The sequence below is a fragment of the Cydia pomonella genome, chromosome 24, assembly GCF_033807575.1.
Source record: "Cydia pomonella isolate Wapato2018A chromosome 24, ilCydPomo1, whole genome shotgun sequence".
NCBI classification, from domain to species: Eukaryota; Metazoa; Arthropoda; class Insecta; order Lepidoptera; family Tortricidae; genus Cydia; species Cydia pomonella.
This window is the reverse complement of record NC_084726.1, coordinates 12,660,469-12,787,871: the sequence shown is the minus strand read 5'-3', so window position 1 is coordinate 12,787,871 and position 127,403 is coordinate 12,660,469. Positions and strand designations below refer to the sequence as shown.

The window sequence follows — 127,403 nt, the reverse complement described above, 5'->3', positions numbered from 1 at the left end:
AGGTAACAATACAGTTTATTATCAAGTTATAAATATTTTTATTCCTATATATTAGGATCAAAAGAGCTTAATTCGTTCGAAAAACATACAATAGGCAGGAAAAAAGTCATTTTCTATACAAATTTATGTATCGGACGGGGCTTGTTGAACTAATTGTGACACTTCCATATAATATTACATACCTATATGAATTTTATTCAATGAGACAGGTCGGTAATTTCGGTTCATTATTGATGTGGGTACCAAATAGTTAACCTATCCTGTGCGTGTGATTATTATCTTTTGATTTTTTAAGGAGTTATTTAGGTTTAGGTCGCCTATTTTTAGCACATGTTTTAATTCCCAGATTACCTTCATAACAATAAATAGAAGTCATTAAAATATTCATGATAAAAACAATTTTATATATATACATATACTATTTATTGCATTTAATATAGCTTTTTATATATCTAAAACATGATCTTTGGCACATCTGATTTTACTCCACAATTGCAATTAGTGTACATTTTAATCATATCACATATATCATGAATATATGACAGACAAAGTTGTTATTACATCTATCCGATTGTCGGACACTTTCTGCTCCACAGCTCAGTGCAGCGGTCTTGTTGATGGTCACCGGGAAACTACAACTAGTCGGAATTATGTGGCGGATCCGTGCCTTTTGATTTTGAGCCTTTCCAAGGAAATAATATGACGGCCAAGGATTATTTTCTCACGTTCACCCTCTAAAACAAAACAGTCACATTTTAAACAATACTATAACCTATGTCCCTAATTACTAACCTTGCTAAGAGCTACCAGAGTTCTAAATTGCCAGCTAAAACAATGTTAAATTTTGCATCTATGATGAATTTTGATTGTAATTTTGGATGCGATAGGGCGTCCGTAGGACTTCAGAGGGTGGTAAGATTAAATTTATGTATTTAAATTTGGCAATAGTACACTTATTTTATTTATAGATTAAAATATTTCTTACCTTGAATTAATTGTTGTTTCTTAGTTTAGTACAATGGATTAAACTTTAACCGAGTCTGAGCGGAGATACTGTGCGGTGGATTTTTAGGTTTAAAAATTAATCAATAAATCTATTTCAAGAACATAAATCGTTATTTAATCATTTTATATGAAAACAGATAGTTTTGAAAATGAAAATAGTTTTGCGTCAATGACTTTGACAGCATTGACATTGCAGACTTTTGTCTATGTTCTAACCGGCCAGACCCAAGTGCAAGGCTTTATGGAGGGTATATGTGCCTCTGACCTCCATAGATTTTATGAACATAGACAAAGACAAACTGAAATGGGTAATAATTTATATAAAATAATAATAATTTACATATGGTAGTGTGACATAAATCAAAATATTTGATAATAATGATTTTATTTGTTCCCAAAGTTGAATAGACAAAGTCAGATAGGAGCAATGTTGCTGTAGCAAAATATTTTTATATTAATAACTGGTATCTATTTCCAGAATGTCAGACCACACATGCGCAATTATGAAGCGTCACGTCTTTCTAAGGAAGTCGACAGGCCTTGCTACCTAGCGCCACCGCAGAGATTAGGATAGGAACTATTAATTAAAGCTGAAAGCTAGTAACTTTTGCAATAGTTCTGCCATAAGATATTTTCCTCCTTTTAATTCCACACTTCATAGGACGAAATAAAAAAGCTTCTGCAGTGGTCTCTAAATTAAGATTACGCAAGCAGATTCTTAGCCATGCATTCTATTCCATAGATTCTTCTAGCTCCCTAAAATATGAATATATTATAATCTAGTCAACTTTACAAAGCATAGATACTTAAATTAAATGTGTTAAATGTGTAACAATTCAATTGAATATGTACCTAATGATTTGTAAACCATCATGACATGTAATTTGGCGTCATAAAAAATATTTTTATTTGTATTATTTATATTACGTTTGCGATTTCTTTTATTAGGTTTAGTTTTGCCATTGTTCTTACAACTTGGTCAATGAGTGCTAAGTACCAACGGTCTGTGTATCTCTTATTTCTATCCTAATTAAAATGATCACTAGTTCCATTTTACTCCAATTATAACGAAAAATGTATTCCTGGTAGAATATATCCTTTTTACAACATTGAAAAATAGACTGTATCTTCTTGGCACAAGGAGCAATTTTTAAGAAACATGATTGAATAGGATACGCGTCTAAGGAAGTTATTCATGGATCTTGTTAAGAGAAACAAGCGATCGCGATCACAATGAGATGAGATAACGAGTCTTAGAACAGCGGCCGTTCCGATGCGGCCCCATCGAACTGTAGAGATGGGACACTATCGATATCTGGGCTTTAACCGCGAAAATCGAAGTTCGCAAATTGCGGGTATTTTCTCTGACATTCTCATTACGCCTTCATTGGAGTAAAAGAGAAAGATCCCCGCAATTTGCGAATTTCTGTTTTCGCGGTAGGCCCCCTGGACCCATTTTATAAAGTTACCAGTTACCTAAGAGTCAGACGTCACACGAACCTAGACCCCAGAATAAATAAGTACAGAAAGGAAACTTCTTACAAAATCAAAGTTGGACAGCGATTCAGGGACGAATCATGTTGTCCCTTTCGAATGTATGGAACCCTTTTGGCTATATACGGTTGTCTAAATTCATGTTATTATTTTATGTGTGGTTGTGCACGCAAAGGAACGTCAAGTTTTGCCAACCCTAAAAATTGCTCGTAGCAACGCTAAGCAGAACGGAACCCCGAACGCTCTAGTTTCCCCCCAACCACTGCCTAGACACCACCATACAATAGAAGTTACGATCACATTTTAAAACAAACTTTTACATACTCGCTCTATTTTCTTTAAGTGTATAGAAATATAGGTAACAAATTTTTAACAACAAAAACTAGTTCCAGTTTTTTTAAACATGTCGTCTAAAAATGAGAGCGCAAGTTCGATTGTATGGGAGCGGCTTTTTGGCAGCGGATTCGCGAGACTTATAGTTTTTTTTAATACGGCTTTCGAATTGATGTGTGAATCGTATTGTCGTTCACTTGGTTGCTCTGGTTACAATCGTTACAAATTCGGGGTCACTCTTTGTAGCCATGTTTATATAACATTTAAATTCTATTATATGGCCCATACTCAGCATGTTAGAGTCGGGTGTTTTTAGGGTTCCGTAGCCAAATGGCAAAAAACGGAACCCTTATGGATTCGTCATGTCTGTCTGTAGTGTCTGTCTGTGCGTCCATATGTCACACAAGTGCCGCCGCGCTCCCATTGAAAAGACTAAAAGGGCGCGGGGCGGGACTAAATAGTCGCGCGACTCGCGCGTTCATGTCTTTTGTACTACATTTTTGTCGATTGAGATACCAATTTTCATTATTTAGGTTTTGTAGTAAAAAAAAGCGTTATTTTAGATGACTCGTACACAAAGTATTGTATACAATAGTGATATAATCAAGCTTTTCAATCTCGTACCTTACTTAGGCAACTCTGCAAGCTTTGTTGCCTAAACCCGCGCGATACTCGACTGAAAAGCTCTTTATTATTTCACGACTGCATAAAATACTATTTATTCAGAGTACTTTTGCTAGGGTTGGCCCATAGTAAAAGTTGTCAAGAGTATCAAACCAATTCACCTCGCAGAAAATAATTTTGTATAAATATTTGTTAATTCCTTAAATCAATTTAAATTAAAGTACAACCATTATAACTTGAATTGATGATATCGATAACATCTAATTAGAGCGATATCGACACAGGCAGCCCTAGGCACTCAAGAAAACACTCGACAAATAAGCGAAGGCAGACAGTTTGCATAATTGCCGCGTTCGATACCCACCGCACACGTCCTTCTACTTCTACAGAACAGATAATACTGTATTGAATATAGATTCTCACTGTCTGGGCTCTGTTTTGATAGTGCTTATAGTAAGCCAACTTGTGCAGTTTTTTTTAATGATATAGAAGGCGACTAATGATATAAAGGCCTACCATTAGGCAATACGTCTGCTGGACGAATTGCCTAATGGTAGGCAATTATAGTCACCTATGGACATCTGCAACACTAGATGGGTTGAAAGTGCGTTGCCGGCCTTTACGGTAGAAGTACGCTCTTTTCTTGATGGCTTGAAGTCGTAATCGGTCCGGAAATATTGCGGACGATGGTTTATTCCACAGTAGAAGAAAAGGGAAAGGCGGTAAATTAAAAAATATAGGTGCGAAAATTTTTCTTCCGACAAATTGGTTTGCACACTCGGATATGTATAGTTACTATAGATTCCGGACTAACAGGCCAATTTAAACTTGCAAATCATATCAGTTGGCTGTCATTCCCGCGTTAATTTCACTCTGACATGTCCGTATTAGTCCGTAATACCTTTATTAGTGCGAGAGAGACGCACGTGCGAATAACAGCTGAAATGAATCCAATATGATTTAAATATCGGTTCGATGTCAGGTGCACGTTTGAATTGACCTGTGACTCACGACAGTTCAATGTTTAAATTCAAAGTAAAGAACCGCTAATTGTCTCATTCAGTCCACCAAAGTGCACCACTATCACGCACACAGCCAATACATCACTAATAAACGTTCTCTATTACTTAATTTGCTTCAAATTCGCAATTGCGCGGGACAAAGGCATGGTAATTTCATAGAAATACAATTCGATGTTAGCAAGTTAGCATCTGTTTGTTTCCGGCTGTCATTACCGTAATAGAGACACACGTCTGTTTGAGTTCAAATTAATGGGAATGTAGATTTCACCGATAATTGCATGCGGTTTTGATTACATTTCCTAGAGTCCGTCTAAGCTCTGTATAAACATAAACATAATTTATTTCAAAACACGTATTTCATGGTAATTTTCATATAAAACACAGACTTAAAAATAGTGATTGTTTACATGTGCCTGAACTTGGATTCCCTGTTTCAGGCGAGATATATGGCAAACATTTTTCGTGTAAATTAATTTTCACTTACAAAGTACATAATACAATTTAGCAACTTAATACTATGACACATTAATCGAATAATTATCCTATTTATCCTATTGTAAACCCGGACTTATTGCTTAAAATTAGTTTACGACTATTAGTAGATTCTCTGTGTCTTCGTACGCCATATTTTGAAGGGCTTTTCGGAGCGTTTCCGAAAAGCCCTTCAAAATATGACGCCCTTTGTGTAGATAAGTGTATATGTCGCAGGGAAATGATGAACAAAACATTCATAGGAGATATGCTGTTCTATGAGATTTTTCATTGCTCTGGGTCCTCTTCTATACAACAGGCTTAACGCCAATTTAGATTTATATATGTCACAGGGAAATGATGAAAACAGAGATAGGATGATGACTATGAACAAATCTCTAAGGGATATGATCAAATCATCATTTCTCTAGAAAAATTCAGTCATTTGACCAAATCACTGACTCTGTTTAGTGAAAAGACAAAATCGGCCAATAAACGCGACACGCTTTTTCATCTCACTAGATTTGTTTAGGGATTTGACAAAATCCCTAAACACGACAATAAGTTAACAAAACGAACTCAAAAAGTCAACTTGTTTTATCATTTTGCTAAGCAAGTTTAGTGAAATGATAAAGTCTCAACCGGAAGATGGTATGTATATGGTGATTTGATTAAATTTTTGGGCTGATTTCGTGAAATGACGAAAGCAAGTAACTATGCGGCTACCGCTGTTGTATGGAACGGGTTATATTATCAAGTCGAATCAAGTTGCTCAGCCAAAACGATTAGTCAATCATGTTTGCTGCTGCTTGCTGTATGTACTATTTATTTATTTTTTGCGACAATAAATGACTTTTTATTTTAAAATAACGGGCGTTTTTCTGAGCCTTGGTAATGTCATCATTAATGTCAAATTTCTAAGAAAATTACGTTTCAATGACACTCCCTCTTGTTCTGTCCAAGTCGGTTCAAAATTAGCCTAGACGGACTGTATTAAGAGGACAAACTTGCAATAATAACTTAGATGAAGTCCATCGTTAAAAAAAAACAATGTCTTGTTTATGGAGTTAAGAACTCGTAGCTCACGAAAATAAACATCGCTTAAATATTTGTTTGTTTAAAACCTATCAATGTTGCAAATGGATCATGTTTTGCGAATTAATTTAATAATCATAACAAAGAAAAATCATAGACTACAGACTTTTTCGGGTCCCCGTTGGAATGGGTAATCTGTGGGTTTTTAATCTCATTCAATCAGTCGATGGAATGTTGTAATTAATCAAAAATCGCATACGATATCGGTTTGATCTGTAGGCTCCTTAATGTGATTAAAAACACGGTTTTGAAAAGAGACTGTCCAAAATTTTGACATTTTTCTACGTTCAAGGTAAATATCATCTGCCTAAACGTATGATAAAAATTAAGAACCAATCCAATTTCAAATTTCTGATCCAGGAATGGGGTCCAAAGTCCAAAACTAATTACAAGATAAGACGCTAGGCAGTAATTACTGAAACTTTGTCCTAAAATTAGCCCGTTTAGGACTTAAAGGTACGGGCGATGTTTTTTGTTACTCTCTCGCAATTAGCATACTGAATTGGGTTGATTTGAACGCCAGCTAGTTATTTTTTATATCTGATTTATTTTTCTTTATCCTATATAATTCTTAAATAATCTGTTGACGCACAATGGGGTTAGAAACTGTCAAAAGTTTTTATAAATTGTGCCAGCCACAGAGAGTACAATAATATAGAGATGAAAAGGGGGAGGGGTGATGACCGAACGAGATGCTCTTATGTAACTTTCAGTAGGAGTAGCAGAGAAACCTTATTGTTTGTCCTAGCCACGGCCTCATTTTTTTTATTCCCCACCGTAAATTTTAGTATGATTTATGGTGGGCAACAAATAACCCGACCAAATTGCGTAGGTTGTTTTTGGTATGTTGTCAGGGATGTTAAAACGTGTTTTTAATTTTGTCGCATTGCGTATGTTCTGTTCCTCACAGGCGCACGCGTATAGCACATCTATAGGATCCTACCATCTATGATAGATTGCGCTAGGTTTTCCCGGTCTCTAGTTTTGTTATATGAGATTTGGCTTAAAAGGCATACAGTTCATAAAATTAAAATTCCATACAATTTTTTTTGTCCGTTTTGTTACGGTCATAGAAGGTTGTATTGACAACGTTACCAAACGGCCCAAAATAATTGGGAACATTTTTGTTCACAGCAAAAATGGAAAAAAACTCGTGATTCTAAGTAGAAACAATAAAAAAGTTCTCAATTGTAACTTTAAAAAATTTGGTACAACTTTAAATAAATGCCCACATACCATTTACTGCAACGTCTGTAGAAGCCTTTTATTGTGTTCTAAGTCTAAGTCCGTAACGTTCTAAATTCTACACTGCCCAGTGATGCCAACTTGACAAAAATAATTGAAATATACTTAAAAATTATAGGAAGCTTACTCCGTTGAGATTATGGAGTGTGGAATAAAAGGAGAAAAATCTCTGTGTGAAAAGAGTCCCTCAACAAACATTAAATAGGCAGCGCCACAATACAGCGAAATAAAATGCCATAGACCTAGTATTTATATAGATGTGCAATACGTGGCGCCCGTGAGGGAAAGAACATACGCAATGTTCTCTTCTCTTTAGTTTGGGAGTTGCTATCGTAATCAAACACGTTACGATTAATTATTTTCCATTTTAAGTTATATTACAGTTCAACCAGAATCAGGCGTACGGTCAATAAAGGTCCCTCAAAGTAACAATTTAATTTAAACCTCCTCGATTTCGCGTTACTCGTTAATTAGTTGATGATTTCTCAGAACAGCGTCGTTGCTATGAGGATATTGGCAGGCGCTGATTTTCCGTTTAAATTTATTTTGTGTCCATATTACAAGCTGAAATGGGACTAGGCTGGCCATGTCTGTCGCATGCACCCACAGAGGTAGGGCAAAATACCACAGTATGGGTGGCGCAAGACGGGCTAGGAGCTGGTAGGCCCAGACGGAGATTGCGGGATGACCTAAATAATTCCAAGTATTTCAACCAGTGCCCATATTCGCTAGGTGGACGACTGGTGTTGCCCTCCTTAGTCCTTCTACTTTAAATCGTATGAAATAAAGTTCCAACGGCTGCCGATAGCATTAATGTGCGACATTTCATAAGTGTGTATTTTGAAGGGGATCGCTTAAAATTAAACCACCTCGTTTAATTATAAACAGTAGTATGTTTAATTCGGCTGAACTATTAACCACACATTGTCTCACAAACAAAATAAGTTTTATTCTTTATTGTATTGCAGTCATGCTCATTATACATTAGGTGTTACAATTTGAAGATTGTAGGTACATGACACCCTGTAAGGGCACTCAATATTTCTTAAGTCTAGGTATTTAATACTTATGGCAACGAGATCTATATTTATAACGTTATATTTTATCGACGTTTATGCAATATAAGATGTCAAGTTCGTTTATGAAATTAATAAAATAATGATGGTAAATACTATATGTAATAGTTATTTTATTAATATATTAAAATAATAAGCAACATGGTTAATATTAATTAACTATAGCGTGATTTTAGATATTGCACGAATGTCGATGAATACTTACAAAACAATAGATAAGATAAGATAAGATAAGATACATTTATTGATAAAATTATACAAATTTTACACGTCAATTCAATGAGTATGCTTTACCATACTGTATAGTGTATAATGTCAACCATATTATTACGAGTACATTACAATGGTCAATTTATATTGATTGCAATTTTAATTACAATTATTATGTTTATTTATTTAAATTCTCAAATTTATATGTTATTCACACTTCCTCAAAATAAATTCATTCACACTGTAGCAACACAGGTCAATCAACATTTTTTTAAGTTTATTATTAAATATTTTAATAAAATTCAATTAATGGCAAGTACATAGCATTGTTCCAGTGTTTGGTCATTTAGACATTCGTCTATTGTATAGTATGCTTTCTCTAATGGGAGCTTTTTAAGAGTAGGTATTTTTAAATTTTTTGTTATTCGGTTTATATCTTATGTATCCTACGATTACCTACCGTTCGCGAGATGTAGGATTTTTGATAGACGTAACAGCGACATCTACCAGTGAATTTGGTAAACACATTTAACTAAGCGTTTTATACAATAAGATTACGCGTGTTTGTAACAATCAGCGCCATCCACGCCTCCATCGACTTCGCACCTTGCTAATCCATCTACGGAAGTCGAATAAATCACCGGAATTCGTGCCTAAAACCGCTCACTCTAGGATATTTAGGTAATTTTATCTTACAGTATTAGATCTTTGCAAGCGCTGGTGGCCTAGCGGTAAGAGCGTGCGACTTGCAATCCGGAGGTCGCGGGTTCAAACCCCGGCTCGTACCGATGAGTTTTTCGGAACTTATGTACGAAATATCATTTGATATTTACCAGTCGCTTTTCGGTGAAGGAAAACATCGTGAGGAAACTGGACTAATCACTACAAGGCCTAGTTTTACCCTCTGGGTTGGAAGGTCAGATGGCAGTCGCTTTCGTAAAAACTAGTGCCTACGCCAAATCTTGGGATTAGTTGTCAAGCGGACCCCAGGCTCCCATGAGCCGTAACAATATGCCGGGACAACGCGAGGAAGAAGAGGGTATTAGATCTTTGCAAAAGACCTAAGTTCACAGTAAAAAAATACACTTTATGTATAATGTAATGAGATTAGTGAGCTGAGAAATTGCATGGAGAAATTATGAATGAATTCATTGATAAAGTCGCCATGCACTTTCACGTCTGATGGTACAGTAAACTGCAGAGATAACTGACCCACCCTGCATAGAAATTTGTTTGCATGGGTCAACTAACTCTGCAGCTAACTGTATCTTACCTACAAGTTAAAAACTTTAATAACATTAAGTTTTATCATACCATTATCAGAAAGAGTTAATTCCCATAACGATGCCTCTTATAAGAGTTAACGGTTATATCCACGGGCTGCCATCTTGAAAAGTAAAATGGCCACTTTAGCGGGAAAAATACTTTTGAAATTAAAAATGGTCCGTTATAATTAATATTAATAATTATACATTAGTAGTAGCAGTACCTTAGAAGTATTATTAATTTAGATAATATTTCAGTAATTTAAGTAGTGTTTATTTTTTATGTAAAATACTTAATATAATAATAATTCAGCCTATATACGTCCCGCTGCTGGGCACAGGCCTCCTCTCATGCGCAAGAGGGCTTAGGCTATAAGTCCCCACACTAGCCTTTGCGGGTTGCAGACTTCACATACACCTTTGAATTTCTACGCAGATGTAACTACATATGCAGGTTTACCCACGATGTTTTCCGTCACCGAAAAGCTAAGTGGTAATATCAAATGATATTCCGTACATAAGTTCCGAAAAACTCATTGGCATGAGCCAAGATTTGAACCCGCGACCTCCCGATTGAAAGTCGGACGTCATATCCACACGGCCACCACCGCTTTTACTTAATATAATAAAACGTTAATAAAGCACTTTGAAGATTTTGAGTGAAAGAAGGTTAACAAAGATAGTGTATAAGGGAGAAGTAGAAGCGGGAGCTGGAAGGGGTAGACCTCGGCGGACTTTCTCTGATCAAATCGGGGAAATCCTGAAGAAAGACTAGGTCAAGAGCACCCTAAACCGGCGAGCGTGTATGAGGAATGTTATGAAAGTGAAGGAAGCCAAAGAATATGTCAGAATCGTAGTAAGTGGAAATCCGTGGTCTCTGCCTACCCCTCCGGGAATTAGGCGTGATTATATGTATGTATGTAAAGATTTTTGCAAAAAATATCCTGAAACATTACAAGTAAACAAAAACGCCACTCCATGGTAACTTCCGTTACAAAGGTACCCATAACGCTTATTATTTTATACCCATGATTATCATTATCTTCCCAGCGCCGTCCCGGCTTTTGCCACGGCTCATGAGAGCCTGGTAACCAATTACCGTCGCCCATGGATACTTACTACACCAAGTGCGTTGCGTGCGTGCTACACCAAACAACTCATCTACAGATCTACACCACCCATCTTCCAAAACATCTTCACATCTTAACATTCATTACCTTTCATAACAACACAACATGATCCCAGTGTCACATAATTCATTAGGGATATAAAACATCCCACATGTAGCCAGGCTGTCTGACTCGCGTTGGATCTTGCAAGCTACCACCTGGAGGGGACCTGCAGGCAAACGACGCTCCGGCAAACCAAACAGTCGTTGGACTGATGACATAAATAAAATAGTTGGTAAAAACTGGAAATATATAGCTGCAAACAGGGATAGATGGAAGTCCTTGGAGGAGGCCTTCACCCGATGAGGGGTTCTTGTCCACTATAAATAGTTACTTAATCATTTGTTATAAAAAAATAATATGTTAATTAATATGTAACAATTGACTGACCTAATAATAATCTAAATTAAAAGAAACTGACATACCTACTTAAATAATGTAAACGCTGACTTAATATTAATGTAATGTAATCCTGGACTCGAAATAAAAGGCTTATTTATTTATTTATTTATTTTATAAAACATCCCACAGACCTTACGGATCCAGCCGCCTGTAAACTTCGCGAGGACTGGACCAAAATTTTTAAACGCATAAAAAAGTGCGTTGCCGGTAACCAAGATGGCACAGAGTAGGACTGCTCCATCTAAGTGGTGAAGGCGTGTCGTGTAGGGCGATGGCGGAAAGAAGCGGCAGGGAAGCATACCACGTGATCGTCGTGAAAAGGAGAAAACGTTTTTCCACTTCTAAATATCATGATTTTTTAGCATGTTATTGACACAAAGAAAAACTAGGTTTATGTTTTCCTTTTTTTTTCAAAATGAACAATACAATTTTTTTTCTCAAAAAGTGAAACTTATGAACCTAGACTACATTATGCTGAAGTGATCGACATCAAAATCAAAGTGATTTGTTAAGATTTAGTTAGTGGAAAATGTTTTCTTCCGAAATGGAATTTCATAGAAAAAGGTACCGTTATTTTGCTAGGATCGCAAAGCTATTCTTCCATCTTAATCCTAACTATTCCTTGGAGCACTCCCAGTAATAACTAATAAGTACATGCGATAGAAAATGCAGAACGAGGCTAATACAATGTCTACATAGCGCCAAACAGTCAAAATCAAGGAATTCTTCTTATTATTAATCTTGGAATAAATTAAAAAGTGGAAAAAATACTGTCTTGGGTGAGCTAGCTCATTGCTCTGCCATCTATCCTACCAAGATCTCACACAGGGACAGCAAATATTTCTACCATATGCGCCTTTAGGTAGGCACCAGAGGTGGCGTTAGGCGTGGGCGACGTGGGTCAACGCCTACGGCCTCGCGGTCCGAGGGGCCTCGCGCCTCAAAAAGTACGTTTATCTCGGACACAACGTAAAAATTTTCGTTATTTCTTGCGCTACCAGAGGGCCTCGCTAAATCTACTTTGTGTGCATAAAATTTTGGTCTTGCCCCGTCACTGGGAGGCACCCTAGCGACATCTACCGTAAGACCGTTCTTTTTAGTTAGAAAGACCACTGTCTTCAACTTCTAAACTACAAGTGGCTGTAAATCGTTAAAGTCGTGTGTAAAACTGCATATTCCTAACCTTTTTGTAGTGCAAGTTAGCGTTCACGAGCCGGTGATGGACACTCGGACAGACGGATGGAGAGCACTTGTAAGTAAGAGGAAATAATGATCCCGGTAGTTTTTTTTATACTACGTCGGTGGCAAACAATCATACGGCCCGCCTGATGGTAAGCAGTATCCGTAGCCTATGTACGCGTGCAACTCCAAAGGAGTTACATGCGCGTTGCCGACCCTAAACCCGCCCCCCCTCGTTGAGCTCTGGCAACCTTACTCACCGGCAGGAACACAACACTATGAGTAGGGTCTAGTGTTATTGGCTGCGGTTTTCTGTAAGGTGGAGGTACTTCCCCAGTTGTGCTTTGCTCTAGATGACATCCGCTGTGCTGTGCCCTACCACACAAAGCGAGATGACATTCACAATGCCCATACGTCTCCCGGTAGTTACAGCGAGCTGCAAAAGTGCATGGACACATATGATATCTTTTTGTTCCTTAATATTGGACTAATGCTGTAATTATTTATGATTTCTTGAACATTAGTTCCACCTAATTCTAGTTTTAGTTTTAGTCTTACCAGGCTTCACTGGTCTTCAAACTCAGCGTCACGTAGTGTGTCCTAGAACTCGCCTCGTGACATCAAGCTGAGTGAAGCCCTATTAGTGCAATTTTCTGTTCGTTTAAATATTAATATGTGTATTATGTTCTTTTTTTGCGAATACATTCTTATTATCTTATCTTATCTTATCTTAAAAGACGTCAAAATCGCGTTCATTCTATCCAATGCTAAAAAAGGAACTTATAGCTTGAAGAACTAAGCTGCCGCTTGCTATACCTACATTATTAATATTATGATTCAATCGAAGCTGCACCCTCAATTTATTTATTTTTTGTTTTTTTTATTTAGAGATCCAACAGCGGTCATTCGCGGATGGTCTAGAACGCATAATGACTACTGTAATATTTTGTCTATATCGCTATTAGTCTACATCGCAAACGGCCTAGAACGCAAAATGACCACAACATTTTATATAGGTAGGTTAGGTTCGTTAGGTATCTTCAAATGGCCGAAGTCCAAACAGTACAGAATAGGAGCCCCGCGGAAGTCTACTTGCCTGTCAGTACATGTATTATATGGCAATGGTTGATGTAATGACAGTCAAACCTTGCCGCATACTTGCTGCTTGCTTGCTTGCTTGTTATGTTGGGTGTTTTAGCAGACAGTGTGTCCCACATTAGTTTAGGATATTTAGCTCGCCGCGCGAGTCCGGCCAACTTAGATCAAAGTCTGCAACTGCAATTTGCTGCATGTATACCTACAGTACCACTGTACAGGGTGCGTCAAGAATTATCCTGATACCGCGAAAACCGTAATTCGCATTGCGGGGATCTTTCTCCGTTACTCTCACTAAGAAGTAATTAGAGTGACAGAGAAAAATGCTTGCAACTGACGAACTTCGATTTTCGCGGTTATAGCCCTGAAGTAAAATAAATTAAGATGAAAATGGAGGACCCGCATGAAATCGCCTTTACAAACGTAGTCCTCATTTTCCTCTCTCTGGATCTGGATATTAACATGATTGAAAATATTTTGAAGCAATTTGTTGTATATCAACCACAGCTGTGCTTAGGGCTGCCATCTCGAATTTCGCCAAACCCGGACAAAGATTCAAAAAAACCCGGACATTTGGCGTAAATAGCATTTTTTCCCCGGACGAGTCCGAAAATAATATTTTTAAAAAACAAGACCTTTAATTTTACATGTAGTTTTACTGTGCTTCCTTACATGAAAAGTGTCCCGGACACTTCTTGACACCCCCCCCCGGACGGCCTTCAAACTAGGACAAATCCGGGAAAACCCGGACGGATGGCAGTCCTAGCTATGCTCCTACGTTTGAATTTTTAATAATTATAAAAGTTAAATTTTTTGTATGTAATCTGTTTTTCGCACCTAATTATTAGATAAAACAAAAAATGGAAAAAAGTCAAACGAAACGGCATAGCTCTATATATATAATTATATACATCACATTATGTAAAAATACTTTGGATTCTGTCATTATCCAGGGAGGAAAATAGGGTCAACGTTTGTATGGAGAAACGGCCGTCCCCTTTCCTCTTCTTGTTACTCGTTGTCAGAGTCATGTTACTTTGGTTTACTCTTTTAACACTGATTAATTGATTAATATTTAGTTTAAATTAACCATACATGCATATTTTCTGGTGTTGACTTTTTCGAACTTCAACAAATCAATTTAATATACTTAAATTAAATCATCATCATCATCATCATCATCATCATCATGAATATGTCGAACCCTATATAAAAATAATTTAGCAAATTTAAATATATTTCGATTTTTTTAACCTAAAGGTATCAATGCATACAGTACTTTTTAAAACATTATTTATTAATTTTTGATTTTCATAATACTACTGAAGAATCAACTTACTATTAGGTGCCTACTTAATTAAATACTTACTTAAAGTTGAATGCGACACAGTGGGCAAGAAAACTGCGATGAAAATAGTAAGAGATATAATAAAAATAAGTTCATAACTTTAAACACCCTGTAGATAACTTGGACAGCTTAGTTTGTATGCGGACTACGTAATTTGGAATATGCACAGACGGGCTGTGTATATATGATTAATAATTCATTATTATTTATTTGTCAGAATAGAGTAACATAAGTTAAATTATTATAAACAATCCTTACGTTCAGCATGCAAGTAAACGTACATAATAAAATTTAACATGAATAAATAAATATTATAGGACATTATTACACAAATTGACTAAGTCCCACAGTAAGCTCAATAAGGCTTGTGTTGAGGGTACTTAGACAACGATATATATAATATATAAATATTTATAAATACTTAAATACATAGAAAACACCCATGCCTCAGGAACAAATATCCATGCTCATCACACGAATAAATGCCCTTACCAGGATTTGAACCCGGGACCATCAGCTTCGTAGGCAGGGTCACTACCCACTAGGCCAAACCGGTCGTCAACAACAACAACAACAACATAGAACAATAATTACAATAAATAACCTAATTACGGGTCATCCATTAATTACGTTTCACGTTTAGAGGTGGGAGGGGGTCAAGAAAACGTGACATGTTGTGACAGGGGCGAGGGGGGGTCCCAAACTTTGTGACGTCACTTTAACTTCATCAGTAAGCGAAAATTTATTTATATTTTTTTATTCGATGTAAAGAAGAGAGATCTTTTGTATTTTTTTATTAAAGTAATAATACCTAATTAGTTTGTCGATTTTATTGAAAATAAAATTGTCAAAAATGTGACGTTTGCAAAATGTAACCACGTGTGACAAGAAGGGGGGATGGGTCAAAAAACCTAGAAATTCGCATGACGTAATTAATGGATGACCCCTTCCTATATTCAAATGTACACGTCACATTTCTCGAATTCAAGTACCAGGCCATCGGTTTTATTTAAATATAAATTTATGGTCTTTTATGCTATATAATTTTTATGATATTTTTATGGAGGTTCACTGAAATATTTTTACTATCATTTAGGTATATAAAAAAAATAAATAATTTAAATTGTTGATAAGATGCCTGATTACGAAGTATGGAAAATAAATTGGTTTTTTATTTCTCTTAAAGTGGGTCGTTGTTGTTCTAAAACTAAAAACTGTGCAGAAAATAATACGTTTCTGGTCTAGAGCACTATGCTTTCTAAGTAAGCTTTATTTCTTTTTTTTCACGATAATCAATTAAAATGTTGGTTTTAAATGGATTTATTGTACAATTTCCATTCTGATAATTAACTTCTCATTTCATAAATAAAACGATATTTTTACCTAAATTGTTAAATTGAACTTCAAGATACTACTGAAGTTTATACTTAGCCGTCTTTTTTAGGGTTCCGTACCCAAAGGGTAAAACGGGACTATTGCTAAGACTCCGCTGTCCGTGCATCGGTCTGTCTCTCCGTCTGTCACCAGGCTGTATCTTATGAACCGTGGTAATTAGACAGTTGAAATTTTCACAGATGATGTATTTCTGTTGCCACCCTTCGTGCGCGAGTCCGACTCGCACTTGGCCGGGTTTGCATGGACAATTTAAGAACGATTTAATTAATTAATTCATAACTTGTCCATGCTCTATTGAACCCTACTGCACAATACAACGTCGTTATATTCCACCATTAACACGGATAGTTGATTATAAAACCCCTTTTGTTGAAAAAACACACCGTCCCACCACTACCGTCGTTGGCTCGCGGCCAGCCGACTCAGCAGTACAGGAGATGCAGCAGTAGGGAGGGGACATGTAAACTATTGATATCGATATAATCTGCAAAAACACACTGTACCACTGCTACCGTCGTTGGCTCGCAGCCAGCAGACTCAGCAGTACACTAGACGCAGCAGTAGGGAGGGGACATGCTATAGATGTTTTTTTATTTTATTTTATTTTTTCAAATATTTACACGGCATTACAGCATATGCCAATACACCGAATAATTAGACTACAAATACAAAACATATATAAAATAAAAAACAGATATTCATTAATAATCAAATGCAAGTGCTGGAAAGCCTATCATCCATCATCTCACAGAACCTCAGACACTCCTGGCACATATTCGCCCATCTCCCCGCAAACAAGTCACACTCTGGTGCTGATGTCAAGAGTGCATTAAGCAGCGATAAAGCGCGGAGGAGTGGCGAGTTCCTGCGCGATACTGTGCTCGTCGCCGGTACGGCCAACAGTGGACGCGTTCGCGGCCTCAAGAAGACTCGAGGAATATCCGGGACGTACAACCTCAAGACTCGATCTACCAGTTCCGGACAGTCCGAGTCACCGCGCAATATGCGACAAGCTGTAGTCAGCAAGATGTTGTTGCGCCTCACCTCTAGAGAATTATATCCAAGGCAGCCTAATAAAATTTTTGTTGGGTACAAGAATGGGAAGTACCAATACCTTTTTTTGTACAGAAATCTCGAAAAGGCCTTTTGGATTCTCTCCAGAAGTAAGGCGTATGAAGACTCGTATGGATTCCATATAATAGATGAGATGAGATGTTGATATACTCTGTAAAAACACACTGTCCCACTGTTATCTATGGTATTGATAAATGGTTTTTTAAATACGCGCTCCTCCCGAGCATATACGCTCACATCTAAACTCATAGTACCTATAATGTATGGAAGTGATGCCGAGACTTTTCTCTGGATATATTTTTAGTTTTGAATTGGCATTCGTCGATAAACAAATTGTCATCTTGGCTACGGCTTCTGTTTTCTTTTATTAAGTTTGTGAGGGTGTATAACCTGCCCGCTGTCTAAGATCAAGTTCGCCATACGTTTATTATGGCGTACTTGATCTTAGAAAAACGGACAGACTAATATATAAGTATATTCGTATTGACTTCGGTTTCGCTATATCCACTTATGAATTAAAACGATATAAACGGATATCACATATAATGAGTTTTGCCTCAAACTTGCAATGAAAATAATGAAATATTGACATGACTTAGGTACTTCAAATTAGGTCCGGAAATACTACGTATCCGATGTGATGAGTGAAGATTTTGACGACCGATCTGGCCTAGTGGGTAGTGACCCTGCCTATGAAGCTGATGCTCCCGGGTTCAAATCCTGGTAAGAGCATATATTTGAGTGATGAACACGGATATTTGTTTCTGAGAAAATAATAATTTGTCCCTTTCCGACGTATTGGTATGATGGAAAGGGACAAATGATTATTAGCGGCTTGTCAACTTTAGTAGACGTTTATGGCCTCTACTCGTATAATAATGTACCTACTATAAATACATCCCGACTTTTAGAACCCTTTACAGTTTTCGTGGTCAACGGAAGACTTCGCGATATAATAAATCCGTTTACATTGTTTTACTCGTATTGCTCGTATTTTTTATATACATCGATATATTCATAAGTTATCGATACAGGGACAGCTCTAAAGAATCGTAGGCAATAATCGACAGCCGCGTCTTATCTGAGATAGAGCTTCGTTCCTCACGACGTAACGGGGAGCTAACTTTACTAAGTTTTTAGTATAATAACTATATTATTTAGAATTAGGACGAGTAGAGACGGCAGATAAAAAAAAAACATTTAGGCATATTTAGTAATAAAAAATAAAATAAAAAAAATAAAATATTTAGTAACATTTAACGACCAGTTTGGCCTAGACGGTAGTGACCCTGCCTATGAAGTCGATAGTCCCACGTTCGAATCCCGGTAAAGGAATTTATTTGTGTGATCAGCACAGATATTTGTTCCGGAGTTATGGATGTTTTCTATGTATATAAGTATTTATAAATATTTATATTTCCATACCGGAAAGGAGAAATGAGATAAGCGACATTTTTAGAGATATTGCGGTATACACATCAAAGGAATCGCCAGATTTTCCTGCATCGAATGGATTAGGTTTCGTACCCATATGACGACTTAAGTGTCCCAAAGTGGATAAGAACCGCTCGGAACAAAGAGGACTGGAAAACTTTAGAGGAGGCCTTTGTCGGGAACCCCGACAACCTGACTAGTGACAACTAAAAACAGTGACAAAGTAACACAGCGGCTTACGTGGGCGATGACTCGCGGCGCGGCGGCCCAACGGCATTCGGAGATCGCCCACGTAGGACACTTATCAAAGGCTTGACGCACGGATAGGTATCAAAAGATTGAATTAACCCGCGCCACGCCGCTTCGCGTTCGCGAGTTATTCGCTCAGGTAAGACACTGCCTCAACATAAAAGAACGATAAACAAGTCAGTGAATAAATGCTAATTAACTATATAATATTGGATTGGGTGAGTTGGATTTATATAACCTCGAACCACCAAGAGATTTACAAAAAGGATTGCCACCTTGAATTTTCATTTTGACGAATAAAAATTGCATGTGTGCGTTTAAAGGAACAAGTTACTGTCGATATTTTTTACAAGCTTTTATTTAATTTGCCCTGTTACTCCCTTATTCATAAACGTCTACTAAAGTTGACAAGCCGCTAATAATCGTTTGTCCTTTTCCGACGTGTTGGTATGATGGAAAGGGACAAACGATTATTATTTATACTGTTGTGTTGTGTTGTGTGTGGTGTAGGGATTTTGTGTTGTATTATTTATAGTGTTTCTGTATTGAGGTGTGCAATAAAGAGTATTTGTATTGTATTGTATTATTAGCGGCTTGTTAACTTTAGTAGACGTTTATGAATAAGGGGGTTAGTATGTAGGTATGTAAATGAATATAATAGGACATTATTACACAAATACATGTTGTTATTTAGTGTGATGTGGGTCACATCTTGGAAGCTAAATTTGACCCACTTCCCGGTATTCGACTGAGCTGAAATTTTGCACAAATATTTAAATAGGATGACAATGCAATATTATGATGAGATGGAGCTGATCTGATGATGGAGACAGGTGGTAGCCATGGGAACTCTGTGATAAAACAATGCAAACTAATTATGTGTTTGGGTTCCTTAGAATGGACTTAGAGCATTAGTTTTTGAAAGAAAATAGTCAGTGATAAAAACTACCAAAAATGTTTTTTTTTTGTCAAAATCTTATTACTAATGTAATAAGGTTTACAGTTACTAATTACTTTGCAATCAATATTAAAAACATATTATCTTTTGACCCATGACACAAAAGCTGTGTACTTATAGAAGAGTAGATAAATAATACAAAAATATATTTTTAAATAGACTTTATTTTAAAGCTTAATATAGTTATTATTTATGTACATTATAATAATACAGACTTAGAAAATGGTAACTTATTTTGATATCAATTTTTAAAAGTAATTTTATTTGGTAATACTTAGTGCTTCAGGTAAATAAATATCAAGTATTTTTTCTTAATATCGAGTACAAATACTTGATACCTACTTTTAGACACTTATTTCAAATCATAACTGATTCCGGTTCGTTACAGCCAAATATCATAATAACGTGTTTCTAGAATGTCAGAATATCAAAACAGATTATTCTCATAATGTCTAAAGCTCGAAATGACTTACGCCTACTTCTTAAATTACCGTATTCTTAATATGACTATAACTCATTTAAACTCTATCGCGTTTTGATAAATTTTCAATTCTACCATTTCCCAAAATGTGTAAAACTTGTCTTGATCGTGTTTTGATGATTTTTTAATTAAACTATTTCCCAAAATGTCTAAAAATCAAATGAACTAGATGCAAAAACGTCACATTGTCAAAAAATTCTAAAACACAGTATCTATGGAAAATATTTAAAATTATGATCAAGTTTTCAGTTTTTAAGCAATGAGTAATTAAATTAATTATAATAATAATATCCCCATCGCCCACTGGTTTTCCAGTGCAATCAGTCAACGCAGGGCAGCTTGTGGCGAGCTGTTGGGGAGTAGCGACCCCACGTACCCGAGTACTCCTGGGGAGTTCTGTTACCCGTAGGAAGGTGGGTTGGACAGGATTCTCTACCTCTGGCTTGTCTTAGTTGGCCGTCCAGAGTGGAGTCGTTAGAGCTATACGCTCCATGGTGGAAGTGAAAATTTGCATAAGACGCGACTTGGCACAGTGGCTGTTAACAGCCACTGGGTAGAAAGCGGTGTACACCTCTCGACACCCTGAGCCTTCACACCGGTGTTGCCCTTGAGCGATCTTTGATGTCGCTTTTTTGTGGGGGCCCATTTTGTGGAGGCAAGTCACCGTCTGCCGGAAATAAGATTGTATACCATTTTATTAGGCAGGCGTCCAGTTTTTTATCACATAGCCTAGTACTTAGTCCATCGCTCTCACCCAATAACCCAGTTCATTTTAGATTCCATCAACTTCCAATAGTCTCTTACACCCTGGCGGGTGCTGTCTCTGCGTGCGTCCCATGACACGGGCAAGGACAGCATCCGCTCGGTGTACCCCTTACATTTCATTAAAGTGTCAAACCCTTTTGACACTTTAATGAAATTTAATCTTTATGCAGGATGGCTAAAATTAGGTACATTCCCGTTAGGGCTATGTAAATGAGTTTTTTTTTTTGTAATAGTTAGCAAAAAGCAGACGGACCAGCTGATGCAAAACAGTTACTCGTATCATTGCCCAAGGACATTTATAAGCAACGTTACCACCTAGTTTTTACCAGTGGCGGTGGATTTTTTCTCCACCTTTTACCACTTAATTTTGAACCATCACAATATTTTGGTGGTAACTCCTGGGGTTTCTTCCCAGTAGTCACCACTGGTAAAAACTTGGTGGTAACTACTGGGTATTACCACATTAGAGGAGTCACTTTAAAATATTAAAAATTGTTCTTAATTACTTTTGAGTCTCGATCGACGAATTATAAGTCGGCCAATAGAAACACACACGTTGCAAGGGGCAAAAACTGTTCAAAATTGAACATAATAACCAGATACTCACCGATTATACATCCCAAATCTAACACGTAGCTATAAAAACAATAAAAAAACCTTACATTTCATTAAAGTGTCAAAAGGGCCTCTACGTGTTGGCTTCGGCTCCGCGCACGCCTCCCAAAGGTCCGGAACACCATTGTTCCGTGATGGGAAAGACATAATAATATAATAAATAATAAATAAATAACTTTTTATTGTACATAAAAGAAGAGTTACATGATAACACAGTACACAAGAAGTTTGTACAAACATGTCAGTATTCAGTAGTCAAACTATTGACCCCTAAACTAGGTAAAAAACCTGTGCCTTAGGGGCTAGAGTTCGTCCAAAATCGATGTCGAAATAATGTTTTTAGGTCGTGTAACAGCAAAAAGTTAACATAAGACTAATTATTAGCTATATACAGTTACAAAAACAGTACCAAATTAAGAAATAAACTTTAAATTAAATATTTAGCTAGTTGCCTTTGCCTAAGAAATTATAGTGAGGAGATTTTCAGTCTCACTGTATGTTAATTTTTTAATATCATATTTAGTAAGGAAAATGTATAGGTACCCAAAACATTTACAATCGAGATTTCATTAAGTAAGACTGCTTGGAGGTACGAGTACATACTGATGTTGTTACTGGCCACTTGAAAATGAAGTGCTTTAGAAAGACAGATAATGACAATTGCAATTAATTCCTTTCGCCTGAACATTATTACAATCGAGATATTTCACAATGGAGAACAATATAGATTTGATTTTTATAAATAATCAAAAAGGTCGCCCAGCTCTTGTGTACGATGGGCACAAATATAATTTCGGTTACACCAACAAAAATAACACTAGTATGTGGCGATGCATCAATCGCCCAGAATGCAATGCATCGGTCACATTGAATTCTCATAAAGATGCAGTGCTCCGCGAAAGTGCACATATTTGCAATTCTCACCATAATGAGAACATTAGGGATGTTGTGATGGATTCGTGCAAAAAAGCTGTGTGTGAACGAATGTCACCTGTAAAACAAATATTTGAGGAAGCTGTGACGGAAATTGTCGAGACTGATCAGAGTTTTGTTATGTGTTCATACAAAGAAAAAAGGAGTGCTTTATACAGAGCGAGGAAGAAATTCTTAGGGCAGCACAAAACTGATTTTTTAAATTTACGGGATGTTAAAATTCCTGAAATGCTTAAAAAAGATTTCTTAGCAATCGAAGACGGAACAGAAGAGAAAATATTAATCTTTGCAACACCTACGGGCAGACTGTATATAAACAATGCCGATGGTAACCATCAATACTTTGGAGATGGTAACTTCAAAAGGAAACCTAAACCTTTTAAACAACTATTCTCCATACATGTTGATCTTGTTAAAAATGGAAGATCGAGTAATGTGGTGCCAATTATTTTCGCTCTGCTTCCTAACAAGACGCAAGACACTTACTATCGACTATTTACACTATTAAGAGATGAATTGAACTTGGAAATCAGAAATTTTAAATGTGATTTCGAAGTTGCTATTATAAATGCATGCAAGGCTGTTTTTCCGAATGTCCGTTTAACAGGCTGTTACTTCCATTTTTCTCGTGCTGTAAGGAAGAACGCCAGAAAGTTCAAGGCTAACACAACAGCAGAAAGCCGCGAGATTATTGAGATGTGTGCGAATTTGTCTCTACTACCAGAAACAGAGATTAACAATTGCTGGCTCAACATAATTGAAATCGCACCAGGAACCGATGAAATGGAATTGTTTATAGGCTACATGCAGAGACAGTGGATAAGGTTAGGTCCATCAATGTTGAGTTGTGCTCAAGACAAACACCGGACGGATAACCCGATTGAAGGTTGGCATAACCGCCTTAACCACCGTATGCCTTACAAACCAACTTTGATTCGGTTTGTACACAGGTTGAGAGTAGAGGCAAGATATCAAAACACAAGAATAATTAATTCGCTATTCTCGACCATGACTAGAAAACGGAAAGATATTCTTTTTGACAATCAATATCGCTTTCACCTGAAAGATTTAAACGACGGATTTATAACTGCAGTAGAGTTCTTGAAAAATATGTGTGCAGTAAGACAACGTTTTCATTAAATATTAAACAGTAGCAGTATAGTGGGTATAATTATTAAAGGATGCATTCATAAAAGCTACTCGTAATTAGGTATTTATTTTTTTAAAGCCGGAACCATAGAACAGTGTCATTTCCATTATTATAAGAACGCAGTATGACTTCTTCAGCTTGGCAATATGATTTTTAATGCCCAGGAGCCCTACTACAAGAACCAATAAGTATGCAAACGACACTGTTCTAAGGTGCCTGCTATATTTTAGCAAAGAAGTGTTCTGTTATGTTGTTGTACTTGTTGTTGATTTTAATTTGTGACACGTATTTAAGTAAAAATACAATTACAAAGGAAACGAATGTAACTTTTAGATGTAAGTTTAAATTCTTGTAAGTTTATTTATTTCAATAAACATTTTTGTCAATTTTTTTCTTTTAAATTACACTATCGGTGAAAACCGGCAAAGTGCGAGTCTGACTCGTGTTCTATTTTTTTTTTTACTTATCTTACAATAGTATCCTCCCTTTTCAAAATACGGGTTGGTTTTGTTGGTTGTTCACAAACATTAATAAATCAACAATTACGCAATTATTTTCTTTATTTTTAACTCAGTATTTTTCGATGGATACCTTTATTTTAGGTAACCGGTCTATTGCAGTTTTATTCGGGTACCGTTACGGATAACTATTCAATTGATACCTTTATTTTAGGTTACCGGCTTTTGAGGTTTTTCAGTCCCTGATTTCCCATAGTTAAATTTGATAATATAGTTGAAATTGTATGCTTGTAAAGTTTTGTGGTATAGGTTTTCGTTTACAAAAGCATAGTAGTTATAAATTGCTAAACCAATTCTGATAAAGTGAACTAATTATTTACATAATATTGTCTTCGGTTACCGCGATAGTTTCTCATGAAATAAAACTATGGAAACGGATTATAATTATACGCGATATAATCCGTTTCCATAGTTTTATTTCATAATTATTTACATTTATAAATACGTAACACTAAAAATACTGCGTGGTTAAAATTTTAGGTATTATGAGAAAGTGTCATTATGATGTTTGGGCAAGTTTGAATTTTGGTAATTATGAATCTTATGCATTTTCACTTTCAGTCTTAATAATAATTCGGTATTTGAAGTTATTGTTCATTTTACCAACTATACATTTTGAATATCGGATGTAATGTGTAAATGTTATTATGACATTTGATTGTATTGAAAACAAGTCAATTTGGGAATTTAGGCTTTTTGGAACTAAAACAATTTGGGATTTAGTCAAATGGGTAAAATGACATTATGACATTTGGCTGTAACAAACCGGAATCGTTAAAAGACCGAGTCCTCCATTTATGAAACACCTTTTAATGCATTTAATCTTACTAAATTAATTTGAAATAATAATTTAGTTATACAGTATAACTTAAATACTTATTAATCTTATCAATAAAAGTATTAGTCAGAACTGGTTTTGCTCCTGAGAAGTCGATATTTTTCTTCAAATTCACAATAGAAGCGATCGTAGACGCCAAAAAACTTTTAGGCGTTGTCACTACTGGACTCACGTATTTTGGAACAGGCGTAACAGGTATAAAACTTGGACCTATACTACTTCTAATATTTGTGTACAAATTAGGTTTTGATGTACCTATGATAACTACTCGTTCTGTGGTTGCGTCAAAGTATGGACTAGGTGTTGTCGAAGGTACGCTAATTTCAATTGGTATTTTCGAGTATAAATACTCATTATTTGACGGTGATTTAAACGGCTTCTTTTGAATGAAAAGTGGTCTCAATTCTTCATATGAAGGTACAACTGTAGATGCTGTACTGTAAGTCTTTTTAGGTACAAATTTGGGATTTTTAGGTCCAGAAAAAGCGGTGAATTTGCTCTTATGAGGATCGAAGTTATTATACTTATCTTCATATTCTAATGAATAATCATTGCCATAGTAGTCTTTAGATTGTTGATCATTATATTGGTAATCCTCTTTAGATGAATGATCTTCTGTCACTGGTTTTGTATCGACATTATAATTATTATCTACATCATTAACTCTTTTAACAGAGTCTTTATAATCATAACGAGCATTATAATCTACATTGTTAATATAATTATCAATATTATTCCTGTCGTAATTATTTTGATTCTCATAATTTATTTGATTGCTCGTATCAAAATCATTTTTATTAGCATAATGTCTCTGATTGCTTGCATAGTTCTGTTTATGCTCACGATTGTTATAATTTCTATAATCACTAATTCCAGAAGGTTTCTCATCATCATATCTGACATCAGCCTTGTACCCGTTCTCATCAGCTGTGTACGAGACGATCTGCATGCGACCGTCGGGAAGTCGAACCCGGTATTCTCCGTTGGTGGCTGAACCGCTACTGTGTTGGGAATGGGAGAAGTCATCGCCGGTTTTCTGATCTCGTACTATATAGGAGAACGCGTAGTTTTGAGCCTGGAAGCGATGAAATCATTATTTATATAGAATAAGATGGTTACTTCGCCCAGCGGATAAGCATTGCTATCCAGAGGGGCAATGCAGCCAGCCTTCTGGGCACCCTGCCAAGCGGTCTCGATCTGGGACAATTTTTTTATTTATAAGTTTTTAATTTAAGTTATTAATTGTTTTTCCACCCATTTGTGTTTATTATAATTAAAATAATGATTGATGGTTAAGTGAAGAATTCTTATTTTTTATTGAATAGTATTCATCAAGTCCATCTTGAATTGATTTGTTTTATTTTAATTCCAACGTTTTGACAAGTAGGTTATAAGCTCTGAAACTTACTTGATTATAATCATTGTTGTCATCATCGTTCACGTTATTGCTTTCGTATTGTCTTGGGTAGTCCGGTTCCTTGATCTAGAAATTATCATTTAAAATATTATTATCTTTACTTTTTTACTTAATACTTACAATAACACTACTCAAAGTTAAATACTAAAAGTTGTTACAAGCTTTTATTTTATTTGACATGTTCGTATAATGTAACTCCATGTAACTCCTCTGGAGTTGCAGGTGTACATAGGCTACGGAGACTGCTTACCATCAGGTAGGCCGTATGCTTGTTTGCCACCGACGTAGTATAAAAAAATGTAACTAACTTCTTTTTTTCAAATCTTGCAAACCATTTTTCGACGACTTCCTGATATCCGATTGAGTTGAAATTTTGCGTATGGCCTCCCTCAAATCTATGATGATTTTGCTAATGTCAATTGTCGTTGTTCAGTAGTAACTTTTAAGTGTGCTCGTAGAGCATGACGTTGTTCGGTAGTTGCTTTTAGTAAAGAGATAGCTGGACTTTAAAAGCCACGATGGATTGCCGGCTGTTGATTAAAACATGGTTAAACGCGTTTCAAGATTAGTTTTTCATTAGCTGCACACTTCCACGATAGTTCACTGCATAATAAGCTGTCAATATTACACTTTAAACAACATTATTGAGCAAAACACAGAAAAAAAATTCTCGAGACGTCTTCGCCATCTTGAATCTCAACGACAACCCTCCGCTTATGGAAGGAACGGAATCTTCTTAGGCAGAACTGTTGCAAAAGTGTCCAGCTGTCAGCTATAAATAATAGTTCCAATCTCTCCAGAGTAGCGCTAGAGTAGCTGAGAACCTCGGCGTTATTGACGGAATGAAGTGCGCTGTCTATGATTAGATTATTTTCTCAAGTATTCTAGGTATTGTAGCGCCACCTATTTATGGTTTTTTGTCGGACACTTTTGGTATATGGAGATTCTGTTCCTTGCCTCTATCTTCCATAACTCCGCTGCTGATATCTGTCACTTTCCTTGATATGTTTGTTTGCATTTAAATCCTTAGTTTTAGGGATTTTACCTTATAATTACTGTTGTGAGTAGGTATTTTCTGCAGCTGCCGTAGATTCTTGTTGGCGTGATCTGATATCGCCCTGTAGATGGGCGGCAGAGTGGGTTGCTCTTGCTGAAAAAAAAAAAAAAAAAAATCTTAATTTAAGTGCGATATTGTAAAAATGTGAGAAAATCATTTCAGATTAAGTTAAAGTATGTTTCTAAATTAAAATATGGTGAAATTTGATACAGTCTTCCAAATACTTAACAAAAACAACAATGAAAATTGTGTGTTTTTTTTACACAAGTCGTCCTAGTCCCTAACTAAGCAAATCTTGTATTATGGGTACTAGGCGACTATATACATACGTATATAGATAAATACATACTTATATAGGTACATAGAAAACACCCATGACTCGGGAACAAATATCTGTGTTCATCACACAAATAAATGAACTTGCCGGGATTGGAACCATGGCCTTCATAGGCAAGGATACTATACCCACTAGGCCAGACCGGTCATCGAATAGTCGGTAGCGAATTATATGCATTCATACTCACAATAACCTAATAATATTTGACGACCGGTTTGGCCTAGTGGATAGTGACCCTGCCTACGAAGCTGATGGTCCCGGGTTCAAATCCTGGTAAGGGCATTTATTTGTGTGATGAGCATGGATATTTATTCCTGAGTCATGGGTGTTTTCTATGTATTTAAGTATTTTATAAATATCTATATATTATATATATATCGTTGTCTATTGAGCTTACTGTGGGACTTAGTCAATTTGTGTAATAATGTCCTATAATATTTATTTATTTATTATTTATTTAATAAGAATTATGAAACCCTCGGGGCTCGAGGCAAATTTCAAACACCTCATGCAAATTAAAAGTGAAGTATATCACGTACAGTCACGTCTGAAAATATCGGTACAAAAAATGTGCCAAAAATATATATACACTACCTTAATATATGTATAGGCAATAAAGTCGTGTATACATATTTTGCCGCTTTTTTCGTATCGATATTTTCATACGTGACCGTACTCGTCCATACAAGAAGAGAAAACGTTTTTCCACTTCTAAATATCTTCCATTCTCCATGACTTTTGGTATGTTGTTAACACAATGAAAAACTAGGTTTATATAATTTTCCTTTTTTTTAATTAAAAAAAAGCAAAACCCTTTTCTCCAAAAATGTAATTTCATAGAAAAATTACCATTATTTCGTAAGGGTCGCAAAGCTATTCTATCCTTCCGCTACTTATACTTACTTAGAGTCAGACCAAGATAAGTTGGCAGCGATTTTCACAGCCCAGTGTGGAAGTTTTAGTTAACGTCACAATTTCATAATAAATAAATAAATATAAATAAAATATATTTATTTCGAAGATCAGGCTTCGTAGTTGTTAGTATTATGTGAAAACAAAACAAACAAACTTAAAACTAAAGGTTAGTGTTATAGGCACATTTCACATTGCTTAATTAATCCCTCAATATGGGCTAGTTGCTACCCCTTTAATTTGCCCAATCCAATGAGCGAGAATTGGGCTATCATATTTGTTAGCAATAGTCATAAAAGTTATTTGAAGTTTAAATTAACACTTGCACTGTCTATCGCTGCTAACTTATCTTGGTCTGACTCTAGTACTTTTATATCCAAATAAATAAACATAAACATATAACATAAGCATAATATCTCACGTATCTTAGCCCGGTTCCCAGGCACAGAAAAACGTGTGTTTTACGGAACAATGCTTGTGATGTGGGCCGTTCATGGTGACTTGCTGCTTAGCAAGAGACTGTGTCGGGCCATAAGAGGAGCGGAAAGAGAATTCGGGGTTCTAGGATGAAGTTCAAGTTAGGATGATATCATTACGTCAAAAAGTATGTAGGTTTTGGACCCGGGTATGTCCTTAAACTACGTCTAAAATAGAGGTATGGGCATTGTAAATGTCATCTCGCTTTGTGTGGAAGGGCACAGCACAGCGGATGTCATTCCAGGTCTAGAGCAGAGCCCAACTGGGGACTAACCCTATTCATAGTGCTGTGTTCCTGCTGGTGAGTAAGGTTGCCAGAGCTCAGAGAGGAGCGGCGTGTTAGGGTCAGCAACGCTCATGTCACTCTTCTGGAGTTACAGGCGGACATAGGCTACGGTGACTGTTTACCATCAAGCGGATCGTTTCTTTATTATATAGGAGGCTAACGAACATACGAGTCGCATGAAAGCAAACAATTACCGTTGCCCGTGGACACCTGCCACACCAGTAGGCGTAGCACATGATTGGCGCGAGAGTATCTCGCGGCGAGATAGACTACCCGTCTATTTCTAACTATGTTAATTAAAGAGAACGGGTAGTCTATTTCGCCGCGAGATACTCTCGCGCCAATCATGTGCTAGCCCGGCAGAGCGGTTGCAAGTGCGTTAAAGATAAAGATATTTTATTATTCAACTAGGCATATTACAATGTGCTTATGAATGTCAAATGAAGCTACACCGGCTCTAACCCTACACCTCTGACTCCTATATGGGAACTTCAGTACACCCTTATGATAGAGAGGGTGCAAAAATCATTCGTACGCTTCCTTTTCCGTAAACTCTATGGATACTATCCAAATCTTTACCCTACTCTTCATGAACAAGGAATGGTAAACTATACTTCACTTGAGTGCAGAATGAATATGTCCCTTATACTCGTAAAGTTCCTACGTGTCCAAACTATGTACAGTCAGCGTCAAATACTTTGTAGCAGTCAAAGTAGCCAAATAGTTCGGTACACCATACTAAATATATGGTGTACCGAACTATTTGGCTACTTTGGTTGCTACAAAGTATCTGACGCTGACTGTACTAACCCTTCCTTTTTGTCTCTCATTTCACATAAATTGCATCCTAACACTGGCATAGAATTCCGTCTCCGTCGACAAATATATGCTATCCCGGCGGCACCAACTCATGCTTTATCTAACTCTCCACTACACCATGCCTTAACTCTTCTCAACTGGACAGCGACAGCAGATATATTTTACAGCACTGAATCGCAATTTCTTAGCGATTAGCAGCCGTTACTTGGACTCTATCACGACTTCAAGTTCCATCCACTAGTGATATGGTTACCACTGCTCTAGATATAAATTACTTTATGTTTATATCCTCCAGTACAATTAACATGTATTGTTAGAGTTTATTTCAGCAATAAATCTCTTCTTCTTCCTCGCCTTGTCCCGGCATTTTGCCACGGCTCATGGGAGCCTGGGGTCCGCTTGAGAACGAATCCCAAGATTTGGCATAGGCACTAGTTTTTACGAAAGCGACTGCCATCTGACCTTCCAACCCAGAGCGTAAACTAGGCATTGTTGGGATTAGTCCGGTTTCCTCACGATGTTTTCCTTCACCGAAAAGCGACTGTTAAATATCAAATGATATTTTCGTACATAAGTTCCGAAAAACTCATTGGTGCGAGCCGGGGTTTGAAGCCGCGACCTCCCGATTGAAAGTCGGACGTCATATCCACACGGCCACCACCGCGTTTACTTAATATAATAAAACGTTACTAAAGCACTTTAAAGATTTTGAGTGAAAGAAGGTTAGCAAAGAGAGTGTATAAGGGAGAAGTAGAAGAGGGAGCTGGAAGGGGTAGACCTCGGCGGACTTTCTCTGATCAAATCGGGGAAATCCTGAAGAAAGACTAGGTCAAGAGCACCCTAAACCGGCGAGCGTGTATGAGGAATGTTATGAAAGTGAAGGAAGCGAAAGAGGTATGTCAGGATCGTAGTAAGTGGAAATCCGTGGTCTCTGCCTACCCCTCCGGGAATGAGGCGCAAGTCGCACGCTCTTACAGCTAGGCCACCAGCGCTTTATTTCAGAAATAAATAATAAAATAAAATAAAACTTGTTTAACTTGACGCAGCTTTAGCGGCCCAACCCAAGGAACGTTTCGTGTGTATTTTCCATCTGCTCAATGATTGATCGCCGCGCATTGTACGCACCTGCTTGTATTAGCACCATTGTTTGTAATTACAAATGCTATCGATCAAGCGCTGAAGGTTACATTTGTAGCGAATTAGTATTACTTCAGTTTCATTTATCACATACATAGTACATGACTTAACTGTAGTGCAATAGGCTATTTTTTTTAAATATATTTATAAATGTTCGTATAGCTTCGATAGCCAACTTGGTATTTTTATTTCCCGAAAATAATATCGCTCTATGCCTATGCAAAGAAAAATTGTTTGAAAAAACGATAAAGGTATGCGCCAAAAAGGCGGGTGTCTCTAGTGACGTCATAATAGCAGTGCAGTGCAAAGGTTCTGGCGTGTACAAAGGCCCCAACGCTCAGGGGCCCAATATCGAGCATGCAAGGCCTGTGCACATTGGGATGCAGATATAAGTATATTTTTTATTAACTCAAGAATACTACTTTGCTGAACTTCCTAAAAGGATTAGAGAGATCACCGGTGACCGCAGAGCTGGCAGCTTCCTCGCTCAAAGAATTGGTCTTGCGATACAGCGAAGAAATGCTGCTAGCATCTACGGCACCATGCCGCAGGGGGATAGTTTTATTTTATTTTAAGACTAGTTTTATTTATTTTTAGATCTAGGTTTTAAGTTTTATAGTTTAGTTTTTACTAATTGTTAATTGTGAAATATAAAATAAAATAATGTATATTTGTAACTTTGCTGATTCGTGAAATAAGTGTTTTCAATTTCGATCTTAGTAATGTACAGTAGCAAAAAAGTTTTTGGTAGGTAGTATGTTTTTTAGTATGTATTTTTTTTGTGTGTTCCTTTTTATGTCTGTTTTTTTGTCTGTTTTCTGTTTCGTTGACGTATGTGCCGCCACTAAGGTCCCCACTGAAAACTAGCGCCACGGATTGCCGCGGCATTATGCTGAGTGGGGATCCTATTTTAGCGTCCAATGTTTTTCTTTCTCTGTATGTTCTTCTTTTTCCAAATGTAATGTGTTGTAAATAAATAAATAAAAAATAAATATTATAGGACATTATTACACAAATTGACTAAGTCCCACAGTAAGCTCAATAAGGCTTGTGTTGAGGGTACTTAGACAACGATATAATATATAAATATTTATAAATACTTAAATAGATAGAAAACACCCATGACTCAGGAACAAATATTCATGCTCATCACACGAATAAATGCCCTTACCAGGATTTGAACTCGGGACCATCAGCTTCGTAGGCAGGGTCACTACCCACTAGGCCAAACCGGTCGTCAATGTTGTGGCGTTAAATAAATGTATTTTCTTTCTCTCTTTCTTCTTTCAAGTATCTGGACTCTGGAGATGTTACGGTCTGGCGTCCTGCGTCTGGTATGATTTCCGCAAAGTAACGCCTGATTGATTTCCTATTAATTATAAATTTTTTTCTTACCTCATAATCATACTGGTAGTGCACCCGGCTCTGCTCGGCTACAGAGTTGTTAAGCTCAGTCCTGGCTATAGATTCGGTGAGAGGCCGTGACGTCACAATTAGAGGTGGTCGCGGCGGTGGAGGAGCGTCGTTGGGGAAGACGATTGGGCCTTGTCTGTGGAAGAATTGTACAGTTAGAAGGTTGTCTAGGAGAGATTGCTTAGCGATAAAACCATCTGAAGGCTTATGAATATCGAAAATCGAACTCTGAAATGGAAGAGTGAAAGAGAGACACCCTCTTTGTTTATCAAGGTGTCCGCTAGCTGGCGCGGGTGTACGGAGCGCGGGGGCACGCACCATACCGTATACCAATTTTCAACTTCGGTTTAGCGATTTAAGCTGGAAAAGGTAACAGACAGACAGACACATTTACTAGAGTCAGACCAAGCTAAGTTGGCAACGATTTTGATAGCTCAGCCTGTGCAAGTGTTAAGTAAACGTCATAATTTCATAGATTTGATATTTAAAATAACACTTGCGCTCAAATATCAAACATTTATTCAGCAATGAGGCCAAATTATTACAAATTACAGTTACAAATATGGAATCGATGAAATAATAGATAATTTATTAGAGACGTATACTGTCTCTAAATGTCAAATTGTATATAAGTCTCTAAGTAATAATAACAATTCAGCCTATATACGTCCCACTGCTGGGCACAGGCCTCCTCTCATGCGCGAGAGGGCTCGGGCTATAGTCCCCACGCTAGCCCAATGCGGATTGGGGACTTCACATACAATGCACCTTTGAATTTCTTCGCAGATGTATGCAGGTTTCCTCACGATGTTTTCCTTCACCGAAAAACTAGTGGTAAATATCAAATGATATTTCGTACATAAGTTCCGAAAAACTCATTGGTACGAGCCAGGATTTGAACCCGCGACCTCCGGATTGAAAGTCGGACGTCATATCCATTCGGCCACCACCGCTTCTCAGTCTCTAAGTGTCAGAGATAAAATATAAAAAAACAATCATTAAGTTATCCTTAGAGATGTAGAGGGTCTCCAAGGCTTGAATTCTTATATAAAACAGACAGGAAATTAAACCAGACAAGAACCGAATGAAGTGTCTCACGTTAATGCCACTCAAAAGTAAAGTTACATACTTATAACATAATATGTAGCCCGTGTAAGCTTAAACAGACCGGTCTCCACAAACAGCACCCGTTCACGAGTATGACGTGTATCTCAGCCATCGCCTCCCTCAACCTTCATTCGGGAAAGTGGCGACCCGATCAACGACGCCACCGTAAGTAAAGACTTAAGCGAGCATAATATGCTCAAGCTGCCGGGCTGTATTAATATAAATATAAAAACCGGTCAAGAGCATGTCGGCCCATGCTCAGAGTAGGGTTCCGTAGTTACTCTTCCGTCACAATAAGCTAAACTGGAGCTTAAAGTATGGTAGATTGTTAACCAAGGGATGAACTGTGGGTGTACGTGTTTTTACTATGAAGGCTTTTTGCGATAACTCAAAAACAGCTGAACTCATCATATCCGCTAAAGTTTTCATTTAATGTCTTTCTTAAGCTTTACTTTCAAGATTTTTTCATATTTTTTGGACCTATGGTTCAAAAATTAGAGGGGGGGACACATTTTTTTTTCTTTCGGAGCAATTATCTCCGAATATATTCACTTTATCAAGAAATGTTTGTTGAAGACCCTTATTAGTTTTGAAAGACCTTTCAAACGATATCCCACACTGTAGGGTTGAAGCAAAAAAAAGTTTTCACCCCCACTTTACGTGTAGGGGAGGTACCCTAAAAATAAATAAATTTTTAGATTTTATTGTACGACTTTATAGGCTTATTGATATATATATCCATGCCAAATTTCAGCTTTCTAGCACTAACGACCACGGAGCAAAGCCTCGGACAGACAGACAGACAGACGGACATGGCGAAACTATAAGGGACGTAGGAAATTATAGTTGACTACGGAACCCTAAAAAAAATTGAGATACCACATTTGTGCTTATCCGAGCTATCAAAATTGCTGCCAATTTATCTTGGTCTGACTCTATCGCTTTATAATACGTATTATAGTAGAGATAGTAAGAATGGATATACGCTGTATTCGGGTTAGTATCGTTTCGTCTAAAAAGCAGCTGGTCTATGTAGCATCTGGTCTAAAAAGCAGCTCGTCTATATTGCATCTGGTCTAAAAAGCAGGTGGTCTAAAAATCAAATCGTCTAAATAACAGCTCGTCTATGTAGCATCTGGTCTAAAAAGCAGCTCGTCTACGTAGCATGTTGTCTAAAAAACAGCTCGTCTATGTAGCATCTGGTCTAAAAAGCAGCTCGTCTATGTAGCAACTGGTCTAAATAGCCACTGTTCTAAAAGTACCTCCTCCTGCTCAGCCTATATACCTACGTCCCACTGCTGGGCAAGTGGGCACAGGCCTCCTCTCATGCATGAGAGGGTTTGGGCAATAGTCCCCACGCTTGCCCAGAGCGGATTGGGGACTTCACATACACCTTTGAATTTCTTCGCAGAAGTATGCAGGTTTCCTCACGATGTTTTCCTTCACCGAAAAGCAACTGGTAAGTATCAATGATATTTCGTACATAAGCTCCGAAAAGTTAGAAACTAGGTTTGAACCCGAGGCCTCCGGATTGAAAGTCTAGCGTACTACTGCCACGCCACTAGTGCTCGACAAAAAGTACATTTTATAATTACTAAGTGTTTTAAAACGCTGATGATGTAATTAGCAAGCAGTCTTAAAGTAACCAAGTCCACTCTGTATCCAATAAATCAATCTGTTTGCAATTCATATTGAAACTCCTTTACATCGGAAACATACTGGCCACTTTAGACTACATACTGATTCCGTATTTGATTAGATTAATGACAACTACATTCTATTATGTGCTGTTTTCCTGCGATAATGCAATATTATTTTATGGTTATGTGAAATAGTTAACATAAATTATGAATCCCGGACCGAGTAGTGGAGAGCATACACAGCAGGAACTGGTATTTATAGAGAGCCAGAGAGGAGGTAAATCGCTATTACATGACGGCTATAGATACAATTTGAATAAAACTAATAAAGACAGCACTACACTATGGCGTTGCGTAAACCGTGCCGACTGTAGTGCATCTATAAAATTAGGCCCGCAGCGAAACAATGTGAGGACACCCCCAACTCCACATTCCTGCCGAAGAAACAAATTTAGAAATGAAGTAGATTTGATAATTGATTCCTGTAAAAAAGAAGTATGTAAGAATTATGCCCCCGTTAAACAGATTTTTGAAGAACAAATAACTAAATTGAATTTACATGAAAAGTCAAAAAGAAAAATAATAGAAATGGATATGTATGTGTCGAAAAAAGATACACTAAATAGAAAACGAAGAAAATTTCTAAATTTACAAAAAACCAACCCCCTAAATTTAAATGACGTCGAAGTACCTGAAATTTTGGCCACAGACTTTTTGGTATGGTGTGATGGAGACAATAATGACAAAATATTAGTATTTTGTACCAAAAAAAGTCAAAATACAATAAAAAACATTAAGGGCAAACAGTTTTTGGGAGACTCCACCTTCAAAAGAGTTCCCAAACCCTTCAAACAACTTTTCACGTTACAATTGGATATTGGAAGTAACGAAAACCATACGAATATTGTTCCAGTTGTCTATGCCCTCCTCCCTGACAAAACAAAAAGAACATATATCAGATTGTTTGAGGCACTTAAAAGAGAATTATCGCTTGACATAGACTTTTTCAAATGTGACTACGAAGTAGGCCAATACAAAGCGTTCAGAATGGTATTCCCTCAAGCTAAGTTGACTGGATGCTACTTCCATTTTAACAAAAATGTATGGGATAAGGGTGAAGAAATGAATCTCACATCAACAAAGGAAGGACGCCACGCTGTCAGATTGACCGCGAATTTACCATTGATTCCCACCGCTTGTATAGCCGACGCTTGGATTAATATTATACAAATAACACCTGATACGGACGAAATGCGGGATTTCCATTGGTATGTAAACAAGCAATGGCTTTCATTACCCATGATAAGCTGTGCCAAGGAAAGACATCGCACGACGAACAGTGTCGAAGCTTGGCATAGAAGATTGAATAGTCGAGTGGCCCGAAAGCCCACATTTGTTTATTTCTTGCAAAAAATACGCGAAGAATCCAAAATCCAAGACATTAAACTGTGTAAAAACATTTTCAACGTCAACAACAGAAAAAAGGTTGATATAAAATTCGACACTGAATATACTAAGCTGTTGACTGCGTTGGAGGAGGGTTTGATTACGCCATTTGACTTTCTGGAGAAGGTTACAGAAGTGAAAAAGTATTTAAAAATATACAAACGATAGGAACGGGATAGGTGATGCAAGAATATGAGAAATGCCACATTAGGAGCAAGAAAGTTTTTAGTTTAATAAGAAGCATTCTTTAGTTTAAAAAACGCATTTTCTCTTTGATAACAAGCATTTTAGTCCAATAGTTTAATTAAGAATAAAATGTTATTTTCACCTACAGCCTGGCGTATTATTCTTATTTACCTTACTACAGTCGCCATCAGTCGCAAATACTTCTGAGCAGCGTTAACCCATTCATTGCCGACGCTTCATATTTTTAATCATCACAGTGCCGCCTCCTTCCACGCGACGACGCGAATTCGCGTCCTCGGTATCACGTTTAGGCATAGACAGGACGCGAATTCGCGTCTTCGGCACTGAATGGGTTAACGCTGCAACCGGGCGACGATGTATATAATATATATTGACGAACACAAACACAGAAAACATCCATGACTCAGGTACAAATATCTGTGATACTTACACAAATATATACCCTCACCGGGATTCGAACCCGGGATCTCCGCTTAGCAGGCAGAGTCACTACCAACTAAGCTACGCAGGCCGTCAAAGTTATTTCTAAGTTTCAACTTACGCACTAAAAAAACACTTTTCATATTAAAATCAGTAGGTATTATTTATTATACACCGTGGCCCTGAGGAACCCAAAAGATTTTAACAGCGTACTTCAGATGATATTGATATTACTATTAATTAATGCCTTTATTGATAATAAATATGTACACTGTACAGCAAACTAACTACTTAAATCTAGAAATATTAACTAGCTTAAATCTAGAAAATTAAATAAAAACTTTAATTAATGTTATATCCAATTAAGTATTTTAACAAAATATTGTTTAGAACCAAACTAATTAATAAAGCTAAGCATGTCCATGTGAACAAATCATTAGATGAATGAAAGAAAGACAATACTATCCCTAGGCGAGAAACACGTCCCAATAAGCGGTTTCTGTAGCCTGTGGACGCCTGTGACGTCAGAAACACAATTTAGACAAAATGCATTGTAGACTACTTGCATTAAAGACGAATAGCGTTTTAGACAAGTTGCGTCTTAGACGAGAGGTATTTTTAGACCAGTTGCTTCTTAGGCGAAAAGCATTTTAGACCAGTTGCCATGGGCGTTTTAGACAAATTGGTTTTTAGACCACCTGTTTTTTAGACCAGATGCAATATAGACGAGCTGCTTTTTAGACCAGATGCTACATAGACCAGCTGCTTTTTAGACGAAACGATACTAACCCCTGTATTCCTAGTAAATGGTAAAGTTAAGCCCTGGTTTAACTTAAACTATGTAGCCTTTGTCTAAGTTCGCCCGAGGCTAACCCAAGTTTACCAGTATTGTATTCTGTTACTGTGTACCCAGTGTTTAATTGTGGCAAATTCAGCTCTATTGCCATCGCAGAAGAGGCTATTACATTTATTGTTTATGAGACGAATTGCTTAAAAATGGTTATTTATTGTAGGAAATGAATGCTAAAACTTGAACATAACTAACTAATATAGAAAAACATTTTATCACCACACCAACTGGTAAAAGTTGTTCAAAAACGAATGAGAAAGTTACATTTTATCCACATGTGGGGTAAAGTAATCCGATGCAAATTTTGAGTTGTTACCCTTATGTTAGCTGGTAGAATTAACTTTTAAATGATGGTTTTGAATGATCATTTTTTATTACGTTTATTTGGATTTGGTTTGATTTTTTTGGTATTTCATAGTTAGTATTTCCTCGCGTTGGTGTGGTGAAAAATGTTTTTTCATTCGGAGGCAAAGTTTGTTTTAACCCTCGTGTCTTGAAATCCTCGCAGCGCTCAAGATTCTTTCGCTTGCTCGGGTATCAATATTTGCACGAGCGGTTAAACAACAAATAAATTACTATTTCACCACACGAGTTCGGCTAAGGGCTCTCTTTGTTCTTCAAATACTGACAAGAAAGTTGCATTGTATCCACAAGTGTGGCAAAGTAAATCTAATGCTGAGTTGATTCTTCATGTTGGCTGGTGGCAAAGATACATTGATTAAGATGTGTAAAATCTAAGACAATATCGTGCTTTGAATTTGACAGGTAAACGAGATGGCGCTGTACAGCTCCATACATTTTGCGGTAGCTCCGACTGGCAAGTTGACGTTTGACAATTCAGGCAGGTTTTTTTCTAGGATTACCTCTCTATTACAATCAATTCACTTTGCTGGTGGGATTAACTTTTAAGTAATGTTTTGAATGATAAATATTAAACAGCGTTCGTTTGGATTTTTATGCAATGAAAAATGTTGTGTTTCACTCGGTAGAAAAGTTTAACTCTCGTGTCTTGAAACCCTCGCAACGCGCAAGGTTCCACATTTCGAACCACTTGCTACGCTACAGATCGGATTGTTGAGTGGGCTGTTAAATGTAGGCGGTCCTAATGCAAGATAAATCCTATTTTTATATCTGCTAAAAACTCTGTAGAAATGGATTACCGTTTGTATTAAAAGTTACAAGCTAAAATAATAAAAAATAATAAAAGTTAAAAGCATTCTATCCGCTTTCTACAGATATACAAATTACTATTACCCGTGACGCAAATATATAACAATAACACTTGCTCTACATAAGATCGCAATTTTGAAACGATAAAGTCAGATTTTACGCTGTCACTAACATTAACCTCCTTTTTGCAGTCGGATGTAACAGTTTATATCTTAAATGGATATTTGCAGTTATCGTGGTAATATTTGCGATATGGTAATTTAGAATAATAAGTGTTTTGTCCATTATGTACAGTTTTAAAGGGTGAACCAAAAAATTTTAGGCATATTTTTAACGATGTTTGTATGTATGTTTGTCCGCGATTATCTCGCGTTTGGCTGAACAGATTTGATGCGGTTTTCAGAATAGTGTTTGTTACGTCCTGGAGAAGGTTTTAGTATACATGGATAGTTTGAAAATTGAACCTGTTATTGGTATATTGTCAAATTTTATTTGCTGATACCGATTTGGGCGAAATTTTGTGTCTATATTTCAACGGGTTTTACAACTAACTACTAAATTAATAACTAACTTTTTATCTTTTTTTTCAACACACGAAAATTTTGATTTTGAAAGATATAGCTTGGTTACTCCATATAAAATGTGCGTATTATTCCATTGCATCCCAAATAGGTCACCTAGCCGGTATTATAGAAGCCCGACATACCTCTAAATGACTTACGCAGCGGCTTACGTGAGCAAATAACTCGCGAACGCGGAGCGGCGCGGCGCGGCGAGGTGCGGCGCGGGTGAATCAATCCTTTGATACCTATGGAAGTGTCGTACGTCGATCTCGTTGCGAACGCGAATGCCGTGGGCCGCCGCGCCGCACCGCGCCGCGCCGCTTCGCGTTCGCGAGTTATTCGCTCACGCAAGCCGCTGCGTTAGATGGAACGTCTAATTTGGATGTACGAGTAAGCTTGCTTTTACACAAAATAACTTACTTCGTAGGCTTGACCTCCTTAAGGTACTGTTCATAAGGGTGATAATTGAAATGCCTGGGTCCAAGCAGGCTCGATGGCGTGGAAACCTCGGCAGCTACTCTGGACAGCAGAGCGAGGAGCAGAAAACGGGACATTGTCTGAAAAAAAAAAGTTTTTTGTTTTACTAGGGTGCAAAGTTGCCCGCATTTAATTTACGAAGAATATATTAAATAATATTAAATAAATATTATAGGACATTATTACACAAATTGACTAAGTCCCACAGTAAGCTCAATAAGGCTTGTGTTGAGGGTACATAGACAACGATATATATAATATATAAATATTTACAAATACTTAAATACATAGAAAACACCCATGACTCAGGAACAAATATCCATGCTCATCACACAAACAAATGCCCTTACCAGGATTTAAACCCGGGACCATCAGCTTCGTAGGCAGGGTCACTACCCACTAGGCCAAACCGGTGTAATAATGTCCTATAATATTTATTTATTAATTAAAGTAATACTTTTTACCACCAGTTTTACTTTTCCGCGTAAAAATACCACTGAATACCTGAGGGCCTACCGCGAACCGCGGTCGACGTGTTGCCTCCCTGTCACACTTACGTACGAGTTTTCAAGTGCGACAGAGAAGCAACACATCGAACGTGGATCGCGGTAGACCCTCAGTTCCTCTACAGTATTAAAACAACAATACCGGTAGATTTTCAATACTCAATCAAAAACGCCGGTGCGATGGCGTCCGATAAAAATTAAAATTCTTTATATCTTGATTGCATCTATTGTCTAGTGCTCCAACACTGCCGACAGATCGCTTGTCCGCTAGATGGCTCATGTAAAATGGGTCGATCACGGCATATACTTAGTATAAGGTCCCAGACAACCTGTCTGGCCTTGTGGGTAGTGACCCTGCCTATGAAGCCGATGGTCCCAGGTCAAATCCTGGTAAGGGCATTTATTCGTGTGATGAGCATGGATATTTGTTCCTGAGTCATGGGTGTTTTCTATGTATTTAAGTATTTATAAATATTTATATATTATATATATCGTTATCTAAGTACCTGCAACACAAGCCTTATTGTGCTTACTGTGGGACTTAGTCAATTTGTGTAATAATGTCCTATAATATTTATTATTATTATTTATTTATTATTTATAGACAAAAATTATGTGATTGAAAATTCTGTTTGGCAATCATAAAGCTCTAATATGCTAACGGACATGTTAGCATCAATATTCAGAAACAAACAAGTCGGTCATCAAAATGAAATAAGGTGCTACGAAAAGTGAAATTATGTCGAAAACCACGAAACTTTTACTTAAACTATATAAAAATTTTCTAGACCAGCTTAAAGTGCTGTCAATAATTAGAAGGTCGTACATTATTTACTGGATATCCTGTATGTAAATAACTTGTAGTTCTTAATTTTCCCGTGTTGAATTCACTTTCAAATCTCTTTAATGCCTACTTGTTTAATGGTAGAGAATGCCTCCAAGCACGAAATTGAACATTTGTAGGTACCTATATTTGAACACTACTGTTAACTACATACTTAACTTATGTAAGCCCAATAAGCGACAATAGATTAGGTAGTAAGTCTTCCAATACACTTCATAATATTGGAGGTTGTAAATGTGTATGCTGGCACTTATTAATCCTATTAAAACACACATGTTGACATATATTTTAATTTGTAGGTATATTAACGGTTTGTTTATATTTTTTACATCTACACACATAGTAACTTGAAATAGTAGTAGTGTTGGTTGACTGGTAGAGAATGCCTTAAGGCATTAAGTCCGCCATCTGTACCTTCATGTATTATGCAATAAAGATTAAATAAATAATTGCAATTGTTTAGCACGTACACTAGTGTTTTAACTACCAAAGTAACTGCTAAATAACCAAGTTTTTTTAATACATAATGCGGAGTGTGTCGGAGTTAGTCTATGTACCTCTTGCTCGTTCTATTGTCTCTTGGGAAATGGCGGATTTGCGTGACCCATTTTTTGTAGTCTATGGATTTGGGGTCAAACATTATGGCTGTTGCCTTTTGTGTAGGTAACTAAGATACCTATAGTTACGAGAGCTCACACACACATGGAGTAGGCATTGACGAGAATAATACAGTACCCCTAGTGTAAATTTGATCGACATCATAACGTGACGAACGCGTTTGCGTTAAGTCTCATTTTGTATAGGATTTTGAGTTTCCAAAACGTCCCGCTTGGCGCGCTCTTTCTAAATCCAATACAAAATGAGACTAAACGCAAACGCGTACGTCACGTTTCGAAATCGAATTTATTTACACTAGGGGTACTGGCTGTTTATTTACGCACCTGCAATAATTTACGAGTTGAATATATAGATCATATTGAGCAACTTTTACTATGGAACCCATCCCGAAATCGCAAAAAATTACTGTCCTATACGAGTACAAAATGTAATGTCAGGGACAAAATTTATGAAACGACCAATTTTTTTTCGCGATTTCGGGGGTCTCATAGTAAAAGTTGCTATATATTCACCCCGTACATTATTATGGGGGACTAAATAAACATCCTGTAGAGTTCTTCCCTTCAATTATCCAATAAGTACATAATATTGCCTATGAAGTAGAAGGTCCAGGTAAGGGCATTTATTTGTGTGTTATCACGAATAAGAAAAAAAAAATGCCTCAATTAATCAACAAAAAATTATGCTCGAATAGATGGTGATATACCTTTGGCCTATACTCGAGTAGATGGCGACACCGTTTGATATTTAACACAAATCAGTGAAAGAAAGTGGGTCACATATGTCATTCTAAGTTTTAGTCCTGTGTCGATAGATGGCAGTAAATTTAGTTAACTACAAAATTTACTTTGACAATACGCCTCTATAGTCAATTCTTTTTGATGTTATCTATGTGTCTATGTATTAACTATGTATTTATGTATATAGGTTGGTAGGTAGGTAGGCGGGTTGACGACCGGTCTGGCCTAGTGGGTAGTGAACCTGATTATGAAGCCGATAGTCCTGTGTTCGAACCCCGGTAAGGGCATTTATTTGTGTGATGAACACCGATATTTGTTCCTGAGACATGGGTGTTTTCTATGTATTTATTTCTATTTAACCCTTTAGTACGTAGCGGCAACATATTTGCCATCATACTTAAAACAAAAACGCATCTCTACTCTAAGAATTACGGTTTGATATCGAATGACTGAAAGGGAATGTCAAATGGTTAAAGGGTTAAATATGTATATCGACGCCTAGTACCTACCCATGGTACAAGCTTTGCTTAGTTTGGGGCTAGGTTGATTTCTGTAAGATTGTCTCCAAAAATATATATATTTTTATTGTTGAAGTGAAACTTCTTATGCGACTTCCAACAAGGTTGCGTTAAACGTTTAACGCTATAATCGGTAACATAAAATGGTAAGAGTTTGTGATGAGTAAATTCGTCGATTAGCACAGCCGGTTCCATGGTGTAATGGTTAGCACTCTGGACTCTGAATCCAGCGATCCGAGTTCAAATCTCGGTGGAAACTGACTTTTTCTTTTTATATTTTCTATTATTTAGGAATTTTAGAGTATATATATTTAAATATATTTATTATTAAATCTATTTTATAAATCTTAATTTAAAACAAAAATTGTGCGTGAAATCCCTCTGTATTTTAATTTATAATATTCAGTAGGTACTAGATGACCCGGTGGACTTCGTATCACTTACCTCTTAATATAAACCATATGTATTTTAGAGTATTATTGTCATCTCCACATTACGATGGCTGAGATACACGTCATACTCGTGAACGGGTGCTGTTTGTGGAGACCGGTCTGTTTAAGCTTACACGGGGTACAGGTTATGTTATAAGTATGTAACTTTACTTTTGAGTGACATTAACGTGAGACACTTCATTCGGTTCTTGTCTGTTTTAATTTTTTTGTCTTTTAATTATTTATATAAGAATTCAAGCCTTGGCGACCCTCTATATCTCTAAGGATAATTTAATATATATTTTTATATTTTATCTCTGACACTTAGAAACTTATACATCTCTAAAGAATTTTAGTATTTTATGGTTTTATTTTTTTATCATAGTTTTTTTTTGTGTAATTTGACATTTAGAGACAGTATACATCTCTAATAAAGTATTTATTATTTCATAGATTCGATATTTGTAATTGTTTTTTTTTTTTAATTTATTGTTTGTAAAAATGGACATGTAAAAGTGCCCCTGTGGCCTATTTGCTGAATAAATGTTTGATATTTGATACGAAGTTTCACTTCTTCCGCGCGGAGGGACTCCACGCACAATTTTTTTATAGGTAAGTATGTATGTGTATATCGTCCCCTAGTACCCATAGTACAAGCTTTGCCTAGTTTATTACTGCTCTGTTACGTTTCTTGTTGAATTGTCACTTTTCATAATGACAGATCGTATCCATTACAATCCCAAATCAAATTCCTATTTGTTATTACAATCAGAATACGCCTCCAATACCCCTAGTGTAAATTTATTCGATAACGTGATGCGACGTTCGCATTTGCGTCAAGTCTCATTTTGTGTGGGATTTTGAGTTTCCAAAACGTCCCGCTTGGCGCGCTGTTTCTAAATCCCATACAAAATGAGACTTAACGCAAACGCGTATGTGTCACGCTAGAGAATAAACTTACACTAGGGGTTCTGTTATTTTTAATTCACCTTTCTCTGTAAGTCAGGTAAGTAGCTATACCTAGCTAATGTATATAAAAGTTTAAATAGTTAGACAAGCCTTTGCGAGTTGCTTCGAATAACTCCGCCGAAGTTAAAAGTTACCTAACATTGTACTGAACAAGCTGCTGCTATAGGAGTTTTGTTTATCTGTTTTATTCTAGATAAACATTTAAACACTAATAGCTCTGTGAGCTTTTTTAGCGTGCTATGGGCATTTAATGGGGTGGGATGAATGCCATATAGGCAAAAGAATGTTAGGGATGAATGTTGATGAACGGAGAGCGGATGGTAGACGCAAAAAACAATGGATGGACTGTATGAAAGAGGATATGAGAAAAAAAGGAGTGAGTGCTGAGGTGACGAAAGATAGAGGAGAATGGAAGAGAAGAACATGTTGTGCCGACCCCACATAACGTGGGATAAGGGCAGGAGGAAGAAGAGAGCTGTCTGAGCTGTAGGTAAAATACAAAAACCGTACAATTATTGAACCAGTCCGCGTAGCCAATATGGCAATCGTTAACGCTCCGTAGTGTAGTCATCTCTCTCTATCACTCTCCTATATTAGTGCGACAGTAACAGTTGGGTTCGTTCGCTACGGAGCGTTCACGATTGACATGTTGGCTACGCCGGGTGCTCACAAAAAATAACGATAATCGGTTGAGAAATGCAAGCTTTAGAGAAAAGCCCAAAAGATGTGCAGAAACCATCGAGCAACACAGGTAAGGGAGACGGCATTCATACTATTTTCCCTCTGCCAAAGTACTGGCACAACTGTGCCTGTGGCGGTGCATGTTGTGACTCGTCCGGACACAAAAAGAGATCGAGGTGTGCAAGATTTGTCTTTGACGTGTGTCATTTTCTATGTATTTGTGTCGTCATTACAGATTGGATTTTGTATGTAGTGATTGAGAAGTGCGACTGTATGCACGTTTCGCCCCGCAAAAAATGGCAGAAAGATTTGTACGGTAAGATATCGCTTAGGCTTCTCCTTTCCGACGTGTCGGAAGCCGGTGTTGCTCGAAGGCAGAGACCTTCGCTCTCTCTCGATATTTTTTTTAAAATAGGTAATCCCTTTAAAGTCTTAAAATATTTCCTCTTTTTACAAGCTTTTATTTAATTTGCCCTGTGAGTATGTAAGTTAGTGTGGGTCAAATCTTGCAAGCTAAATTTGACCCATTTCCTGATTTCCGATTGAGCTGAAAATTTGCATACATATGTAAGTCGGATGACAATGCAATATTATGATGACAGGGAGCTGGTCTGATGATGGACGCAGGTGGCCATGGAAACTCTGTGATAAAACAACGCAAACGAATTGTGTTTGGGGTTTTTTGGATTTGTCTCGATGAGTATTAGTTGCCTGTGGAAAGAAACAAGCTTTTCAAAAAAAAATATGCCAAAAATATTTAATTTTGCAACAGTGGTTTAATAAATATGAAAATATTTTCTAAGTAAGGTATTTATTATCACTTAGACAATGCTGGTCTGTGTTGTGTAAGTAGTTATTTATCAAATTGCTAAAGTGACCCGTGTCAAAACAAAGGTCAAATGTTCTATCCAGGCTAACACCATAAACTAAGCCCATAGCTCATAGATGACTTGTCTGCCACACATAGACTCCGTTTTATAAAGCGTTGAGTCAGACCAAGATACCTAGGCGGCGATTTTTTATTTATTTTTTATTGGAGAAACATTAAAAGTATGAGACAGGATAATATGTTACATTATTAGGTACATATATTATTGAGATGAATAGTTACTTCCGTACATGCTCTCACTAAAACATACTCAAAATAAACGGACTTAACTAAAAGGTATGTTTACCAAGTGTTGTAGACCATGCATATATATATTATAATTTAGGTACTAAAACTTAAATGGAGAAGAAAATAAAAACTACCAAAAAGTCTCTCTCTAACGCAAGTTTTACGTATAATATACGTAAAACTTGCGTTAGAGAGAGACTTTTTATGTTTCATCTAGTAAGCAAATAATCTGTGACCTAGCCCGAGGTCCGCCCTTTATAAGGTCCGTCAGTGAAATGTCAGATCTAATATCAGTAATACTATAGGTAAAAAACTTAAGTAAGTCACCTGTTGTATGTAGTTGTGACGTGTTCGAATAGACATTTGTTTTGTTTGTGTGTGTCTTTTAAACATGTATTGACTATTCGAACACGTCACAACTACATACAACAGGTGACTTACTTAAGTTTTTTACCTATACCCATGTTTATTGTTTACATTCTTATATTACCTATACCAAAGATAATTTGAAATAGAGGTGTATTGTCAAAGAAAATTTTGTAGCCACAGTAAATTTACTGCCATCTTTAGACAAATGGCGTTCTTAAATTTACTGTGGCTACAAAGTTTTCTTTGACAATCCACCTCTATTTCAAATTGTTTTGCCTATACATAGACACGTATTTATAGATAGGCTGTTTTATTTTCTTCTCAATAGAAATTTGGAAATTCCACAAAAAATATTCAAAGCGAAAGCTGTTTTTATGGTTTACGCATTAACGTCTGAAGCGATTGACATTTTTCTTATAGGTACAGTCACGTCTGAAAATATCAATACGAAAAAAGTGCCAAAAATATGTACACACGTCTTTATTGCCCCATACATTAAGGTAGTGCAAAGTAGTGTAGAGTAGACTGCACCGGAGCGCAACCAAGTTATAAACACTTAAACAAATGCGCCCAGGATTTGAACCCGGGACCTCCTGTTTGGTACGCATGGTCACTACCTACCAACTAGCTAGGTTAAAGTTGTTACCCAAATAGGTACTTAAGATTAATACTCGTGTATGTACCAACAAAAAAAGCTCTAAGTTTTAAGGTTCGGGCCTCGAAAGAAAAAAACGGAACCCTTATAGGATCACTTTGTTGTCCGTCCGTCCGTCTGTCTGTCTGTCGAGACCCTTTTTCTCAGGAACGCGTGGAGGTATCAAGCTGGAATTTATATCAAATACTCAGGTCTACCGTTCCTTGGAGCTGTGAAAAAATCACACTTCTAAGCCAACGCAATCAAAAGATACAGCCGTTTATGCCGCAAATTTTTACACTCGCAAGGGAATCAAAACCTACAGGGTACTTCCCGTGAACTCAGAATCTTGAAATTTGGTACGAAGCAACGTCTTATAATACAGATAAAGGAAACATTGCGAAAACCGTTAATTTTTATACGGAACCCGGTGCACGGTGAGCGAGTCCGACTCGTACTTGGCACTCGGTTTTTTAACACACATATCTCGGACACACATTCATGAACACCATTTAATCATAGCGCATATGCGTCTGTATGTTTGTCTGTATACAACAATACAACACAAAAGCACAAACCCACGCATCGCCGCGGGACAAGCCACTGTCACAGTCTACATAAACAGTACAATGATTTCAAAATTCACGATTACCATGAATCTGTTCTTTTTTTATCCTTGAGGGTAAGGCCATTGAGAAATTATGGATGAACTAGCTTCTACTCGTGACTTATTTATTAAATTTGCTCTGTTTATTTTATTTTGGTTTATTTGCTGGCGAGTATTTTATAAGACTAAGTATTTTTAAGTTTTTAATTGATGGTTATGATTTTTTTTTAAATGATGTATTATTGTTTTCCAGACTTCAAAGCAAAGGCAAACGCAGCGAAGGGCGACCACACACTAGATGGATAGATGATATATCAAAGCATGTCACGAGTAACTGGCACACCAGTGCTCAATATAGAGAGAATTGGCGCAAACTGGGAGAGGCCTTTACTCTCGAGGAGGTCCGCTCATTCAAATAAAAATAAATAAAAAGTGTTTAGATATATTTTAAGATACCTAAATTTATATAAGTTGAACTTAACCTTAGATCAATGTAATGAGCCGGAATGAAAAGGCTTTTTTATTTTTTTATTATTGTTTATGCATGTGCCTAGATTTAAATTCTTTCAAACACAATGAAATATTTTTATTGAATAAATAAACGAATGGATTAATTAATGACTTTGTCTGCGTAGAATGATGATTTCTGTGATTGAAACTATCATACAGTATTATCCTTTCTCAGTACTCTTACTGAAGATAGTTTTATCTTCATTCCAAATGTCATCTAAATCGTTTCATCGATTTAGGCGTCAAGAGGCTTCAGACAGATATATATATATATAAATATTATTTTGCGTCAACGGCACGAAATTCACGGGTTTCATGCCGTTGACGCAAAATACTTTTATCTTATTGTCACTCAACTAAATAATAGATAAATTGTTAGTTTACAAATTATTGTTTTTTTAACAGTGTATTTCACGTAACGAGTGTTTATTTTTCTACGTGTCAATAGATTATCTACCTCAATTTGTAGTGTTATAAAAAATTAGCCCTGTATGGTAAATTATTTTGCGTCAATACCAAGCGTCATTTATGCATTATTTTGCGTCAATTATGTCATATACCAAGATAATATTTTCTAAAAATAATTTAATTTGTTCTAATACTTCTAATAGTAAAGATAAAAGTCAGTTACTTTGTTGACTGATTATTTAAAATATCAACATCAGTTAACTACGGGCCTTGTATATCACGCATAAGCCCTGCAAGTGCTGGGTCACTTCTACTTTTGTTTCTTCTTCCTCGCGTTGTCCCGGCATTTATGCCACCGCTCATGGGAGCCTGGGGTCCGCTTGGCAACTAATCCCTAGAATTGGCGTACGCTCTAGTTTTTACGAAAGCGACTGCCATCTGACCTTTCAACCCAGAGGGTAAACTAGGCCTTATTGGGATTAGTCAGGTTTCCTCACGATGTTTTCCTTCACCGAAAAGCGACTGGTAAATATCAAATGATATTTCGTACATGAGTTCCGAAAAACTCATTGGTACAAGCCGGGGTTTGAACCCGCGACCTCCGAATTGAAAGTCGCACGGTCTTACCGCTAGGCCACCAGCGCTTACTCACTACTCACGGCCCGATTCCAAGAATGATTAAGACACGTTTAAGATTTTGGAAAGATCTTTAAAAGATCGATAACTAAAAATAAAATAACTAAGCGACATGTCAAATTTGACGTTTATTTCGATTCCGCTGTGATCCAAATAAGATCTATCAACGATATTTATAACGTCAAAGTGACATTGGTTGCCCGAATCGAGCTGCTTCAGTCAATTATACGACATACAAACAATACCTAAATAAGAACTTATCTAAACCAGAACTTATCGTTATCGTATTTCATTCTTCGAATCGGGCCGAAACTTCTATTTTTGTTTATTATTTATAATATATTAGTTTATTTCAATGTTCAGGATTACGAAAACTTCTGTATTAAGTCAAAATACTGCTCATGATATACACCGTGCTTTCCACTTGCATCACCGTTGCAAAACAAATTTCCCTATCTGTGCCATATCTATACACCAAGCATACACCGTGTAATTGTTTTCGTGCGAAAACTTGGATCATGGGGTAACCTCAAATTTAATGATGACCTATGTTGATTGTGTACTTTGATTTTAACTAGTACTTACTAATTTTATTGTAGACAATGGAACTTTAATGTCTTAACATATAGGACTTTTAGAAATACTATGAACTTTTGACGAACACTTAAAATTTGATTATTACCTACTTTATTTTATGATAAAAGTTGCCTTAAACAATTTATAGGATTTAATAGAAATGACAAATCGTAAAATAAAATAGAAAAAAATCGAAATAATGCATATTAATCGTTTTTCTTTGAGGCTTATCAGCCTTTTCGTGTTCTAACGCTTTCCTGTAAAATTTGGTCTGAAGCCTTTACTAGGTTTTGATCATAGAGAATTTAAAATATAGGAGTATCGTCGAAGAAATCTTTGTAGCCACGTAAATTTACTACCATCTTTCGACACACAATTAAAACTTCTACAACGTCATTTGACTTTGATCCTTATTCTTTAATTGATATGTCTTCAATTTGTTCAATATGAAAAAGTGGCGTTATCTTACCGGGCACAACCCAAAGGTTGTGGCGCTATCGCTCGAAACGATGCTGCTATAGGCCTTTGATCTATTAGATGGCGCTACTTTTTGATATTTAACAAAAACACATATCAGTTTTTCTTCCTCGCGTTGTCCCAGCATTTTGCCACGGCTCATGGGAGCCTGGGCTCCGCTTGACAACTAATCCCAAGATTTGGCGTAGGCACTAGTTTTTACGAAAGCTACTGCCATCTGACCTTCCAACCCAGAGGGTAAAACTAGGCCTTGTTGGGATTAGTCCGGTTTCCTCACGATGTTTTCCTTCACCGAAAAGCGACTGGTAAATATCAAATGATATTTCGTAGGTACATAAGTTCCGAAAAACTCATTGGTACGAGCCGGGGTTTGAACCCGCGACCTCCGGATTGCAAGTCGCACACTCATACCGCTAGGCCACCAGCGCTTCTAAAAGTGTCCAGCTGTCAGCTATAAATAATAGTACCAAATCTCTCCAGAGTAGCGCTAGAGTAGCTAAGAACCTAGGCGTTATTGACGGAGTGAATTGCGCTGTCTATGATTAGATTTTTTTGTTCAAGTACTCTAGGTATTGTAGCGCCACCTATTTAAAGTTTTTTGGTGGCACTTTTTGGTACATGGAGATTTCGTTCCTTATCTCCACCTTCCGTAATTCTAGGTATTGTGGCGCTACCTATTTAAGGTTTTTTTACGGATACTTTTTGGTACATGGAGATTCCATAGGTAAACCGTCACTAGACATGCTACTTACTAAGTTTGGGGGTGTCAAAATCTCTGTCATTTATGCCGATTTTGGAGCAGGTGTCTATGTAATCGGGCGAGGAAATTTAAACCGCTTGATAGATACAATAAACATTCAATAACTCAATAGAAAATACAATACAATTTTGAATAAAGGCTTTTATCACCACACCTTAATTAAACAATTTACTACCTTCATCCCTAAACCACACGTTCGTATAAAACAAAGCTGCTCGTCAATGAAAACCGCATCAAAATCGGTCCAGTGGTTTCGAGTTCGTTGTCAAACATGCGGCCGGCAGTTCGGTTTACAATGTAAGTGGTAGGGATGGGACACTGCGGTTACTTAATACCGGTTTTTATGTATTTAATTTTAATGGTAAAAAACTATATTTTCTTAATTTTTTTTCGCATTGTTTTATAATTTTTGAAGCGCTCGTGGCCTAGCTGTAAGAGCGTGCGACTTGCAATCCGGAGGTCGCGGGTTCAAACCCCAATACCAATGACCAATGAGTTTTTCGGAATTTATGTACGAAATATCATTTGATATTTACCAGTCGCTTTTCGGTGAAGGAAAACATCGTGAGGAAACCGGACTAATCCCAACAAGGCCTAGTTTATCCTCTGGGTTGGAAGGTCAGATGGCAGTCGCTTTCGTAAAAACTAGTGCCTACGCCACATCTTGGGATTAGTTGTCAAGCAGACCCCAGGCTCCCATGAGCCGTGGCAAAATGCCGGGACAACGCGAGGAAGAAGAAGATTGTTTTATAATTTCGATGCGATCATTTTGAAATGTGTTCAATTAACTATACACTTTTTACTTTTTTCCATAGGTTATGTTAAAATATTTCTTGCGTAAACTTTACTGTGGATTTTCGGTTAAGATTTTATGAATTGATTTCAAAAAATGGCGAAAAATCCAAGCTTAGTCCGATACCCCAAAATTAGTCGAATTATTTAACATAGCCTAGCGCTAAAACATAATAATTAACAAGACGCATTTTAGTAATTATCTTCAAGCGATAAATTTAAATGAAAACATGCTCACGGTATTGTTCGTTTACTCATAATTAATCTGTGGGAACCAGCTAAATACTACTTTGTCAGATTAACATAATAATACTTAGTTACATCACACTTAAACGTGAGAAGAAACTATGATTGTAGAATAAAGAAGACATTTGTACTTTTATTTACAAAAGTTTACAAGCCTGTTTTTTATTAGGAAAAGGTAAGCATTTGACCACAATGTCACCTGATGGTAAGTGCCGATGCAGTCTAGGACGGAACATGCTTAATAGTAATTTGGAGGTAATTAGTTTATTAATGTTTTATCCCTTTCTCACAAAAACTTAAGTCAAAATGACAAATTAAGACAAACGATTAATAGATACAAGATACACAATCTTAATTAAAACATTTATTATGGAATAAAATAGCAATACTGCAAAAATATTAGTATATATAATAAACGCGTTGCCGACACTAAACTTCGTTTTTTTTGTATCCCTTCCGAGGGTTTCCCGAGGGTCTACAGTATGGGGTTCTTCAAAAAAGGAGTGTACAGGTTTTTAAAGGGTCGGCAACGCGCATGTAACACCCCTGGAGTTGCAGGCGTCCATAGGCTGCGGTGACTGCTTACCATCAGGCGGGCCGTATGCTTGTTTGCCACCGTCGTGGTATTAAAAAAAAAAAAAAGACAAAAGGTAAACAATCTTGACATGTCTTTTTATGGAAAAAACCTTTTTTAAAATCAGTAATTATTACTTATGAAAGCTAAATAATGTAAATGATCGTATATGATTTATTATTTTTACAAATTTGCCGTTAATTTTTTTCCAAAAGTTGTTGTTTTTCCAATTACACACACACAACACAACAATACACAATACAATTTTCAAATAACACTAGACCCTACTCATAGTGTTGTGTTCCTGCCGATGAGTAAGGTTGCCAGAGCTCATCGAGGGGGGGCGGGTTTAGGGTCGGCAACGCACATGTAACTCCTCTGGAGTTGCAGGCGTACATAGGCTACGGAGACTGCTTACCATCAGGCGGGCCGTATGCTTGTTTGCCACCGACTTAGTATAAAAAAAATACTTAAAGGATACGTCAATATTGCTTACCTTATTTTTAATGCTGAAAAAACAACTATAACACTCTTCACCCGCGTTGAGCTCTGGCAGCCTTACTCACGGGCAGGAATACAAAGACGCAAAGGAGAGTAATTTACAAACACGACTAAGGATCAAATCGGAGTTTACATAAGTGTGAAATAATACGCATAAGGTTATTAAATTAGACATAGTTCTCATGGCTTGCAAAACTATATTATGCCTGGAAACCCGTGAGAAAATTATTACTACCTTTATTAGTGAAGTACTCCATAAAGCTCTATCTGGGTCACTCTAGGTCATTAATAGTAGGTATTAAAATTATTTACAAACTGCTAATTTGCTTTATTAAATCTCTAACTAGGTAGTGACCCTGCCTGCGAAGCAGGAGTCCCAGGTTCGAATCTTGATAAGGGCATTTATTTGCGTGTTTATCACAAATATTTGTGCCTGAATCATGAATGTTATCTTTTTATTATATATAAGTTGTGCAATAAATAAAGTTTAATGAAGTTATTCAAAATCTCGCAACAAATCGAAATTCGAACGAAAAACGACCGAAGGGAGTGTTTTAAATCGACATGAATTGCGAATTACCTATTCGCACATGTATCGTACAACGTTTTACAGTACATATGGCAATTAAAATTTTCGATATCGCGTGCGGGAAAGTAGCAGCACATGTACTGTAAAAAAAACTATTACCGCACTACTGCGATAATTAGCATATTACGTACTAAAATATAAATACGTGACTAAAATATAAATTGCCATATGTACTGTAAAATGTTGTATGATACATGTGCGACTAGATAATTCGCAACTCGTGTTGATTTAAAACACTCCCTTCGGTCGTGTTTTTATTTATCCCCGTTGCGAATTTACTATTTTCTGCACTTGTATCGTAAGTAACTAATACGATAAAATAATTGAGGTTTGTAAAGTTTTATGAATAAAGGGGTAAATGAATAAATTCATTTACAACAGATTATACGATAGTAGGTGGTAGTACTAGTAGTGTGATAGTAGATTTACGTATATACTGGCTATCTTCGGGGTAAGAATTTGATTTAAAAACTAATTTTCAGTCTAGAGGGTACACCTCTAGTGTCTGAAAAGTATTTTTTATTTGCTGTGGGTTGAGTTATTTAATAAGTTTTTGGCAACAACAAGATTTTTGGTACAAGTTTTTATCGCTGACTGTACTTTTCTTTCCACAGGCAACTAATATTGAGGCAATTCTAACAACCCCAAACATAATTATTAGTTTGCGTTGTTTTATTACAGAGTGCCCATGGCCACCTCCTGTCTCCATCATCAGATCAGCTCCATGACATTATAATATTACATTATCATCCAATTTATATACGCATGAAAGATTTCAGCTGAATCGGAAATAGGGAAGTGGGTCAAATTAGGCTTTCAAGATTTTACCCACACTAACAGGGCAAAAGTGCATTATTTACCTATAGCAGTAAGGCCCCATTTGACTTAATTAGTTTTTATTTGATTAAAAAATATTAATTACTTTTATTTTTTAATTTTGCAGCACCAACTAAAAAACAGAAACTCAAAACAACACTTACCAAAAAGGTTCAATCGCCAACTCAATAAACCGATAACAGTTCAAAAAATCACATAACTTCACAACACTATGTAACCAAATAACAACCGTCAAATTCGAAAATAGAACTGTTTATCGATAGTCGAATTCAAAAATAGTTTTTTTTTTAAGAACAAGACAAGTCCTAGGATGAACGGTTACTAAGGAAATGATATCCAACGCTCCCCACAACTTATTTTATCACAATGTTTTCATAGAAAGTGAGGCCCATTATAACTTTTTAACCGTGTCGTATTAAACCCACGCTTATTGCCGTCGCAATAGTTCGACCGCGAATGCGGGATAACTTTGACAAAGTACTATAAGTTACTTTGTTAGGTTCTTTGTGAGTTGCGATTTCTTTTCGTAATTGTAGTTATTAAATTATGTCTGCACTAATTTAAGTAGGTGTGAGTTTTATTATTATATTTCAGTATAGATTTTAACAATGGTTACAAAACTTCACTAAGAACTATAATCGAATCCGGTGAGATTATTATAAATTAAAAATAATAATGTACTATTTCTAGTCATTTTCCGATGTGAACGAAATTGTTGTGTATTACCGGGGACTTCGTAAAAACGTGTGTATATGTATTAGATATGTACAGTACGCTGCAGAGACAACTGACCCCCTGCATAGAAACTTGTGAGCAGGAGGGGTCAGTTATCTCTGCAGCTGTACGAAGTTACGTCACAAACTACGGAAAATAATAGGATTAATTACAGGACATCTACACAATATGGGTAAAACGGACAGCCCCATGTGCAGAGCATGCATGGAAGCAGAGGAAACAGCGAAGCATATTCTTCTAGACTGTAAACAGGTAGAAGTATACAGGAACGAATACCTAGGGACTCCGTGCACACTAAAGGATTCAGTTAGCAACCTGAAGACACTGCTAGGTTTCGTGGAGGAGCTGGGGTGGCTAGAGTAGTGCTACCTTCTTTCACGCAAAATAGGCACAATGGTTGTCGATTTCCGGAAAATGCCCAGCATAACTAACTAAACCCAAAACTGATTAGGAAAGAAAATTAAACTATCGTTCCAAGAAGTTGTTACTCAACTCTACAGCGAATTAAAAAATATATATATTTTCAGTTACTGATGAAGTTAAAGTGATGTCACAAAGTTTGTGACTCCCCTCTCCCCCTTGTCACGTGTTACATTTTCTTGACCCCCTCCGACCCCTATACGTGTGGTGTAATTAATGGATGACCCCTTATATAAAAGTTCATTGACACAAGTTTAGCAAGATTACGTCTCGTTGACATCATTTAATAACCCAAAAATACTGCAAATCCGTCAAAATCGTGAAAACCCTCATAATAACCAATTTCCGCAATGAACAATCAACTAGTTCATTTTCAAAACATCCTATATACTTGTTTAAGTCCGCACGCTTACGCCCTTTTCAAACTAAAATGACAAAGCATAACTAATTTTCAAAACATCGTAAGTGAGTAATAGGTTTGTATAGAGTTGAGATGTTTTTGAAAGTTACTATAACAAAAGATGGCGTCCGGAAATGGAACCGGGGTAGCGATGTCACGAGTCACGAGTTCATGACTTGACGGGTTGGGTAATAGTTTTTATTATAAACTTCTTTTTTAATAACTAGGCACTCTAATATCTGTGAATATTTACAAAGTGGGCATGCACTTTTGCTGCTGTGTATATAGAGATGAACATAAAGTCAGACTCCGGCCTGGGCCGCGGGGGGCACTTTTTATTACAAGCTTTTATTCAAATTGTCATGTAACTATGTCTGTTTGTTCGGGTCAAATCTTGCAAGATAAATTGACCCACTTCCCGGTTTCCGATAAAGCTGAAAATTTGCATACATATGTAAGTCGGGTGACAATGCAATATTATGGTACCATCGAGCCGATCGGATGATGGAGACAAGACGTGGTCATAGGAATTCTGTGATGAAACCACACAAACTAATTATTTTTGGGGTTTTTAGAATTGTATCGATGAGAACTAGTTGCCTGTGGAAAGAAAAGTACAGTCAGCGATAAAAGCTTGTACCAAAAATGAAATTTTTGCAAAAAACTTGTTTTTAAATAAAAAAGATGAATACTTAACCAATAACAAAACATTTCTTTTCACTTTATAGTATCCAAAGTAGATCGAAAACTGGATTAAACCAGTAAAATTCAGTTGCATTGACATTTAACCGGCGCCCGCGGCGAGTGTAAACACGGGGAAATTATTTAAATTATTGTTTATTCGATACACTGCAGCGTTTCTTATATGCGCTGGAAGTGACTATAAAATAAATACCTGTAGCCTGATAAAATAGCGTAAATACTAGGTATATACTGCGGTGAATATGCAGGTTATACTGTACAGTCAGCATCAAAAGTAGCGGATCAAACAAGGTTTCAAAAGTATCTACCATTCTGGAATAGCTTAACAAAATGTGGTGGTTCTATGTGTATAACAATTAAGACGCTAAAAGATATACTTTTGGATGTAAATTTTAGAGATTTATCTTTATTTGGAAAAGTTATCTGGAATATCAGATACTTCTGGAGCGTTGTTTCATCCGTTACTTTTGATGCTGACTGTACAACTTTTACTGTACAATAGGTTCTCCCTCGACATTCCTAACATCACTTGCCCTAACCGTTTTGTCCTGATGAGTATTTAATCCAATGATCAATTATCATAACAACTACTTGCCATAGTGTAAAACATTAATTTGTCCTAAGCATTGTTGTTACTATAAAGATCAAAAATCATATCTTTCTTTACCATAACATTGGCTTTCATAAAAACTTTTTCCTAAACTATTTTTTCATATCAATTTTGTCGTAATGGGTATAGCCCTAATTTTAAATAACCATGTTTTTTTTGCCACGTATTGATTGTCATAAAACATATTAGACCTGCGCAGTTTTGCCATAATAACCAACTAGTCTAATTATGTGAGCCAATTAGTTGCCTGCCCCAATGTAACGCAGTGCCGCAATGTAATATGTAATGTATGAATTTGGCCTGTAAGTTTTTAAACTTAAATTTACCGGGATATGCACCGTGATTACCTACACCACACACTAGTGGCAGTGACACTGTGAGTGTAGTGTGCTTGGATAGACCAACAAGTGTGGACGCGACCAGTGGTAACGTTGAAAGCGAACGCAGCCGACGCGCACGAATGAGGGTAGACCGAGCACACAACTCGGACACCCACCCGCTATCTCCAGTTACCCGTGAACAAGATGCATGTAACTGCGTTGAAATATCGGGAGCTCTAAAACAATACAAAAGGTAAGCACGGTCCGTTTCCCGGTTTATTTTTAAGTCTAGTGAAACTAACCGCGTATCATTCAAAACTGTTAGATTTTAAACGGTGCCAACACATGGACGGAGGTCGGAGGATTTTGAGGGAGTCGGATACAAACCAGCGTGTGCTTCGTATCGAGTATATTGGGAACCACTGAGTATATTACAAATTAGCAAGCTTAAATTATTTCTTTTTGATTACAGCGCCACCTCTGGACTGCCTGTAAAACTACGTACCCTTGTTGGATGTCGATTATCGATAAGCCATCTATGGTTCGATATAGTATGAAAAAGGTCAGATAGATGGCGTTGTTAACTTCACAAGTAAACCGGATTTTCCAAGAAGATATCAAGCCACATCCAGTAGTACCTTTTTCTTTAGCTTGACATTATGCGGCGCCACGCGCCCCTCCTAAACAGTATCTCGCGGGTATTTTTGCAGCTCTTTATGCGATACACGCGGAACGGCGTGTGCCTAATAACAAAAGAATCTTTACAGTACATACGGTCCGAATTTACCGCCCTAGTGCGGTAACTAGGACTTTACGTGCTTATGTTGAAAATTAAAAGGCTCCTCCTTTTACACCATGGCCCAGCGTAGGCTAGTCCAAGGGACGCAGTTATGCGGTAGATGAAATAGCAATATCACTTACTCCCTCTAACGCATAAATGCGTCCCTTGGACTGGCTTGCGCTGGCTAGAGGAGCCATGAAGGACCATAAGTACTGTAAAACTTTGTACGATACATGTGTAAAAATGTAATTCGCAACTCGTATCGATTTAAAATACTCCCTTCGGTCGTGTTTTAATTTATCGTCATTCGTTGCAAATTTCTTAATTTTCGCACTTGTATCGTAATGTACTACATAGTATTACACTAGTATTATAATTATGATCTGTGGTATTACTGTACCAATATATATGTAGGTGGACTGAGACGGGTTGTTCAAAAATATGTAAGCAAGAATCTTTCAAACTACTACACGCGATACTAAAATGTCATAAAATGGCTATGTTTACTGTTTCAGCATAAATATCGAAGCGGATGACGTGGTCAAAAAGATTTGAACAAAACTATCGTCAATCTTCTAAAGTAACATATTATCTTCTTGGGGCTGTGGTGTAGGGTTAGAACCGGTGGTAGTTTTTGACATTCATAAGTGCAGTGTTAAATGCCTTAATGGAAAAATAAAGACTTTCACATTACAAACGGACTCGGAAACCTTACGAGACAACGTTATGTGCGTATTATAGCGACATCCCGCTCGTACGTCGGAGCGACGTACGAATCGGACGCAGTGTGCCATGCCCATACTGTGTAGCCAGCAGATATATAAAAGAGAAAGAAGTGTTCAAGAATATCTGAACAAGATCACTACTCTATTTTTGCAGCGCTTCATGCTGATATACGCGAGGCGTGTAATAACATGGGAATCTTTACAATTATTCTATAATATATAGGGTATTTTATACCTAAGAACCCTGTGAGATGAATTAGGTTATGGTGAATAAGTTTTACTAGAAGCAAGACGAAGTTGATGTTTATTGACCGTCCTGGTAAAGTGCAGAGAACCAACGAGTTGCACGATCTGGAGGAGGTACGAGTACACTAGTTTGCGTACAAACAGCAACACGCTTAACTGTCCATCGACGGACCTTATGCCTCTTGTGATATGGTCCACCAATGGACAGTAGTGTAGGCGAGAAGAGAAGAGGTTGGAAGAGCCCAGATATCGAAAGCTGTGGTGAAAAGACTCGAGAAAATATGGGAAAACAGAAGCATAAACCGCATAACAAAGATGGGACCCTTGTTTTGTCGATCTTTCTGTCCGCGTATGAAACCTGGACCATTAAAACCGAAACCCGTTGTAAGATAGATGCGTTCAAGATGTGGTGCTGGCGGAGAATGCTCCGGATCACAAAGACTAAACGTCGCACAAATGCATCTATACTCAAAGAACTTAACATTAGAACGAGGTTCTCCACTGTTTGGGAACTCCCAACGTGTAATTGGTTTCTTCGGCCATCTAAGCATGACAGGCCGCGTAGCCAACGTTACAATCGTTAACGCTCCGTAGCGTAGCGTAGTCATCTCTCTCTATCACTCTTCCATATTAGTGCGACTGTGACAGTTGCGTTTCGTTCGCCACGGAGCGGGAACGATATGCACACTGGCTACACGGGCAGGGCAGATAGCACAGAAAATCTCCTAATTACTGGCCACATGGCAAGGAATCGTAGGGATGGACGTATGGACATGCGTTAGGCGGACAGAATAACGTCAGATAACATCAATTTTATTTGAAATAACAGTATTTATAATGGATATATTCACTGACGTTACTATAACTAGCTTAAATCTAAAATAGGCCCTCGTACCAAGGATGCTGGCATTTCCTCGTTGTATCGCAATGCTGATACGTTTTGCGAGGAAGCTGCCAGCTCTTCGGTCACCAGTTACGTCAACCAGACGCTTCGCGATTTCTGCAAAAAACTTGGGCGTGCTGGGACACCATGGAATGAAATCAATTAAAAAATTAATCAATTATCATACTGTTATATATTAGAATTAATTCTCTGTAGGTCTGTATGGTATACAAAATGATTCAGGAGACGTGAGCAGGATCAAGCCTGCATATTCAGTAAGTTATAAGCAACTGTTTCGTACTAGTATTTATGAGATTAACGTTAATTTAATTTTTACTGTTTAAAAAAAGTTTTCATTTATTTACGACACTTGTGGTCACCCTTTTTGGTTTATCCGTAACAAGTGACAAAATTAATGTCATCGGAGTCTGGTTACTTTTGAAAAATCGTATCTCACTCAAGTGTGACATTTTGTTTTCTTCTTTCAAAGTGCTGTCATAACGGTGAAAGAGGTTTTATCTTTGTTAATTAAGCGTTGTAGGGTGTCCATGATTGTAGATAATCAAATTTGTCCTTAGCAAAAAGTTAAATAACAGAAAAACAGCGTGATTGTTTTACTTAAATATGATGGTTAACGATTCATTAACATTTACTTATTGTGTAGGCTTAGTCCTGCTTACGTCTCATGAATCAGCCTGTATATTTTTATATAGATACACGTTGATAAATTCCTGATCAGATTCTAACTTTATGGGACAGTAAATATTTTAACTGCTTATGATTCCGTCCCGCCGTAAATTCCAAACTTTGACCATTGTCCTTTTAATTGACTGAGTTTTACTTCATAATGTGGGGATTGTTTACATGTTTTATTTTTAGGCGGCGTTCACACTGGCACTGCGACGAGGTATAGTATAGTAACGACACCAGTAATGAGACATTTTTTCGAGTGATGGATATAGACGAGGGCAAGAGGCAGATTTCACCCGCCAACCAACTGGACTAGAACCATCTCGAAGGACATGACGGAGCTCGGCCTAACGCCAGCAATGACTAAAGATCGCAGCAAGTGGCGATCATGTATGAGGATGGCCGACCCCAAATAGGGAATGCGCCAGGAGAATGATGATGACCAGTAATGAGACATTTTTTCGAGTGATGGATATAGACGAGGGCAAGAGAGGCAGAGGTCACCCGCCAACCAACTGGAATAGAACCATCTCGAAGGACATGACAGAGCTAGGCCTAACGCCAGCAATGACTAAAGATCGCAACAAGTGGCGATCATGTATCAGAAGATATAAGTTACTCTATGACAAGAAAAAAAATTCAAACAACTCAAAGAAGGATGGAGAGAAGCTGCCTTGGAATAAAATTAAGAGACAGAGTGAAAAATACGCTTATCCGTAAGAAAACAAATATTATGGACGCCCTAACTTTCTCACTAAAGCGAAAATGGTCGTGGGCTGGTCACGTGGCCAGATACAATGACGATAGATGGACCATCAGAGCAATAAAATGGTTTGGACCACGGGGCACGCGAGCCAGAGACCGTCCGCGCGCCAGGTGGGCGGACGAGATAGTGGCGACAGCAGGGCAAAGGTGGCTCGATACAGCCACAGACAGAGATACATGGAATACTTTGGGGGAGGCTTTTACCCAGAAGGGGTCCACACACCTACAACTTCATTTTAGTTCTTATAATTTTTCTTTAATACTTAATTTTTATTTTCTATTTATGTTAAATGTATATTTTTCTTTTTATTACCTGTATATTGTTGTGTGTGGAACTAAATAAAGCTTTTTTATTATCATTTTGCGACCGACCGGTCTGGCCTAGTGGGTAGTGACCCTGCCTATTAAGCTGATGGTCCCGGGTTCAAATCCTGGTAAGAGCATATATTTGTGTGATGAACACGGATATTTGTTTCTATGTATTTAAGTATTTATAATTATATATTATATATATCGTTGTCTAGGTACCTACAACACAAGCCTTATTGAGCTTACTGTGGGACTTAGTCGATTTGTGTAATAATGTCCTATAATATTTATTTATTTATTTATTTTATTATTTATATGATCAGAAGGGCCGACCCCAAATAGGGAATGCGCCAGGAGAATGATGATGACCAGTAATGAGACATGTTTGTTAAAGAACATATTATGCAGTTGACATTAGTAGATATTCATAAACCTATTTTATTTAAATAATAAAGACTTAACGCCTCACTGATGCGCGTGCCTGTGCGGCTCCAACAGCATTCTGAGCGTGTATATGGAACGCGAAAATGGCCCCATGCACAATCGTTGACAGAGACTGCATGCGGCCATTGATTAGTTTTTAGTTTTAGTTCTATATGCTTTTTGTATTGTACTAACACTAGTAATAAGATTTGATTTTAATGTTTTCTAACCACGTATTGTCCTTTAGTCTGAAATAAATGTTCTTATTTTTTATTTAGTATATAATAAGAGGAAAAGTTAAGTTAATTTAGTCAAGAAGAGATTGATAAACTAAGAAGAAACTTGTAAATATTTCTATATTTTTTATTATTTCTATTTTAAGATTATTATTCTTTATTAGTTCCGATTCGTAGTTATTATTATTGTTGTTATTGTGTTGTGACGATATTTTTGTGAATGCATTTTATTTTGACATGTAAAATATAATGTACATTTCCAATAAGAAAACAAAAGATATATATATAAACATTTTTATTATAAAATGAAAGACAGTGTGGCGACATTTTTTTTAAGCCGACAGGCATTAATGAAACGTGAAAATTAAGTAGCTCTATGACTTGTTTTTGGTAAAAATGTTTTGTTAAAAAATATTATATGTTAAATATTTCGTCAGGTGACAAGCAAAAGTCACTAATTACTAAAAAATTATTCAACAAAAATCAATCTCATTTCAGTAATAATATGGTTCATTATGGCTGTGAACTTGTGGTGGTAATTAGTCTACAGTATTTGAGGTTAACGTTTTTTTTGTCATTATTCAACATTCTAATGTGAAGACCGCCTAACGATTACGGTTTCGTGTAAAGTTGAGGTAAATGAGGAAAAGATACGATCTGTGTTTACGGTCGTGCGGAACAAAACTGTGATGGCCATACTCGGCAGATGTTTATCATGAATTAAACAAATACATGCTTCAATGGCCTCCTAGCTTATGCTAGGTCAATTTATTTTATTTAATATTTAATTTATTTAATATTTTAATATATATATACAGCATTACAGTCGAGACCAAAGCACTGTACAATTCAGATTATATGATAGGATTACATACTAGGAAAAACAGATCACAATCATCTTTCGTCCATCACCTCGCAATACCGCAGACACATCTGATACACAGCCGTCCATCGACTTGCAAACATATCACAATCTGGTGCCCATGACAGAAGGGAGTTCAGCAGCCTTAGAGCCCGCACAGCAGGCGAGTTTTTATGTGCTACAGTGCGTGTAATTCAATATACACAGTCAATATTCTTTCTTTTTACAAGCTTTTATTTACTTTCACCTGACCGTTGTCTGTTTGTAATCAAAATTTGCAAGTTAAATTTGACCCACTTCCCGGTTTCCTATGAAGCTGAAAATTTGCATACATATGTAAGTCGGGTGACAATGCAATATTATGGTACCATCGAGATGATCTGATGATGGAGACAGGAGGTGGCCATAGGAACTCTGTGATAAAACAACGTAAGTATTAGTTACTTGTGGAAAGAAAAGTACAGTCCAAAAATGAAATTTTTGCCAAAAACTTATTTTCATTACCTATTATGTATTTCAAACTCTGTGGTCCATAGAGTTATTCTTATTAGTATTACACGAACTAACAACAGAATATGAGACAAAACCTTTGATACTTAATAGTAATATTATAAAGTTCTAGTGTTTAATTATTTTACTGGCCGGATCAGACATAACAGCGATCAGGAGACTGTTCGGACTGCCGCACATTCGACGCTTGAGGGCAACTCTTTTACGCACAATCGCACTGAAGCCGTCTGTGTGTCTTCGCAAACATCGTTGATGCGCTACAGAAGCGCGGCAGTCCCAACAACATCCTGAATTGTTATGTTGTACTCGTAGGGCATTGCCAGTCTTCTGCGTGTATTTGGTCCACAGGCTACACGTGTAAAAGGTCTGACAATATGCTCTGTACCTCTAGTGTACATTTATTCGATAGCGAAACGTGACGTACGCGTTTGCGTTAAGTCTCATTTTGTATGGGATTTTGAGTTTCCAAAACGTCCCGCTTGGCGCGCTGTTTCTAAATCTCATACAAAATGAGACTTAACGCAAACGCGTACGTCACGTTTCGCTATCGAATAAATGTACACTAGGGGTACTGAACAGTCCCTCACTCAGTCATTTTGACATTCCTCTCACAGCGTGCAAATCTGCGTGCCAACATAGTCATAGTCATTTATTTTATAAAGCCAATTTACAAGTCAATATTAATAATTAACATCAAATTACTATATGTACAGTAAAATTAATCCTCACATCACGGTAAAATTACATTAAAATAACATTACAATTTTCAATTAATACATTTAAAAAAATAGTCAAGTCACAAATTCATTGAAATTATAATAATATCTAATAATAGTAAATTAGAAATAATAAAAAAAGCGGCCAAGTGCGAGTCAGACTCGCCCATCCGTACCATTTATGACGTATTAAAAAAAAACTACTTACTAGATCTCGTTCAAACCAATTTTCGTTGGAAGTTTGCATGGTAATGTACATTATATTTTTTTGTTTTAGTTTTATCATTCTCTTATTTTAGAAGTTACAGGGGGGGGGGGGGGGGGGCACACATTTTACCACTTTGGAAGTGTCTCGCGCAAACTATTCAGTATACAAAAACATGAAATTAGAAACCTCAATATCATTTTTGGTAACCTATCCATATATACCCCACACGTATGGGTTTGAAGAAAGCAAATCGGGACTGGAACCTCAGGTGGCATGAGCTTTTTCTGCCAAAAATGTGGGAGGTCGTGCCGCTCACGCATCGGCCTCCACAGTCACCAAATCCGCTGTCTAAACAGCAATGCTTAAATCGTCTGCAATAGACGCAAAGGCCTGTGATGGGTTTGAAGAAAAAATTTTTTTTTTGAGTTTCAGTTCTAAATATGGGGAACCCCCAAATTTATTTATTTGTTTTCTATTTTTGTGTGAAAATCTTAATGCGGTTCGCAGAATACATCTACTCGTACTTACCAAGTTTCAACAGTATAGTTCTTATAGTTTCGGAAAAAAGTGGATGTGACATACGGACGGACAGACAGACAGACATGACGAATCCGTTCCGTGTTTTGCCATTTGGCTACGGAACCCTTAAAACATTTTATATACAAAAATTTCCTACTGTATTTTCGTACTTCGTACCCCTGAAAACACTTTACACAATAAAAAAAAAGCGGCTATTCAATTCAATTCAAATATACTTTATTCATGTAGGCCTAGCAACAAGCACTTATGAATAGTAAGACAGTATTACATATAATTATCTTAATCTAATTATCAGAGCAATTTATTGATGTTGTAAATATTATTCCATATATAATACTAATGAATATAATTCATAGCTCAAATTTAATACTAAAACTTTCACAAAATATAGTCATGCAAAAAAAAATGTATAAAAAATACTAGTCTAGATTGTTTCTAGAATAAATTCTAAATGTCAAACAAATATAATAAAGACAACAAAGGAAATACATGCATTGGAATATCCATTTCATCATCATTATTCAAATATAATAAATAATTAATCATTTCGAATCACAATTAATCCCACGTTGTTTTATCATTCATGTAGTCTTGTGTGGTATAATAAGCTTTAGAAATAAGTCTACGCTTTACATGATTCTTAAATTTATTAATTGGTAACTCAGTAATATGGTTTGGAAGTTTATTATAAAATCTCACACAATTACCCATGAATGATTTTTTAATTTTATGGAGCCGAGTGAAGGGCACGGCGAACTTATGTTTATTTCTAGTATTAATATTATGAATGTCACAATTTTTCTTAAAATCGGCAATATTTTTATGCACATACAGAATATTCTCATAAATGTATTGACAGTGCACTGTCATGATGTCAATTTCCTTAAATTTATCTCTCAGTGAGTCTCTATGGTTCATTTTATATATTGCTCGAATAGCCCTCTTCTGCAGAACAAAAATGGTATTTATATCTGAAGCACCACCCCACAGTAAAATACCATATGACATAATGCTATGGAAGTAACTAAAATATACTAATCGAGCTGTTTTGACATCAGTTAACTGACGGATTTTGCTTACTGCAAAAGCTGCAGAACTCAGTCTCTCAGAACAGCTGCAGAACTCAGGCTAAGTGCGAGTCGGACTCGCCCATGAAGGGTTCCCGTATCATTTATGACGTATTAAAAAAAACTACTTACTAGATCTCGTTCAAACCAATTTTCGGTGGAAGTTTGCATGGTAATGTATATCATATTTTTTTAAGATTTTTCATTCTGTTATTTTAGAAGTTACAGGGGGGGGGGACACAATTTTTTTCACTTTGGAAGTGTCTCTCGCGCAAACTATGCAGTTTAGAAAAAAATGATATTAGAAACCTAAATATCATTTTTGAAGACCTATCCATAGAGACCCCACACGTATGGGTTTGATGAAAAAAAAAAATCTTTTTTAATTTTATGACAAAAAAAAACTACTTACTAGATCTCGTTCAAACCAATTTTCGGTGGAAGTTTGCATGGCAATGTATATCATATATTTTTTTAGATTTTTCATTCTGTTATTTTAGAAGTTACGGGGGGGGGGGGACACATTTTACCACTTTGGAAGTGTCTCTCGCGCAAACTATTCAGTTAAGAAAAAAATGATATTAGAAACCTCTATATCATTTTTAAAGACCTATCCATAGACCCCACACGTATGGGTTTGATGAAAAAAGATTTTTTGAGTTTCAGTTCTAAGTATGGGGAACCCCCAAAATTTATTGTTTTTTTTTTCTATTTTTGTGTAAAAATCCTAATGCGGTTCATAGAATACATCTACTTACCAAGTTTGAACAGTATAGCTCTTATAGTTTTGGAAAAAAGTGGCGGTGACATAATCGGACAGACAGACGGACATGACGAATCTATAAGGGTTCCGTTTTTTGCCATTTGGCTACGGAACCCTAAAAACAGAGAAGACATGATGGTTTTATAAATCACGTCACTGAAGGTAATCAGGGAAAGGGTATAAAGAAAACACACAACAAGTAGATAAATCAAAATTAAGGGCTGCATGGGCTGTGCTCCGAAGAATTGTTTGACATGATGCCAACGGCCGCTTTCTATCACCGCACCGCCCGCCGTCGGCAGGGTGTTCATCCTCCCACCCTAGAACCTAAATGGTCGCGTACTGTGCGGTTTAAGAGGAACTTCCTCCCGCTGACGCTCCGGCTATGAAATGAGCTCCCTGCCGAGGTTTTCCTGAGGGGTTACAGTATAGGGTTCTTTAAAAAAAATGAGTGTACAGGATTTTAAAGGGTCGGCAACGCGCATGTCATATCTCTGGTGTTGCAGGCGTCCAAAGGCTACGGTGACTGCTTACCATCAGGTGGGTCGTATGCTTGTTTGCCACCGACGTGGTTTAAAAAAAAGGGTCACCCCACACTAGCGTCTCCCAAGCGTCGGCGTAAAGTCAACTCTATGGCTCCGCTGCTGATGCTCGACGCAACGTTAGTTATTTTCCATAGCGCTGACTAGACGCGGACGCTCAAAAGACAAAGTATCAAACAAACGGAAAGGCGATCAGAATTTTTTTTTATGTTGTTCGGTCGCTGTCATTCTTCAACCCACCAACAGAGCGGCAGCTGACGTCCACGAGGGTTCATCATACATAGCCGTTACTATACGCGTTTTCGCCCGGGAGGTGTTTTGTTATGGAAATCGGTTCCTGGCTCGCGGTCTAAAGGGGAGTATTATTGTAAATTCAACCGCTCCGTTGACTAAACTAACAACGTTAAGCTATTTACCTAGTACATTTGCACGCTAGTAAAACCTATTTTCAGCTCTAAGCACTAGGTAGTCTAACTTCGCTAAGCGGTGAAGTTACCAACTTTATATAATTATCAAATATTTGCTGGAGCCAATTCAGACCTAATAACATGTTATGGTTTTTAATTGGTTTTGACACGAATTTGACGATCGTTTTGGTGATCGGCGCGCTTCTCACGGCTTTCGGCCCGATTCGAAGAATGATTAAATGAATGACACGTTTAAGATCTTTAAAAGATCGATAACTAAACGACATGTCAAAATTGACGTTTCGATTCCGCTGTGATCCCAATAAGATCTATCTACGGTATTTCTAACGTCAAAGTGACTTTGGTTGCCCGTATCGAGCTGTTTCTGTCAATTATAGGACATACAAACGATATCTAAATGAGAACTTATCTAAACCAGAACTTCTCGTTATCGTATCTCATTCTTTCATGTCAGGTCGGTAGGTTGTTGTATTCTGAAAGGTTTTGTCCACTTATCTTGTGAAGTTTAAGTAATTTGTACCTGATCAATCAATCAAATCATTTATTTGTTAGAATACGGTCAAGTGGATGTTATCAAATACATTTCAAAGAACAGTGTATTCAGCCAGCTAACGGGCATACAAATCTTATATTCATAAATAAAATTAATCTAATGTATACTACATTATAAGTACTAAATTTAATAACTCTGCGGAATATGGTCAAAATATTCATGCTACCTGCGTAGACACACTGGCACCGTCCCTCCTCCAACGGACTAATGTAAAAGCGGGCGCAGCGGCGGAAAGCGCCGAAATTTTGAAACGTAATAAATATAAGAGCCTCGGTAGAGAGTACCATTTTGTACCATTTGGCGTTGAAACTCTAGGTCCATGGGGTCCCAGCGCGCACAAGTTTTTTGGAGAAATCGCGAAACGTCTGGTTGACGTAACTGGTGACCGAAGAGCTGGCGGCTTCCTCGCACAACGTATCAGTATTGCGATACAACGAGGAAATGCCGCCAGCATCCTTGGTACAATGCCTCAACTGGCCTCAAGGGCCTATTTTAGTTATAAGCTAGTTATAATAATCATCTGTATATATCCATTATGTATATTATTATTATTTTAAAGAGTCAAAAGCATTTTGTACTAAAAAGTCCAATAAATGTTTCCTAAATACAGGCATTTCAGATTCTCTTATTGAATTGGGTAATTTATGTTTACTGCTGTTCCACGTGTTTCACTAGCGGGGAGAGGAAAACTCGTGTGCTAATAGGGATTAAGTTATTTAGCAAATAATTTAATGTTATTAGTCCTCAGTCCACTGTCCATCCGCTATAGGTTTCCATGACAACACACTAGTAATGTTTAGCTAATACCGCCAGTGAAATGGGCCATTGTCGCATTCGATTATGTGTGATGGCCTAAAGCCGATTCGGAGATAATTGTTCCAAAAGAAAGAAAAAATGTGTCCCCCCCCCTCTAGCTTTTGAACCATAGGTCCAAAAATATGAAACAAAATCTTGGAAGTAGAGCTTAAGAAAGACATTAAATGAAAACTATAGCGGATATGATCAGTTTAGCTGTTTTTGAGTTATCGCAAAAAGTTTCCCCTTCATAGTAAAAAGACGTCCCACAGTTCATCCCTTGGTTAACAATCTACCATACTTTAAGCTCCAGTTTAGCTTATTGTGACGGAAGAGTAACTACGGAACCCTACTCTGAACATGGCCCGACATGCTCTTGGCCGGTTTTTTTATGATAGAGGAGGCAAGCGAGCAGACGGATCCCCTGATGGTAGGGGAGACCGAGGTAAGTTAACACAAAGGTAAGTTGACACAACTTCAATATCTCGGAAGCTATAGGCATTAGAAGTTTGGCAACAACGCATTTCTGATCCGCCGCTCCGCCGCTCCGACTTGTCAGTACACGCCGCGGCCGCCCGGCGAACGGTTGTGGCACTAGAGCGTCTGTGGCGAAAACTGCACGAAAAGTAAGTATTCCATCATTTTTTTGATGCCATTTATTTCCATGTTATATTACATATTTTGTAATGTGTATATATTTGTTTTCAAGTGTTATTAACCAAGTTTAACATATTAAACTCATTTTTAAACCAGGTAACGACGTGAATTTTAAAATAATAATTCAATGTAACTAACCGTCGATTTCAAGGGAGAGGTAAGTTGAAACAGCTTGTGTCAACCTACCTATCACATCTAAGAAAAAGAAAGCTACAAATCAAAATAAAAGGCCTACGAAAAACAAGAAGAAACAAACACGAAAATCTGACAGTGAAAATGATGATGATTGTTTATGCCTATGCTGTTTAGAGTCATATAAAAATAGTAGACCCAACGAGGAATGGGTGCAGTGTATAGACTGCAAAGGTTGGGCTCATGCAGAATGCACAACTGGCGAATTAAACTATATCTGCCAAAACTGTTTATCTGATTGAATTTGTTATTTGTTTATTTGTATTATCTTGTGTTAAACTATTAAAAATTCTATTAACCAAGAAGTAAATTAATATGTTGGAAGGATTTCCAATCTCATAGTGAGATTTTTTTTTGATTAAGTAAATCTTTATTTTGTTGATGTTTAAATGTTCGAGTGTGGTTAACCAAGAAGTAAATTAATATGTTGGAAGGATTTCCAATCTCAGTGAGATTTTTTTTGATTAAGTAAATCTTTATTTTGTTGATGTTTATATGTTCGAGTGTGGATAAATAATTAGAATGTAAATGTACCTAACCTTCTTTCAAGAACATGACTGATTATTTATCTACAAGTTACAATGTAGGTAGGTAAATGTAACCTTCTTAAAAGAAGATGACTGATTATGTGCAAGTTAGAATGTAGGTAGGTAAATGTAACCTTCTTAGAAGAAGTTGACTGATTATGTACAAGTTAGAATGTAGGTAAATGTCACCTTCTTAAAAGAACATGACTGATTATGTGCAAGTTAGAATTAAACTATTTATCTGCCTTCCTCGCAATCTCATGAAGGGAAAACTATTTCAAGTTACAAAAGTTTTTTTGCCTTGATCTCAAAAGAAGTTCCTTCATTGTGTTGAGGTCAAGATGTTTATTTTGATATTAAATCGTTTTCAAGCTCTCCATTGCGTTTTTTTATCCTTAAATGCTTGATCTTTCTCTATGTGTCAACTTGCCCAGGTACCTGTTTCAACTTATCTCGGTACTAGGAGGGTTGAAACAGACTGACTTGATGCGGAAATACCATATTTATAAATAGTTCTAAATGCTAATTACTTATTTTGTTGATGTTTATAATTAAAGGATGAAATTTGCTTTCCAATGAAATATTCTCTGCAATTCTAGCTTATATAATGAAGCAGCTATGTTCGGAAATGTAAATTTTGTGTCAACTCTCCTAGGTCTCCCCTAAGCGATTACCGCCGCCCATCGACACCTGCAACACCAGAGGGGTTGTAAGTGCGTTGCCGGCCTTAACGATGGGAGTACGCTCTTTTCTTGAAGGTCGTATCGGTCCGGAAATACCGCAGCTGACAGTTCATTCCACAGTTTAGCAGTGCGAGGCAGAAAGTTCCTGGAAAATCGCACAGTTGAGGACTGCCAACCATCTAAGTGGTGAGGATGGAAATGTTGTCGCGTAGGGCGATGGCGAAAAGAAGCGGCAGGGATTAATCCGAACAATTCCTCGGAGCACTCCCCGTTATACATGCGACAATTAACGTAGGATTTTTGATAGATGTAACATCTACCAGTGACTTTGATAAACATATTTAACTAGGCGTTTTACACATACTGTTCTAATTTACACTTGACCAACTGCAGCTGCATTACTGCTGTTTGCTCTTGAGATATATTTTTAGTAGGTTGGCATATGATTTACCAAGTACCTAAAACTGGGAGCTATTCCCCCCGAACTCTGGTGGGGGGCAACAAGCTCTGCATGTGAACCGAGCGAGTTAATATATGCACTTGACGCCCGAACTGTGGTGCAGTCGTCTGTATAAGAACAGTAGGAAAATGTACTTCAATAGTCGAGTTTTTAAAGGAAATTATTTTCTTATTTACACTCATTCATTTATTTAGTTCTATAACAATAATACATTGTCTTAGAAAACTTACGAGCTAATTACATGCTTATAATTTAATTAAACTAAGTAATGATGGGACGTGTCAGCAAATAAATACATTTTCAAATATTAAACAATTAAATTACAAGTAAAAAGTACAAAAAATGACAAATATGAAATAAAATGTTAAAAATTCATTATTTGCAATAAGTACGATGAAACAAATTGTTGATAGCATCCATACATAATCAAATGCTTAACTTAAAAACAAAAATAACTTGATTCATTCAAAATAATTTATAATGCACTCTCAGAATTAAATAGATTCATTATTCTAATGTTTATAACTTGTTTGTAATATGCAAAAAATGATTCTATGATTCTTATTTAATTTTTAGGTGCAATTTTTTTTTGCGAAAGTAACTTTTTTTATTATTGAGCGCTAATCACGACACGTTGTCGTTTTGCCTCTACGAAGAATTTCCTCTACATATCGGAAAACCTATGTTATCTGCTACAACGTAGCGCAGCGGTGAATGAGTTAAGTAATTACACAAGTATAACAGTAACTGTACAAACGGCCCGATTTGAAGAATGATTAAGACACGTTTAAAATCTTTGAAAGATCTTTATAAGATCGATAACTGAACGACATATTAAAATTGACATTTATTTCGATTCCGCTGTGATCCCAATAATATCTATCTATGATATTTCTAACGTCAAAGTGACATTGGTTGCCCGAATCGAGCTGCTTCTGTCAATTATACGACATACAAACGATATCTAAATGAGAACATATCTAAACCAGAACTTATCGTTATCGTATCTCATTTGAATCGGGCAGAAATACTAAACTAAATTAATAACTAGGTTATAAGTTATAACTAAAATAGGCACTTGAGGCATTGTACCAAGGGTGCTGGCGGCATTTCTCCGTTGTATCGCAATGCTGATACGTTGTGCGAGGAAGCCGCCAGCTCTTCGTTCACCAGTTACGTCAACCAGACGCCTTACCATTTCCGCAAAAAAATTATTTTAAATTTTAATATATTACAATTTGATATATCGTTATTTTTAATAACGATACCGTTGTACTTTAGAACGCATTCTCTAGAGAGAAATATCTATTTGGAAAAACTCCCGTATGAAAGATACTTTTGGAGCATTGTTGCAAAATTAAGTTAAATTGGCATTGCATTACTGTTCTTCCAACATTTTCTGTCGTATCCTGCAAGTTATACTATATTTATGTATATTTATGCACGCCGTGTTAGCTGGTATATTTCAAAGGCTAGATTTTATCCAGGCATTCCTTCCTTTTGACTTAAGCACTATGGTTATGGAGCCGCAATCTTCTGAGATAGGCTACCATCTTGAATTTCGCTTACCTGTTTCAAAATGGCGGAACTTTGCACTTTCCATACTTAAGTACCTACAGCCGTTCTAGCGACGGAATATCGGTATAAAGTGGGACTTAGTCAATTTGTGTAATAATGTCCTATAATATTTATTTATTTATTATAAAGACGAAACTTTCAGTAGTTTTTGACCTCGGAAAGCTATTCATATTCGTATGACTGTCACGTATTTAACACATACAATATAGAGTCAGACCAAGATAAGTTGGCAGCTATTTTGATAGCCGAGACAGTGCAAGTGTTATTTTAAACGTCATGCTTCTATGAAATTATGACGTTTACTTAACACTTGCACAGGCTGCACTATAAAAATCGCTGCCAACTTAGCTTGGTCTGACTCGAATACGATACAAATACTGTTTATTGTACACCCCAATACAGAAAACAAAAAAAATTATAAAGAAAATTAAGAAATATCACTGAAAGTTATACATTCTCCATGAATGTACCCCGCCCGTAGCATTGAATATCATACACCTTTACCGCTATTAAAAAACTTAGGCCTAAATAATTGACTATGTATAGTTTCAAACATAGACTGAGAGAATCATACTATTTTTGTCTTGACGCTAGTACTAGCACCCAAAAGAAAGGGATGACTATAATTTTCCTGGTTCTTACTGATTGAGAAGTCGTGTTTGCCAGACTATAGTAGTTCAAAATTACGCGAATTCAGAGACAATGCCATATGAAAGAAAAAATCACATTTTTTTCCATGCGCTGTCACGCATCGGGCGCCATACTTTATTAATTTAAAGTTTTTACGAGTAAAGACGGAATCTAGTGCAAAATAAATAAATAAATAAATAAATAAATAAATAAATAAATATTATAGGACATTATTACACAAATTGACTAAGTCCCACAGTAAGCTCAATAAGGCTTGTGTTGAGGGTACTTAGACAACGATATATATAATATATAAATACTTAAATACATAGAAAACACCCATGACTCAGGAACAAATATCCATGCTCATCACACGAATAAATGCCCTTACCAGGATTTGAACCCGGGACCATCGGCTTCGTAGGCAGGGTCACTACCCACTAGGCCAGACCGGTCGTCAAAATAAGTGCATACGAAACGGGAAATTTATAAATATCAGGACACGTAGGTCACACGGTCAGGATAAGTAAACAAGAGCAGTCTTGATTTCCAATTCCTTGCAATAATAAGGTGCAAACTGTGCAAAGTGTTCACGTGAGGACAAGATAAAGAACAGTCGTTCCCGTTGTAGAATTACTATAAACCTTGGCTAGAAAATGAAACCTTGGGGTTACCCCCAATGTGGCTTATCTGTATGAGTTTGGGTCTATATTTTGTCCATTTATTTATACTATGACGTCGGTAAACGAGTATACGGCTCACCTGATGGTAAGCAGTCATCGTAGCCTATGAACACCTGCAACTCCAGAGGTGTTACATGCACGTTGCCGACACTAAAAATCTGTACACTCCTTTTTTGAAGAACCTCACACTGTAGACCCTCGGAAAAATCTCAGCAGGTAACTCATTCCACACCCGGAGCGTCCGCGGGAGGAAGTTCCTCTTAAACCGCACAGTGCGCGACTGTTTAGGTTCTAGGGTGTGAGGATGAGCACCCTGCCGACGGCGAGCGGTGCGGTGATAGAAAGCGGCCGTTGGCATCATGTCAAACAATTCTTCAGAGCACAGCTCATTGTACAAGCGGTAGAACACACATAAGGAGGCAAAGTCTCTCCTTAGAATTAAAGGTTCAATACTGCTTGTGAGTGACTAAACATTCCTTTAAACACGTTCTTATGTCTATGTCAAACTATAACCTCGTTTAAACCTTTCCTTTGCCCAGATTATCCCATAAGCAACACAACTTCGAACAAAGCGTTCCAACAGCATTAGAAAAGTATTAAAGTGAATCTGAGTTTAACAGGCCGGGAAGGAACTTATTTCCTACTTGTTCTTGCTGTAGATAATTTCCTGGTTTTTTTACTAGACAAACGGAGGGGGGTTATGTTAGGCTAAATATACTGCACAATGTATAGTCAAATAATTAATTTTAGTAACATTTCGTTCCTTTTTACAGTGACAATCTATATCAAAAGTTGCTAGGAACCTCATACTATTGTTACATTGTCGATGCATGAAATGTTATGCGTCACCAATAAGACGACCGGTTTGGCCTAGTGGGTAGTGACCCTGCCTACGAAGCTGATGGTCCCGGGTTCAAATTCTGGTAAGGGCATTTATTCCTGTGATGAGCATGGATATTTGTTCCTGAGTCATGGGTGTTTTCTATGTATTTAAGTATTTATAAATATTTATATATTATATTTATCGTTGTCTAAGTACCCTCAACACAAGCCTTATTGAGCTTACTGTGGGACTTAGTCAATTTGTGTAATAATGTCCTATAAAATCTATTTATTTATTTATTTATTTATAATGATGGGACATTTAGGAGAAAATTTGGAGTATTTTTGATATTTCACTGACACCTGTAAATTTTCTACCGCTTCATGCGTTAAAATTTAAATATCATATTCGTCCTTTATTTTTTATATGTATTAGTTAAATATAAACTAGTGCCTACGCCAATGCTCGGAATTAGTTGCCAAGCGGATCCCAGGCTCCCACGAGCCCTGGCAAAACGCCGGGACGCGAGTAAGATAATGATGGTTAGATAAAGATAGTTTATTATTCTTCTTCTTTTCGTGTCGAGGTTCCTTTTTTTTATACGATGGAAGCCCAATAGGCAGCGGTGTTGACAGCCCTGGCTGTCGCGTCCCACAGATCCAGCTCCGAGCAGTGACGCGGGCATGTGGGGCACGCCAGTAGATGTGCCATGGTTTGCGTTGCTGTGTCGCAGGTACATTGAGTCGAGGAGCTACGGAGCAAGCCCCATTTGGCCATATTTTGCTTACAGCGACCAACTTGGGACCTGAGCCTGTTTAAGGACTTCCAAATTGGCCTAGGTTCTTAGTTTATTATTCAAGTAGGCGTATTACAATGCGCTTATGAACGTCAAATAAAGCTACACCGGCTCTAACCCTACCCTCTGACCCTAGAACATTTAAATCCCCCCTCAATTGGAATGGTATCCCAATATGCCGGCAAAAAACTCGGCGGGACACATCTTTTCAAAACATTACATCTTATAATGAGCATGCATTAAATAAAAAAAAAAATACAATTTAGATTACTGCAGATATCATGAAATTGACAGACAGATAGACATACGGATGGACAGCGGAGATTTACGTTGACTTGCATGACAATTAAATGAACATTTAGTTTCCTATACAGGCCTAGCCTAGTGCGGGGACCCCAGAGAACTCTGGTGGCAACCTAGTTATACACCAACTCCTAAAAACAACTGCTGTATACTTTTTCTGTGTGCTTTTTTGTGCAATAAACATATTTTTATCTTTATCTTATCTTTATCTATTAGTAATAGGGTCCCGTTTTACCCTTTGGGTACGGAACCCTAAAAACAAGCAAATTCATAATATGATGGAAAAGAAAAAACGTTGGTATTAAAACAGGAGAATAATCAATTGGTCAGGAAAAACTATTTGTGCTGCAAAACTATTTGTGCAGCATTGAACGCCAGCAAAGCGTGTTTTTTAACGGAAATTTAACGGTTGTTCAAATATTTGATTTTTGGAATGAATTCTCGAACTGTTCAAATAATGGTTTTTAACCCTCGAAAAAACATATTGTAAGTTTAACATGTGTGTTTCTGTTTGCGGCACCGCAGCTTGTCAATTGATAAATGATTTGAGTGCGGTTTTCAGGGTCTCGTAGCCTAAATGACAAAATAAATAAATAAATATAATAAATATGATAGGACATTATTAAACAAATTGACTAAGTCCCACAGTAAGCTCAATAAGGCTTGTGTTGAGGGTTCTTAGACAACGATATACATAATATATTGTTAGGTTTGAGGTTAGGACTCAGAGAATGATACACGCACACGGTCGGTTGCTAACTAACGTTTATTGGTCCGCGCGATGCGCTATACATGCATACGTATGTAGGTAGGTACATATAGATATGGAAACAAATGGACACTGCGTAAACAGGCTATACGCTACAACTATAGCTAGATACAAATATTAATCCTAACACTCCCTTACACTAAATTCAAAAATAATCACCAAAATTAAAGGGCTTCCGTGGCCTCGTATTCACATGCGACACTTCCGGACTTAGGCCGATGTTATCGTTCTGAACATCTTCCTCCGGAGCCGACCCATTCTCCACGCTATGGCTCGGCGATGATGTCTGCGAGGGCAACATGGCTGGCTCGTCAGTCACTGATGTGGCACGGCAGATGTCAGTATCACTGTCAGTAGTAAGTGAATCAAGAGGTGGCGAGGGTCCCAACTGCGCTGTGCCTGATTGCGCCTCCTGACGTTCTCGCGAAGGCGCCGATTCGGGTACTGGAGCTACCTGCTGGGGACATGGCGGTGGCCAGAAAAGGGCTTGTAGGATGTCAGATTCGTTTCCTTGACTTTCAGTCGAAGGGCCGGAAGGGGGCGTTGGATCTGCCAGTGACTGTTCTTCACTTATCTCCTCCCCTCTATACTTTTGTAGTTGGTCTACATGTTTTTTCAATGTTTTGTTATTTTCTAATTTTACAATGTATATAGTTTTACCTATTTGTTTGATTATTATTCCCATCGTCCAGTACGATTTTTGGTTTTTATAAACTTTAACTAACACGGTTTCTCCGTTACAAAATTGTACATTCCTTTTACCATCGTAATATTTAGTCTGCAAGTCCTGGCGGCGCGACACATTATCAGCGATTGCTGAGTCAGATAGTGGTGATGAGGATGATTGCGTAAGATGTAACCAGTCTAAGCGACACCGCAACTTACGCCCAAATAGAACCTCTGCGGGAGACATGTTAGTTGAAGTATGTTTAGAATTCCTATACATAAATAGGTATTCCTGTATTTTTACATTAATATTACGTAATGACGTTCCAGATGATATTATTTTGTTTATTGCCAGTTTAATTTGTTTAACATATATCTCGGCTTGACCATTGCTTGCAGGGCTGTAAGTGGGGGTAGTGATGTGTTCTATACCATTTATTTTACAGAAGTGCTCAAATTCCGTAGATACAAACGAAGTTCCGTTATCCGTGCAAACTTTGCGGAAAATGCCAAATCTAGACATTGTTTCGCAAAGTTTCTCTATAATTACGCGACTACTATATGAACTGGATACATCGAAACACTCCACCCACTTTGAATGTGCATCTACAATTATTAGGAAGTACTTCCCATGCGTAGGGCCCAAAATGTCCATATGAACGCGATGGAAGGCTTCCGGTGGGAATGGCCAGGGAGCTAGCGGCGCGCGAGGGGGCGCAGGTCGCACGCGCACACACTCCGCGCAGCTGGCCGCGCGCCGCTCGATGTCCGCTGCCATGCTAGGCCACCAAAACCGCAAACGAGCCTCAGCCTTCATTTTATTCATCCCTAAGTGACCCCTATGTAGCTCATTAATAATTTTATTTTGAAGAGTTCCGGGAATGACTAACCTAGAACCTCTAACCACACAACCTCTCTCTACAGATAACTCTAATCTACATATATAATAAGGTTGTAAATTACGATCCCTTACTTTACTAGGCCAACCGTTCATTACGTAATCCGTCACCTGTGAGAGTATGCTATCAGCGCGCGTCGCCTCGTAAACATTATCTATAGATATAGGTACATCGCCGTCCATTATGAAATGGAGATAAGAGGCTCGGTCAATTGTTTCATCTCGCTCGCTCGCTGTCGCGTCAATAACATTGGTATCGCTCACTGAACGGCTAAGAAAATCAGCTGTGTTACGCGTACTGCTAACATATTCAATTTTATAATTGTATGCTGATAAAAACAAAGCGTACCGCTGAAGGCGGTTAGCAGACACTTCCGGAACTCCTTTATCCGGACGAAAAATGCTGAGTAGAGGTTTATGATCGGTCCTGAGTACAAACGGCTCATCGCGGCCGTACAAATAATGATGGAATTTACGTATTCCGAATACGATGCTTGTAGCTTCTTTACTGATTTGGCTATATTTCTTTTCAGCATTGGTTAATGACCTTGACATAAATGAGATGGGTTGCTCGACCCCGTTATCATTAATAAGGCTTAAAATCGCTCCCAAGCCTGTAGGTGACGCATCTACCGTTAGAAATAATTTCGCTTTGGGATTAAAATGCGCCAGAGTCACGTCTGAGGCCAGTTGATGTTTTATGCTAGATACCGCATTGTCATGTTCGCTCGTCCAAGACCATTTCGTGTTTTTTTGTAATAATTTATGTAAAGGATTTAAAATAGATGATGCATTTTTTACAAAATGTCTGTAATAGTTTACCAGACCTAGAAAAGACTTTAATTCGGATATATTTTCTGGAATTTTTGCCTCAAGTATGGCTCTTACCTTCTCCGGCGATTTATGTAAGCCATTTTTGTCAATGTTGTAACCTAAATAAGAAACGGAATCTTGGAAGAACGAGCACTTGTCTCTTTGTAACACCAATCCAGCCTCCTGTAGCCTTTTAAAAACTTCGTTTAACCGCTGCAAGTGTTCCGCCCTATTACGACCAGTCACCAGAATGTCGTCCAGAAATATGCATACGTCGAGGCCCGCAAGAATGGTTTCTAAAGATCGTTGAAATATGGCCGGAGCACTAGATAACCCAAAAACAAGCCGCGAGTACGTAAACAAACCCTTGTGAGTGTTAATACAAGTGTACTTTTGGGAGTCCTCACTTAACCGCAACTGATTATATGCATTTGAAAGATCTAGCTTTGAGAATTGCTGCCCGCCGTGCAGCTTTGAGAATAACTCCTCTATGCGGGGTAATGGATATTTATCTACTAGCAGTTGCTTATTAATTGACACCGAAAAGTCTGCACATATTCGTACCTTGCCACTTTGTTTTAACACTGGAACAATAGGGCTGGCATATTCCGAATGAGTAACTGGCTGTAAAATACCTAATTGAACAAGGCGGTTCAATTCTGCTTCAACTTTGTCACGAATAGCAAAGGGAAGCGGTCGCGCTTTGAAATAAACCGGTTTGCTCTCCGGTTTTAGGTTAAGATGTACCACTACATCCTTACAACATCCCAATTTATCTGAGAACAAATGCGGATATTGGCCACTGAACATACTTGCTAAATCGGTGTCAATACGTACTTTATCGATACAATGTAAGTCATTTTTAGGAATTGCGCACATCTGTAAATTAAATGTTGATATAAAGTCTCGACCTAATATGGGAGGGCCTCCATTCTTAACAACATAAACGTCTATGTCACTCGTTTGATTTTTGTATCGAAATGGTAACCTCATCACACCTAAAGTCTCCAAAACCTTCTCATCATAACCTCTCAATATTGAGGGTGGTTTAGACCATGGTATGGATGCAAAATGTTTATAGTAAAATTTATCTGACAAAGCTGTGATAGCTGAACCCGTATCTAATTCGAAATTAACAAGCATCTCGTTAACCAAAACATGTTCCCGCATAGGTTCACCATTATAAGTGCGTATATTAAAGACAAAATGCTTACCTTCTTCATCACCACTATCCAAACAGCATTCGACGAAATTAATTTTTTTGTTTGGAAACTTTTTACGACACACGCGCTTAAGATGTCCTTTAGAACCACACTTATCGCAAATTGAGTTAGCAAATCTGCAATCTGATGCCGAATGTCCACGGTAGCCGCAGATCGTGCAGGAAGCGCCAGTAGAACCGGTGGGTCGCGCGCCTGCTGAGGCGGGCGCCCTGCTGGCCGCCATCTTGTGTACGCCAAGCTCGTTGTCGGCAGCGCTGGAGCCCGAGGCCCCGGTTGCGCCGGCACGTGCGCCTTTTCGAGCGCTTCGAACATTTTCCGCCGTTTGCAAAGCGCTGGAAAATGTGAGGCTAGACATCGCCTCAGTGAAGAGCTTATCGCGTTCTGGTCCCTGAACCATACCTAAAACAAATCGGTCGCGAAGGGTGTCGTCGAGCGTTGATGCAGAGAAACCACAATGTAGTGCCAAACCTCGTACTCTGGCCGCCCAATCCGAAAAGGTTTCATTAGCGGACTGCACGGCGCTGTAGAAGCTATTCCGCTCAGCAAATCCACATATTTTAGGTTTGAAGTGACCATCCAACAAAAGCACAACATCGGCGTAGTTTAAGTTCCCGAGTTCTTTTGGCAAAGCAAGGTCTCTTAATAACTTATAAGTGCATTCGGCTAAGCTGCTGAGTAGTATGGCACGCCGTTTAGCGCTTGCTGATTTGTCCTCCGCTGTTTCTCCTGCAATGTCATTTGCGACGAACCACTGCTCCAACCGATCTTTATAGATTATCCAGTCGTGTGTTTCATGGTTAAATATGCTCAACACGCCCACCGAAATTTTAGCCATCGTCGTCACTGTTAGGTTTGAGGTTAGGACTCAGAGAATGATACACGCACACGGTCGGTTGCTAACTAACGTTTATTGGTCCGCGCGATGCGCTATACATGCATACGTATGTAGGTAGGTACATATAGATATGGAAACAAATGGACACTGCGTAAACAGGCTATACGCTACAACTATAGCTAGATACAAATATTAATCCTAACATATATAAATATTTATAAATACTTAAATACATAGGAAACACCCATGACTCAGGAAAAAAATTCCATGCTCATCACACGAATAAATGCCCTTACCAGGATTTGAACTCGGGACCATCGGCGTCGTAGGCAGGGTCACTACCCACTAGACCAGACCGGTCGTCAAACAAACGTAAATCAAAAACATCGAGAAAACCACTAAAAATACAGATTATAATTTTTTTTAAATACTACGTTGCACGTTGGTGGTTAACAAGCATATGGCCCGCCTGATGGTAAGCAGTCTCCGTAGCCTATGTACGCCTGCGACTCCAGGGGAGTTACATGCGCGTTGCGCTCTGGCAACCTTACTCACCGGCAGCAGGCCTATGGAACTCTCCGCGCGAGCTCGGATTTATGCCTACGAATCTCGTCCCGTTCACGGTACAAAAGCAAGCCACACGAGCTCACGTACGCACATCACGTCCCCGCGCGCTAGAATATGCCAAAATGTATGCGAAAGAAATGTCTTCGTCACGAACAAATAACACAGCTTGTAGTGTGGATGGATGCAAAAACAACAAAACTAATAAAAAATATCGTGTTTGCTCTTCCGATCGATAGGAAAAGTAAGTAGACATTCTCAATATAATACTAATGTACAATTATTTATTTTTAGATTTAGGTTTTAAGTTTCATAGTGTATCAATTAATATTACTATTTGTAAGAATTGTTGTACGGTTTGTGCCCAAATAAACACAAAATAAATACTAATGTTATTATTTTTAATTACCACATGAAAGATATAAAACGCACTAGGTCTTGAGTAGTTGATTTATTTGTGAATTAAGTACATGATAATATTAAGTCCGACAACCGACCCTCACGTTGGCGCGCGAAGCTCTCTTGACAGCCGCGCCCATGACAGCTGGGCTGTCAGTTAGGGCACGTTTACAAACCCGGACAATATAAATATTAACAACTAGTATCAAAATAGAAATAGTTTGATGACAGACGGTGTTTTCCATATAATAATGATATAAATTATCTTACATTTCTAACAATCGGCCATCCTGAATTTTGCCTGACCCGAGGCAATAAAGATATAAACTATTTCTTTTCTAAGGATACAATAATAAAACGTGACAATAACGTGCTATCAAGTAATTTTCTAAGGATACAATAATAAAACGTGACAATAACGTGCTAGTAGGCAAGAAAATATACAAAACTTGTCTTACGAACTAAAAAAAAACATCACTCACACAGATGATTAAGTAGGGTAGTCACCCAGAGGGTTTAAATTATGTGGAATTAAAAGTTTATTTTTAGTCTTGATTAATACTGAAAAGATATTTAATTTTGGTATTTAACATTGCACTATTGCGATATACTTTTCAACTGGAACGTTGTCCACTGACAAGAATAATAGCTACTAAAAACTATAGAACTATAAATATGAATAAAATTATTTCAACAACTAACTGCATTAGGAGGCGGTTATCACTTATCAAGAAAAGTAAAATTACTGAAATAGTTCTAGGTAAATACAACGCTGGTTCCGTTGCTCAAAAAAACTATGCGCGAATGCTGACTATATATTTCTATGCACCTTCATAAGGCTAGGCCATAGGCTAGTCTAGTAAGTATTTAAGTCGTCGATAGGATTACAACATATTCAGTGAAGACGAACTGCCTACTTGTTAACTTTTACAACTTATAATAAAACCAAACTTCTGGTGATGGGTAGGACATCAATTTAAAATGAGTTTGTAAAAGTACCTCATTCTCAAATGATGAGAAGTATTAGTATATTTTCTGCACCAACTGTTCCACTAACTCCAATGGCAACAATAAATATTTTATTTATGTATATATTCATGTATTCCTAACTTACCTTCTAAATATTTAATTGGAGTGCAATTGTTGAGGTTAAGAACAGTAATTTAACAACAGAAGACAGGTAAATTGAAGAATCAAACTAAGGACTGAAAGTACCTACATTAGGATATAACTACATACTCACTTACACAGAAACTTAATTTGATGCTTTTATGAAACTTGTTCTAATTTAGTTGTTCATTATTTTTATTGTTATATTGTTCAGTATCAATGCAAGGTACTCAATATTATTTTAAGTTTAATAGTCATATTTTAATAATTAATAATAATAATTTTGGTCACTTAAATTAAAGGATTACTGAGCAAGCTTCGTTAATGCCCAGTCAGTACAGTGACTTGGTTGACATTCCAATCGCTTAACAACTAACCATTTGACCGTCCAGTCTAAGTACCAGTTGCACCAGCCACAGTTGATGGACTGGCTAACATCACTCAGTAGTAATATAATATAAGTATAAGTGACCTATGAAAGCCATACAATAAAATTTGCGAACACTTTAACAGTGACAGATGGTTTGGTGCAACCAACCTTCTTGAGGTCAGGTTATACTGGTTTGTGCGTTAGTACAATAATAGTAATAGCTAACAAAATTGTACATAGATCTTTAATCAGAATATTATTTTGAAGCAAATATAACTACTACAAGAAATAAATAGTTAGCTATTCAAATAAACATCTCCATAGTTTGTAAATTGCTTATCACAATCAGACTACTGAGCACTTACCTAGTTCCATTACACGGGACTAAAACCCTTAGGTATACTTCTCCATTCTCATCACTATTTTCCATTAGTCAAACTTATTTGAAACATTTTATTTTTAAACTTTCAAGTGTAGCGGTCAATTTTGTCCTTAGTTCATCCTGTGTGAACTTTACACATTTACTCACCAGCCAGCACAATGACTGTGTTACTTGTATAGGCCAATTGTCCATCACAATGATATCTGTGAACATAATGTAAGAACACACACACACAAAACACAAAAATAATTATTTGATAACAGTAAATAACCACACTTAATATACTGTATTACTTAATATACTTAATATACTGTATTGTGCATGAATAAAACCCTTATACCTACATCTCAACCTACTTTCTGCTTGTAAAACTCATTTGAACAGGTAGTGGTCAATTTTCATTTTGCTTGTATAGTTACACAGGTGATTATTCTCATGCCAATTTATATTGTACTTTCAGGGGGTACACTATTCCCTTAATACCAGTCATTTAAATAAATGACAATGTAATAAAATCACTTCTTTTGTCACTAAGAAATACCGGATAATGAATTAATTAAAACTCAAATGGGATCATGACAAAATTACTGTCCAATATAGTCTAGGGTGAAGGCTTCAGTGGGTACACCAGCAAAATCACTGTGCCACAGTAGGTATCAAACACTTTGCTTTAAACTTAAGGGCAGTTCATCATGCATTTCTTACCATTAAGAAAATTCCTTAAATATAATTTGAAATACACACCAATACTTTCCAATTGATAGGCCTGAAGCTGAATGACCTTATATGACCCCGGTGGAACTTCAGGAATATTACACTTATATAACCTTAATGGTAACTAAATAATTAACTCAATATAATCATTACTTGTTTTAATCATGATTTGATATTGAATTCAGCATTTCAACAAGATGCCAAGTACATTTATTGTACAGCACAAATAAGAATATCAAATTTGAAACTGCCAAGCCTGGTTTCCTGACTTGACATGTCATGTTATACAATTTTGATTATTTATATACTTTCTCAACTGCACAAACTAAACCATGCGCAATCTCATAAATAATCCTATTACGCTTCGCACATTTTAAGTGAACATTCACTACATATTCAAATTAATTCTCAGTTCTAAATATAATAAATATCTCATAGTATTTATTACCTGTTTTGCTATCATAAACAAACCACTCTCCTGTATTGTAGACCACCATCATGAGTTGTGATCGTGTTTGTTTGCCTCGCCTCGTTCACGTAGCTTACCGGCAGGTCAATGACCGGTAGGTGATAATATTGTACTTCTCCGAATTCATATATGATTTATAACAATTCACACGTTTGTTAAATAGGTTTTGAACAATACATTGAAACACTTCGCGACCCAAAACTTAGTGCATTTTCCCAAAGTAGGTACGTGCCCATTATAAGCGTAATAATGCTACTTCCAACATTACGATTTCGTACGAGAATCAACTTATTTAACTGAAATACTTTGTGAGCATAAATGTTTAAGATCTCACTTCTGAAATGAAAGATATAAAACGCACTAGGTCTTGAGTAGTTGATTTATTTGTGAATTAAGTACATGATAATATTAAGTCCGACAACCGACCCTCACGTTGGCGCGCGAAGCTCTCTTGACAGCCGCGCCCATGACAGCTGGGCTGTCAGTTAGGGCACGTTTACAAACCCGGACAATATAAATATTAACAACTAGTATCAAAATAGAAATAGTTTGATGACAGACGGTGTTTTCCATATAATAATGATATAAATTATCTTACATTTCTAACACACACTTGCAAGCTACGCAGGTGGTATTGAATTTATTTAAAGATGTAATATTTTTTACAAAAATTAGCTCATAGAAATTTTACGCTATCCTTTTATACACCTAATGGCAAGTTCTAATACTAGTTTGACAATTAAAACTTATATTTTTATCTACTTAAGTAGGTAGGTATCTCGGTATCTTCTATAGAATCTATCGTTAAAGTAGTAAGAAAAGTAGGTACTTATTTGTAAAATCATTTCCAAGCGTCGGCAACCCTAGCGTTGTGCCAGTGCCATTGTATTTTTGTGTAGGTATTAGAACGGTAGGTATTTGCGTTTTCTTTGAGAGATAAGTATCTGTTCGTAAGAACTATTATATAATCTGTGCTGGCAGGACAAAGGAAACAGTATGAGAAGGGTCTAGTATTATTTAAATTATTCTGTTTTATGTGTTACTAACTGTTTAACGCAGAATATCGGCACGGGTACAGTCTGCCAGAAAATGGTTTTAATCAGAATTACAGCTCACAAAGCAAATCTAATTTCGGAAGCGCCGCGACTTCCACAAAATGCGGTTTGCCGAGCAAGCGGTCGGCGTGCGAGCGGGGTGATAAGCGAAGCGGGAGCGGATTTATAAGCGGAGCGACGATTTAAAAAAGGTTTTGGTAGATTTCGGACTCTATTTGTTTTCACAAAATAAACCGTCCTATGATACAAGTTGTTCAATGACCTATAAAGTTACTATGCACAGTATGGCTGGTGATTTCGTTCGACCTATAGATAGTTAATGGTTTTTACAATTACGAGAAAAAACGTTGAACCTTAGTTGAAAAAAAGTAAGTATAAAAGTTTAGAATAAATTTTAAAAGTGGAAAAATAACTACCTTGGTTGAGACTGGAATTCACGGTCTCTGGATCCAGAGAGATTCCAGAGGCATCCAGAGATCTGATGGTATCCAGAGTTCAAGTCGTAAAAAAGGCACTCATTTTTCTACTTTTAAAATGTATTCTAAGCTTAATAGCATCGTTCGCAGAGGTTTCTACTCGTTAAAAAAATATTAAGTAAGTTTAGTAAAATTAAAAAAAAATTGTTACTAATTTAGAAATGATTACTAATACCTTAATTGACTTAAAAACCTTTTTATAACCGTTTGAGTTAACATCAATTCGCTCCGCTCCGCTTGTTAATGCAGCCGCACCCATAATGTTGTCCTTACATTTCTTATTCAATGTCGATGAAGTTGAATATTACATTTATTTAAATCGTTTTTTAATTTGCATAGGGAAACACTCGTTTTAAGTGTCTTTAAAGTATACCGCGAAGTAGTTCAATTTATTTTGTTACAGTTTTCCTTGAAAATTGAAATAAGATAAGAAGAAATAAGTTCGGGAGCTCGATTATAATTTAACCGTTTTGTTATGGGTCTGAACTGGTTTTGATACGACTTATGGCTCCTCTATACGATGGGCCATCATAGTAGCCCACTAAGATGGGCCAGCATGTAGAATGTAGAGAGAGGGATGGCAACGGTGTCGGTTTTTCGTCCGCACATCAAAGGTAGGCCAGCGATTGTTTTACACGTGGCCCATGTTATAGTGTGTGCTCTTAACCAGCGCATGGCCCTTTCGCTGGTCCAGCGCTGGGTCATTGTTTAGAGGAGCCTTAACCATCGTATAGCCATCTCGATGGTCCAGCACTGGGCCATCGTGTAGAGGAGCCATTAGTGATTGGCGCGCATCTAACGCACGACATTTGCTTCATTCTGCATGCACCAATCCGCGTGAGCGATCTTCAAGGTCATGTCATAATGAGATCAGTCTTAAAATGTGCCCATAAGCAGATTACAAAATACAGTCTGTTTGCAGTCTAACAAAGTCGATTTGATAGTAAAAGGACCTAATCGTGTACCACCTTTAAGATAAAGATAAAGATAAAGATATATTTATTTGCAAAATGTAGTGGTAAACATAGTTGGTCTGTAAGTAATTTTAAGTGCGTACATTTTACTTAATGAAGCATGCAAACTTTCCTTATTAACTAGGTACTATAACTAAGTATAGCATATAAAAATTTTGAACAATATAACCATGCATTATAATCATATACTTAACATTAATTAATTACTTAGCATTTTTCTTTGCTCTTAATAAAATGAAATGAGATTAAAAACTTTATTTCAGGCAACTAGTGGCCCATAGATAAATACCTTAAAACTAGTATACATATAACAAAAAATAAATTTTAAAACTAAAAAATACAGAACACATGGTTGCATAATACATCGCAACCCAATAGTGTCACCCTTCGGACAAAACTCCTTGGTGAAGGTCGCTAAACGTTCAGGAAAAACTAAGTATTTTTATTTTATACACTGAAGTACATGTCAATTACTAAAGGAAAAAGTAACCAAACAATATTTAACAGTATGACATCTGTTTTAGTTTATAAGTAACATATAAATACCTAATAAAAAGCACAACTCAAAATATTTAATAGCATAATTTGATTTGTTCCCAAAAGTAAAGATTTTTATCTTGTGGACAATATCGACATGTCCCATCCCTAATCAAAGCAAAGACGGGGCGAGTTAGATCTCAAGTGCGGAATTTTGGCTCTCTGCAAACCTAATATTACTCGCAGTTGGGACATGTAGGAGCTAGTTATACTTATGGATGTATCCGTCATCTGACTGACATATGTGTTAGGTAAGCAAAACCCCTTGTATGTAGTCATGTTGGAAACATTCCATAAATGAAATATGTGATATGTGCCAAAAAGAATTTTCAAAAATGGCGAAGGGATCTTGTCGGTATTTTTTTCTTCTATTTTTTTTCAATTTATTTATTTGCAAGCAATTACAAAGCACATAATATATATTTTAATGCTAGGTGTACAGTCAAGGTATTAAATATCGACACGGAAAAAGTGCCAAAAATATGTATACACGACCTTATTTCCTATACATTAAAGTGTGCATATTTTTGGCACTTTGTCCGTGTCGATATTTAGTACCTTGACTGTACAGTACGTGGACCCTGATAGGGCGCAGCAAAACCTTAGGTAATACATAAAACTAATTTTAATCTAATGGTACATAATGTATAGTATAAAAATAACGATAATCGTTTCAGCGAACGGTCTCATAGCGAAGAGTCTCGACCAACATCTTAAGAGACTCTTGCTAGGTGGTTGGATCAAGGGTCAGATGCAGAAGGCGGTGATCTTGAGCACGGCGCGGATAGTCCGGCGGTTCCTCTCTCTGCGGCCCTGACCACCGGCAGCTTGGGCCTTGCCCCGCTGCTGGCGGCACCCTAGGTTAGGTTTTTTATAATGTGTTTTATATTTATATATATATATATATATATATATATATATATATATATATATATATATATATATATATAGAAAAAGCCTAGCCTAAGAAAAAAGATAAATAAAGGAAATGAGAATAATTCCATTATTTAATAAACATTCCATAAAAGTATCTATTCCATAAAAATAATTAGATCGACAAAAGAAAAAAAAAGTAGAATATATTTTATTCTATTATGAAATAGTAATCAGTGTGCCAAATTTTGAACTCATTTGTTAATGATTTAGTGGTCGCCATGATTTAGTGATTTGCTGAAATCTCATACAAACTAATCCAAAAATAAACAATTCTACAGTTGTTGATGAACAGTTGTTCTTAAATTCATTCTAAAAGCTTTTATTTAACTTGTCCTGTTAGTATGAATGGGACAAATCTTGCAAGTAAAATTTGACCCAGTTCCCGGTTTCCGATGACGCTGAAAATTTGCATACATATGTATTATGGTACCATCGAGCTGATCTGATGATGGAGACAGGAGGTAGCCATAGGAACTCTGTGATAAAACAACGCAACCTAATTGTGTTTGGGGTTTTTAGAGTTGTCTCGATGAGTATTAGTTGTCTGTGGAAAAAAAAAGTACGAAATAAAAGCTTGTACCTAAAATGAAATTTTTGCCAAAAACTTATTTACAATGTCTTAATTAAGTGCGTTTGTGTAAACAGTACACACATATGTAAGGGGGGTCTTTACCTTAAGTTTTCAGAGGTTTTATCGATGTCTTTCGTGATTAAAGTTTGGAGTTCTTCTAAAATAGGAGTTTACAGGTTTCTAGAGGGTCGGCAATGTGTATGTGGCACCTTTAGGATTGCAAGCGTCCATAGGCTGCGGTGGCTGCTTTTCAGGCGGGTTGTATGTTTGCTTGCCACCACCAACGCGCACCAACGCGCTAAAAACCTTAGTAAGTTTTTTTTTTTTCAAAATTCAAAAATTTATTCTGCAAGTAGGCCTCAAGGGCTCTTTTACAAGTCAATACAACATTTATAGTAACATCATATAGTGAAATGAAAAATACATAACAGCATTTATAAATACAACAGCTTATACCTGGGTAAACATTACGTTATAATAATCTTAAAATAAATAATTACTACGATACAATAGAGATGTATAGTCTCTATGGTTAAAATGACATTAAATCTGGAGATGTTTATTTTCTGTTTATTTCAAGTTGACCTAAAATGAAGGAAATAAATTTTATCCCCGTCGACAGCAAAAAAGGGTAGCATCAATCTCCCAAAAAGACATTACTTAGTGAACTGTCCCATTAGGCGGACTTAAGGATGTCCGGCGATTTGTTACGGCACACTTTAATTCTATTGCCCAAATTAATGGAGCTAAATTAACTAGACGGTACTTAGCTTTCACTTACAGCTAAGCCGAATCTCTACTAATAATAAGTATTATAAATGCGGAAGTCTGTCTGTCACTTCGCCAATTTAAATGAAAGGAAGGTGGGCAATTGGGTACTTGACACATTTTGAATATTATAACAAAATTTAGATAAATGTATAGAAAATGAGCCATCTATTATAAAAAAGTGGAATTTAAAAAGACATATTGAGATTATTAAAAAAATAAACGGCTTCACGGGCTCAAATATAATGTCAAGAAGAGTGAGATCTTAGTCTTTAAGTCTGGTACTAAAACGTATTCTATACCACCTATTAACCTAGACGGTTCTCCTCTTCAGACAGTTACAAAATTTAAATATTTGGGCCATTGGGTCACAGACACTCTAAAAGATAATGAAGACCTGGAGAGGGAACGCAGAGCACTATTGGTTAGGGGTAACATGTTGTCACGCAGGTTTGCTCGCTGTTCCCGTGAGGTAAAAATTACATTATTTAAAACCTACTGCCAAAACCTGTACACGTGCAACCTGTGGAGCAACTACACCCAAAAAACCTTTAGTGCTCTGCGTGTCCAGTACAACAACGCTTTCAGGGGTTTATTGGGGATGCCCTGGCGCTGCAGCGCGTCAGCAATGTTCGCTGAGTGGAGCACAGACGGTTTCCACGCAGTGCTGCGTAAGAGGGTGGCGTCCCTGTGGGACCGCGTGCGGGGCAGCACCAACACTCTCCTGAGGGTGATTGCGGAAAGGGTGGATAGCCCTCTTATAACTCACTGGATGACAATGCATGTTAGATCCAATGAGCATTATGTGTTCCACTAACATTAATGTTAACTTTATTTTTAAGATTTTTCTTGTTATTTTACTAACACAGTCTTGTAGACAAAAATATGGATACTTGGTGTCTGAATTAAATATTTTCATTTTCATTTTCAAAGTCTTTCAACTAACTGACTAACTAACTGCTTTGGCTCAGCGCACGGTGGGCTGGATGGCTCGAAAAGAGGACATTCGCACTTTTTTCAGAAAATATTTTTTTGAAAAATGCTATCCGAAAGAGAATTATATAAGGAACAATAAATGTAGTATACATTTTTTCGAAATAAGGCATATTGATAGCAGAAAAAAATAAAGTTTGTTTTTTTGTTTGAGACCCAAAAATAGGTATCTTGTTTCTCAGAAACTATTAGAGGTCCCGTCTTCTACCTTTCACGACTTTGTTTTTCTACTTTTATAGAATAGGAAACGATAAGCAGATTTTTAATAATGGTGCTGTTTTTTTTAGTCCAGTAAAAAGTCCACACATTTTTGATTTTTTCGTTTATGTCTTTTTTGGGATTCCACATTATTTTTCGATAGTTGATAGAATAGCAACTTTAGAACTCTTGCAGACAACTTTAGAATGGTGAAAACGTCTTAATAATTGTATTTATTCTACTCCAGCTTGTATAAAGGCTCTCTTTATACTTCAAAAACAGATGATAAAGTTGCATTTTATCCACAAAAGTGGCAAAGTAAACTGATGTACTTAAATTTTAAATTGAAGTAGAGTCTAGATAACTGACTCCACTGGTTGACACCTGTAGGGCTAAGATGGTCGACTCTTTATCATTTGTCAGCATGCCTGTCACGTTCTAACAAGTATGTAAGCGCGAAAGTGATGGGCATAGTGACAGGTGATAAAAATGGAACCATGCTGCCACCGCTGAAACGATTAACAATGTTCTTAAAAAAGTGTCAACCGCTCTAAGCAGTTATGTAGTTTTTGTAAACATCCCTTCAATTGTTCCATCCTGTTGGCTAATAGATTTAAAAAAGTGAAAATGTTGAATGATAAATATTTAATAACGTTCATTGGAATTCGATTTGTAATATTTTCTAGTTAGTATTTTTCTCGCGTTGATTTAGTAAAAAACAATGCATTTTATCGGGAGAATACTTGCACACTATAAAGGGCCCACTGACACAAAGTAAATGCCATTTTCGCCGCACGCACACAGACGTGACATTTACGCACACAGACGTGACATTTACAGGCGTTCTCGGGCATTCTCGGGCAGAGCTTAATCGGGCTGTGCGCGCGTTGCTCACTTGACGTCCCCGCCGCTACGTAGGTACAGTCAAAGAATTTAATTTCCATACCATTTAGTACCTTATCACAGTGACAATTAATATGAAAGTCGCTAGAAACCCTATACTATTGTCACTGTGACAAAGTACGAAATGGTACTGAAATTAAATTCCTTGACCGTACCTATTGTTATGTACGTCAAAATGTAGTCTCTAAGGAATGTAAACATGATACGATGTATGTATAAACGAATCGATGTATGCATGTCTGTAAACTTATATTACCTACTCCTTTTTAAAATTCGAAATTAATACAGAAGCAACCCTAGTGAGTCGGGCAAGTTTAGGTATGTATTTTCAAGAACGGGAAGAACGGACCTTCTGTCAATTTTGTGCCACTGATTACAAGTTCGCTGGACGATATCGTTCGGCGAACTGGTAATTAGTGGGCCCCTTTAGAATCTTTTGCTTGCTCGTTACATTAAATTTGGATATGTTAGTAAAGGTTCTCTAAACGTAAAAGGTTATTTTGTAAAAAAAACTTAAGTGTAGAATATTAGCGCGATGCTGTTTCCATAAAACAGAAAAGCGTCCTCAAATAGAATATCAAACGAAGCGAAGGACTCTATGCGCACTTGTACTTAGTAGTAATAAGCTTATGGAACTGAAACAAAAACAGTGCAATGAAAAGCTTCTTAAAAGCTTCAGTTGAATAAGAGTATTGCTGTTTTATAACATTTGTGCTGTCGCCTTTAGATATATAGAAACATATAAGAAGACAACCTGTATTCGAGTTTACTACTATGGCGTTAGAGTGCATAATCAAACTGAAAATAGGTTGATTATAAAGTAGGAGGCTCGGTTCTTGCCTACTTTCAAAATTTCATACTTTTATAAGTGTGTATGGGGTCAAATTTTGCGTCCATGTTCGCTAGTATCATAAACAAAATTGTTTCTTCATATTAAATAATAATAATAATAATAATTCAGCTTATATACGTCCCACTGCTGGGCACAGGCCTCCTCTCATGTGCGAGAGGGCTCGGGCTATAGTCCCCACGCTAGCCCAATGCGGATTGGGGACTTCACATACACCTTTGAATTTCTTCGCAGATGTATGCAGGTTTCCTCACGATGTTTTCCTTCACCGAAAAGCTAATGGTAAATATCAAATGATATGATATGATCTTCATATTAAACATAAGAAAAATAAAACTAACCATGGGCCTTCTTAGTTTCAGGTACCTTCTTCAACTAAGCATTTTCCCGGAGGGGCTCCCCGCGGTTTACGTCGATTTTTGACTAGTTTTGAGTCGTTACTCCTACATTTGCACTACAGATAATATTATAACACAATCGGCTATCGGTTCTTTAATTTTTTATCTCCGTTCTGATCTGCCGGATTTTGAAAGAATGAACACTTCTTTTTTTTTACATTGTCTAGAAAAACACTTTTTTTCGTTACTCAATTGCTGTTAAGGATTTCACATGTAATAAATCTACATATTTGGATTCGTTTTCGACGTCTCTAAAAACTGGTCAGGGATTTAACACAAAAGTTATGGCCAGTAGACCAGTTTTTTGGCCTATAATTGTTCAACTTTGATGCCAAATATCTCGACGACTGAACTTTGTAGTAAATATGTGACACCATACTGCTTATAGCTGTTGCTGTTAATATGATAAGCTACAAAAAACATTAGAAAACTAAGGGATTCAGATCGAAGGTCATTGGCGTTGGGGAACCCCTTAGGCATCCTCAGGTATGAGATTGTTCACTTCCATGACCGCTGTCACGACGTCCAGCCAGCGCTTCTTAGGTCTACCTCTTGTTATGATATGATATGATATGATTTATTTATCTCACAATATACAATTTCACTTAAAACTACGCGTGGTAAATTCTTAGGAATTTATATTGTGATTGTCGGTTTGTCTTACTTTATATGTGACAATTAATAATTCATTTAAAATTACTAAAGTTTTTAAATTTCAATTGTATAAATAAATTCACCAAGAACGGGTCATCATTAAGGTAGAAAATAAATAGTAACAGTTACAGAAATAATGTCAGCATAAGAAATAATGTCACCATTAGGGTCGTTATTAAGCTAACAAAGAAGTAAATTATAGTAAATCTTAAAATACAGATGTCGACAATATGCTTACTATTTAAATAAATCTAATTGGTGTAATAATAAATCTAATATGTGCAGGTATAATAAATAAATAAATAAAATATTATAGGACATTATTACACAAATTGACTCAGTCCCACAGTAAGCTCAATAAGGCTTGTGTTGAGGGTACTTAGACAACGATATATATAATATATAAATATTTATAAATACTTACATACAAAAACACCCATGACTCAGGAATCACACGAATAAATGCCCTTACCAGGATTGGAACCCGGGACCATCAGCTTCGTAGGCAGGGTCACTACCCACTAGGCCAAACCGGTCGTCAAAATAATAAATAAATCTATCATTTGTACTTTTAGAATATTTTTATATCAAATTACAATCGCAAATCTCAGATTAGAATTCTTCGCTACGCTCGTTATTCCCTCTACTTCGTTGTAGATAGCACTCAAAAGCATGTGCTAACAGAATAGTACATTAACACTTGGCATCGTCGCCAAGTATACTTGACTTGGCAAACAAATAAAAACTACCGCAGATTAATTAGCCTAGTGCAGATATGTTACTTTTAAAAGTGATAATTAACTTTTCTATCAACTTTGAAGTCCATTTTCCCCACTTTAAGAAATTTAGAAAAAAAACCTTTCTTAATTGTTGTGTGTTGTCAGTGAGTACTATGCAAACGAGAATGTTTTATTTAATAATTGTATTTCTTTGTTTCGGACAAACAATTTATCCAAAGAGTGTAAAATCAAGCAAATATCTTAACCTAGTATCAATATTTATACATAGGGTTTTTGACCTGATAATTTATAACATAATACCTACACTACTATACCTAGCATAGTGTAATTATTACAAATTGCCTTACACTTTTAATTTGCTCGGTCTAGTGCTTTATGATCGGACAATCAAACCTATCAGCAATTTTTTTTAGACTGCTGTTGGGACTACATCTAACACGACTTAGTAATAGGACTGTATATTTTCGTAATATAGTCTGAAAACTATCCGAGCGAGCTAAATAAAGGTGATTAACATATTTAATGGCTCTCAGAAAGTTTAAAAAATGTTAACATTTTAATGTAGGCAAAAAAAAACAACTTAACCAGTGGCTTTGTGATACGCTTAAAATCTCACGATGAACATAAAAACCGGCTAAGTGCGAGTCGGACTCGAGCACGAAGGGTTCCGTACCATCTATAAAAACGGCAAAAAAAATACGTTTGTTGTATGTGAGGCCCCTTAAATATTTATTTTATTCTGTTTTTTTAGTATTTGTTGTTATAGCGGCAATAGAAATACATCATCTGTGAAAATTTCAACTGTCTAACTATCACGGTTCATGAGATACAGCCTGGTGACAGACGGACGGACGGACGGACAGCGGTGTGTTAGTAATAGGGTCCCGTTTTACCCTTTGGGTTCGGAACACTAAAAATTTAAACATTAATAATCCTTACTTCGTTGAATCATTTTCACAACAAACTCACAGTAGTCTTAAGTGTCACACACCCTACTGGCGCTTTAAGTTGTTTATGCCAATTTCCGCCATTTTAAACTGTTTTCTGAAAACGAAACGACAGATTTTTTTCATCTTACTACCGAATCTGCTCAAAAAATTTCATGAGAATCTGTTGAGAAATGCGATCTGTAGAGGAGAATATCGGGACATACGAAAGCATTTTTGCATAAGCTGAAACAGATACCTTCGCCGACGCTCGGTTAATAACATGCCGCATTTTTCCAATGACATTACGCCTGGGTACGTAGCTGACGTGTCAATCTGCTTTTTATGATTGTTTTTTGGTTAGTTTACTTTTAGTGTTAATCTAAATTTATTAATAGTTTTAGATTATTTTTGTACATATCTTTTTTTAAATGAAAGCGCCTTTCTCAAGAGTAACTTGATTGAACTACTTTCAAGAAGCGCGAAGAAAAGGTTATATATTTTTTCCTCTCCTAAAATCTTCTACACATTGTCATAATCACCAATTTGATTAACCACCCTTATACTGTAACTTGACCCACAACAATGTTATGTCATAATATATCTACCAATATATCATTCTTTCTATCTTCATTCTTGGTAAACTGGTGAATCTACATGTACGAAAGTAATCTGATCCCTCCCTAAATAATATTATTATGGCATGTGGGAACGAGCAAGCACATATTTCCTTCTCGCTTATAGCCGTCAACCACTTAATGCGAGACAGGCATGGAAAGTACAGTCAGTTCCACAAGCGTCTAAAACGTTTGGCTTTACATATAGGGAATATCTTATCTACTTAAAAACTAGGTTTATAGTTTTTACTTTTTTTCAAAATTTGCAAAACAAAAAAAAATACTCAAAAAAACGAAACCTATAAACCTAGAATATATTATGTTGAAGCGATCGATATAAAAATAAAAGTGATTTGTTAAGATTTAGTAAGTGGAAAATGTTTGCTCCCGAAATGGAATTTCATAAAAAAAAGTACCGTTATTTCGCTAGGATTGCAAATCTATTCTTCCCTCTTAAAAACGTCACTTTCTGGCAATAATATTTTGTTGTAGTGTTAAACTCTAGGCCTAAGAAGCGTTGGCTGGACGTCGTGATTGATTCAGGAAGAGAATAATCTCACACCTGAGGATGCCGAAGACCGGGCCAAGTGGAGAAGATTGAGTAGGAAAGCGGACCCTGGTGCTAGGCCGGGAAAACGCTATACTTTAGGTATTTAAATAAAAGTAAACACACAATTTGTAAATTTTCGGGTAATTATAACTTTTATTGGTTAAACAGCCAAATACAAAAACGCCTGGATCTGTCACTGAACGACCTGACTTTATCCTATATTATTTGATCATGTAATGATTTCATCTACCCTCAACTGGCTTAAGAAGCCATGTAAAGGTAGATTTTGTTTACTTTTATTTAAATACATAAAGCAACAGAGTAAAAGTTGAAGAAGAAGAATACTTAAGTTCTCGACTGTACTTCTGCTCAACGAGTTAACATGATACTACATTATAGCGCTTTGTGCACTAAACAAATGTATTCCTACCCCCATTTATAGTATTTTCAACCTTAATGCATATAACATAAGGGATGCTATGTATGCATCAAATAGATAACTGGGCTTTGCTTGGGAATCTTTCATTATAAGTTGAAAAGGAAAATGGATGTTTCGCATAAATAAATAAATATTATGGACAATCTTACATAAACCAACCTAGCCCCATAGTAAGCTCAATAAGTCTTGTGTTGTGGGTACTAGACCATGGTATAATTAAATATATAAATAAATATTATAGGACATTATTACACACATTGACTAAGTCCCACAGTAAGTTCAATAAGGCTTGTGTTGAGGGTACTTAGACAACGATATATAATATATAAATATTTATAAATACCTAAATACATAGAAAATAAATGCCCTTACCAGGATTTGAAACCGGGACCATGGGCTTCGTAGGCCCCTGTCACTATCCACTAGGCCAAGCCAAACTAGTCGTCAAATAACCGTTTGTATATAACCAGCGGGGGCAACATGGTTAGATTTTTATCATTTGTCACTATGCCCGTCCCTTTCGCACTTACATTCTTGTTAGAACGTGACAGGCATGGTGCCAAATGATAAAGAGCCGACCATCTTAGCCCTACAGACAGAAGTTTTTGTGGCATGAACGAGTGTTTAAAAAAATTAAACATCGATAAATCTGTTATCGATAAGTCAGTCATAGATTAATAATTAAGAGATGTAAATTCTACTTGCTGTTACTTACCGAGAAATTTCAAGAATGAAAATTAATTAAGTACAAATCTTTACATAATTTCTTTATTAAATTTATATTGTTCTTAAAAATAAAAACATACACCGAAGTATACAGTGCTAAAAGAATAGAAAACGACCAATATATTAAAGAGGATACCGAACGTGTTGTGTATGTTGCGGTAGCTCTCTTCACTTCATAAAATATAGCTATATAGGTAACGTTAAGGTAACATCGATAACAGACATGTATTATAACAGACATACCTATTTCATTTTGTCAAACCCTTTATTTTACCACAAAAACGTCTATGTCTGCATATAACTAATAGATAGATATACAGGATGGGCAAATAAGAGGTATACACTTTGTTTTTAAATTTTAATTATATTAAGTGCAAAAATTATTAAATATTTTTTCATAAATATATTATTCGGTGTTGCCAATTGTATACGGAAGATAATTTCTGCCAAATGTCCACCTCTAGGAGCAAGCATTTTTTTTTTTAATTCTTGTGTTGTTTAAACCACGTCGTTTGCTCGATTAATTTCGAGAAACAATGACAGTGATTGGCATCCAAATTCCCCAAATTTTGCAGCTCCTGACTTTTTCTGTTGGCTATCTAAAATTACGTGTCTTTGCTAACAAGCTGATGAAATTTAAACAGTTAAAACCGACCATGTGACACAAATTTACTAAGATAAAGCAAAATGTGCGAAAATATGCTGAGCGATGGCAAGGGGTCACATTTTCCTGTTGTGAGTAGTGGACATTTGCCAGACATTATGTTCCGCATGTATTCGCCAACACTGAATAATATATTTTTAAAATAACACTTAATAATCTTTGAACTTAATACAGTTAAAATAAAATAAAATGTATACTTCTTACTTGCCCACCCTGTAGATAAATACTTAAATATATAGCTCGTAGGTCACTAGATAAGTTTAGCAATAGACAAATATGAAACAAACAGGTGGCGTATCACTTTTTAAAACTATATTTCCATAGACAATGATTGGCTGGAAAACATTTACTTTCTTTTTAAATTTACTTATTCAAAAATCTTTTTTTTTTTTTTCATGGAGGATAGGCAGGCGTTTGACCACGATCACACCTGATGGTAAGCGATGATGCGGTCTACGGTGGAACACGCTTACCTATGAGATACCTATTTACCTATTTTTTTTTTTATTATTGCCTTGAAGAGATTCAGATTGTACTCATACGGAAACACAGACTCGGGCAGGGCATTCCACTCCTTGGCAGTTCGCATAAGGAATGTTGAAGCGAAACGCTTCGTGCGTATTTGTGGAATACCTACCATGAAGCGATGCCGAAGTGCCGATTGGCTGGTAGTCCGATGGTGAAATGGGGACGGAGGAATAAAGTTGTGCAATTCCTCAGCACACTCTCCGAAATGTATCCTATAAAAGACGAAAAAGAAACGACGAAGAAGAAAGACGAAGAAGACGAAGAAGATTAACATTGTATGAAATGAAAATGTTTCATAAAATATGCGAAAATCGCCCTTAGCCCACGCCGACGTTTTCAAAGTGTAAATCTATTATTTAATAAATGAATTTAAAAATAAAGTAAATGTTTCCGCCTAAACAGTGTCTACGGAAATATAGTTTTAAAAAGTATATTTGATACGCCACCTAATTGCTTCATATGTGTCTATTGCAAAACTTATCTAGTGCCTACGCATTTAAAAATAAAAACGTAAACTGTAGAATACAATGTAAAAAAAGCGGCCAAGTGCGAGTCGGACTCGCCCATGAAGGGTTCCGTACCATTTATACCTGTACCGTACCTCTACGTGAAAAATTAATTATGCAAATTAAATTAAATTTTCACATCTATTAGGTTGCTGTCCGGCCCAGCGAAATAGCAATATAATTATACACGGACAATAGATATAGAAACAGACGGACAATGTACGACGTTTCTCGTGGCAAACGTCCTTTCTTTAGTCTCTATTCGAATGTAACGTTATAATAGCATCCTAAATAAAGGCGTACTATCGGTAATAGGCTATTTTACGGTCAATCGCTATTATTTCTGTACTTTTTCGTGCAATTTCAATGAAATATGGTCACAAATGAAACGGAATACGGCCTTACGTGAATACTCGTCAGGTATAATTCTTCCGTTTTTATTCGCGTAATCAGTTTTATTATAATCCTTGTGCAGGAATGGGCCATTACTTGTCAACTGCCTTCAAATAAATGGTATTGGTCTACAGTTTATCTGAAGCTGATGGAGTCGGTAAGAAGGTAATTTTATTACAGGCAAAAACGTCTGCGAACGATGCTATTAAGGTAAGAAACAAATTAAAAGTGGAAAAATTCATTGTCTTGTGAGGAACCCACGACCACCGGATCGCTAGCCCGGTGGTCTTCGATCTGAGCTACCAAAACCTCACCCAATACAGCAAATATTTCCACCAATATGAGTCTTATTGAGGCGCGTTTGGGCCGAACTTATAGCCCTCACCGCACCACCCGCCTCAAAAGATCGAGCGGGCAGAAATATGCTTACGAGCAAGGATCGGAACCGGTTTTTTGGAAAAACTTTGAAATAAACATATATTTCGGTTTATTTTATACTCCAAATATGGGACTTGGTTGTGTTTTTAGATAACGACTTCGTATTATTAGATTGCCCAATTAGAAATGAAATAATTAACAAAGAACGAAAAAATACCGTTTTTGTTCCCATACAAGAAATACAGGTTTCCGATCCCTGCTTACGACACAAAGTAAATAGCGGCGGCGCGTGCCGGAGCAGAGAGTCCGCTCAGTACAAAGTGCCATTTTCGCCGCACGCACACATACGTGACATTTACAGGCGTTCTCGGGCACTCTCGGGCAGAGCTTAGTCGGGCTGTGCGCGCGTTGCTCACTTGACGTCCCCGCCGCTACGTAGGTACCTACTGTCATGTACGTCAAAATGCAGTCTCTAAGGAATGTAAACATGATACGATGTATGTATAAACGAATCGATGTGTGTATGTCTGTAAACTTATATTACCTACTCCTTTTTAGGGTTCCGTAGCCAAATGGCATAAAACGGAACCCTTATAGTTTCGCCATGTCCGTCTGTCTGTCTGTCTGTCTGTCTGTCTGTCTGTCTGTCTGTCTGTCTGTCTGTCTGTCCGAGGCTTTGCTCCGTGGTCGTTAGTGCTAGAAAGCTGAAATTTGGCATGGATATATAAATCAATAAAGCCGACAAAGTCGTACAATAAAATCTAAAAATTTAATTTTTTTAGGGTACCTCCCCTACACGTAAAGTGGGGGTGAATTTTTTGTTTCGCTTCAACCCTAGAGTGTGGGGTATCGTTGGAAAGGTCTTTCAAAACTAATAGGGGTTTTCAAGAAACATTTTTTGATAAAGTGAATATATTCGGAGATAATCGCTCCGAAAGAAAAAAAAAATGTGTCCCCCCCCCTCTAACTTTTGAACCATAGGTCCAAAAAATATGAAAAAAATCGTGAAAGTAGAGCTTAAGAAAGACATTAAATGAAAACTATAGCGGACATGATCAGTTTAGCTGTTTTTGAGTTATCGCAAAATGTTTTCCCTTCATAGTAAAAAGACTTACTTTAATTAGGTACTGATTATGCAAATTTGCCTATTTGTTTAACTCGGGTGAAAGGTACCATTTATTACACTTTAAGCTCCAGTTTAGCTTATTGTGACGGAAGAGTAACTACGGAACCCTACACTGAGCGTGGCCCGACATGCTCTTGGCCGGTTTTTAAAATTAGAAATTAATACAGAAGCGACCCTAGTGAGTCGGGCAAGTTTAGGTATGTATTTTCAAGAACGGCGGGAACGGACCTTCTGTTTATTTTTTATTTTATGGCACGGGTCCGTCTAGTATCACGACTTGCCCCGCACAACAGGATTCAAACCTGTAACCACCCGATCTGTTCTGACAAGCAATTTAATAAAAATAGTCAATTAAATATTGTATCTATTTGGCATGTGCATCTGGCAGTCCCCAGTTCAATTCCATTTGTATTAGATTGCCATTTATAGGCCCTAGGGAAATAGCATCAGTGCGGACAAGGGGTCCGATTACACTCAGTGTGATGATAATTCGTATAACTATGGAATATTACACATTCAGTCCCAGCGCGTTCTACGCACTACGAGCGTAGCCGATATCATGCAAAATTCCGTATAATAATTGCTCTGTTGCTCTTAAGGCCCGATTCGAAGAATGAGATACGATAACGATAAGTTGTGGTTTAGATAAGTTCTCATTTAGATATCGTTTGTATGTCGTATAATTGACAGAAGCAGCTCGATTCGGGCAACCAATGTCACTTTGACGTTAGAAATATCGTAGATAGATCTTACTGGGATCACGGCGGAATCGAAATTAACGTCAATTTAGACATGTCGTTTAGTTTTTGATCTTTTCAAGGTCTTTCCAAGATCTTAAATGTGTCTTAATCATTCTTCGAATCGGGCCGTATGCTTACTTCTTATTTCTCCATGGTAAAAGTGAAATAGTTATTTGTTTTACGGGGGGGCAAAGTTGTTGTTTAACCGCTCGTGCTAATATTGATACCCGAGCAAGCGAAAGATTCTAAAATTGAACCACGAGCGTAGCGAGTGATTCGAGCAGTGGAATCTTGAGCGTTGCGAGGGTTTCAAGGCACCAGGATTAAACAAACTTTTCCTTTTCACCACACCAACACGAGGAAAATACTAACTACGAAATACCAAAAAAATCTAAGCAAATCAAATCCAAATGAACGTAATAAAAAATGTAACATTCAAAATCATCATTTAAAAGTCAATTCTGCAGCTAACATAAGGAAACGACTCAAAATTGGCATCAGATTACTTTGCCCCACATGTGGGTAAAATGCAACTTTCTCATTAGTTTTTGAACAATCAAGAGGGCCTTTACAAAGTGTGGTGAAAAATACTTATTGTTAGTTCGTGGAGTGGTTATCATAGTGTACTATAATGGTCTTAAACGTCATAGACGCTATTGCTTTATTAATTTCCGCATTTTGAAAATTTTCCAAAAACTGGATCGACAAAAAAATATATTTAATTGACCGAAGCGTTAGCGAAGGTCTCCATTGACTCTGGTAAACTGCTTTCGTATGTCCGGATGTTCTGTACAATAGGTCAGCAATAGTATGTATGTATGTATGTATATACTTTATTGTACATAGAAATAAAAACACGAAAAACACAGTTACAGAGTAAATTAAATACAACAAAGGCGAACTTATCCCTGTATGGGATCTCTTCCATAATAGTCGTTTGGAACCTTATATAATTGTATTTTAAGTTCAAATTTCATCATTTTTATATCTCAAATTATAAAGTTCTTCCCGCCGTGTACCGTATATCTAATTCAAACGAACACTATTAAATATTTATAATACAAAATCAACACTTAAAAGTCTATTCAACCAGCTAACTTAAAACTTATATAAGTATTTATAAATATTTATATATTAAAATATTATAAATAAAATAAATAAATAAATATTATAGGACATTATTACACAAATTGACTGAGTCCCACAGTAAGCTCAATAAGGCTTGTGTTGAGGGTACTTAGACAACGATATATATATTATACATATAAATAATTATAAATACTTAAATACATAGGAAACACCCATGACTCAGGAACAAATATCCATGCTCATCACACGAATAAATGCCCTTACCAGGATTTGAACCCGGGACCATCGGCTTCGTAGGCAGGGTCACTACCCACTAGGCCAAACCGGTCGTCAAATATATTATAAATAAATAAAAAATATTATATATATCGTTGTCTAAGTACTTACCCTCAACACAAGCCTTATTGAGCTTACTGTGGGAGTTAGTCAATTTGTGTAATAATGTCGTATAATATTTATTTATTAACTTGAGGAATGAACTCAAAAATTATATCACATTCTTTTGCTATACTTGTAGATGCATCTAAAATATAACTTTATATTAGATTTTACGTTATATTTAAGGTTGTCTGGAAGATATCGCTCTTAAGCGATAAGACCGCCTGTTGTCTGCCTCTACATTTAAGTAATCAATTGTTTCTTTTTTTTGTATCTTTTTACTGAGGTGTTTTCTGTAACAAGTTAATTTCTATACAAAGACCCGTTTTCATTGCTCTTGACTACATACCTGTTAGGTACTAGTAGGTACAATACCCAATAGATGAAATCCCTACAATAATATCACATTTGACAGTCAACCCATATCCATAATCCAAACCTGTCAAATTCACTTCCGTTCACAACTACGATCAAAAACATGTACACACCCTTATGGTTTGTGTCAGTGATATAACGTGGAGATGTGTGTACATATTTATGACTGCGGACAATAGTCGGTATGTGAGTGCATGTGGACACTTATCGGAAATTCATGATTTCTTTCCTAGTTGTAGATGGTGTTAAGGTTTAGACGCGGCTAGGGTAGTTACCAAAATATTCTACCACATGCAAGAAATATATAAATAAATAAAATAAAAAAGCCTTTTATTTCTTCCAGAAATGCTAGTTTACAAATATCAAATATCAAACATTTATTCAGCAAATAGGCCACAGGGGCACTTTTACATGTCCATTTTTACAAACAAAAAAAAACTAACAATTATAAATATCGAATCGATGAAATAATAAATAAATAAAATAAATAAATAAATATTTATAGGACATTATTACACAAATTGACTAAAGTCCCACAGTAAGCTCAATAAGGCTTGTGTTGAGGGTACTTAGACAACGATATATATATAATATATAAATTTATAAATACTTAAATACATAGAAAACACCCATGACTCAGGAACAAATATCCATGCTCATCACACGAACAAATGCCCTTACCAGGATTTGAACCCGGGACCATCAGCTTCGTAGGCAGGGTCACTACCCACTAGGCCAAACCGGTCGTACTTTATTAGAGATGTATACTGTCTCTAAATGTCAAATTACACAAAAAAAACTATGATAAATAAAATAAAACCATAAAATACTAAAATTCTTTAGAGATGTATAAGTCTCTTAAGTGTCAGAGATAAAATATAAAAAAAAGATATTAAATTATCCTTAGAGATGTAGAGGGTCGCCGAGGCTTGAATTCTTATATAAATAATTAAAACACAAAAAATTAAAACAGACAAGAACCGAATGTTAGTTTTGTTAATAAAGAAGAGAAAAAATTTAGTTATTTTTAGTAGTTACTAGTGATAGTGACAGTTTCATAAAATAATTTTAGATACTTTATATTATTATAATTTAATTTATTATTCTGTAAGAACCCCTCTGCAGGTAAAGGCCTCCTCCAAGAAATATATTTTTTATTTATTTATTTAGCCTTTTTTTTAATATGCTTCCCTAATTGTGTTGTTTCATGCGTAAGACAAAATACGTATTTAAATATGTATAGAAATTAATTAATACTAATCTGTTCCTCCATGGAACATATCGCTCACCTAAAAAACTACGTAGTGACTTTTAAAAGAACGTGCGAAAATTTAGCGGCCCAAGAATGAAATACGGTAACGATAAGTTCTGGTTTAGATAAGTTTTCATTTAGATATCGTTTGTATGTCGTATAATTGACAGAAGCAGCTCGATTCGGACAACCAATGTCACTTTGACGTTAGAAATATCGTAGATAGATTATTATTGGGATCACAGCGGAATCGAAATAAACGTCCATTTTGGCATGTCGTTTAGCTATCGATCTTTTAAAGATCTTTCCAAGATCTTAAACGTGTGTTAATCATTCTTCGAATCGGGCCGTGAGAGTCGTAACGATTGAATCTGTGAAAACTGTGGAATAGATTTGCATGCAACATTGTCTCAAAAATGGGTTGAATTAATAATTATAGGTATTAATTATTTTATGAGGGACACGGAACTTACTTTTTACCCGACTATGATATTAGATATTGAATTTAGTCAATTTTTTTTTTTAATTCTTTCTTAATTTTTATTCTTTTATTTTTGACATATTTCCTATAAGTTAGTTGATATTTTAGTAATATTTTAATCATAAGTTTGTAATATAATTGAATTTATTCTTTATTTCAGCTTTTCTATAATTTTTAAAATTTTGCGTCAGATGTAAGTAGTAAGAGAGTAAGATTGCCAGAGAGCTCAAAGAGGGGGGGGGGGGTTTAGGGTCGGCAACGCGCATGTAACTCCTCTGGAGTTGCAGGCGTACATAGGCTACGGAGACTGCTTGGAGATTGAATTTAGTATATAGGGAGTGAGAAGTGCGACTGTGGGGACAAAAAATGGCAGAACGATTTGTACCGTAGATGTAGATGAAGTGCAGGGACGCCCGGCCGGAAGCAGGCGGGCTGTGGATCGCTCGTTGCGTTCACTTAGCCCAATTCCCTGAAGTTGGAGCTGCAAGTTACTGTCCCGGTGGCATTCCCCCACTATTCTCCTCAAATCTTCTCGTTTTCCTGCAGAATGGAGGATATCTTTAAGTTCGACATCCTTTAGCTCACTCTCTTTTAGAGTATACGGCCTAAAGAGTTTAGTGAAAGCCGGCAAATATGGTGCAAACTGAACCGCCTGAGGACTGGGTTCGGTAACTGTTCGTACCTTTGGCACAAGTGGGGATGGAGCGAATCGGCGGCGTGCGAGTGTGGAGATCCGGAACAGACTATACACCACATGGTGTTCGAGTGCCCCATTACCAAATACAATGGCCCTGCCGAAGATTTCAAACACCTAACGAAGAATGCCAGTTTATATCTTTTTATTTTATTTATTTATTTGTTTATTTTTTTATAGGGCATTATTACACAAATTGACTAAGTCCCACAGTAAGCTCAACAAGGCTTGTGTTGAGGGTACTTAGACAACGATATATATAATATATAAATATTTATAAATACTTAAATACATAGAAAACACCCATGACTCAGGAACAAATATCCATGCTCATCACACGAACAAATGCCCTTACCAGGATTTGAACCCGGGACCATCAGCTTCGTAGGCAGGGTCACTACCCACTAGGCCAAACCGGTCGTCAAAATAATGTCTGTATAATTGTACATTTTGAATACTTACTGTACTATTTTTTTTAACCAGTGTGTAACCGCCATACGATAAATAAATAGAGTATTATATTAACCATAGCTATTTGTACCGTAACATATTGCTTGGGCTACTCCCTTCCGACATATCGAAACCGGTGTTGCTCGAAGAGCTATGCCGTACCTACAATAACACTCATCTAAACTCAAACCCTTTTCAATCGTGAGCTAAGTGCGATCCCGTGTAAGTCTCCGCTCAAAACCATATTGTTCACAATCACATAATCGCTAAAATATTGTCTTTTCAGACCTAGAACCGCGTTTCCTTATACTAACAGATTTGCTGACGTCAGAAACTGTATCTACACCGAAAGAAATGTTTGCATGGTCCGTCGAGTGGCTCTGATGATGGAGACAGGAGGTGGCCATATAGGAGCTCTGTGATAAAACAACGTAACCTAATTGAGTTTGGGTTTGTTAGAATTATCTAGATGAGTCCTAGTTGCCAGACCGTCTAGCATGAGTTGCGTTCACACGTGGTCAATTCCATAGTGGGTGCTCTCAATCATCGCATGGCCATCTCGCTAGTCCAGCGCTAGGCTATCGTGTAGAGGAGCCATAACCATCGCATGGCCATCTCGCTAGTCCAGCGCTGGGCCATTACGTAGAGGAGCCATAACCATCGCATGGCCAGCTCGCTGTTCCAGCGCTGGGCCATCGTGTAGAGGAGCCAAAAGAAATTGATAGTGACCTTCTTTTGCAGCTTGCTTAGTTCTAAATAGTGGATTATGCTACAAGGGATTTTAATATTTTAAGGGGTCACGACAAAAAACAGTGATAAAAATCCCTGTCGTTATATGACGTATATTTACGACGTGTATAGACGTCGTGTCCAAGACCGGATGCACTAACGAACCTAACGAACTAATATTTGTCTGACACGAGACAATATCGGCAATATTTGTTGTAGCGTCAGCAGAAACGTTACCACTAAAAATAAAGAAATGTTTTTTTTATTAGTTTACCCATTTGAACGCTACGCCAATCGTGTGCGGTGCGTCATTTTGATCCTTATCGCAATGCACGAATGTTGATATTGGGCTGTAGTCGCGCGTCATGTGACGTCTTTGACGGTCAAAAGGATAAATCTTCAACACCATTTACAAATAGGTAAGTTAACACATTAAGATTTTTTTTTCATGCGTTTAAGTAATATTGAGGCCTCGGCCTAACCGACATAAGACAATTGTGTAAGTACTTATAACTTTCGCGCCGAAAGATAGTCCCTATGACAGTTAACATGTTTACAGTCCAGTGCCCCATATATGGGTCACGCTGAACTATCTCCTGTTAGGTTAGTTTATTGTCTCTTTCGCGCCTGTACCGATGAGTCAGTGCATTAAATGGTTATAACGCGAGCGCACGTCTTTTATTTATCACAGTGGCGACGAGGATGGGATGACTCGTCCGTGCCCCACATATGGGTCACAAAGATACGACCAGGTATGCACTTAGATTAGTATAACTTCATACTGCATCATAACATTGGGATTAGTCTTATATAATGATATTTTAGGCTAGTTAGACAACAGCATACAGAAAGTTATTGTTGTAATTCGAGTGTGTGTTTGTTTTTTTCTTAGTGCAGTTCAGTAGAGCATGGGCGTGTGATTGAAGTAATTTGCTTGGACGTACGAGGAAATGCATACATATAGTATGAGGACTGTTAACGTGTTAATTTGTATATGAATTTTTCGGAAATTTAGCAACATCCCCCCCCCCTTCCCTTTTAGGGATAAGTTCGCCTTTGTACATAACATTTTTTTTTTGTTTTGTCTGTTTTATGTTAACCTGTTTATGTGCAATAAAGTGACATGCAAACATACATACATTGTAACATTGTTAAATATCATGTTATTTTCGATGAGAAATAAATTAATTTAATTTAATCTGTCTAGCAGGTTTTATTATAGTTATTGATTGTAACTATGACATGGCAATGATAAGGTACGAGATGGCACAGAAATTAAACTCATTGACTGTATATGGTTAAAACTAAACTATTTAATTGATATAATTTTATTCTGTCTAAGGACATTTAGATGGCTTTGTTGACCCTATCGAGCTGGTAGGTACCGTAGCACGAGTATCGATCAGGTTTTTTTGCCTACACTCCCTGGGTCATCTTTGTCCTTTGAGCGTGCATCCGAGAAATGTTCGCAGTGTTGTTGGAAACAACATTTGCTATATATCTTTTTGTAGGCGCTTAGTTTATAGAGTGTAAATTCAAAACAGGCAAACGGTGGTAAGCATCTAACAAGTATACGGGGTGTGGCCTGTAACATGAGCAAAAAAATTAACTGTAGTCTGTACTTCTCAAACTGACCAACATTTGATCAGCGACTTACAAAAATTATGAAGATTTTAGACTTCCTATTTTTCATACAAATTAAATATTATCTTCAATGTACGCTATCATCTGTGTAATTGACGTTGCTTGTCACACTTTAAACTTAACAAAATTCGCTATACATTGCGTCTTAGAATAAACTTTAAAGTATGTTAAAAATCAAAATACAAGTTATTTTTAAAAGTCGCTGAACAAATGTTGGTCAGTTTGAGGAGTACAGCCTGCGGTTTAATTTTTTGCTCGTGTTGCAGGCCACACCCGGTACGTATTATTGACATAAAAAAAACGTTTGCCTAGAAATAAAGAGAAAATATTAACCATACAAAATAGTTTGGACCGCAATGTAAAGCAACACTCAAGTCACGTAATACGAACTATTATAGTATAGTATCTCTCAACGCCTGTTGGAAGTTACTATAATAAAGCTCTTATCTCGTAATGTCATGTCATGTTATGTCTCGTAATTATGGAAGATGGAGGTAAGGAATGAAATCTCCATGTACCAAAAAGTGTCAGTGTTTTATTTTATTTTAATTTTATTTTATTTTATTTTATTTTGACACTTGGAGAGACTTTACACCTCCAAATTTTATTAGTATTCAGAGTACTCTGACATTGGGGACCTTTTACATCTCCAGATTTAATGTGTTTTTAACCATAGAGACTATACATCTCTATTGTATTGTAGTAATTATTTATTTTAAGATTATTATAATGTAATGTTTACCCAGGTATTGGCTGTTGTATTTATAAAATGTTGTTAATATTTTTCATGTCACTATATGATGTTACTATAAATGTTGTATTGACTTGTAAAAGAGCCCTTGAGGCCTACTTGCAGAATAAATTTTCGAATTTTGAATTTTGAATTTTGTCATCAAAAAATCTTTAATAGGTGGCGCTAAAATACCTTATAGAATACTTGAGAAAAAAAATCAAATCATAGACAGCGCACTTCACTCCGTCAATAACGCCTAGGTTCTTAACTACTCTAGCGCTACTCTGGAGAGATTTGGAACTATTATTTATAGCTGACAGCTGGACACTTTTGCAACAGTTCTCTCATAAGAGATTTCACTCCTTTTAATTCCACACTCCATACTCGTAATGTTCACAGTACATTGCTGCTCGGAAATTTTTTAAAAATTAATTACGTTTAAGTTAAGTGTAACTAAAACGTCGACTTTTGACTACCAAAGTGACCGTAACATACGGTACGGTGTTGTACAGCATCATATTGGAGCTTGGGACGGATGTTAGTGTGGAATGCTACCTGCGCAGACACACTGGCACCGTCCCACCTCCAACGGACTAATGTAAAAGCGGGCGCAGCGACGGAAAGCGCCGAAATTTTGAAACGTAATAAATATAAGAGCCTCGGTCGAGTACCATTTGGCGTTGAAACTCTAGGTCCCTGGGGTCCCAGCGCGCACAATTTTTTTGGAGAAATCGCGAAACGCCTGATTGACGTAACTGGTGACCAAAGCCGGCTTCCTCGCACAACGTATCACTATTGCGATACGAGGAAATGCCGCCAGCATACTTGGTACAATGCCTCAAGGGCCTATTTTAGATATAAATTATAGTAATCCAGTAGTAGTCGTTGTAGTATATATCCATTATGTAAGTATATTGTTATAGTAAATAAAAAAATATATAGTAACGAATTATATATTAGCTATAAAATTAGAAGCATGGATTTGGTGCGCGGCCCATATCGAACTTTTTTCTTTTAAACTATTTTGACGCAGCTTTTTTTATTGGAAATTAAATGAATATCTATTTCTTGGTTAAAAAATTAGTAATTATTTAAAATTACTTTAATATTTTACTAGGGCGAAGCCCAACAAACGGTGATGTTAGGCGGCAGATGAGTAAATTTGCCAACATGACTATGTGTGTGTGTGGGTGTATAAAATATGTAGTAATCAGCTGCGTCAGCTACCTGTCTTGCATAGAGTTGAGCACTAGTCCAAAGATATCGATAAAACATTAACAGAAATAATGCACTTTATATATTAAAGCCGTTCTGTAGAAATCTTGCGCGGTCATTTTCGCGTATTCCGCAGCCGAAAGGTTATTCCATATAATACTTTACGAAAACTTATCTGCCCCGCGCTGCGTGGAACTGTATCGTCTGCTTCTCAGCATACGCTTAGCTTAGAGCGAAATACGCGAAAATGAACGCGCAGGGTTTTTTGATTTGATTTAAGTACCATTCCGCACTTTGTCATTGACAATTAATATGAAATGAAAGCCGCTAGAGATCTCATAGGTATTATGATTGCCACTGTGATAAGACACAAAATGGTACAGAAATCAAATTGACCTTGACCGTACGTTATACGTCGATACGTTCCGGAGGTTCCGAGGAAACTTCCGAATCCGACACAAGAGCAGCCGAATATTACGACCGGCCATTCTGACGACCGGTTTGGCCTAGTGGGTAGTGACCCTGCCTACGAAGCTGATGGTCCCGGGTTCAAATCCTGGTAAGGGCATGTATTTGTGTGATGAGCATGAATATTTGTTCCTGAGTCATAGGTGTTTTCTATGTATTTAAGTATTTATAAATATTTATATATTATATATATCGTTGTCTAAGTACCCTCAACACAAGCCTTATTGAGCTTACTGTGGGACTTAGTCAATTTGTGTAATAATGTCCTATAATATTATTTATTTATTTATTATTATTTATTTATTACATCTTTTACACTGTATCTTGGTTAATGTGATCTGGTCCTGGCAATATCAGTGCCTCTTCCATAGGGTGAAGCGTAATACTGAGCCCTTCTATTTTGCTGCGACGCACACATTTTCTATATGCATGGAACGGTATTTTTATGTAATTTTTTTCTTTATAAGTACTCCGATTTTCTAAAAATCTGTTTCTTTTGTTTGAATTTGTATTATCTGTTGTCATTTTTGTCATTTTATTATTTTTATTTTCTGTGTGTATTGTGGTAAACAAAAAAACGGAATATCTATCTATCAACGAAGCTACGTGGTTTTGTCGCCTAAATAGTGTTTAGTTTTAATTTTATAAAATGTATATGTATGATCTATAAGGTATTTCTAAAAATGGCCTTGATGCCTGATTTTTTTTATAAATACAAAATAAAATAAATAAATAAGTACTTATTTGTGTCTGTAAATATTGGTCGTTGACCTAGGTAACCTCTAAGTTCAAAATAGTATCTGAGATTATAACTGGCAGTACGGTAAGCAAAATATAAGCTTATGAAAAATACATTTAATTTATTATGATAAGTAAACACTATTGACATATAATATTGTTTCCGGTACCGCGATAGTTACATCTATCGAATATCGATGTTTGTACTACCGACAACTCTACATCTCTAAATTGAACAAAGCGCAAGTGATTTGTATCTAAAATGTTTTTTTCCCGGTAGGGGGATTATTGCTCCCTTATTGCCCTTACGATTTATTTTCTTCCACCCCTATCGGTTTTATTTGTGCGAGCAAAGAGTTAACAATAGGATATAACCATTTCCTTATCCTATCTTTAAATAAGGTGTGCATGGTTTTAGATTTTAATTCAACATCATCATCATCTTCCGCGCGTTGTCCCGGCATTTTGCCACGGCTCATGAGAGCCTGGGAACCAAGAATTGGTGTAGGCACTAATTTTTACGAAAGCCATCTGACCTTCCAACCCAGAGGGTAAACTTCATTTTGACCGACAAAGTAGATGGGAAAAGTCCTGGACGCGGACACAGTCCAATACGTTGGTCTGACCAGATCCGCACTACTCTTGGCTTCACTGTTCACATGGCTGTCCATATCACCAGAGACAGAAACAGATGGAGAAAGATCATAAGAGAGGAAGTGGTATAAAACGGAGGTCACGACACTCAATATTGAGGAATACGACGCAAGGAGTAGGTATATATCCATTATGTATAATATTATTGTAAATGATAGATAGATAGATAGATAATCCGTTTATTTGTTTGCCACAATACACACAGGTAATACAATTAATAAAATGACAAAAAAAACAGATAATACAAAATCATACGAGAGAAATATAAATATAAAAATCACGTGAAAAAAGGTTTGATTAGCAAACTCACCGTCATATGACTTTGAGCGTGCCTAAAAGTTTGAATCCTAATGCATTGGTTGTTGTTTTTATACAGCTTATTTTCCCAAACATATATTATCTGCGCATCAGAGCCCTGTCAGCGAAAAAAGGCAATTTTAATCTGCCTAATGTTGGCGCGCCTTTACAGTCAACGATACGATATTTTATACTTAAGAGAGAAGAATAGCTTTGCGATCCTAACGTAATATCGGTACATTTTGTATGAAATTTCGTTTCGGAAGAATTTCCATTTCCACGAACTAAATCTTAACAAATCACCGCTTATCCAATATTGCATGCAAGTTCTCGAACTGTTTAAATGGTTAAGTATACCACGTACTCTTAGTACGTCGTTCGAGAAACCTTCGAGAACTTGCATGCAATATTCAATACATTGCTAACTACAGAGTTCAATGTATTCAATCGATCAACCAAATACTGCAATGTAACGAAAATCGAATGCAAGGTACCGTCTAAAATGTGGTTTACTGCTATGGCGCACGCGACAACTCGAATCAGAGATGTCACGAATATCGCATTATTCACATTCGCGAATGTCCAGGATGCAAATAGCCGTTTGCGAATACGAATGTTATAGAATATGTAGTTATTATTATCATTCCTAATTAGAAAAAAAATCTATTAGTACATAAAACAGAACCTTAGAAAGGGATGTTATTAAGTGTTGAAAAATGCATTACTTGAAAACAGTTTGCGCGCACTGCCCATACGTGAGTCGACGAGACAGGAAACGACCTGCGCACATTCGCATTCGCAAAACATTAGCTTCATTTGATGCGAATGCGAATGTCGATGCGAATATTTAAAATAAAGCTAGTATTCGTATATAAAAAGGCAAATGCGAATATTCGTGTTCTGGGATGTCCAGTTACACATAAAGTTAGAACAAAAAGTTGACAGTTCCGAACAACTGACAGGCCGATACCGTCCGGCGGACTGTTAATCAGTGGGCCCCTTAAGAGAAAAAACATGCTTCTGCAAGTAAAATGTATGCATTTAAAATTACTGCCCGTGCCCAGTGCCCACCTATTTTCATGACTACATTTTTGAAAGAAGTATATCTTTATCTTTATCTTTTAGCTTTTAAGGTCAACATATTCCCGCTGCTCGCAGGGCTGGTTGGAATCCAAATATAACCTTTTATCTAACGGTTGGGCTGAATCGTTTCGGATGCGTGTCGGACACTGTAAACGCATCGCCATTTCTCATTCACGTCTGTCTTGCCACGGCACGATGAAACGTCGGCTCGTTCTCTAAATAAAAAGATAGCTTTGAATTAATTGCCTAGTTCTGTATAGAAAAAACAATATTTGTTAACAGCAGTCATGATATCTTTTCAAAAATACATTGAAACATATTTTTCACCACACCAATTGATTCTCTTGATTGTTCAAAAACGAATGAGAAAGTTGCATTTTATCCACATGTGGGGCAAAGTATTCAGATGCAAATTTTGAGTTGTTTCTTTATGTTAGGTAGCAGAATTGACTTTTAAATGATAATTTTGAATGATTATTTTTTTATTACGTTCATTTGGATTTAATTTCAGTAGTTTCCTTGTGTTGGTGTGGTGAAAAATTATATGTTTCACGCGGAGGCAAAGTTTGTTTAACCCTCGTGCATTGAAACCCTCGCAACGCTCAAGATTCCACTTCTCGAACCACTCGCTACGATCGTGGTTCAATTTTGGAATCTTTCGCTTCCTCGGGTATCAATATTAGCACGAGCGGTTAAACAACAACTTTTCCCCTTGTAAAACAAATAACTATTATTATTATTAGGAGCCTATAAGTGTCCCACTGCGGAGCAAAGTCAAAGGCAAAATAAATATTTAAGGGGGGCTCCCATACAATAAACATAATTTTTTTTGCCGTTTTTATAAATAATGGTACGAAACCCTTCATGCGCGAGTCCGACTCGCACTTGTCCGGTATTTTATTTTTTCAGCCGCATCTGCCGCCACGCCAGCCTTAGCAGAAGACCCGTGGAGATGAGACGAGGCTAGGGAGTCTTCACAGGTGGCGTCCCAGCACCCGTCCCCTCTTCCATAGAATTCAAAATTCAATAATTTATTCTGCAAGTAGGCCTCAAGGGCTCATTTACATCATATAGTGACATGAAAAATACATAACAACATTTATAAATACCTGGACCCGGGTACGTCCTTTTGGACCCGGGTACGTCCTTAAACTACGTCCAAAAGAGAGGTATGGGCATTATGAATGTCATCTCGCTTTGTGTGGTAGGGCACAGCACAGCGGATGTCATTCCAGATCTAGAGCAGAGCCCATCTGGAGAAGTACCTCCACCTTACAGAAAACAACAGCCAAATAACACTAGACCCTACTCATAGTGTTGTGTTCCTGCCGGTGAGTAAGGTTGCCAGAGCTCAACGAGGGGGGGCGGGTTTAGGGTTGGCAACGCGCATTTAACTCCTCTGGAGTTGCAGGCGTACATAGGCTACGGAGACTGCTTACCATCAGGCTGGCCGTATGCTTGTTTGCCAGCGACGTAGTATAAAATATATATATATATATATAACAGCCAATACCTGGGTAAACATTACATTATAATAATCTTAAAATAAACAATTACTACAATACAATAGAGATGTATAGTCTCTATGGTTAAAAACACATTAAATCTGGAGATGTAATAATTAGTGTCATTCCATCCGGTCTCTTACCATCATCTCTTATAATGCCGGTGGCTGGAGTAGAGCTGGCACGTTGACGCTGACAAGAGACCGGTGGAGAATGTCGTTGAGCGCGGCGTCTCTAGAGAAGCGGCCGGCGCTCCTTCGACATAAAAACATATCTTTTTGACACGTGTAAGGGTTCTTGGCAATCAAAGGGTTGAAAGCTATAGGTATAAACTTTATGAATGCAACTATTTTTGATGTAAATATTAAAACGGGAAAAACTTCGCTTTAACGCTTTCTAATAGAGCACATATACATACTCAAAATAACGTATATACCTGTTGCTATCATTGAATTTTGCACCTAAAACCGTTCAGTTAAGATTCAAATTCGAATATGCTAAAAATGTCATTACAGACCTTTAAATGTTTTGTTAGAATTCATGTCAGATCAATAATGACGTAGATGCGAAAAGCATGTTTTATTTTGAACCTAAAGGTTATAAATTTTAGGTCGGAATTTAAATGGACTTTGATGATTTAAAAGTCGATTTGGTATTAAATATATGCGAGTAGTTGCGTTTTGGTGTAATTTGTTCGTTAATTGCGGCGCTGGGTTCGTTAGCGTTAGTTTTTAGGGTTCCGTGACTTTATTATTTTGCCGAAACGTTGCTAAGGGTCGGTTGGTTCGTTCATCCGAGTTCAATGTAAGAATCAGATTAGATATAACCAAAAAAAAGTGGCGCCATCTAATAGATCAAAGGTCAAAGGTATAGCAGCATCGTTTCGAGCGATGGCGCCATAACCTTTAGGCAATGTCCGGCAAGATGGCGCCACTTTTTGATATTTTTCCTACTCCTCTACTGTTATCTGTGATTTATGCATTCATTAATACGAATATAAGAACATACATAAAAGATTTCAAGAAAAGTCTATATTGTCTATTCCTCATAAAAGCTCTTGTGCTTTTATAAGCTATAATGTTACTGCGATTAATGGCTACCAACCTAACAAAACCAAAACGAATACAGTTTTAAACTAAGTGCATTGCTGCCAACTTACAAAATATTCATTTGGTTGCATAGTAAAAATAATTACTTCATAAGTCAGAAACACGCATGTGACACCCGTAATATAGCAACACCCATAGACTACGAAGACTGCTTAGCGTTGCTTGTTAATCTCCGTAGGCTACGGTGGCCAAAATTGAGAAAAAACTGTCCAAAAAATTAATTTAGCAAGTAGCAAGTACCAGGGCCTCATGAGTTACGAGGAGGTGTCGCTGACCGGCCGGCCGCGGCCCGGGGCGGGCCGGGCGCGTAACAAGGTATGCTCGCGCGTCTTGGCTATATACTTTTGCTGTAATTTGTTTACCTAAATTAAGATTTATTTTTGTTGACTCGTAGGAAAAATATTGTATGCAACGTTGTATAAGTAGGTCAAAAAATTCTCGTGGCGTATTCCTTTACAATGTTCGCCTACGCCTTCGGCTCCGGCTCACATTGTAACTCACGCCACTCGCCTTTTTTGACCCTTCTTATACAACTGATGCATAAAATACTATAACAAATTTAACACATATCAGTAAAATAACAAGGATCAAAGTCAAATGGCGTTATAAAAGCTGTAATCATGTGTCGAAAGATGGCATTAAATTTACGTGGCTACAAAGTTTTCTTTGACAATAGACCTCAGCTCTCACCTTTGACGACCTGCCTTGGTCTAGTGGGTAGTGACCCTGCCTATGAAGCCGATGGTCGCGGGTTCAAATCCTGGTAAGGGCATTTATTTGTGTGATGAGCATGAATATTTGTTCCTGAGTCATGGGTGTTTTCTATGGAAGTATTTAAGTATTCATAAATTATATTTATGTCGTTGTCTGTACCCTACAACACAAGCCTTATTGTGCTTACTGTGGAACTTAGCCAATTTGTGTAATAGAGTCAGACCAAGATAAGTTGGCAGCAATTTTGACAGCCTAGACAGTGCAAGTGTTATTTTAAACGTCAATCTTTTATGAAATTATAACGTTTAATTAACACTTGCACAGGCTGCGCTATTAAAATCGCTGCTAATATCGCTTTGTTTGATTCTAACGTAATGTGATATAGATTTAAAAATAAATATATTTCAAATTATTTTTGATATAAGTTACATTGCAGGTCTAAATTGTAGAAAGGTAGAGAGAGGGCCTATAATAGAGAGTACTCGGAGAGTTGATCGGAAGTTGTATATATATATATCAAGTGACATTTTGGAACTCCTTAAGCGTGATGCAGGTTTCTACCAAATTGCGTTCTAGGTTGTTAACGCCATCTGTTAGAATATTGTGGCACGACGTCGGCACTGACAGAAGTCACAGAAGAGACGCCACAAAGTGTTAAGTATATTCGTTATTGAACATGTTAGGTTTAAATCATATATTTTTATTATTATTTATGATATAGAAGGAAATCGAGTAGACAAATCGCTTGATGGTAAGCAATTACCGTTGCCCATGGATACCACCGCCAGAAGGGCTGCAAGTGCGTTGCCTGCATTTAACATGGAGGCACGTTCTTTTCTTGAAGGTTTGAAGGTAGTATCAGTCCAGAATAAATAGTGCAAGTAAGTCTGTCGGTTTGTCTTTTTGATTAACACTCCCGGGAGATAAACAATTAAATGAATTTTTAACAGCTGTTTACGGCCCTTATAACCGACCATTGATTATCTTGCGACTTACGCTTGACCATTTTGCAATTTTACAATTCCCCAAAGTTCTGATTTCGTTTTAATTTCCGCCAGCGTTTATAAAAATACAGATTTTTTTATTTGATAGCACACGAGTAGACGAGCCGCCTGGGAGTCGGTGGGAAGCGGCCATCATGCCCATGGATATAAGTAGCATTAGAGGAGTCACTTTTGCGCTGCCGACCCATGACAACCCTGAACCCGGTACTTGAAGAACCCCATGTACTAATAGTGTTGGTTAAGACTCGAGTCCTCTGCTTTAAGACTCGACTCAGTTTTTCACTTTCATTAAGATGAAACTCTAGTTCTTTTCAACTTGAGACTCGAGTCTTTTGTTGAGACTTGAGTCCTTTTAGGAGAACTTGTATTTTTTACGAATAACTTCGAAATGCGTCGTCTTTATATAAAATTCATGAATGTTACATAACATAAATCATGCAATAACGCTTATTTACTTTACTATTGTTTAGGTAAAACCTATAAAATTGTTGACCGAGTCTTTACCCGGAGATTCGAACCCTTTTGAGTTGCGCTTAAAAAAGACTCAATAAAGTACTCGACTCGGACTCGTAAAAACAAGTCGAGTTCTTCAATTTAGACTCAAAAGACTCGAGTTGCTACCAATTCTGCATGTTCTGGGGGCCTATACAAAATGACAGACAGAAAATGCCAATCGAAATATATCAAAATACTTATACTTATACGGATTCTTCATTATTATTAAATTTATAATCGAAGCCATGTTTCCTAAGAACAGATGTGGCTATCTCTCATGGTTTCTGACTTCTCCATACTGACCGTTTTGGATTGATCACCCTGTATACTTTTTAGATATATGCTATGCTATTTATCTAGGCTAGATTATAATAGCGGCGCTGCCACACTTCGGCGCGGGCAAAGTAGCCTGCACTCTATGAATGAAAAACACGCATAAGGCTACACTTGGAGGGTCGAAGCACGTAGACGCAATAAAACTGACATTAATATAATTATTCTGGATGGCCACAAAAATTGTAGATCTACAGAAATTTGACTGTTTGGAAATAGGTAACTTCTTTTTGTCATTTGCTATTTGTCGTTAAATCAGCTATTTGTACATAATTTGTTTTTTTTTTGTACAATAAGTTTAAATGAATAAAAAAAATTACGCATAGAGAGTGCTCAACATCGAGCGAACTGGAAAAGCAGAAAAGAGATATATAGGCATCGTCTGACAAACATTTAATAATTTTTCTGACTTTACCAAGGATCGCCATTTTTCGTACCGACAGCAAGTTCGACAGGTAACTGTTGGCCAAAACATTTCTTCATAGTATGTAGCTTATTTGTTGAACACTTAAATGATAGTATTCACTTATTCGAAATAATTAATTATTTATTATATTTGAATAATGATGGTGAAATGGATATTCCAATGCATGTATTTCCTTTGTTGTTTTTATTATATTTGTTTGACATTTAGAATTTATTCTAGAAACAATCTAGACTAGTATTTTTTATACATTTTTTTTTGAATGACTATATTTTGTGAAAGTTTTAGTATTAAATTTGATCTATGAATTATAATCATTAGTATTATATATAGAATAATATTTACAACATCAATAAATTGCTCTGATAATTAGATTAAGATAATTATATGTAATACTGTCTTACTATTCATAAGCGCTTGTTGCTAGGCCTACATGAATAAAGTATATTTGAATTGAATTGAATTGAATATTCGTTATTTCACTACCTTTTTAGCAACTGTATGTAATTTTTCACCTCAACTCTCCTATACCTAATCTAATTATACAGATGAGCAAAAAGCACATGCAGCGGTGTAATATTGATCCCTCTTAGTCGGAAGCGCAAGCGGCGAAGCGTTTGGAGTGGAGACAGTTGGTGCAATTGAAGGTTGATAACTTCGAGGAGCGAAGAAAAGTAGACCTTGATAATAAGCGAGATGCCCTGAAGGCCCGGCCACCTACAGCCTTAACCTATAACTTGTAGTGTGGAGTATGCTTAACCCTGTAAGCTAGTTGCGTGTGAGCCGTGTGCTCCGTTAGTGGCATTGTTTCAGCCTGTATGTGTTCCACAATAGCTGACGTTGCTTCGAGTCAGTCGTACTGCTTCACCGAGTGAGGTAGACTTAGAACAGCTCTTCCCTCAAGTCACTGCTTTACTGCGTAGAAACGGACTCCCCCCCCCCCCCGGGAGATAGCGACGGATCGACGACGCGGCAGCGAGTTCATTGCGAGCACCATAACGGAGGTATGTAAATTGTTACAAATAAATCACATAACATCCACTGCCTACCTCCACGAGAGCACACTCCACCCTACAAACTACGTAGACGGAGTCTTGTCATGCCCTCGGTGTGGACGAGTACTGCAGACGAAGCCGTACCGCTGCTGCAGTCACATGAGGGCGCACAAGCGGGCGGATCAGCTTAGTTCCCTCACCTTACCCCCCCTTATAATGCAGTCGCTGTGGTCGAAAACGGCTAGGATGAGAGAAAGAGAGACCTAATCTAACACTAATTTTATCACCAATGTTTACACCATTTTTCTTTGGATTTTGCAGGGGGTTTATGGATTTCAGTCATATTAGTCAAGTTTAACAGCGACTATAAAGTAGTCGCGCTTCTGTAATCTAATATTTTCTGTGCAAAAATCCTGCGAGTTTCTAGATAAAGGGAACTTATTGGAAAAGTATTGAAAGTTGGATATAAGTTAGTTATTTGTTCTAATTCTTACTGAACAATTGTCACGGGAGAGTTAGGAAAGGATTAAGTGTGTTTTGTTCTGCCAACGTTAGGGACATGGGTAGTAGATATAATACATCACACTTGCTCGAAAAATATCTCATTTCATGCCGGTATACTGAAGAACAAATAGTGTGAATAATGGGTGTGTAATGATCGGTGTAAATATAAATATATTTTCTTAACGACATTTGATATAATTTCATAGGGTATAATCATTCATTGAATATAATATACACTTGGTATAAAATTAATATCTTCTTCTTCCTCGGGTTGTTCCTGCATTTTATCACGGCTCAAGGGAGCCTGGGGTCCACTTGACAACTAATTCCCAGAATTGGCGTATTATTATTATATTTGTGTGTCTTTCCCATCACAGAACAATGGTGTTCCGGACCTTTGGGAGGCGTGCGCGGAGCCGAAGTCAACACGTAGAGGCCCCTTTGAAACTTTAATGAAATGTAAGGGGTACACCGAGCGGATGTTGCCCTTGCCCGTGTCATTGAGACGCACGCAGAAGCAGCACCCGCCAGGGTGTAAAAACTATTTGAGAGTTGATGGAATCTAAAATGAACTGGGCTATTGGGTGAAAGCGATGGACTAAATACTGGGCTATGGGATAAAAAACCGGACGCCTGCCTAATAAAACGGTATTCAATTTTATTTCCGGCAGACGGTGACTCGCCGCCACAAGATGGGCCCCCACAAAAAGCGACATCTAGGATGGCTCAAGGGCAACACCGGTGTGAGCGGCTCAGGGGTGTCGAGAGGTGTACGCCGCTTTCTACCCAGTGGCTGCGAGCAGCCACTGTGCCAACTCGCGTCTTATGCAAATTTTCACTTCCACCCCTGAAGCTTATAGCTTTAACGACTCCACTCTGGCCGGCCGGCTAAGGCAAGCCAGAGGCAGAGAATCCTGTACCACCCACCCTCCTTGCGGGTAACAGAACTCCCCAGGAGCACTCGGGTACGTGAGGTCGCTACTCCCCAACAGCTCGCCACAAGCTGCCCTGCGTTGACTGATTGCACTGGTAAAACCAGCGGGCGATGGGGTCGTCACATCCCTACGCCTATTTATTATTATTATATATATAATCATTTATTTCAAATAACAAGGTTTCATAATACATGGTTAGTAACATAATAGCTCATTAACTTATTATCTACGTTAGTATTCTTATAGACACACATACTAGACACTAGTTTTACGAAAGCGACTGCCATCTGACCTTCCGGAGTAGTCCGGTTTCCTCACAACGTTTTCCTTCACCGAAAAGCGACTGGTATATATAAAACGATATTTCGTACATAAGTTCCGAAAAACTCATTGGTACGAGCCGGGGTTTGAACCCACGACCTCCGGATTGAAAGTACGCTCTTACTGCTAGGCCACCAGCGCTTATGGTATATATAACGATCATGTTGTATAATGCTCAGGCGTCTTCGAATTTTAGTAATTTGATCCGTTTCCGACATGATAATGATCTGTCAGTGTCGAAAGTAACATTTTATTCAACGAGTTTTTTTTTTGACATTGGGATTCTATTATTACAATCAGAATACACCTCTAGTATACATTTAAATGCAAATACTTGCATCAACAAAATGCCATTGCATTGACATTCCCCGTTCATTCAGTATGCATTTTCACGGACGCATTCGCGGGTTTATGTCACCTCCGTTTTACGTGCATGCCGAGCTTTATGCGTCAGTGTACTTTATGCCGGGTTTACACGAGGTACCTACTATATAAAATATAAATATCATTGACATATATACGCGAGTAGATGACTTTTTTGCCATTAGGCGAAAAATAATCGCCTCCATGCTGAGACGGGTGCGCGGCAGCAGCAACGGTCTTCCCAGGGTGTTGGCCGAACGCCTCGACTGCCCGGTTATAAAGTTTTGGGCAATTGGGAGAGCGAAATAGAGTATGGCAACCTGCGCCCCTACTCTCCACACATCTTAGTTTTTAGTTATATATATTTTTTTCTCTTAGTACCTAATTAACATAGTTTTAAATTTAAGCCTACGAAGCTGGTGGTCCCGGGTTCAAATCCTGGCAAGGGCATTTATTCGTGTGATGAGCATGGATATTTGTTCCTGAGTTATGGGTGTTTTCTATGTATTTAAGTATTTATAAATACATAGAAAACACCCATAATGTTTACGTGGCACATCAACAGGCCGGCCGGCCGTTTCGTCGCTCGTCGAATAAACCGGTTTTTTGAGGTAAGAATGCAGTTCTTAAACCGTTTGCGTTCTTGTAAAAGTTCGGAGGCAAACCGAAATAAACCGGTATTTACCGATATTTTATAAACCGATTCTGAGCCTTGACTACGAGTATACACCTACTAACTCTATAAGTACAATAAAGGTACCTTTCGGATTCAGACTACACCAGCATTATTGATGCAGTATTGCAGCGCGACATTATAGATCATGTCACAGTGATCGGAACCGGTTTTTTGGAAAAACTTTGAAATAAACATATATTTCGGTTTA

At 37.0% G+C, this 127,403-nt stretch overlaps 2 protein-coding genes and 1 non-coding gene across 4 annotated transcripts; 2 read left to right on the top strand and 1 right to left on the bottom strand.

The window, feature by feature from the left end:
• Window positions 1-20,820: 20,820 nt before the first annotated feature.
• Window positions 20,821-24,476, top strand: LOC133531149 (uncharacterized). Its single transcript, XM_061869279.1, has one exon. The coding sequence runs from the start codon at window positions 22,716-22,718 to the stop codon at window positions 24,075-24,077; it is 1,362 nt and encodes a 453-aa protein (XP_061725263.1). The 5' UTR covers window positions 20,821-22,715; the 3' UTR covers window positions 24,078-24,476.
• Window positions 24,477-25,395: 919 nt separating this feature from the next.
• LOC133531147 (GATA zinc finger domain-containing protein 4-like) lies at window positions 25,396-119,823 on the bottom strand. Of its 2 annotated transcripts, XM_061869276.1 has the most exons (6): window positions 119,466-119,823; window positions 41,122-41,258; window positions 33,281-33,434; window positions 27,906-28,010; window positions 26,852-26,926; window positions 25,396-26,518 (listed from the first exon to the last, which is right to left on the bottom strand). In XM_061869276.1, the coding sequence occupies exons 1-6, from the start codon at window positions 119,469-119,471 to the stop codon at window positions 25,460-25,462; spliced, it is 1,536 nt and encodes a 511-aa protein (XP_061725260.1). In that variant the 5' UTR covers window positions 119,472-119,823; the 3' UTR covers window positions 25,396-25,459. The 2 variants fall into 2 exon arrangements, with proteins under 2 accessions (XP_061725260.1, XP_061725258.1); XM_061869274.1 differs by lacking the exons at window positions 41,122-41,258; window positions 119,466-119,823 and having other exon boundaries at window positions 33,281-33,836.
• Trnaq-cug (transfer RNA glutamine (anticodon CUG)) lies at window positions 44,592-44,663 on the top strand. The gene has a single exon. It is a non-coding gene; the product is annotated as a tRNA-Gln (tRNA).
• Window positions 119,824-127,403: the final 7,580 nt, after the last annotated feature.

What these genes read in the sequence shown, in the direction of transcription:
- LOC133531147 (XM_061869274.1), bottom strand. Translation starts at nt 33,619, where the DNA reads ATGGTGCGTGCCCCCGCGCTCCGTACACCCGCGCCAGCTAGCGGACAC. An exon ending in ACTACCAGTATGATTATGAG is followed by an intron (nt 28,011 to 33,280) that starts GTAAGAAAAAAA and finishes TTTTTTTTTCAG; the next exon opens with CAAGAGCAACCCACTCTGCC. An exon ending in ACAACAATGATTATAATCAA is followed by an intron (nt 26,519 to 26,851) that starts GTAAGTTTCAGA and finishes CATCGCTTCCAG; the next exon opens with GCTCAAAACTACGCGTTCTC.
- LOC133531149 (XM_061869279.1), top strand. Translation starts at nt 22,716, where the DNA reads ATGGAGAACAATATAGATTTGATTTTTATAAATAATCAAAAAGGTCGC.